The following is a 141,278-nucleotide window of genomic DNA, read 5'->3' on the forward strand; positions in this document are numbered from 1 at the left end:
TGGAAATGTACCATTTTCTGATACTCCAAGGACTGGAAAGCTTTGGAAATTCCACCTTATGTTATATTGTTTTGCACTGTTTCTAGTGTGACTTGGGGTAGACCTCACATTTGAATGCTGCAAGTCCTAGTAAGTGGAGTACTTTATCATTCATGAGATCATTTGATATCTTGACTGTTATTAATGTGGACAACTGAAATTCATGTTTAATGGAGTCAAAGGGCCAAAAATGTTTTGGGCATGTTTTGGTTTGGTTTGTTGGTTTTTTTTTTTTTAGCGCAAATTGGTACAACTGCATTGACTGCAGTGGAAATCAACCTATTTTTATTGTTTAGAGACTTGGCCCTGTGGCTTTTCCTTGGTAAGGTCAGTTTGCGTGAAATAAGAGATTCATAGCCTCAGTTGAAAACATAGGATAGGCAGACTTTGCGCAAAATTAAACATGTATTTCTTCCAGAGATCTCAGCCTGAACTGAAATATCTTCATGTTAGTCCTGGGCTCCCTGGGTGGTTTGGCCCATATCCTTCATAGCCAGACTTTCTTTTCCATGGGCTACCTGCACGTTTCAGCCAACACCGGGTGAAACCCACCTGCTGCTCCACCTCTGCCTTACTCCTCTCCAGGTTTAGCTAAATGTTGCCAAACTACCTGAATATTTTGGCAATACACAAGACAAGGATGAAATCCACAAAACTCTTTTCCTCCTTTGACTTCAGTGGAGTTGCTTCTCGCATTTGAAGTCAGGTCCAGCATCTCCAAAGCGGGCGGGCTGGAGTGCTCTCCTGGTGCACCTCTGACCGCCCAGAGATGTTGTCCTGCGAGGGCAGCTGGGTCAGTGGCGGCTGGAGCCACGGGGGCTCGCGGCACACCGCGTCTTGCTGCCATAGCCTGCTTGTCCTCAGTACCGAGCTCTCTCCAGTCCCTGTTCTGGACACAGAACAGAAATTTGCCTCCAAGGATATCAGAGAGTACTAGTGACTCACCAACTTACGTACACGTTTTGGATGCAACAATTCTGTTTGTAAAGTGCTTGCAGTTAATGAATTAATTATGTTACACTCTCCTTCAGAGCAGTAATCCATAAACTAAACAAGTAATCAGCAGGAGGCTGGCTCCGTGTGTTTGCCTTAGCATTTTGAATAAACACAAACGCAGGAAAAGCTGGAGCGCACCATTGTGCTCACTCAGGTTTGTGCACCAGATTCAATGATTGAAAGCAATCAAGGTTTCTTGGAGAAGAAAACCTTGAAAGGAGTGTTGCTACAGGGGTTCCCAAAGCACATGAGTACCTGCTGCCACTGTGCTATAGATGAAACCTCCCTCCTTTTTATTTTTTCTTTTTGAGGCATAGTGATTAAGAGTTAGTAATCTTTGTCATGATATTTGATCCTCTTGTCCATAGTGCTCAAAGAACTACCTCACTGATGCTCATACTTTGGCATTTGCCTTTCTTTTCCATGAGGATTAATTTATTTTGAGGATCTGTCCATTGGTGGGTGCACCACTTGTGCTGCCTTTGGCACATCTGAAAAAACAGGTCTTGGATGTTTTGTGGCTGGAACTGCAGTTGGTGCCAATGAATTAACTCTGTTATGGGAGTTAGAGGATGTCTCTGTGAAACGGGTGATACCTGAATCAGCCAGGGCGGTAGTTACAGCCAGAGCTGCTGTGGCAAATCCTATCTGGTCCTGTGTCAGTGGATGCTTCACTCCATCATTGAGGCAAGTTCTTTCACTGATTTTTTTAATATATTTGCTCTTCCTATGTTATTTTATCCTCTTCCTAGACACCTTTAAACTAGTAACAGCAGCCACTTGACGTGTAATTAAATCTAATGACAGTTAAAATTTATCTATGCTTGAGTGTTTTGGTCTTTGAAACTAAATTTACGATATTTGCACTTTCTCTTGTGGCAAAAACATAAGCTCTGCTTGCCGACAGGTAGCTTTCCAGGTGATAAACATTTGGGAAGACTGCATTTAGCACCAAGCCTTCAGTGTGCATATAAAACTCCGACTTTTGACTGGTGGACTCCTTGATCTCAAACTACGTTGATGCGGTGCTTGTTCCTGGGAAAGCAGAATAAAGATGAGCCAAACTTTCTCTTAAAATGTTTACAGCACCTACTGCATTCGGCCAACTGCTGCAGTTTGGCCTTAAAGCTGCCTGGGGAGACTTGCGTGAGTTGCACGCACAATACGCTAAGTGAAGTGGCTTTGGTCATAGCATGTGACAGTCTGATGTTGTACTTCAGTAACGTGAGGTGTGATAAACTGAGGAAAATCTCTCAATTTTAAGCAAGAAGTGGCTGTACTGTGCTGAACTAGCTTTGCTCGTGGTGCCTTTCTGGCAAACAACTGGCATGTTTGCTTCTTGCATTGCTGCTGAGCATGAAGCTGGTGACTTAGAGCTCCAAGGTCTCTTTCCTGAGTAATAAAAGTTAGTGAAGGGTCCATCACTGTAAAACGAAGATTATTTTTCCTCATATGCATTTCTTTGTTAATATCTGCAATGGATTAATCTGCTGCTTGGCACTCACTCAACAACGTGAGATGTTTTTCCTGCAACGTTTGAAGTTAGCTTTCAGTTTTACTACACCGAAAAACTGTGAATGAGCAATAAATTGCCCGCTTTTGCTCTGCCTCTCCTTTCAAATATGGCTCTCTATTCTTGCAGCATAATTTGTTCTCTGCTATTACATTGCCTCCTTGTTTATCTTGATTCCGCCACATTTCTGATACGCCTGAATCAGTACTGTTAACTGCAGATCAGGTGTACCGGGGCGTAGGCAGGACTTCCAGTTGAGATATTGAATTTGGACATGCAAAAGTGGTCAGAATCATTTAGAACTAACACCTTTTTCCAGGATATGACAGCTCATGCGATAAATGGATGGCATAGATCCCCATGCAGAGCTGCCCTGCATCCAGGTGTGCATAGGACAACATTCAGCGTGCCTGGGAGTCACTTTGAAGCAAAGCTGGCCAAATACCAGAGAAGGTCTGATACTTTTCTTTCCATGAATTCTCCAGTCTTGCACTGGAGGCAGCTGGAGTTTCATCTGGAGAAGGACTAATAGCTGTGTGAGCGTCTCAGGAATTGATCATGCATTTTGAAAAGCAGCGGGGGGAAAAAAGACAGTCTGAGTGTGTGCTGCTGTAGCAGCTCCTCTGGGCACTGCATGGAGGGAGGCTCAGGCATGGCTGGGGCAGATAATTTCAGTGCAGGCATCCCGGTGTGGCGGTCACAGCAGATGCAAGTGGGACAGCACCAGCAAGAGGAATGGTTTTTTTCTAGGCAACTCTGCCAAGGTGCGGATTTGCTCTTCAAGATCTGCTCAGCCTTTGGCCTCTTCTTTTAATGCCCACAACCAAACACTGAAATGAGAGGTTTCCTAGCAAGCACCCCAGAGAAATGAAAGGAGATCACCTGCCGATTTGGAAATCCCACCGCTCCCAACCTGGCCATGTACTGAACTAGTGACCTAGAGCTGAAGTGCTCCTTATATCCCTGCTCCTCACCCAGCCATCCCTTGCCCGTCTTGCAGCTGTAAGTGAAACAAAACTCTGTGTGTTGATTTATTGCCCAAAGCCTCTTCTGGGAGCATGTGCCAAGGTTGTTCTGTCTGGTTAGAGGTAGGCTGAAGGATTGCTGGCCTGGTTATCTCCCAGGGAGCGAGGTGGGACATGTGCATGAGAGAAAAGAGTGGCCCAAATCAGCCTCATCTTGTGCCCTTGCAGTCACTGGGTTACAGAAACAAGGAGAGGGCTCAGACTGGACATGGGTTGTCAATCGGCTTAAATCGGGCTCCGTCAGCGGGCAAGGAAGAAGGGTTGTGCCTATGATTGCTGCGAGTGGGAATTGGGCAGAGGGTGGGTGCTGCACCACTCCCCACCATGGGTGCCCACCCCGTGCAGGCAGCTTTGGGACAGAGGGGTGCACAGCGCGGGGAGCAGCTGCTCTCTGCTTTGCTGCTTGAACTGCGGGACTTTTTGTAAGAGTCCTGTGGTTTGAACAAAATGGACAGGATTTTTAAAATTGTGTAAGCAAACTAATGAGAAAAACTTAATCTTGAAGTGAGAAATTGTGTTATTTTGCCTCCTAAAGGCTGAAATGAGACAATTCAGTATCTGGGGAAAAAAAAAAATTTCCAGAAGGATTCTTAAATTTCTGGGTGGATTTGCAAATAGTTTGGGTAAACACAAGCATCATCCTTGTCTGGCAAAGACACTATCTAACTTAAAACATTGTCTGGCCCCACCTGTAGTTTGCTGCCTGTTTCAGCCACCAGAGTGGGTACCCGGCCTTTCCTAGCTGGTAGGAGCACCACAGGGGCTGGCATCTCTGTCCTGGCCCTTTTTGGACACCCTGCCATGGTATATTTAGTTATACTTTCTTTGAGTCTTGAGGCATTGCTAAATGCTCCCTGGCTTAAATTAGCAAAAAATCGGAGTTTTGACTTCTGCTACCTGGAGTTCAGCTGGTGAAATCCAGTCTGTGGGGCACCAAGTGCCCCGGAGATGAGAGGATTTAAGGCTTCAGGATGATGAGAGCTTCTGGTCTCACCCCACAGAGAAGAGTGAGCTAGCAAACGGGGTGCAGGTGTAGGAGCATGGCCTGAGGTGCGCAAGCACAAGGCCACGTGTACGTACGCATCCCTTTCATACCGATTTCAAGTTTTGTTTATGCAAAAATCAGCTTTTGGATCTTTGACTGATGATAGGTTTCTGCAAGGAGGAATAAATTAAGGCGCAATAATTACTTTATAGCTATCGTTAACCAAGCAATTAATCTGTCTTGGAGGAGGCAGTTCCTTGTTCGGACCTCGCTGACTGCTCGGGCCCCCCATTTATACTCAGCAGGCTCTTGTGGTTGAACCGCTGTTTGGTTTCAGGAAGGGGACGGCTGTCTAACATTTGGTATCTGAGTGTGGCTGATGCCCTGTAAAGTTAGTTGGGGATGCAGAGCAGGGGCACACGCTGCTTGTGAACTGCTCAGAGCCTTGCTTTTACCTGCAGACTTGGAATAATATTCCCTTATTGTTGCCTGTGCTGAGTGGTGATGGATGCGAGTACTTGAAGGAGCAAAAACAACCACAGCCTGGGGTGGAAATTGAAAGGCTTGAATGAAACATCTCATCATTCAAAGATGACCCAGTATTGACTGAAACGTCACCTGCAATCGTTCCCTGTCTTGCAGGTGTCTTCTTTTCTCTTGGCTTTGTTGTGCTGATTTGAGAAACACACTTGCAAGCCCCTGCTGAGAGTGCAGTGCTGGCTTCAAACCAGAAAGGAGACAGTGAAGCCCAGGGCTGAGGCTGTGCGTCCTCCCGGGGCGGCAGGGAACCCCCGCACCCTGCGTTGAGCCCAGCTCACCTCCCAGGGCATGGCAGCACCTCTGGCGTGGCCACGCTTCCACAGTACGTTGCTCATGCTGCTTTCAGGGTGCTTGTTGCACCGACAGAGCCACGGCAGACTTCTTGCATGTATTTTCTGAGACGCATTGGTTGTGGTGGGCTTGGAGTAGTTAATCAGAGCAGTACCGCTGGGGACAAAGGGGCTCGACTGATTAACTCTGGAGACAGATCTGCTCCCATGTCTTCCAGTAACTCCTCTGCACTGACCTCGTTGGTGTGCAGAGCCTGGATGAATTGAGATTTGCAAACCACCCTCTCATTGTGACTATCTGATTTTAAAAAAGATGGACTGTGCTTTCTAAAGGCTCGACCCGCAGTAGCTTTCCTTCACAATGATGGAAACTGCTCGTGCTGAGCTTGTCTTGAGCTTGTCTGGCTGTTTCTGAGCAAGGAGAAGTTAAAATTGCAATTTCCACAAAAAGGCAGCCAAATTTTACATTCTGACCCATGATAAACACCTGACTATGAGTGCAAAATGGGTTCATGAATACAGCAAACCTCTTCACCTCCTATCCATGGGCTCCCTCTTCCTTACAGTGGGGTGACTGATGCTTTACTCTCTTCTAATGGGCTTTGACTAATGTGTGTCCGGCCTGAGGAGGGTCTGAAAACTAACAAGTACTGTCAGTGTGGGAATAGCCAAATATAATGGTAGTTCTGCCCCTCTGAAATCAGGAAGGGGCTAATCCTGAAGTAGGACTTCTTGGTCAATGTACCGCACTCAAACGGCCCTCATCATCTAGACTGCTATTGTCTGCTTCCTGAGGAGCAGACAATTTTGTTAGGAAATGCTAAAATTAGGCACTGAGCACCTGAAAAAAATTTCCTATTCAAAACAGACAATAAAATGCAAAATATATTTTAAGATGGCTGGATATGTTTTTGTGCGTTAGCACGAATGCCTCTGGAGGGCAAATTTTGCACATGAAGTACATTATTAATCATTTTCATATCAATACTTTTTAGGATATTACAAGAAAAAACACATGGGTATTAACAGATTTTGAGGTTCATGAAAGACAATTTGATCCGCGATGACTTGGTTTTGTGTTCAATATGTCCCTGAGGACTTATTCTGACAGTAATTCTGCACTGAGCTCCGTATGTCTGTTCGATAAAAATACATCTTCCAGAAGGGCACTTGCAGTCTTTACTTTGACATCTGGAGAAATGGAAAATTCACCACTTCTTCTGGTAGCTAGTCACCCACAGTGCTGAAAAATGTATCTTGTGTACACAGACAAACGGGAAACATCGGTATTCTGGCCTCCTGCGTCATCCCCCTTCTAATTCTGATTGATCACGGTTGTCATATGCTCCAGACCCAGTTCCACCGGGCATCAAGTGCTATGTCAGTTCTTGCGGGTGTGCAGAAGGGACTCGGTGTGTTGCAAGAGCAGAGCATCAGAGGGGAGAAGTGCCTCTTGCTCAGAGAACAGGCTTTGCAGGACGACTTCAGGCAGCAAACTATTTTTGGAGAGTTTAATAGGAGTAAGTTGCACGGATACATGCAAGTATCCTACATGTTTAAGAAAACAAGTGTCTCACAGACTCACTAATGCTTAGCGTTGCTCAATTAAATAGTCTTCTACTGGAAGGAAAAAAGGAAGGTTAAAAGTAGGTATTTACTAAACAGATTAAGTATTTCTCTGTTTAGAAGAATGTATCACTGTGCTTGTCTCGTGTGATCACCCAAAACAAATCAGGTAACACGGCAGACAAAATGTCTATTCTGTTCTCTTTTGGCCCTCTGTCTTGGCCGTTAAATGAAGACAGAGGACAAAACAGTGCGGAGAACAGCATCAAAACAAAAAGGAGACGGGACTGCAAAAGTTGCGTGCAACCCAGTTCTCAGAGATGATCTATTTATGCCAAATCCCGATCTTACTTGAAGTCTGTGGCGGTCAGTCCCCTTGACTGCCATGCTGGCAGGATTTGGCCCTGGTAAAGTATCCGCCTGCGTTCCCAGCTGCTCGGTTCAGCTGCCGCAGAGGAATGCAGGGCTGCCGAGGGCGCTGGCACGGGATGGGGTCCGAACTTCCAGTGAAAAAAAAACTCCATCTCAGCGCCTGGCTCTAAACTCTGTCGGTGCAATGGCAGAATCTGATAAAGCAAATCACTGCCTGACAATAATTCAATTTAGATTCTTCTCCCTCACCAGCATTCAAATCCTGTTTGAGCCAGCCACTTTCCTGAATATAGCTTTAAGCATTTGGAGAGCTTTGGAAAGAGACACGTACCTTCACGAGCAGTACTGGGTAGGAAAGCAGAGTTACACGTGCGTGTGTTAACTGTACAGCAAATTATAACCGACTATTCAACACAGTATTTTTATAGGGCTAAATCCTGCTCCTACGAGTCAACAAGAGTTTTGCCGCTTTGTAGCATGCCGCAGAGAATTAGATGACAGTTTGCACAAAGGCACTTTGAGGAGGGATTAAAATGAGCAAATAAACACATAGCAGTCATTTGAGCACCCTGGATGCAAGCAGAAATGTTTGAAGGCATAAAAGCCAGTTAATTCCTGTTGGAAATCAACAGGAGCTGAGGAAATACACACTCTTGTACCCTTGGAAAGCTGTCCTTTGACTATGGATCGCCCTAATTTCTGCTCTCTCTAAAATAAGATGGAAATGTAAGGCACTCGTTGATTTTGCAACTGTCCCCAGATTTCCTACCTAGCTGGCAGAGCTGTCTCTGTAAACCTCACTCATCACGCTGGGTACTTCGCCCTCTTCAGGTGAATCAGCTGTCCCTAAAGCTCAGATTTAAATCTTACTCTAACATTGCCATGCCATTCAGAGTAAAATTCAAAAGACAGCTATTTCCACGATAAAAAGAGGTTATTTCAGCCGCGGCTTTGTATCCACCTCCATCTAAGTCTGTCTCCGAATGTCTCTCCAGCACTACGTGCTGCCCACCCGGGAGGCGCCCAGGGGATCTCTGCCTCTCCCCGTTGCCCACGCAGATTGCCGTCACCGATGGCTCCCGGCAAAGCAGCGCGTTGCTGTCGCCAGCGATGCCGACCGGGGCCAGGGAAGCCAGATGACAGCAGAGTGCCCGGGAGAACTTTGTAGGAAGCCCCCGCAGCCTGCGGCTGCCTGGCAGGTTTGGTTTCGCGGGGGGCACGGAGCTTTGCTGCCAGCCCAGCCGGGGTTCCCCCCCCCCGGGCTGAGGGCGGCCGCACGCCGCCTCCCCTCCCTCCGCACCCGCTCCGGCTGCCGCGGGGGCCCCGCACCGGGCGGCGGCGGCGGCGGCGGGGGGGGGGGTCCCCGCTCCCCCTCCGGACGCGGAGAGGGGGGAGCCCCGGCGGGGCGGGGGGCGGAGCGGCCGCCGGCGGGGCCGGGAGCTCCGGGGCCGGTGCGAGGCTGCGGGGCCGCCGCCCATGGAGCCGAACGGGACGGCGGCGGCGGGGGGCAACGCCTCGGTGGTGGCGGCGGGCGGCGGCGGGGGAAGCCCCGGGGGCGGCCCCCTGCTCATCCTCTCGGCCTTCGGGACGGTGCTGTCGGTGATGTACGTGGCCGGGGTGGCGGGCAACGTCTACACGCTGGTGGTGATGTGCCACTCGGCGCGCTGCGCCGCCCCCATGTACAGCTCCATCGTCAGCCTGGCCCTGGCCGACCTGCTCTACCTCTCCACCATCCCCTTCATCGTCTGCACCTACCTGGCCCAGGACTGGTACTTCGGGGACCTGGGGTGCCGCATCCTGCTCAGCCTGGACCTGCTCACCATGCACGCCAGCATCTTCACCCTCACCCTCATGTGCACTGAGCGCTACCTGGCCGTCACCCGGCCCCTGGACACCCTGAAGCGGTCGCGCGGCTACCGGAAGCTCACGGCGGGGGCCATCTGGTCGGTCTCGCTGCTCCTTACTCTGCCCATGATGCTGATGGTCACCCTGACCGAGGGGGGCAAGGCAGATGGCAAAGTGAAGAGGATGTGTGCACCTACCTGGAGCGTGGATGCCTACCGGACCTACCTGACGGTGCTCTTCAGCACCAGCATCATGGCCCCAGGAATCATCATTGGCTTCCTCTACACGCGCCTGGCCAGGACCTACCTGGAGTCCCAGAGGAACCCCCCCCACAAGGAGAAAAGCAAGAGATCCCCCCGGCAGAAGGTCCTCATTATGATTTTCAGCATCGTGCTGGTCTTCTGGGCCTGCTTCCTGCCGTTTTGGATCTGGCAGCTGGTGCGACTCTACAGTAGCTCCCTGCAGCTCACCACCCAAACCCAGAAGTGCATTAACTACCTGGTGACCTGCCTGACCTACAGCAACAGCTGCATCAACCCCTTCCTCTACACCCTGCTCACCAAAAACTACCGGGAATACCTGCGCAACAGGCACCGCAACTTCTACAGGTTCTCATCCTCCTTTCGCAAGAGGGGCTCCAACCTGCAGTGCTCCTGGGGACGGTCCATGTCTTCCAGCAACCAGTACGACTACAGCTTGGAGGCCCTGGGCATGGCCACACTGAAGGACAAGTGAGGAAGAGGAGGCACTCCGGAGACACCAGGACCAGCAGAGCATCTGGCTAAGGTAGGCCTTTGGGACCTGAAGGGTCCCAAAAACTCATTTCTGGTGGTCACTCTAGTTAGGGGCAAGAAGTTGCGTGAACACAAGTATTACGAGATGCGTTTGAATTTCCATCTGGTTTAGGGCTGTCAGGGGGGTCCTGCCGGGAGCCACCAGCCACTCAGGACGAATCCTTCAGGGTTCTGGGTGCAGAAGATGAGGTGGATGCTTTGCGCAGTTCTGCTGCAAACTCTTTTCATGCTTTGCTGAGTCTTGCCCTGCTCCAGCTTTGCGCCGTTTCTCCTGTGTGATTTCTCAGTACTATCCTCAGGCTACAGCTGGCTCAGATCTGCAATGGTCCGAAATTGTCCTGGTATTGCTTAATTTAGCTGCAAGCCTTGGGTTTGCTGTATGTACTACTGTTGTCTGTTTCTAGAGTGTGTAAAGAGACCTTTAAGCCCCTTTTTCTATTTCATTTTAGTGCACTAGAGTTTCATTAAGCTTAAAGCCTCTATTTTAAAATTGATTGCAGCAGCACTTCACACTCTGATCATTCACAAACCACAAGGTAAGCTGTCAGAAACCACAGAATTAGCTAAAAAGAACTTGTAATTTTTTAAGGTTTCTACCTAAGGTGATTTGAATTTGCCACTGATTTTTTTTTTAAAGTTGGTGCCTTTCTCAACAGTCAACAGGACTTGAAAAACTGAAAATTTACCTTGGAAAGAAAGAAAAATGTCTTACAATCCTGTCACTCAAACACCTTAGACTCTAAGAAAAATTACTGAATCCTATATCATGAGGGACGTATCATAATATCCTATATCATAAAAGGGACAAATTTATTCATGACATTTCATAAAAAGCATTTTGCCTCATTGTAGTCTGCTCATTTTCTCCCCACTTAGTGTCTTGTAGTGAACCCTCAGCACAGATACTAGAGATGCCTGTAAGCATCTAAACAATTGTAAAACCTCAGTTTATAAAATAAATGCTGATTAAAAAGTGGACCATCATCAAGTTTCCCCTCACATAGTCTCTTCACCCAGCTTGGGGGTGTATTTACCAGGGGAGAGGCCGCTGTTCCCAGCTGTTCTCTGAAGAGCTCATGTACGCAGGGATGAAGCTGGGTTCGATATTCCTCTTTTCTCTTCCGGGACAGACTCCGGGGATAGGTAAAGCACAATATGAGTTGCATAAACTATTGTCAGCAGCTAGTGATGCCCAGGGACTTCTGAAACAGCAGGCGGTTGCTTAAGGAACAGTAATTTCCACTGTCTTATGGCATATTCTGACTCCCATCCACTTGAGAGGAGTCCCACTCCAGCCCTGCAGTGTTACTGGGTTCCTGTGTCCTTGGGTGATCCTCTCGTCTCAGATGCCAAACTTTAGTGTACGCTTGTGCTAAAGCAGAGGCACAAAGTGTCGACACCGCAGCCAAGGATTGAGAGCAGAGAGCCCAGCACAGCAACACGCTGGATTTTATCCGCTCGACTAACAGCAGAAAAATAAACCCTTCAGTGCACATGTTGGATGAAGATCAGGGAAGGACGTTCCTGTGCCAGGAGTCAGGCGTTCTTCTTATAGATGCAGTTGTTGGGGTGCTTTTCATGGAGATGGAAATAAGTAACCCACCTTAGAGTTGTTGTATTGCTTTTAACCACAGGACTGTCTTCAAAACACTGGTGACCACTTTGTCATGTTCCAGTATTGTGTAGACTGCCAAGCTGGGCAGTACTTCGGCTGTGCGCATGCCATTTGCCCACCTCTGAGAAAAAAAGAAATTCCTTATGTCTATAGAAAGAAAATCCCACCCTGATTTGGATCCTGACCTGACACAGTGCTGATGTGTCTTGATTTCCATTGCTTGGCCTGAGGAGAAGGTCTTCTCCCTGAGGAGAAGGCCACTTACCCACCACAGCGTTACAAGGCTGCTATAGGATGGATGATTACCATGTATGAAATAGTTGCAAGGCATAGTGTATATCTATTAAAAGGTATGTAAGGGGAAGCAGATGATGGAAGAGCTGTTTAGGTATCAAAAAGAGCATTAGGGAATACACTTTCTGCTTTAGAAAAACCACGTTCAAACATCTAAAGCCAAACAGTCTAAAACCATAGTTATTAATAAGAAGGGAAAGCTGAAAAGGAGTCGTGCCTAGGAAAAAAGGGATGAAAATGCAGAGCAGATGAGATCTGCACTTGTAGCCTAATGTGGGGATAAGCAAACAGAAGGGTTGGATTTGGGGTACGCTTCCCAAGACATCCCATCAGTCCCCAGAAGGGATTCTGCTACTCTGCTCAGCGTCACGAACGGTGCGTAGGGGATGTGCTTTCTGTGCCACACTGTCAGGGTATTAAACACCAAAGGGTTGATGGAGGACCATCCAGATGAAATGTGAAATACTGGGTATTTGTCACTCATCAGGTTTTTCAACCAGTATGTGCTTCAGCCCGGTCCCATCCCAGCACCGCTCCTCTCTCCCATCAGGCTCTGATAAACCCGTACGAGGTTACTCTAATGAGAGAAGCAGTAAATTTGATGACACCCACAAAGCATGGCATTGGGGCAGAGAAGAGCCTGTTTAACATGCAAAACTGGCCAGCAATCAGGAGATGCTGCTGTGTGTGATGAATGACGGCTCTTCAGCAGCGCAGGAAGCACGACACGGGGCAGACCTTCGCCAACATGACTCCTCGGGAGCCTCTCGTGCTCCCAGGGGTCAGAGCTCAGTTTAAAAGATGAATTACAGAAATAACATCCCTCTTATTGTCCCATCAGACCAGTTAAGCTGCCAAAAGTCAGTAGGTTTGACTCACTTCATAAATATCCCACGAGAGCAGATGTTTTAACTGAGTTCCTCTGGTCTGTAATTGGGCAAGCCTTAACTCTGTGGGCGTGCTCATGTTTTGGAAATGAGGATATAGTCTTCGTGTATTGTCCTTTAAGAACAAAAATTAATGCGGTAGGTAGCTTTGAAGGGGATTGCTGCTGCCTGTCTATAGCACGAGTCCTGTCCAGGGCAACACAGCCTTTAAGTTCCCCGTAAGGGGCAGCTTTGCCTGCAGCTCACCCAGAGCGTTTTGGGGAGGGTGTTGGTTTGGGTTTGGTAGGACCTCAGTATTCTTAAGCACATCTCCCTGGAGTCAGTGCAGGCCACACAAAACTGCTGTAAAGCAGCTCGGGCTCTTTTCTGCGTGGGGGAGAGGTATTGCCTGTCCTCAGCACTAAAAAGGATGAGTCAGGACTCCCAAGCCCATGAGATTAAAACCACATCTTGTCTCCACAACCACAGAGGCTACAAAAGAGTTATCAAAATTGAGATAGACACATAACCGGAATCCAGATGATGGGACTTTGCAAACTCTACGTATCTTGTCACTTATGGTAAATCTGAAGCATCTCAGGCCAGGGCTGAAGTAACAACAGGAAAGTCAGTCGGGCTGTAACTAAGCAAAATGTGGTGATTTCCTTGAAAACAATTTTACTTTGGCTATTCTCCTACATTCCAAGAAGGCAGGCTATGTGTACCCTGGGATCATTTATCATACCCAAATCATTGTAATCCTGTGGTTTTTAATGTGTTTTTTATAATTGTAGATTAAATTTTGCTGCAGGTTTAGTGACACAGCTGGTTCTTCAGCCAAACGGGAAATGGTAATTTTATGAAAGGCAACAGCATTTTTGTTGTTGGGCCAGAGTTTGTCACTGCAAATCTCCATACATGCTTTACAAGAAAGAAAATAGTTTAATCACTAGAAAATCTTTTCCAACACCCCTTAGGGTTTAGGTTTTTATGACTCACAGGAAAAAAAAAAACAGACTGTGAAAGAAATGCAGTTTCATCCTGCGTGCTCTTTCCTTCCTTTGTTCTAATGTACTATCTACTGCAGCAATGGCAATTTTTCTGCTTTCACTTGAAAAGAGAAAATGCTGGTTCTTTGTGGGTCAAGTGAGAATGGTTGTTTTCCCCAGACACAGGAGAATCCGTTTGAACCTTACTGAATTTTTGCATACTTTACCTTCAATCACATATGTTTTTATCATCTTTGTCCCCGCTTTTTAAAACCAAATTTGCAATAAATGCTCAAAAGCCCCACATTACAATTTAATCAGGCGTGGGAGCAAGTCATTAACGTTTTAACTCCTATTTTAGCAGTCACTTTTGGTGCTTATTGTGTGATTGAATGCCAGGAAAGCCAGTGAAATAGAGGTGATTTTACGAGCATTCGGTACCTTGCGCGGTATAGAACGCACGGCTTGCTGCCCAGTTGCATGAACCGAGGAGAACAGGCAGGGTGACTCAGTTGATAATCTGTTCCCCCATCAGCATGATGAGAGGAGAAAGTGCAGAAACTTTTCCATGAGGCCATGGGAGCAGGTAAGGCAGTAAGGCAGCACCGGAGGAATCCTGCAGGCAGCCCCTGAAAGTCAGATGTCTTTGCGGGGAAGTTTGGCTGGTTCGGGGATGCTCGGCTCCTACCGTTCCTCTGGTGGCAGCAGCAATCTGCCTTCCCTCCTGAGGGCTCAGGAAGAAACCGTGCTTTTTATTTTAGGCTTTAAAACATAGTAGTTGCACACAGTCAGGGCACAACCTAACTATGTAATAGCATTTAATATCTTTAGAGTATAGTGTTACTACAACATCTGAAAGGGAAAAATCTGTCGTGAAGAGAAATCCTACTTCAAGTGCTAACTTTCCTCTCCTGCTTTTCTTTCTATGCCGAACCCAGAGTAACTGTATTCCTGTCATTTTGCACAGCGTCCTCACTGCCAGCACCCACAGAAACACCCAGAGCTGGTGACTAACTACAGTTTAGCCCAGCTGGGGTTTTTTTTGCCTTACAATATTGGTTGTTACTGTTAGGTTCAAGTTTTTCTGGGGAATTGGAGAGACGTGGAGTTAATTGCTGTGGCTTACAAGAAATATATTGCCTTGTCTTCAAAATTGTAGCAGAAGCTTCACAGGATATAAGTACCCTTTAAAGTTATTGTTATCATTATACGTGCTTTTTTGCCCTTGTTTGGGAATGTATCTAAAACAGAGCGGAGACAAACGATGCGTCAGTTGGTAGCAAAGTATCGGGGGGGGGGGGGGTTTGGATGGCACAGGTTGAGTTTGGTGAAAGCAGAGGAAGGAGCTTGCTGCTGGCTCGGTTGGCCAAACCTCTAGGATGCCACGAGCTTCTGTCAGACACCCAACATTGAAAGAAGTTATTGAGGTATATTAAAACCCTAAATGGGACATATATATATTTTTAAATTCTAAATATTTCTGCTCAGAAATCCAGCTTTCTGCCCACACTCAGTTTCTAGCGTGCTGTATATCACCTTTGGGGGAGACTCAGTTCATCCTAGCAGGTTTTGAATGGTCAAACCTGAGCTTTGTGATCTGTGGTCCTAAGTAGAGCCTTCCTGTCCCCAAAGAAAAGGTTCCCAAAGGGATACAAAGCCAAATTACTGCAACGCTTTCCTTTTTTTCCGCACCCAAGAAAGGGACAATTAAAAGAGGAAAGGGAGAAATGAATCCTGAAGAATTCTTCTGGTATTTGGGCTCTACTTTTCTGATTCTCTCCATTTATAATTTAAATTTTAATTTAAATGAAACATTTTTGTAAACACTAGGAATGCTTCTACAGTGAGAAACAAGGTGAAGAGTTAAGAAGCATTCGCTGAATTTATTAGAGAAGACTGAACTTCAATATTGCAGAAGATCCCACCCAAACCCCTCCATCAAGATATCTGGAGGGAAAGTAGTAAATAAGTTTGTGTAAAATCAAACCATCCAGCAATATTAGCCATGCTTGGCAGAGGATACAATTCTAAAACCAAAATGGTGCTAATGCTGGAGAAGTAAAATCTGCTAGATTTGTTTCAGCTTGTTTAGGCCAGTGTCTCTCTGAGATGTCGTTAGCCTTTCCTTGTGCATTCCCATTAGGATCTTGAATTCAGCTCCCGAATTCTTAACTAAAACCAAACATGATTTCATCCAAACAAAGCAAGGGAGATTCCTGAAACTAAATGTGGTGTGTCCATAAACACGGCGTTTTGGAGACAAGTTATTGCTTCATGTATGTGCTCCTGCAAACCTCATCAGGGACATCCATCAGATTCACAACACGTCTGTGCCTTTTAGGTTTTTTTAATATCAGCTTGACATTTGAGAACCACAGGCTGGCTCTTGCAAGAAGCCTCCCAGGAAAAGGCGCTCCTGCAGCATCCTCCCTTTGGGCAGCACGGGCTGACAGCCAGCTCCCAGCATTGCACCACTCAAAATCCCAGTAACCCCACTGAGTTAAATTGAGTTTCTGCTTTTTTACTTGTAACAGATTTCTTTTTCCTTTCATTTAATACTGTAGAAGGGAATATCTTATAGGAATGGCATTATTATGAAATCAGCTGGAGCCCCAGTTACCTGTAGCCACCACATTTTGAAAGCAGCTTTCTGCCCCGGGCAGCGTTCAGATTAAGGAGCGGTAGCAGGATTCCGTGGGCAGCCTGCAGCACCCGCCTGCCTCGCGCCTCGCCGTCGCAGCGTTACCTGATCCCACTCAAGTGGATACGTTTGTCTTCCTTCACGTCATCTGCTGGGGGGGGACTCGCAGGCCATTCATCCCGAAAACACTAGTGCTGTTGATAAGTCACGCAGGCAGGCGTAGTGCAAGATAGCTAATTCAATCCAGAAGAGATTTACAAGGGGTTTGATGTTGGAGATGCCTATCGAGGCAGCACTCACCATGCTGAAGAGGGAGATGATCTGAAATGGGAGGAGGTCAGCAGTCCTGGCTTCTCGACAAAATCACCACTGACTTGCACTGTGACCTCGGGGAAGTCGCTTATTCTTGTGCCGCTGGTCATTAACTGCCTAGAAAACAGCGACACTATTTCCATTGTCCACACAAGTGTTGTAAGACATCACTGATGTGCATGAAATGTTTTGAGATCCTTGGATGAGAGGTGCTACCTACAGAAGGGAAAAGCGCTCCTTGTAGGGATAACTTACGGTTTGGGTTAGCTATTAAGGGTCGAATGGAGGAAATGTTTGTGTACCAGAACATCTCTGTTTTTGATTAATAGCAGCCGGTCAGCAAAGATGGTCATGTAGCCCACAGCAATGGCAGCTGTGCTCGGCTGGCTTTGCTGGGAACACAGCTGAAACGAGCCCCCTGACAAAAGCATCGTCATTTGAGTGTATTTCAATACCTTCTCTAAAGTCCCTCCTTGGGTGAGAAACAATAGCAAGGGATATGGTAGGGAAGCAAAATCTTTCTTCTTTACCTCCTGGGAGCCTCTGCTTCCCCAGGTTATGGGTTGGGAGCACTGGGGGCAGTGGAGGTAAAGGCAGGGCATCGCTCCCAGGCAGAGCATGGGCTGCAGCCTGCTCTGACGGCAGGATCTCGGTGCAGGGGAGGCTGAATAGGAAGAATTATCCCAACGCTCATCACCGATTGCTAAACGCAGCAGAGCTTCCCTGTCGTTCTGTTGTTGGCGTCTTTTTAGAATGATTGAATCCGTCGCGGAACCTCCGCCTGCCTGAGGCACAGCACGAGTAATTCCCACCAACAGAAGCAGAGGAAATAGCAACCAAGTAACTTTCCTTGGCTGTTTTCATTTGTTTGTTTGCTTTCATAGAAAGATGAGTTTATTACGGTAAACATCTCTCAAATTTTAAAGCGCTGCCTCTATCTTTGCAGCAGCTTCTCTTAGGCAGGATGAGAAAGTAAAGCTCCGCAGCCTACAGCGCCCAGCGTTAGGGAAAAAGCTCCTTGCAGATCTGGCTTAAATGGGGGGGAACCGCGGTGGAGGGATGTGGACAGAGCTGGAGCATCACTTGGTCTTTCACTCCCATCCATCTAAGTGAATATTTTCTCTGCCAGGCATTGTGTGCCCTGGGTATTCAGTGTCTATCTCTGTTGTTCAGAAAAAACCTGTAAGAAGTCTTGGATTTAGTCCAATAAAAGACAAGAAAAAAAAACACTTTAAACCTGTAACTTCACAGCCTCGGGAAACTGTTTGCATCTCCCCCAGCTCGAGTCCTCGTGTTCGCAGCCCCCGAGAGGCCCCCTGGAAGCAGGGACGAGCGGGGCCTCGGGTGTGGGGAGAGGGGCTTCGACAGCTACACTGCCTGCAAAATGCCGAAGTGAAACAGTTGATGTGTCACACTGAATTACTCATTCATCTTAATGAGAGCACAGAGAAATTGCTTTAGGCTGAGAGGAGGCTTAGGAAGGCAATACTACATCAGCTTCATGCTGCTTCCAGTAATAACCCTTCAAACCTGGCGTTGAAATAGGATGGGGGAGAGATGGGCACGCCGAGGGGGCTCCAGAGGAGAGCAGTGCCCAGGCACTGACAGCTGCTGGAGACTTCGGGTTTCTTGAAATCTCACCTCCTGTCAGGGTCTCGGTGCAGAACCAGCATTTGATCTGACAGCCACATGCCCCGTTTGAGACGCAGCCAAGTCCCAGCTTGACTTCCTTGCAGATCTTCCTCTCTTCTTGCCCTATTTGCTGTGCATGCAAGGAAACGCGGTACAGGATCCTCTGAACTCTGCTACAAGCGCCAAGCCCTCAGCGTGCAGGGTTAGGAGGTACAGAGGCAGCGTGGGGCACCAGGAGCGGGACGTCTCTGCCGCTCTGATAGTGTCATAGAAAGAGACAGAGAAGCTCACTGGCACAAGCATCTTGGCTTAGATCTCAAAAAAAGCATCAGAGCAACATCTTACCAGGCATTTTTGTCTTCTGTCACGTTCTTCAGTAAATATGTGTCTTGCAGAGCTCTGTGTTTCAGACTCCGTCTGTGGAAGGTCTGTGTATAATTACAGACTTCATCCCGGGACCTGCCTTAACGATGCGCGTTCCCATCGCTCTCCATAGACAGAATCTCCTGCCCACGTTGAAGAGAGCTTTTATGGAAAGATCATGGATCAAACGTGACTGTTTAGCTTATTTGTGCAGGAGAAATATGTGCTTGTTTTTATCATGTTGCTGTCTTTGGCGTTATTTTAATCTTAGGTTTTTCTTTTCTGTCTCCACGTGTTCTGTCCTTTCTTAGTGTTAAGTTTCCTTCTCAGCACCAAGTTGCAGCCTCTCCCAGGGACGCTGCTTCCACCCTCGCTTTGCTCCATAGCTAAAACCACCACCCACCAGGCTCTGTAATACCCCAGTGAGAGTTTCAAGGCTTTGGGGAAATTTCATACCCCTTGCATTTCAAATCTGTTGTTTCAGGTTGCCTGCAGAGAAGGCAGAAGTCTCTATTGATTTCCACAACCTAATCAGAAAGCAGGCATGTTTCTGCAAGTGTGATTGCTATAAGCAAATCCTTCAACTACGTTAGAGAAGTTACGTCTGCACAGCTAGGAGTATAATTTGACAAGCTTTTCCTTTACTGTTACTCCAGCTTCAGCCTCCTCTGTTCCCTCATTTAGGCTGGTACGTCTGTTTTTGCAGCCTTGTGGTTTTAAAGGATTAAGCTGTTTTATTTTATAGGATTGTTTCTGTTTTTTTTTCCAATCAAGCCAAAAATAATTATTTGTTGTCCTGATCAGATTCACTGTCCACCCCCAGGCAGCTAAACCAATACAGCTGACGGGCCGTGAAAAGAAGTGCTTGTGAAACGACATCTTCAAATCTGTTTTAAAAATCATGTGTGAAAAGCTTCAATGCACTTGAGTCTGTTCTTGTTTAAAATTTCGCTCGGACCAGTAAATGGCTGAATTCACAATCCAACAACTTTTACCCCGCTGCAACTAGAAATATCGTTAAGACTTGTGTCCTCAGAGGATTTGGGCTTTACCTTCTGTTTTCTCCTTTCTGGTTGGTGAGTGAGGCAGTGGCTTCCCTCCCTAGAGATGCACGTTAGCCCCCAGGGAGGCTCTGTGAAGCCTGGTGAGGCAGATAACCATCAGGAACCTTTATAGCTTTGCCAGAGCACCCATGAAAACATAGTGCTGCACCTTTGATCCACACTAATAATTTTTATGATGGATCTGGAGCCTGGAAGGGACTACACACTTAAGGACTGAGCACGGGGGAGCAGTTTTCCGTACGTTGCCTCCGGACCTGTGGGGTTTTTTTTCCTGTTCAGTTTTCAATTATTTGACTCACACTTCATGGACCTGATTTCCCGGCACGTTAACAGCTGGTGGTTTCAAAGGCTGCAGTTGGAGAGGGCAGTGCCTGGAATGGATAGTGATTACTTGCTGAGCTCGTTATAATTGTTCAATTATTGAATAATTTGGAAAGGCAAGCAGGGGGAATATGCGGTTAATTAAGAGCTTGGTTAATCACTGCTAAATTTAGCCTTCCAAAACAGTGCTCACCTTCCCTGGATTTGAAAACCTTTGCTTACCCACAGTGCTGGGGGAGCAGGAACGCTTTCTCTCTGGTCTTTGACTTCAGCCATCACGGTGCCACTTGCTCTTCACCTTGTGTCATGGTTTTGGTCCTTGTTCCCTACTGGCTCCCGTCTTCCCGCATTTGGGTTCATGGGCATTAAGATCTCTCTGAAGCTGCCATCAGTCTCCAGTGAGATGTTTAATTAGAAACAACTCACCTGTAAGCACTCAGGCACTTTGGGGACCAAATTCTAATCCGATGAAAAAAATGACATTACAGACAGAATAGCAAAGTACGAGCATTTAACAGAGCCCAGTAAGTGTGAGTGGGAGAAAAGCTTTCAAGCCCTCGTCATTTTTCTGTTGCTGCTGATCTAACACAGTTGCTGGGCACGTTTCTTCTGTTTGAGGTTTTTGATAATTTAAGGCTTAGGAAGCAAATGTATCACCCAGAGGATGCTTTCTGGAGCCTGGACTAACTTCCAGGGGCTCTGGGGAGTCTGCAAGGCAATGCTCAAGACAAAAAAAAGCATTTACAGCTTATCGTCGTGTCTTTACTGTTGGGCCAAGAATGTCAAGTATCTGTATGAGAATTCAGGCAGGCTTGTAACTGACAGAATTTTGAGGACTTTTTGGGAGAGTTTTGAGGGAAGGACTTAAATGGGAAGTAGCGTTTGACTCAAGATGAGTACAACTGAATTTTAAACAATTAGTGATCAGATTTTAAATAATTATTTTGCTTTGGGCTTTTATCCTTTGTCCTAGACTAATTTAACACATGATAATCTTCATGCACAGCACCAGTCAGGTGTAACTACCACCGCAGATATGCCCGTGGGATTTGCCTGTCAGCTGGCATATGCTAGTGAAAAGGGTACCCTCCTCCCGCGTGGAAGTCAACCGCAGATGTTGAGAGAAGAGAAAAAAAGAAAAAGCAAAGCCTTGAAACCCTTGCTGACCACAGGCAGATTTATTCTCTTTGCACTTCCAAAGTGAAAAATGTTTAGAGCCTCCAAGAGCTAGCGGCTCCTCCAAAACTGCATTTTAGTATGCACAAAATAATGAGGAGGCAGAGTCCGTACTGAACCTCATCCTTCACAACATGCTTCAGAACGAAGTAAACTTATTTTTTCTGTTAGGGAGAAGACATTAGAATAAGCCAGATCTTGTATGTCTGGAGACATACCAGTCTTTTACAAAGGCATCTATAAACTTCTGGTATTTTGCTTTTAGTTTAAATGCTGCAAAAAAGGAAAATAGTTTTTAAACAGTGTTTTTCAGAGCAAACTCTGCAAGGTAAATTCTGCAAAACAGAAGAGCCATCAAAGCAGGTTGATTTTAAAACCTGACAAGTTTTTAGTGGGATCTAGTTGATTTTAAATATTCCTACATTCCTTTTATATATATATATATATATATATATATTTTTTTTTTTTTTTTTTTACAGGAGAGCAAGGCATAAGGCAGCTCTTCAAGAGATCCTGTGATTTCAAGTAGAGAAGTGTTATGGGATATTCTTTCCCTGTCCCCAAGAAACAAGAATCAAGTTAACACATGGGCTAGAATTACTGTTTTCTCTTCAATTAGTAATTTCTTCTAAACTAATAAGGCTGAGACATCTACTTTAGCAAAACAATTAACGAGTACATCAATAAAGCAGCTGCCTTAAACCAGGCAGGTGCCTTTGCTTCATTCGCCCCGCTTAGTTTCAGCAGCAGTACGTGTATTATGCCCTGGAGGGTCAATGTTTGTGTATGTGGGGCCGCTGCCCTTCCCAGGGCAGTGATTTTTAGGAAGGCCACGGCACGGCCGAGCTCCGGGCTGGCTGGGCACACGGGGCTGCCGGCCGCAGGCAGCTCCGGCTCCGGCTGCCCCGCGCGAGCGCTCAGCCCGGGCAGGCACGCTGCCGGCCAGTCGCCCAGCCAATCCTCTTACGTGTCTTGCCAAGGAACTGGCATTTCATCAAAGTGGCTCCTTAGCTAAAGCTTTTCTAACTATTCTTCCTGAAACGTCCTGCTTTAATGTAAAGCTTTATGCAAAACATTTCTGCAAATAAGCTTATCAAGTTTAGAGGAGCTTTAAATTAAAAAAAAAAAAAATCTGTTTTAAGTATTCGGTCTTGCCTTTGCACTTTCTGGCCCTTCTGGGCCAGATGCTGGGCATCTCTCAGGTGGATGTATGCCACTGAGGCAGCCACACGCTGCTTCCATTCCCTGAAGTTTTCTGCTGGATTTTGGAGGTACTGTGCTGGGAAGAGGATGACAGCAATGCTGTCAGGATCTTTTCTTCTCGCTGTGTGTCTCTGTCAAAGTATCTTTCTGCAGCTCACGAGGGCAGCATGATTTTCTGCCTCTCCTGTCAGCCTCCTTCCCTTACTGGTACCAAGAAGCTACAAAAAGTCAACAACTACCATGTCCTATTAGCAAAAGATGGCTGGAGAAGCGCTGCAAACTGATCTCAGCTCTCAATACTAAGTGAAATGGCTCTAAAAACCTATTTCAGTCTCTTCTTGTGAAGGGATGCCACTCTGCTGAAGTCCCTGGGCCAGCAGTTAGTTTTACCTTTCCCCATCACGTCTACCCGCATGGTATCAGTCCCCATCAAATGTCATTTGGGATGTTAGACCTTGCTGTTCAGCACTCGCCATTACCCGGATTTAGCATTTGCTCCTTCTCAGCACCTCTGCAGCAGCAGGAGGTCTCACCCTTCCCGTCACCATAACTTCTTGCTGAGTCCCACAAGAGCCCAAACCTGATCTCCCATTCTCCCATAGAGTCTTTTCTGCTGCCACCACCTCCTTCGAGGCTCCAGATCTGGCAGATGTGTCCTCCCCATCCCTGCTGCTGACTGCATTTTGGCCGTAACAGCCAGAGCACACCGTCCGCCCCCGCCATGCCCCGAACCTCCTCCTGGGGTGGGCTCTGCGAGGGGCCAAGGGACACGAGGGCTTGTTTGGCTTCCTGCGCAGGAGTGCGTGCAGTCAGAATTCTTGTAAGCATCAGTTTTACTGCCTCTTCCCAACATAAACTGGACAAACTGATGGAGTCCTGGCCCCGAGGATAAACACCGTCGCCACTGTTTAGAGTAACTGTCTCCTGAAAGGAGAACCGTGTGGCTGAGCTGATGCCCTTGCTGCCGGGGAGCTGCACTGGGGTACGGGAGGTGCCTGTGGGCTGGGGGCACCACCACAGCAGAAACCTTCCCCTGCCATCAGGCACGAACAGCAGCAGGCCGTAAGGAGGATTAGGACTAGAAACGGTCTGCAGTTAACTCAGGTACCACACTAACAATCTTAAACTTATTTTGCAGCAATACAGAGGACTGGCAATCTTTACCTGAGTCACTTGTAAAAATTCCTGCCGAGGGCTGGTTTAAGCCTGTGCCCAAATACAGAGGTTGGCTTTTAGTTGCAATACGCCAATGTTGCAAAATGCTCGGGTTTATGGAGTTTCCATATTTCAGATTAATGTCAGCTTTTTAGCTGTTTAGGAATGGTGAATCCTCACGTGGTTAGGAAGCATTCTTGGCTATTATCTAAAAAGACCTTACTTTAATATTTATGGTCAGGCTAGTACTTTTGAAGGAGACTGAGATTAGGTGAGCTCATTAAGTCAAGCATTCTTTCCACACTTGAATTCTTCCCAACAAAATAATATTTCTCAATTTCAAGGCAGCTCATTTAGAGACAGATTTTTACTTGTCACACTGATACGAACCTGAACCACTGGCATGCTCCCTGAATAAAGCTGGCTCAGATGCACACATGCTGTCCTCACCTTTCAGAGCCTTGAACGCAACTGGAAAATACTTGTCTGCTAAGTGGAACAGTCCGGTGCAGCTGGACTACTCAGAATGCATTCAGCGAGCATGCCATCACTATTAGAGAACTAAAATCTTATTCGTTTTAAAAGATTTTGCAATATCCAAGTCCTGTTCCCACCTTTGTCTTCTCCGTACCACAAACAAGCCCTCACCAGCGCTGGGGGAGTAGCTATGGATGTCTAGAGCAAGCAGTGCCTGCAGCCTCTGGCAGCAGGTTAATAACCAAGCCGAGTCTTCTCCCCGCTGCCCGTCCATCCCGTGGGTGCCCATCCACAACGAGAAGGAAAGCAAACTAAGGTTCAGTAACCCTGTTCAGCTGACGGGCAGGGGAGAGGCAGACAACGACATTTACTTTTTAAGTTAATTGATCCACTTACTCATTCACTCCATTTAATTTGTTAAAAACAAGGCTTTAAAGGCTCAGAGGTTTCTGGTTTTTTCAATTCTGTCAAATAGTCTAATACGAGGATATTACTGGTTCTTATAACCCCTGCCATGTTTGTTACTGTAATATATGGGCCCTTGTAAGCATACCCACAATTACAGTGCTGTTACACCTCCCACTCCAGGTGTTCACTCCAGGTGAACAGCACGGCTGCTGCCGGACACCTTCACTTCTGCCTTGCTCAGGATCCTGCAAGTCACACAGCTGGCCTGAGCAGAGGACGGTATAATTAATTTAGACCTGGACATCTCAAAAGTATCTCCCTGTACAATTCAGCTATGGAAAGGCCTTTGATTACTGCCCATCTGTGCATGCTTTATGGCTGAAATATTTAATTTAAGGAGACCGATTAGGAAGAGGACAAGTTTTAACAGCCTGCTCCAAAGCCTAGATAAATGTCTTAGCTACAGAGTCAAAACATGCTTAACTTGTATTGAAAGTGATAATTTTTGCAGCATGCTGGAGTTCACTGACTCACAAGCCATCTGGAGGTGCTAAAAGCATTTAGAAAACGAAGGGAAGAGGTCTCAAGTTGCAGTTGTTGAGATGAAAATACCGAGGCTCAAGGGTGGCAGGCAGTCAGCTGTGAAGACAGAAGACGTCAAGGCTCTTGGCACTGTGTGTGACATGAGCGAGTGCCTTCCTCTCCTCCCGAGCGGCGTGCTTTCCGCTGGGCCCGCTCCGAGAGCAGCACAGCCTTCCTGAGAAAGCCACGTGCCCTTACTGCGTGCCTGTGCCGGGGCAGAGAAATGAGCTTCTCCCTGCCTGCCTGTGGCCTGAACGGGCAAAGATCTCCAACAAAGTGTGTGTATGATGAGAAAGGGAAAATAACCAGGGAGAGGACTAGATTTCCAGATACTGTGCAAGCATGAAAAAGCAGAGTAGAACCTCAGTGGCGAGTACTGAGGAGCAGACGCACATCCCCTACGCCTCAACTAAAGGATTACAAAATGAGTAAAACTTTGTCCTTTCTTATGGTTCCAAAAAAACCCAAATTTTATCAAGCCTCCCCCCCCCCCCAGACAAAATTTCTGTATACTTCTGTATATTTATGAATTCAGTCTTAATTTCTTCTTGGATTGTTTCTTATTTACAGGTCTAAATTCTGCCTAGTGCCAGAAAAGGTACAATAGACAGATGCTGTACATGGAGGACACCATCACCTAAAAAAGGCCCAGTTGATACACAAAATACATACAGAAGAAATCTTAATTCATTATTTTTTAAATAGATAGATGCAGCGTGACTTAATAGTGAATCTTGCGTATGCTAAAGTAAGTTAATCCAAACAGAATACGGACAGGATAAATAGCTTAAGTAAATGGTATTGGGGAAGGGGGCCCGTTGAAAGTTTTATGCAGTTTTGCTGCCTGAAAGCTCGCAGTTCCCAGTTCATTGTCTGATCTTCTAACAAAGCAATAAAGCAGACTGGGGCAGGGGAAACGTCAGTTCAACATTGATACGGACAGTTCAATGTGGGAGAAAGCTCCCATAGCTGCTCTCTGCCTAACACCATCTTAAATTTAACTTACCCCTCTGCTTGACTTACTTACTTTTGCTGTATTTCTTTTTTCATACTAGTGAACGACAGTTTATTTTGATCATATTCCTCCGTGTGGAAAGGAATGCCTTCCTAATTCATGTCTATCTCCCTTTAAAATAAAGAAACAAATGAGAAAACACACATTTATGGCCCACAGAACTGTCATAGTGAAGTAGAAATAATCCAAGTGCAAGATCGCTTTTCTGACTTCTTTTGCGTTGAGAAGCGCAAGGACTAAGTGGGCTTAGCGGTCGTCTGGTTTCATGGCAGCCTTTTAAGTTTTCAATCACCTGGTAAAATGTGGCCTTCTTTTTACGGGGTTATTCAGTGAATCACCTTTAAAGCCCTAATACGCAGAGGGGACTCCCAGAACACGTCTCTTCTTCAGTAACGTAACTCAGAAATAAACCCGTTTGCCTGCTAGAGGGAATGGAAGAAACTACCAGCCAGAGCCAACACATGCAGAATTGCTCCGTTAGGACCTGCCATTGATTACTGCCCCCAGATTTAGTGGCCTGGCTGGCAGGTTAATATGCTGAGGAGGTCACCTCCAAGGTGTGAATCCACCCAGAGACCTTACCCTGGCAGTGAAAAACAGTTTCAAAAGAAAACATCAAGACTTTTTTTGTGTGGAGTCAACAGCAAAGTATCCTGGCATCTACATAAACAGCTTAATATAATTGTATAAACTGATGAACAAATAAGAGCCAAATTCTCAAGGTGTCTGTCCAGAAACATCATGCCTCAGTAACCTAGTTGGCTTTTTTTGTTGTTGTTGTTAACAAAAGAATAGGAATGGTATCCATTTCTCAACTGAGCTTTTTGAACACTGGGGGCCTATTACAAGATATTTCCAGAAACAAGTAACATGAATGCTCCATAAATCTCAGCTTCTCTCTATAAATACAATATTTCCTTCAAAAAGAGGCACTGCTTTCAGGCACCTGCTCCTTCCGTACTTCTACACCACTGAGTCTTCAGCTTGAAGTCCCAGGTGCAGGTCTCGGTGAAGCTCATTATTAACAATAATCTGACCTAGCAGCTTATGGATTCACCCAGTCCAGACTCCGTGGTCAGCCTCAGGATTATCCAGCAGTAAACCTGGATATTTTGAGGTTTTTGATTGCTTTGGATGCATCTAAAGGTTACAAAAATAAAGGAGATGGTACTTCCAGGCTGCTTTAGTCCTTCCACGATACAAACTAGCCAAGCAGGGCATTTCTTGTTGTGATCCCGCAGTCTGATCTGCACGCGTAGCGTCCCACGGAAGTCAATGGGAGCTCACAAAGGAGCAGCTCTATCAGCAGTGCCTTAGTGCAGACCAGTCACTGACAAAGAACAGCAAAAAAAAGAAAAAAATAAGTTTCTCTAGGATCTGTTTCAAAATTCAGTACTCACTGACCACAAGTTATGATGAAAGCCAAGAACGCGCGACAGCAGGCAGCACCGCTCCCTGCCTTGTCATTATTTCAGCTATACAGGAAAACTGGCAAGATGGAAATGAATGTCTCCAAAATAAAGGGTGCTGTTTCAAGTATGGACAATGGCTGTAACGGAAGAAAAATGAGAGAGTATTTGGAAAAAATGAATACTGAAGAATGAAAAATCTCAAAAATTGAGCAACACTTGACAGTTCCACTACTGTTAGAAATTCTTCTTAAAGATTAATACACTGCATGGGCTAAAAGTGTCATAGGGAAAAAGCTGGTTCCTTTTCCGTTCTAGCGAGCCAGTCTATGAATAAATCAGGGACTGAGCTTATGATGATGTACCCTACTCAATATATGCCACAGGTAAAGGCGTAAGTATGCGGGGACAGAACTGAGAGATGAAATAGGTGATTTGAGGGGAGACGATGGACAGAACCACAGACAGACGTGCAGTTTCGAAATAGGACAGAGTTATTTTCCTCGGACAGTCCATCCTGAAAAGCTTTAGTACAAGCCACCAACACTCACATGGAAGATAAAAAGGGCCTAGCGAGATACTTTAGGGATAACTGGCTTGTCATTAAAAAAGAGTTGACTGGCAGGTTTCAGCAAACACAACATCAAATTAGCTTTCGGCTTCCTAAGGTTTACAGAACCCGCGATAAGGCACAGCACACTATAGGTCTTCACAGCATCTTACGAGGAGCCATAGACACCACTTCACGATGGCGCTCTCAGCCGGCTTTCCTGAGAAGACTGCCTTCCCGAATGAGGCGAAGATGATCGATGCATGTCAGAGCCAGCTGCGGTTCAGAAAGGAAATAACTCTGCTGTTCTTGGAGTGTTTGGTTGGATTTCCACACAAGGGACTCAAAAAGGAGAAACAGGAGTTGGGATTTTTTTGGGGAGGACAGAGAAGGAGGGGGGGTCGGTGGCTGTATTTTTTCCCCCCCCTCAAAGAGCCCTGACCTCCAGCAACATTTCCTAGAATTTAGACAAGACAGAAATGTTGCTCAAAGCTACACACGAGCGTGTTAGAGAGATCCGACACACACGTAAATGCTGTGTAAGGCTAGCTGGATGTAGAAGGAACGTGAGGATCTCTATATGAAAAACAAAGCCATCTTTCTTTACTGGGGAAAGGAAAGCTGTAAAGGAGAAATTCAAGAGTACAAAGAATTGCAACTGAAGAAGAAACAAAACCAGATTTTCTTGACAGCATAGTCATTATCAATGCCATTTCAGCTATGCTTTTATTTAATGTGCACATCATTATGTGCTACAGCCTCGGGAAGTACCCTGTTGAGATGTTATAAAAATAAGACATGAAGCTAAATTTCTGCTATAAATCCAAATTAAATTCTTTCTGTAAATAGAGAATCCTGGTAAACATTTCTGGACTTGAAATTCATTACGATGGAGCTTAGAATATTTCAGGTGGACAACACATATTCATGAAAATCTCAACAGAAATGTACCTTTCCAAATCGTCAGTTCATTTATGGGGAATTAAAAAACACAATGATTCCACAGCTGCTTACACAGTGAAAATCTTACGCATGAGAAATGCCACGAAGTCCACTCAGAGTTCCTAGAATCATGTCACAGGGGATAAAAAAATTACAATAAAATGCATGCTACAGGATTGAAAGCCAGGTTTACACTAAAAACCTAATCTGATAGCATACCTGTTAATTTTACAAAAATTCCTGATATTCCCCAAAACCTTTGAATGGAAAGATAGTTTTGAAAGTAGTACGATTTCACAGAAGCCCTCAGGAAGCTTCACTCGATCTCTGGTACGGGTTCAAACTCTGGCTTGCTCTCTTGCCATGTTTTCTGTTTCACCTGGGGACTTTTCACACAAGCAAGCTTTGCCTTTCCTTACCACTATTTTTCTTTCAAAATAACAAATCAACATTCCCAAATACTTGTCACAAGCACACTTTCAGGTACAAGGCTGTAAATTTAATGTCAGGACTTAGCCCCAGTTCACACTGAACACGTACTGACCTTCCATTACTCTGAACCACGAGGGCTCTTTACAAAGGGTCTCACACGGCTGGGAAACATCAAGCCAAGTTCTGCCGTCACCGTGCGTTCAATTAAGAGTACTTGTCTGCAGCAGTTTGGCATCAGATTTATGCTGCTTTAATAGAACAAATCCTGTCCTCGGCACAATCAGAGTTCTAAGGAACAGAGCACTGCCTCTCCCAGTAGCGGCAGGCAGGCTGAACCTGAAAGAGGACAGACAGTAATTGAAGTAGTTCAAATGCAGAATTATCTGTCAAGAACTGGGAAGAGATACCCTTAATAAAAAGTTATTTAGGATGTTTAAGTGGACTAAAATAAATTAAGCCAAGTTTATTTCTAATGACCAGTGAATTCTGCAAATTCCGCTCTGCCCAGGGACACCAGCCTTTCTGCAATGGCTGCTTTCCTGCTGGAGGCTATGTTCAGAATCTTTTAGAGCGCACTCTGCTTCCTCATTTGCTATTTCATTTCTCCATAGATCTAGATATCGCTTCTAAGTAGTCCGGATATTGAAGCTTCAAATAGAAAAACCTTGGTTGGTCCCAAAACGTACAGCACATTGAATTATTACATTTCTTTCAAAAGATGAATTCTCTTACCAGGTACAGCGCCCGGGTTTTTCCACAGATATTATTTGACAGGTTTGGTCATCGAACATTTTCCTGAAGCTTAAAAACTCCAAAAGACAAATACCAACTTGATTTTATTTCTGAATGACAGTCAGCGCATAGCATGAGAGAGGAGGGAGGTATTACAATGCACAGCGTCTTCAAAAGACGAAAATCCGAGAGGAGATGAGCTGAGACTTCCCCCATGGTCTAACATGATCTCGTTGAACCATACTTATATGATACAGGGCAGCTCTGAAAGTGCCATTTTCATTTAGCGCAACTCAAAGCGTGCACGAGAGACAGAAGTAACTAACAAACACTTTTAAAAGTGGCAAAGCAATTTCTATGATGGTGTTGCAGAGCGGCGATAGACTTACGGTGAAGTTCGTTTTGGAACACAGGACCTCAACCTGGAGAATCCTGACCCAAAGCCACGCAGGTCCATTCATATTTAGATTCCACCGCTATCAGGTGGTTTTGTGGAAAAGGCCCTACATTTAAATCTCAAGGCAGCATTAGGAATCAAGTTTTAAGCCAGTAAAGCAGTGGCTGGTGATCTTAGCCTGCCTTCACATAGACTTACGACTTGGGTGTAATGCAAATTTGTTGATATTAACAGGCTTTGAGAGAAGTATTTAGGAAATAAGAATCAGTTGGGTTCCATATCTAGCATCCAGCCATTTTAACAATTCTTCCTTGTCAGCAAGGACAAGGAAGCCTTTGTCAGGTTTGAGAACAAAGAAATGAAATTACAGCAGACTAGTCTTGCTGGTGCGCCACATGAGAGCACTCACAAGAGAACGAGTCCAAGGGTCCTGTCATCATCCCTCTTTATATTGATCTTCAGTGTAATCCCCCCCAATATTATTATTTCCATAAAAGGGTAGATTAAAACAAAAGTGAAAACTGTATGCATAAAATAAAAAATAATTTAAAAAATCAAAGCACATTTCCAGATTTTCAGTGTTTCACAGAAATTACATAGATTATTAATAAAACAAATCAAGATGTTTGCTTCAGAATGATTGAGAAAAAAAAATAGGTTTTCCTACCATTTACTTACCAATGCACTGACCCACAAAAATCTTTGATTGTAATAAGAAAGCAGGGTAGTTGGCAAGATTACGCATTTGTTTGTTACTTTATCTGTACAATCATCCCCTCTGCTCTGAAGTCCTTGCAATTTATTATTCAAGGAACACCACAGACTAATGGTCCTAGTTATTAGAAAAAGTCTTCACACTAAAGTGAAAAAGAGAAGCCCAAAAAGAGCTATTCAGAAACTTTCTGAAACAGATAAAACATTGTTTTGGATGAGAAAAAACACAGTATTTCACAACACAAGATTCATACTTGTGTCAGCAATAAAAAAAACAAGCTTCCTTCAACTTGGTCTTAAGATTACATTGAAAACATATATTTATGGGGCCTAAAAGTGTTTTATGATCGAGCTCCAGCTCAAGACCATATCAATTTAAAATGCAGGTGGACACCAGTTTTCCTCAGACCCAAATACCACCGTCCATGTGGTTTTGTTAGCCAGCCTTCCACCAGCAAGGCAGGGCTTACAGGATTGAGCCTAAGGAGGCCAGAACTGGCATATGGAAAACCACAGCAAAACTAGCTTTCCTCTCAGCTCTTCCCCTCCCAAATCCTACTGCCCTACCTGGGAATTAGGTATCGATTAATGCGCAGATGAGTCCAGAGGACTGGGATTACCTCAGCCCAGCTCTCCTTTTTAGTATTTACTTAATGTACAAGGTTACATGGTCAAGCCATCTCCAAAAAGAGCTCTTACTAACCTTAACGCTGGGCTTTCAACAGGAAAACTGATCACTTTCGTTATGACTCGGAAAACGAGGTGAATTGGGAACGCCGCATTCTGATCAGAGGGGTCTAATGCCATGACATTCCCTAGCACACCAAAGCATTTGTAACCCACACCCAATACGTTTTCTGGCTAACCAGAGAATTGTATTTCTGACTTTGTATTAACTAGTCCCAGTCTGCAGCAGAAGATGTCTCTAGTAATTCAATAAAAAAAAGAGTTCAAGTAAGTCCCAGTAGTCAAGCCACAGGTGTACTGCCCACTAACGCCCATGCGAAGGAGAATACACTCCTCTCAACAGAAGGTATGTTCAAAAGAATAACACTCACCTGGCTCTATTAACTCAGGTCAAGCTTCCTACATCCCATTAGTAACTGAAGAGACTAAATAAATAAACAGGTAACAGCAGCATGGGGAGCCATGTCAAGACATGGTCCAAAAGACTGTTTGTCTCTCAAACTGGAGAATTTAAAAAACAATTACAAACAAACAAAGAGCCCACTCCAGGACTCTTCTTTGTAGCCTATCCCTTTAGGACATGAAGACAAACCATTTTCAGAATACACCAAATTTAAGATGGTCTTTAAGGCACTGTGTGCAACATTTATGGAAAAGGACATGTGAAAACAAAGTGTATTACAATATATTAATACAGCTGGGAAATGCTAATTGAAAGTGAGGTTACACGATATGTTGTCTCCCTCTTTCCTCTCCTCTTGCAGGGCTTCTCTCTTTCCATTTGACCTCATGTTCCATCCCCGGAGGAATTACATCAGGACTGGGTCCCCAATGCCATGGTCTGGGTTGCAAGTAAAGGAGATGGTGATGGCATAGCGAGTGCCCCAGCGAACCTTTTCCACACGATGAAGGTTCTCCGATCCAGAGGTGAAAAAGGAAACCCGGCCTGTAAAGACAAAGTATGTAATCAGTGATGTGGAGTTTGCCGCCCCGCTGTCAGCTCTCTACACAGTTCTGCCTTTGTCTCAGTCCAGCTGTTCCCTGGCTACCTGAGAGCCCACAGGTCATCACAAAGACAAATTGGAGCTTATGCTGCACTCTGACAGCTTTATGTACTGTTTAAAACGAACATTAATCCTTTGTGCTACAAAGTTGGAGACGTAATTCCACCATATCTCATAGTTTATAAAAAGCAGGAGGAGGCCAAGAACATCTGAAGCCAGTTCTTAGTTGCCTCAAAAAAAAAAAAAAAAAAGGCAAGCAACTGTAGTGACTGTCAGCAAAGCGTACTGATTTCCTCCCTGCTCCCTGTCTAGTCTGGGCTCTAATTTTAGACCAGAGGAAGAGGAAGGTGGCAAAGAGTCTTCAGTGAAAAAATGCTCAGTGGGTTTACAAGCAGCTGTGGCAGCTTATCAGCACAGTACCAAGTATTTACTGTAGCTTTTTGTGCAGTCTGATCAGTCGCTGTTCAGCCAGGTTAGAAAGTTACGTACCAGTCACATACAAATTAATTTTCCTTAGAAAGAGCCACTCCATCAATGCATTAGCTTGGAAATTGTTTTATAGATGCGAGTGCTTACTCCTGTGCTTCATCCTGTCTGAGCTTTGACCACTGCCCTACCTTGGGGTTCTCCAGGCCTTAAGTGGCATCAAAGCGAAATGATTTTCTTTTCTTCTAAATGAGTTCCTTTGATAATGACAGCAGAGGTATATTAGCATCCCACTTGATGGAACAGCAGAATGGAGCCCTCTGCACTTTCACATTATTAAACTGTTCTGAGAACACAGAAGTTTGATGTTTAGCAAGTAACTCAGAACCGACGCAGCTCTGCAGGACTGCTCAAGTTCTCCCGAGAAAGCTGGTAACACTCATAGGCCCAGCTGTTTTATCCCAATAGCATGTGTTTTTCCTACTCAGGCTTTTTCTCTGCTGTTCAAATTAGATTAAAGTTTGTTAAAAAGCTTATCATAGGGAACACATACCGACAATCTAACTCCGCCTGGCACTCATTCACAATTAGGCAAAATGAAACACTTCTATGCCTACCTAACATTTGCACAAGATAAACTATTCCAGCCATTATACAACCTCCACTGCAGACAACGTAGCTGGTTTTCTCTTCTAAGTGACCCAAAAGATCCAGGGGTTACTTTGCTTGCATACTCCTAAGCAGCACACGTGGGAGACTGGAACAAAGCGGAACTGGGCTCACGGGGCTGGCTTTGCCCACCGATCTCTGCAGGCTGTTTGCGTGGCCTTTGTGTCCTTTGCACGTTCAGTTGCAGCTCACGCGTAGTCTTTCATAGTTCACATAGTCTTTCCTAACTGCCAAGCAGAAGTCATGTCATACTCTTCTCTGCCTGGGGCTGCACATCAATAATTGGTAAAGCTATATATTATATATATAAAATAGATTCATTCGCACGCACAGCTCATTTACACCTTGGTGTCCTGCTTTTCTGGATGAAAGCCTGAATGAAGGCAACGCACTCCTGTCCTACGAGTGTTGCAATGAGCAGCCCTGTCCTCAAGGATTTCATACAAAGTCTCTGTGTTATGAATTTTTTTTTTCTTTTAAATCTTATTTCAACAGCATTCAAGTAGTTTATTATCAGTCCCTCACCTAGTCACCCAAAGCTTTGCCTTAAACTGATTTTCAAGCTTTTTTGTTTGATCTCTTATTAGAAGTAGTAGTAATTCAGAATTAGACAAGGTTCAGTGTATTGTTTAAGCCAGTTAAACTGGATTTTTTGGCTATACAGAATGTCTTTTAATTTCTTTCTTTAATAAATACGTCTTCATATATATGGTATCTTACAGCTCCTTGTACATCTGGTCCCATATCTGTCAACTGGGGTCTCCAAGTCACTGAACAAGCCTACAGTCAGTTTTCAAAGATACTTTTTCCTCACTTGGGAAGAATTTCTTTTAAACTAACTTCCATTGCAAAATTTTGAAGCAAAAGCATGCTCTCTCCATGGTACACTATGTGTAATAGTATAAATGTTCAAAAAGAGGGTAAAGAATATTAAGTCCCATCCCATCTGACAAAACCTTCAAGGAATATATGGCAATAGCATTATCCAGAGACTCCCGGGGAAAGACACGAGCTAAAAATCAAGCTGTACCGTTATCAGACAGGATGACTTCCAGGCCTTTCAAGCACACCATGACCGGACCTTGCATAATCTTTCCTCACTGCACAGTATGTGGAAGCCACTTCAAAAATTAAATCGCTACAAGGGAGCAAGCAAGTTCCTTAAAGCATGGACCTACTCCTAGGTTATAACCTGTTCTAGCTAATTTTGAGTTAAGATTTTAAACCCTAAAGTTCCAAACTATGAACTATATTAGCAAGTTAGTAGGATCACATGCAAGATGGGTCTGTTTTTAGCTGTGAGATTGCATTCAATGTATTTAAAGTGCACTTTTTTCAGCGTTACACGCTGCCACAACTAATGTAGCTGTGATAGGATTTCTCTCATGGTGAATGGTGAGGAAGACGCACAGGGCAGTTCCACTAAGCTCTTCAGACTGAAATACTGATGGAGTGAATCGTAAGAGATTAGTGTTGCATTACAAATGCTAAAGAATGGCTATGCAACTATTCATTGCGGATAAAAGTACATATGTACTTACAATTTCCTGATGAAACATTTTTGAGCAACAAAAGCTCAGGAGAAAGCGTGTAAAATTCTAATCCCATTTCCTTTGTCCTTTTCTTTTGTTATTTAACAGCCTCAAATCGGTCTTTTCGTTTTCTTCCCCCCTCCTCTGACCTGCCTGCAGAGATTTCTTTCCAACATGCTTTTCTGCTCCACTAAAGAAATCTTGACTGCTACCTCCCAGCACATAATTTCAGTTTGATTTATGAAGACTCACTTTTAACAAAGTGTAAGCTTTTTTGAAATCACAAGCTACTACTCAATACAATTTTATAGTATAGTATCTAACCAAAAAAAGAGAAAGAGTGTTTAATCCCTCGTCCTTAAGGGATGAACTTTTGGAGAGGAAGAAACAGCAAAGGGATCATCACCTGTTTTGAGGTCCATGCTTCCAAGCTTTCAGAAAGAGGCCAGTCTGAGCTACGATCTGAAGGCTGAAGATTGGAATGGAGGCGTCCTGGGGTTAGAAGTGATGCCAAGGGTAAAAACCAAAGGATTTGTGTTTTTCCACTGAGATAAATCTATGGTCTGAAAAGTATTTCATCCCGATTGTGAACATTTCACTCATTTTCCCTAATCACTGCAAGATGCCAAAACCTCCATTGCTTCTTTAGTTTCATGATGCTTTGACCAGGACCTCAACCTCAGGGAAGTTTTAGATCCTTAAGTTACAAGGAACCGTGGGCTGCCCTCTCAGATCTGCTGTCCAGCCTCTCCTCCTCGCCTCCACTTTCCATTCCACGAGAAGTCAATCAGGCAGAGCATAGCACAGCAATCAGTGCATTTAGTGCTTTTAATATAAAAACATTACATAAAAATACATTTTGTAGGCACTTCTATCCATGCTCTTTCCTCTTTTCTGCCCACAAACGCTTACAATTTCTTTAGAGCTGTTCCCAAATGGCTTCAAGCTTTCTATCAGGCTGGCTGCAATAGGGGAGTGAGCTGTACGCCAGCCTAGTTCCCGTGGGAGAGTGCAACAAAAGAGTGGAGGAAGTTCCTCCCACACAAATGCACTTGTTCTCATCTTTCTTATTAGAAGAACAAAAAAAAACAAATAATTGGGAAGATTTGTGGTAACCTCAAGACCTGCAGGAGCCTGTTTCTAAACAATTAGCTTGCCTGCATATCTCTACAGGAACAGAAGTAATCAATTCTTGCCTTCGATCTCTATTTGACAACACCTGACTCTACAGCTTGTTTTCTCTTCCTTTCTGTGTTTTCTCTACTTTCCAGCATTAAGCGCTTAGAGAGTGTGTTTCCAGATGGAGTTTGGTCCAATAAAAGCTTAGCTGATGAGCTTCTGTTCCTTGCAGGCTGCAGAAAGCGTTACAGTGGTGGAGTCGCTCCCCTTTTTAGTTCAGATACGCTTCCAGCTCCGCTTCCCTACTAAGATTAGATGAGAGGTTATCCACAGGTGGAGCTGCTTCAGCCCCTTCTTTCCGTGGCCCTTAAGCGTCCGCACAAGTTTTAAAAACTTAAAGAGTAAGCAAAGGATAAATTGTATTGGGGATGAAAGAACTAAATGTCACGGAAAACTCCGGTGCAGACTCATTTCAATATGCCACCCTCTCGGAGTGAGCTAGGACAAGGAACAGCTAACAAGCTCAGCGCCACAGCATCCATCAAAACTGAGCCCGGTCTTTGGTGTCGCTGACACAAGTCAGGCTCTTCAATGCTGTCAGGTTGAGAAAAGCTTGTGATGTGAAAAACAGGAAAGGTCTCACTCCTCTTACAGGGAGCGAGAGCTTAATTGTATTAGAGGTAACTGCTTATTCTCCTGATTTTTTTTGAGAGTCCGTTTTTGCCCTGACCCCCAGGTATCATTATTTATGAAGACATCCAAGTGCCAGTCACAAGCTTCATTGCTATGAATTTTATCTGATCCTAATTTAGATGAAGCAACGCTGTTATTTTCAGGAATAATACTTAACAAGCAGCAAAAGCAATGGATATTTCACTATGCAGCAATTATATCCCATTTAATTACTCAAACAAAACCACTAGAGGAATATATGTATTAACTAGGAGCTTTTGCTTTTCCCTGCTTTTGCTTTCCCAGGCATCTCAGGCCCCCAAAATTTTGGTACCCCCGTGTCTCCTGTGTTTGATTTTTGAGCAGGGGGCATGGAGCAGACGACCTCCAGAGGTCCCTGCCAACTACAGTTATTCCGATTACACATGGAACAGGCCATTCACATTAACATCAACTTTGGCGATCACTTTCTTTGCAGCATGCCTGTTTTGCCACTGGATTCCAAGCCCATTCATGCTCCCGTCCTTCACATGAGGCTACCACTTCTGCTTTCTTGGCAGCATCCTTCTGGCCCTGCTAGTTTAACTCACTGCCAAATTTCCTTGTAAGCTCCTTGGGTTATGAGAACATTGAGGAGAAAGCACAAATTATGTTAGATTGCTTGCATGGTTGAGTGTTGGTTGAGACAAATAAGGGAATGAGAACTGTCCCCTCGCTCTGCTTAAGCTGCAGCTGGACGCCAGGGAAGGGCAGGGGGAAGGGGCGCAAAGCGGGGCTGGGGGGACGCAAGGTCTCACCTCCACCCGCTGCCCACGGCGGCTGGCTGGGGGCACTGCAGAGACTGAGCTGCCGCTCAGAAGGAAATGAGGCAACTCCTCTGCCCGACTAAAGGGAAGCAGGAACAGTTCATTTGGCACCACAGATCCATTCAACATCTCTCATCTTATGCACTGACAGCTTTGACTGTCTGCTTAACATTTACCAGCTCTAAATGTTACTCAGGAAAGAAGGAAAAACCGCATCTCATCTGCTGAACGACAGCAAGGCAGAAGCACTGCCGGGGAAGCTGCAGACACCCAATTGTGTTCGCACCCTCGTCGTCTGTTTAGGATTAATTGCCAATTCACTCACATGTAAAGTGTCCAAGGAAAACCACCATATCATCAGGCAAATAACCTGATAACGATATTCTCTGTAATCACGCAATAAAACTTATTTAACAGATATACTTATTCAATTACTTATAAATAAATGTTGAATGGGGAGAGCTTTAAGCAAGTCCTTACCTAAACCCCACAAAAGTAAGAGGGAATGGCGGCACCTCTGAGTGCCCTGATCTGGGGCGAAGCGAGGGTGCCAGCAGAGGGCACAAGCTTCTCTAAACGATTTTGCTACATATACGCCAAGCACAGAAGCATAAAGAAGCCTATGGCCTAGAAAAAACCCCACCTAACTGCAACAGGTATCAAATGAAGCCTTGTTACAAACTTGTCCCAAATTTATTGACTAGACAGAGAGATTACTTGCTGTTATAAATCAAATCACTGATTAACATCGCGAACTCTCCCACAGCCAGCTTGTAATTTGCAGAAGTATTATCAATAATTTTAAAAGTACTTGCTTCTATTTTAAATTCACAAGCACCTGGACTGAAAGCTTCCAAATTACAGTTTTTAAAGAAAATATGTGAACATAATTATTTCCTACTAAAAGTACATGAGCATTTTTAGACTTCCACAGAATCCCTGCCTGCTTCTCTCCTATCAGCACAGTTGGTTGCTCAAAATAACAGGAGTTTCTGCTCTGTGCATTATGTCTGAAAGTGTGACAAGCCAGTGAAGTATCTAGAAGTGAAACATAACTGTGCTCTCTCCTAATCGCCGTTACTGAGTCTCACCACGGCCTTTTGGCTCCATTTCTTCTCCCTACAGCCAGGAGAAGGACAGGGACATCGCCTCTGCCCTGCCCTCCAGCTCTCCCCTCCGGTACTCAACCTCACCCAAGGAATACGGCCAAGTCTGCTCTGTTCGCCCATGTCAGAGCACTCCGGGCAGCTGCAGGTATCTAAACTGGACTCCGACAAAAAAGTTCTCACCGGAGAAGCCTCTAAGAACAAAGTGTTGCAATTTCAATCACGTGAAATACCTCTGGATCATCTATTTTACTTTTCTGGACCTTGCCAAACACGGCATGTTTAGGAGAGCTGTGGTCAAATCCCATGGATGCCTGAGTTCTAGGCTTTGGACTTCGGCTAGAGAAGGAATTCATCCTTACGTTTAGTAAATCACTAAAGCATAAACACAAGAGTAACTTCTGCTGCTCATTTCTTTTTCAAAAAATAGGCTTTAAACAAAAAGGCTCCATGACAGCACTTACGGTGTGTGACATTAACACTCACAAAGCTTAGGAACCAAGAAATGAAACATCACTACTGAACTATACAGTGTAACACAGCTGAACCTGCAGTTAATCTGGTATTTTGTTTTACTTTATCTGTTACATTACCTGAATTTCATCAAGTAACTGGTTGAAGCCGATTTTCCTCTGCTCCCTCTTTACACCTTCAGCTTTGCTGCATGTTTGTCTGGCAGTATCAAATCAAATTAATAAAATATTGGCCTGCATGTGTATGACATAATACAGAGTCCTGTGCAGCAAGCAGTGAAAAGCACCTAAGGTGCATGCTACATGCGTTCATTTATGACTAAGTGTTTTATACCAGGGAAAAAAGCCATAGGGGCCAATTGTCAGTACTGAGAGTGCTTCACAACGCTCTGTGGAGCGCTGACACAGGGCATCTATTTAGCTCCTCCTGTTGCCCCAGCACTCCGGGTAGCGTGAAGGGACCGTTACTACCCTCAGTAACGGATGCCCCAACAAGGTGGTGTATTTTGTGTGAAGTAATTCATATAAGCAGCACGTGAAGTGCAGGTCTGACCTGCGCCTCCCAGGGACCTGTTGCTTTAGGGGCCCAATTAAAAGATTATGTCATTTAATGCCATGATAAACCTGTCACCAAGCACCGCTGGGATACAAAACCAGAGTCTGGAAGACAGTTCTCTTTCCATGGAAAACAAAAAGAGAAAGCAAAAGAGAATCTTCAGAGTTCTACAAAGAAATGAGGCTCTATTGAGTTATTGTCTACATATTTTTGTCACAATCACAACAGGTCCTCTTTTTTCTACCACTTCTCTCTGCAATCATCCTCAGTCCCAGGTGCAATTTGTGCTTAGTATTGCAAATCAGGAAGAACTGCTCTCCTACAACCCATGAACTTTGCAGAGCTGGTTATCCCTGCAGCTGCTAAGGCCCGCTCCATTTATTCTTCTCTAGGCCTGACAGCTACATCTGTGGCAGCTCAGCTGTCAGCTGTTGCTGATTTCATATCAAGATGTGCTCCAGTTTTACTGATTGGAGCACAACTAAAGCTAGGAATGCCCGAAGGTTATCATCCACATCATCCAGATTCAATGTGGAGAAAGATCAGAGTGCCTATACTTGGGGGGGGGGGGGGAAGGTTTTTTTGGTATCACTATTTTGTATAACTTTTTTTTTATCATTATTCCATGATACAAGATGGATTAGTCAGTATATGCTTTAAACTCAATTTTCACACCTTTTGTTAATGTTGTTGTGGGACTTCTGAATCTGGAAATCTTACTTTTCGTGTCACCATGCTGCACTCCCTCAGCATTTAGTGGTGAATTCCTCCAAACTGATTTTCTAAAGAGCACAATAAAATAAAGGTATGACAAATTCCCACCACTTCACTTGGCGTACTGCACTTACTCTCATGATTCAGCCACGTGATACCTACCCGCTGCCATAAAGCTGCGCTTACCTCGGTGATGCGCCCACAGGCGCCCTGAAGCCCACTCCTGCACTATGAGAAAGCTACCCATGCATTCTTCAACGTACGCTTCTCCTTACCCGAGCAGGAAAAACTAAAGGCTCAGGCTTTGAGCGTACACCTTTTTTCCATTCTAAATGAAGAATAATCCAACTTCACAAGTTCCCAAGTAGCTCATATCTTCATCTCAGATATTTTTACACTTTCAGAAACACACACTTCTGACAGCTATGAAAATACGCTAAGTTTGATATTCAAGGAAGAGTCACATTTTGCTCTCCAATGCACAGAATTAATTTTGCACCATAGATTATTTTCTTCCACAAACACACAGAAGAAGCGATTGCAACCCTTCCTTCTACCCTCATATAATAAACAACAACTTGTATGAAGAACAAACTCCTTTGCGAGTTGAAAATAAGTGCAGCAAAGCCGACCTTAAAACTAGGAAATGTACATGCAAATAAGGAACATACGGCTGATACCGAGATTCCAATATTGCCAGTCCTCGAATTCACACAAGAGTCTCCAAAATTATGACATTTTAAATATGGTTTATACTGATAAATTTAGTAGCAGCAGGAAGTATACCAATTTTATCATTAAAAAAAAGGACTGCCTTGATGTCTGCCATTTATTCTTAATCCTCCTGGGTCTATTGAGGATTACTAAAACAGGTCTCAGGCCAGCAAAAGAAGGTTAATGTTGAAAGGGCTGTGGGCGTCATTTTGAAGAGCCTCATTCTAACTGCTGCTCTATTTCATTTTGCCTCTTGAACAGAGCTACCCCTGGTGCAAAGGAAGAAAACAAAATGCTAGTACCTCAGTTTTGGAAATAGAATTAATGTAGCCATTTAAAAGCAACAGATATTACTTTAGAACTGTTTCTTTGTCCAAAAAAAACATTTACCTTTCAAAGTAGGATTTCACTTGGCACCGAGAATTCTTACTCACGGTACAGTGAGTCTCTTGCAGCAGGCAGAGGTCCTGACTTAAGTCAAACGACACATACATACTCCTGAAGCCCATCAGGGCACAAGAACGATGTGTTCCTTAATGCCACATTGGGTTACGAATTAGCTAAAGGTCTGCACACACGAATTGGCATCACGGCGGTGACTTGCTCATGCCAAAAGAAAAAAAATCTCAAGAGCCTCTAGGTTAATAAATTATAATTCCTTCTTAAAGCTAGAAGCATTTGTTAATATTTGAACTAAGCAATGTTATAGATCATGCTACAAATTATATTGAGTCTTTCACTCAAATATGTGAGAATCAGGACTTACAGACTTCTTATACAATCCACCAGTGATACATACTTAGAGATGCGATAAATGCTTTAAAAATCAGGCTCCACTTCTAACAAAACAGGTTTCCCTGTTCCTAACTCTCTGGCTAAGACTTACCCTTACACAGCAAGCGCTGCGAAAGCATTTGAAGCAGGGTGGGACTTGCCTAGGCAGCACTTCACAACGCAGGAAATCCCAATGTTTTATTTTTAATTGTCTTTTTTTATATGTCCAATTACTGCTTTTCTACTCTGCTGCATCGGTAACAGTGCCTTCCTGTTCCCTGTTGCAAAGCCTGACACTAACAAGGGACTGCTCACAGCGAAGGGAAGGGGCTCATTCTGGCACACAGTACCAAGTTCCGAAAATGCAGACCAACTTTGAGACAAGAAGTGCCAGGTTTCGGAACTGAAGTGGCATTAGCAATACGGAGAAGGTAAATAGCTGTCATGCACTAAAACGGAACCAGCAATTACAAGAGTCATCGCTAAAAAAAGCCGGAATCTCCTAAATGAGAAGCATAAAAGCTTAGGGTTTTAAAAGTTGGGTTGGAGTGACAGGAGAAACACAAAGTATCAAAAGAAGCATAAAACAAAAACAACAACAAAAATAAAAATCAAACAAACCACAGAGGGAAGGAGAGAAAAACCACTGCAAAGGAACATTCTGAACATGAGAAATATATCCAGTTGTACCAGCAACAGAAAACACCCTGGGGTCATTCCCTCATTCCCATTCTCTCACAAGCTGCAGTTTATCAGCAAGAGGAAAGTTAAGTGCAATCGCCTTCCCCTTGTGCTTCACCTCGAAAGCTTTTCTCCCCTTTCTCCCAGGATTTTAGTAGTTGTTTGGATTGCACCATAGGTAGCGACACCATCACGGGACCCGACAGCTGTGTTTAGGCAGAGGAGTGTGTTAGAAAGGTGTAACTGGCATTAAACTTAATTTTCTGTTGTGTACATGTGGCACATCTGATCTTTCAAAGCAGGCCATTCCCTCTGAGCTTTGCGCTGTTTTGTTTTGAAAAGCTGTGTGTGACCAGTCCTGTGGCACACCCACCGTCAGTGCAACAGCCTGTGAAAGGGAACGGCCAAAACCAGGTGCTGCTAAACACCTTTCGGTACTTTGTCCGCTCCCCCTTCCTCCCCAAGAACGACACGGAGAGCAAACACCTTGCAGCAGAGCCCGAAAATGAACCTGATGGGGCTGAACGGAAGCAATTTCACAGTTGCAGATTTTTTGAAATTAAGTCGGGGGCACGTTGCATACAGCAATCGGACTGAGCGCCCCTGTATGCAAGGAGACAGCTGTCCTCCCTGCTACCTAGAATTCAGCTACGATTTCTACAGCTATAAAAACATGTTAATCTTAGAATTGCATCTGGAAATGAAATAGTTTCCTGTGTTCCCTTTCAGAATACTGGTAGCAGCATTTTGCAAAGATGATACTTTCAGTTTAGGCTTTATTTCCAACCAAAATCAAACGTACAATTCTTGATACTAAACCCAGAATGCAGACGATCTCAGAGTTGATCTAAGCCAGCATTACTGCTGGCGAGTGGATCGCTATGATCCATAAACCAAAAAAACCCCACACCCATCCCCATTTGCAGGCAGCAATGGTCAGAAGCCAGTTCTGCTTGGGGTAATGCCTGTCAGCAGACAATTACCGAGGCTGTCTTCAAATGAGTAAATTTCCATCTTTTCTCTCTTGGAAAAAAAGAGAGACCATAGTAGGAATATGAAGTGGTCCTTGATTTTTTTTTTTCTGCAGAAGTGTGACTGGTCTTGCATTATAAGAGGTTACACTGCTGTGTTACATGTGGGATTCAGGAACGTGTCAATCACCAAGCACTGCTTCAAGAAGTTAATTACCAAGGACTGCTTAGAAGTTAATCCCCAACGACTGACAGCTACCAAGGACAGAGTAGAACTAGGAAGAAGTTAATGACCAACAACCACAGAAACCAAGGACAGAGGAGAGGCCTCTAAGATCTCCATCCCTGGAGGTATTTAAAAGCCAGGTAGATGTGGTGCTCGAGGACATGGGTTAGTGGTGGGCTTGGCAGTGCTGGGTTAATGGTTGGAGTCGATGATCTTAAGGGTCTTTTCCAACCTTAACGATTCTGTGATTCTATGGTAAGAAGGAATAGCTGAACAAAATAGTGAGCTCAGAACAAAGGTAATGGGGAGTCGGAACATGAAACAAGAACATCCCTGGACATTGAGGAGCATCAGCTATGTTCTTAACAAAAAGAAAACAGCCAAATCAGCATGATTAGGTGGAAAAAAAATAATCAACGAGGTCAACAAGCAGACAGCTCGAATTTGAGGATAATGACCACCAAGGACCCCCAAAAGAATCCCCAGAATTAAACAGCCCATGCTCCAGCGGGAAGGAAAATATGTTAATGATTTCTGGGAAATAATTGTAATATTAATGACTTTTCTTGGAAAATTAATGAATACATATGTTTAAGTTTGATAAATACCTTGCTGGCGTGACCTACGGCATGCACGCTAGGTGGAGATCTCCCCCGTGCATCCAGCGCTGCAGTGAAGAATGCCTGCTTTCTAATGCCAAACTGGTGTCAGAAGTTTTTGGAGTGGTTTGCGGTAACAGCTGTAAGCTCAGCACTCACTGCCAGACAGATGAGCTGAGGCCGAGCGCTTTCTTCCTAGGCACACCGCCCCAAGGTAATTCTAGTTTCAAATGATCCACTTACTAGAAGAATCTTAAACCAGCCTTAAAGGACAGGCTTTTTTAGGTATAACTGACAGCCATCAGAATGCTCATCCCTGTCACATCTACTGAAAGCAGGCATGGACTTCTAACCAAGTTACCGTGGTTCAACACGTTACTGCCGGTTAGCAGAGCTGTGGTAATCAATCATCTTCGCACCCAGCCCACAGCAGTTACAGGGTATTAAGCCCCACCTTGAACAGCAAAGGAATTTCAGGCCAGACAGTCTAAATCGCTTTATTTTGGATTTGCTGTAGTCACACAGTTATCTTTGCCCTTGATGCACAGTGACCCGCTAGGCTATCATAACTGGAGTGCAGTTAAGCCCTGCAGCTTTCAAGGAAGTCACTTGGTGTGGCTTAACTCCAGATGTTTCCAACTGTGGCCACATCTTCACCTTTGTTAATCTCTACTTTATGTAATCAATCTGAAAAATGCTACCTTATTCCACAGTTACTGCTGACGCAAAACGAAGTCCCACTACCTCTGCCAGTGCAGCCAGTTAATAAACAGCACAATTTGGCCTGCCCCAAAGCAGGCAAACCAAGGCTCTTACCTGCTCGGGGCTCTATCGTCTTGTTGGAACCTGCATCCATAAAGACAAACCGTCCACCACCAAAGTCTTCAGTGTAGTCAGAGAGATAGAGCAGTGAAGTATAGTCAAAAGAGCCGTAAGTTACCTGGGAGTAAGACAACATTAAAAATTACCAAATTCTACTCTCATCTCTGCAGAGTAGAAATAATTAGCAGATGGATCTGATGGTTTTTTCCTAATTTTCCAGTTCTCACGTATTTAATAAAGGGGTCTCTGAAAATTGAGAACATTCTTTTCTAGAAGTGATGTTTATTAGTCCATTATGTTTACACATACACTACATACAAGACTAGCATTTTATGTTTATTATTTCTATTATTACGGTTTCCATAATTAAAGAAGTGCTCCTATTGATTTCTATCATCCTAACTCTACTAAACAGCTAGCAAAAAACAACTAGTGTCAGAAGTTACACCTCTGCATTGTAGCAAAAATACAGAAGGGCTCAGATCTATTGATACTATTTCAAGATAAAATTTCACCCTAAGGTTAATGAGACCCAAGACCAGCCTTGAGCTCATTAATCCCACCCAGTATCTAACCATGGTCATAGGTTTCTGGAAGCCTCACCTTTTACTCTCTCACCAGCTACCATGCAGGAGCTTCACAGTAACAGCGAATCAGACCTTCCAAGTAAGCACGCATTTGTTGGAGGAACTTCTACTCTCTTCCATACGTGTTTTGTTTAAAAACCTTCAAACATGACTTTCAAAGTCTCTGCTGCTTCTCAGTCTACAGACCAAACACCCCATTTAAGTACAACAGGGTGAACTTCCTTCCTTTTAAAGTATTATTTTGGCTCGATATGTATGTTGAAGATGGAGAAAAGAAATGCTATATATTAACGCTCAGAGTGAAGCTATCTAAATATTTAACACTGAGTTCAGCTGATTCTGAAGATATTTCCTTTGCATATCTACATGTCACCAACAATTAAAAATACACTTAAAATGAATGGCTGTATTCTCCAGTTTCTTTACGGTATATCACAACTCAATCAAGTTCTGCATTACACTGTCAAACAGTGAAACGTGCAGCACAGCAGGGCTGTATAAATGTACAGCATTTGTAGTGTTGTGACTGACCTGGTGACTGTTAGAGGTAGGTGCTACTTCCAAACCTAGAAGTTTTCTAAATACTTCCAATTTTGTTTTAAGTTACACTCAGTAGTGCCAGTTAAATTTTGGCTCAACAGCAGTTGTACATATTATTCTGTAAGGGCAATGACTAAAGAGAATGTAGCAGCAGATGGAATAGGACGATGTTTTCATTCGTACTCATTTTATTTCTTTTGACCATAAGGGCTTAAAGGAAAAAAGCCAAATCTGGTGACGTGCTGCACTACACAGTCCGAATCACAAGAATGAGAGACATGTTTTGGTGACCCCCTTCTCCCCATATTTACCCAAACCTTGGCAGCAATACAAGGCAATAAAGAGGAATTAATGAGCCCGTGGTACTGCAGCACCTCAAAACAGCCGTTCTCCAGCCCTCCTCACGCAATCAGCTTTGCAAAACTACTTTCACCTTCATTGATTCGGTGATAAAACTTCCAGTCATTTCAAGGAAGTCTTCTGGCTAGTGAAGGCATTAGCATAGCAAAGTTTGTTCAACTCATACTTGCAAATTTAATGCATTAAAATTGTTTTTACAAGCTCTTCAGTGGTACAGCACTCTCTGCTCCCTCAGTGCACTCTCCATCCTCTCCAAGGTGGCTTTACCAATTCTGAACTTTCAAGAGCTGACTACAAACCATTTTAGCCTAACTAAACACATCTGATTTCTATAGATGACTAATTTGGGGAACCAAATATGCAATGGAAAATGGCTTTTCTGTTCCTGTTCATTACTAACTCTCAGAAGGCAGCCAGGCCTGAGAAATGCAACACTATGGAAAGGAGGCACTAAATTATACTTGGTTATTTAAAATGCTAGAGCTGCCCCAGGTATATCGAATGTATTTATTACCCTGGTAATGATTTCCAGTACCAGAAAGGTTAATAATTGAACCAGAAGTTCAAACTAAGTGAGAAAAGCTGTCATTAAAACCTGGTGATAAAGCCATACAGGCACACTGCAGCAAATCAGATTTCTATAGCTCCTCATGAACAATTCAATAGAAAAATGCAGGCATTTCCATTCAGCCTGATACTTCACACAGTTAGTGGGCTCTTTTTGAGCACCCTTTACCCAAATAAGTCAAACACAGCTAATAGTCAACGGTAGATGCTCATGATGATATTTATAGGATACTTCTGTAAAAGCTATTATTATAAATACAAGTAATTGTCACAATTAGCCAGCCACATTGAGCAGTGTGACACCCTTAGGTGTCTGAGGGACACATGTTTACATGCAACTAAACAGTCGTGGGAATATGCAACAGGCCTGCAGTTACTAAGACAGATACGTAAGACAGCATCCTCTGCTTTTCATGGCAGAAGAAAATACAAACATGTATTCACTTTCCAATCAGCACAGGTCTAGCGTGATGTCTTGCAGAAATAAGAGTCAAAAGTGCTCTTTTCCTGTAAGCCTCTACCTACTTCTTTGTGCAGATAATCACAAAAATAGCCTTGATAGCTACTTCCAATCCTCTCTATATTGGTAGCATCTATTTAACAGCCAATGTAAGACACCAAATAGCGTATCTCTGAATTGCCAAGGGCTGTAGGTGAGCTGAGGTAACAGGTTTGAGTAGACTCAAGAATAAGCTTCCTCGGATTTCAAAGATGATGCTGTCCTAAGGCAGAAGTAAGATCTTTTGATGTATTTCATTAAATGTCTAACACCACGAGGGGAAGAAAAACAGCAAAAAGCCTGCTAGAACAGGTAGCAGCTGCTATCAGCGATAGCCTCAACAGCCAGAGGAGAGAGGGCTGCTAGAAGGGTTAGGGAGATGGAGAGCATAGCCCAGGTACAGATGATTGCCTGCAGAAAGCAGAATTTTCCACTGAGCAAAACTACAAACCACCTGTGCCTTGGGAAAGGAATTTGGGAGGGAGCTAAAAGATATGAGAGTATTTAAGTAACGAACTGTGGAAAACTAATGGCTCTACCCTTGAAGAAGAGCTAACAGACTGATAAAAGGAAACATCTCGGTGCCAAAGACTGGATGGTGGCTAGAAAAGCACGAAGTCTGATAAAACTGCAGTAGCTGGGTGAAAGGTAAATGTGGCGAGGGGAGATCGTGACCACAGACTCAATTCAGGACCGAAAAGCCTTGACCCCCCCACCTGAGAGGAGCATGCGCGCTTATTTACATAGCGAGCAAGGCTAATTTCGATGCAGTAAACCAGTAGTGTATGAAATGTTAATCACTAGCCAATGAGTGTAAATTTGGGCAGGTTTATATTAATCACATAGCAGGATAAACACGCTGTAGCTTTGTACGAAGGGGTGCTTGATTTGTGGGAAACCACCAAGCGCTCAGCTTAGCGCAAACTTGAAATAAGCAACATCTCTCCCGAGTGTGTGAATATTGGCCTATTGCACACCGGGCAAAGAATCCGCTTTTTGGACAACATGGAGACTGGAAGGTTTGGCTTGTTCAGCTTAGAAAAAGAAAGGCTGAAAAGGGATATGATTGATACCTATAAATACATGGGGATGGGAGGAACAAAAAATAGCTATAAACTGATCATGAACAAGTTTAGGCTAAAAAAAAAAAAAAAAAAGAAAATTTGCACTGAAGTCCTGGAATAGCTCTGACAGAAGAAATTAAAAGGAAAACAAACAAAAACCGATCTTATGGCAGAGCCTGACAATTCTGTGAAGGATGACAGGATCCTCGCCCAGGCAGGGGACTGCAGAAATCTTCAATCTCCGGCATCAGTTCTATTAGAGAACATTATAAGACCATAGTGCTGTCAGAGTTGAGCGTGCAACAGCAATTCCATTACAAATCAGACATTTGCCATTTGAAAGGCTCAGTTCCAAACAAATTCCATCCAAGATGAAACTCCACATCTTAAGCCAACATTCTCTTTATTTGATTTAGATGCTTATAAATTCAACAGGATTGAGTCATTTGGGTGATTTCAGGGTTTCCATTCCTATGTAACTAAAAACCAAATAAATTTTAGGCAAAAAACCCCAAAGCCTCATATAGACACAACAGATCTGTGCCACTCCATTATGCAGTTCACATCTTCCAAACCAAGGATATTCAGGTTGAGAAATATAATCGCAACAGACTCAGCAATATAGGGAAAAAGGCAAGAGGGGTATTTGTCTGCTCCAAGAAGCCTTTCTGAGCTAGTGTCAGACTTTGGGGGAAAAAAAGCGTCAGATTCATTTTTCAAAGGCTTAACTTTACCTTTCTTTTGGAAAGAGGCAGGGGAAAAAATCCTGAAGTCTTCTAGAAGCAACTTCCACCGTTTAATTATTATGCAGAAATACATGAAGTGATTTGTTCTATTCCAAGGGGAAAGCATAAATAATGATACAACACCAAAGCATCCAACAAACTAGCAAAATATTTAAGAGGCTGAGTTTTATTGATCTGTCTTCAACTCCCTAGTATTCTCTCTTGTTTTGGAGGCCACATAAGCATATTACTGCTCTTATCTGGGAAGTATTTCCTACGTCAGATCAAGAGAAATGCATTTTTTTTCCTTGCTTTGAACTGGGGTCTGGAAGTGGTAAGTGAAACTTAGTTTGCTGGAGAAATTAAAATACAAGGCAGGCTGACTGCACTGGAGTCAGTCTGTGAAGCTACACAACCTGTCTATCCTATTTAGCCCTCTCTGAAATATTTTCTGACCTACTGACCTTCTGTTTGAATTCAGTCTCCTGCCTAGCCTGATCAGTTATAAATACTTATTTTTTACCTCTTTCTAAGCACATAACAATATAGATACAGATATACATAATGTATACCTATAGTAGGCTAAAATTATATGCAGACATGCATTCTACACATACTGTAACATTTTCTGTAGGCCCTGATTTGGCAAACACGTACATGAATGCTACATCCACAGACAGCTCTGTTCCAACTGCACTCAAGGGGAAAATACCAGACCTTTTGACACACAAACAGAAATTAGAGAGGAGAGAGGAATTAGAGGCTTGTTTGTGCAGCAAGGAAAGGCTTCAAATTAATCCTTTGATGCCAATTCAAGTGAACGATGTACCAGAAGTGAAGGCAGCCAGTGTCCAGTAGCAATGATACATGATGATGTAATTTGGCCTTTCATGATGGACATGAAGTGACCAGGATCAAGGATATATCTCTATCAGACCCTATTTAAGGCGTCGTTAGCCTGGTTCAAACTCTGAATTTGCAACCAGGCAATGCAAACTGCTGTCACTTGAACCACAGAAGTAACTGTATTACCTGGCAATAGCTGAAGTCCTTTATCCTAGAGAAGGGATGAACCACTAAGCTGGGGCAGTTTCCACAAGAATGATCCCAGCCCATAGTTGCTTCTCCATCTCTCTTCACACCCTCTGCGCTGGCAACAGCATTTGCCCGTTTGCTTTGTGAAGCCCAAAGAGTAAGAAATGGACCCCCAGTCATGAGCTCAGAAAGCACTTACAAGAAGTCTGCTCTAGGTCTCTATTGCACAGCACCCAGGAAGCCCCTTCACTCAGGCCAAAAATGAAAGGGAACTGATCCACACAAGGCTCCCAGCTTAGCATGCGATGTTGCTGCCACGACAGCACAGACAGTGGCCAAACTTCGGCATACTCACATGCAGTCCTTACTGCAAGAACGCTCTTGAACAAGAATGAAAATAACCAGCCTAAAAGATTCGCTCAAACCTGGAACATAAGTTTAAGGCGCAGACAAAAAGCACTTCAGTGGCCTGAATGCTCTAGCTTTCCCAATACAGACAACTGGCTGCAGAAGTCACCTGCTACAGAAGTGAAAAATGTTCAAACTACTTATATAGAATAAACAGGACAAGCTACAGTTTTAACTCCCAGTGTTACCTAAACACTACTTCTCTCAGAAAATACCTTGAAATTTAGCATAAGTCACAGTTTCATATTTTACAGCAGGTATGCTATTGGGGGTGGGGGCAAATTCTATGTGATTATGAACAAGGTGTTTGGTAACTGCCCCAACTGGGATAATTATCTCTGCACTGCTGTCACAAATCAGACTACTCAGTTATTCAGTATAGAAACTATTAAGGTTTAGGTTATGCATAGCAAGGTTAAGAGACCACATTTTGTGTTTGTTTTGTTTTTTGAAACCAGGGGTAGGTTAGAAAAAAAACGAAGGCCAATCAGTTGATGTATCTGCTCCCTGAACAGACAACCTGCAAGATAAACAAAATGTGGACAAAACAGATGGATAAAACCAGCAAGACAGCTAGCCTGCTGTCCATCAGGCACAGGCACTGTCAGGGTGCCCTAACAGAGAAGCACCTTCTACAAAGGGAACACATTCTCTTCATGGAAACAGATTTGCTTCTAAATGACAGAACTTGTACATTATAGGAGAGGTTTAGGTAGAAACACTTAGTTGTGAGGTTATCCAACCGCCTTATTCATTTACCAATGGAAAACACATGCAGGAAAGATTAAAGGTAATATTGGCAAGCCTAATGCAGACACAAATCTCATTATAGCAATAAATCAGGGTCTGAAATTCTAAAATACCCTTTTTTGGGCTGAAAGAAAAAAGTGGAGAAAATAGCCATCAGCTATTGAAATTTACTGCTTTCTCTTCCCTTGTGGCAGTCAAATTTGATTTTCTGAAAGTGTGGAAAAACTATGAGGAACCTATGAATTTATCGCACTTCACACAGCCAGAATCACTAATTTATTTGGTGTCTCTCAGAAGTGAGTGCAACACATGACAGAATTCTCATGAACCCCACCAGCACAATTTGCTCCCTACAACCAGTTCCTACCAGCACCAAAGTAACTCGCACCTCAAAACCATCCCTGCCCCTCTGGTCCTAGGCCTACTCCTATTCAACAGTTACATCACAGCTTTTTCAACAAGAAGCATCCAAAAGCTGGTCTCATCTTTTTTATATCAGTGACTGACAATTCCACCCTGCATTACTTTCTTCTTTCGAACAGTGGCTGTATCAGGTATCATCACTGTCACCATGTTTTCTAAATTTAAGCTGCTTCTGCCTACATGACAAGAAAGGGCACAGGAGCTTACATCAATGTTGTGAGCAACACCAGACACTACACTTCCCTCATACTGACTTTTTCCAGAAAATATTTTCAATATTTCTCTGTTTGATTTTTCATCTTGGGTGTTTCAGGTCATAGACTTCAAGGTACACTACCCACAGACAGACTTCAGCACTGAGGCGTAACTTAGATTTTGATGGGATAAGTTTTATTTGGTTCTGTCTTGGGTGATCCATGAGTCTAGAGTGACTCTGATTTTTAAATGCTGAAGATGTGAACTGTGGGTATTCTGGTGTTTTGGGGAGGGGTTAGTTTTTGGTTTTTTTTTTTTTTCATAGAATCATAGAATCGTCAAGGTTGGAAAAGACCCTTAAGATCATCGAGTCCAACCGTTAACCCAGCACTGCCAAGTCCATCTATACCATGTCCTCGAGCACCACATCTATCCGTTCTTTAAATACCTCCAGGGATGGAGACTCAACCACTTCCCTGGGAAGCCTGTTCCAATGCTTGGCCACCCTTTCGGTGAAGAAGTGTTTCCTAATGTCTAACCTAAACCTCCCCTAGCGCAGCTTGAGGCCGTTTCCTCTCGTCCTGTCACTCGTTACTGGGGAGAAGAGACCGACCCCCACCTGGCTCCAGCCTCCTTTCAGGCAGTTTTAGAGAGCAATAAGGTCTCCCCTCAGCCTCCTCTTCTCCAGACTAAACAACCCCAGGTCCCTCAGCCAATTTTTTTCCTATTTGATTCTTCCATCATTAGTTTGTATTCTGCTATGCTGCATGGAACCTTTGAACTCAGTTAAATTCAGAAATAGACTCAATACCAATCCCAAATCATTTAAGTCCATTGAGAAATGCAAAGTATTAAGCTATGAGCCTACAGATAGCAGACTATGCAGTTAAAAGAAAGTCATGATATTTACATTCTAAAAACAACAAGACATCCAATTATTAAAAGACAGTACCATATTCCCATTGAAGAACATGCAGTAAATAAGCCTCAATTCACATATAACTGAAATATAAACTTTAAGCATTTATCAAGAGACTCAGATCAACAAACAACAGTGACCGACTGACCACTTTGAACCAGCTCCCGCTAGACCTGGCTGAAAGAGCAATACCCTAACTGGAAACACAGGTTTGATGAAACTGAAACACTTTGCAGGTGCAAGTCAATTTTATCAATCTGACAAAAAGAGACTGAGTAGTCATTCACCTAATTTATTAATTCTAGCAGAACTAAAAGTAGAGAAAAGAAAATAAAAAGGAGCGTACTGGCCTATGTTTCTAAAACTCACTTATCCTTCCACTAGGTTCATCCCCCAAAGGATTTTTACAAGCACCAGTTTTCAAACATGTTTGATTGTTTAATGCAAAATGACTTCAGAGTCATCTAATAATTAGGGGAAACATTCGCATCCCATCTCAGCCTCCTACTTACCTTGTCAACATGTGGGTGCCAGTATTCATCGTGTGTTGTCTTGGCTTCTGTGTTGTTTATTCTCGAGAAGAACGTTGGCTTAGTCAGGTACATGGAGGCAGAGCTGATACCAAATGCCTGAGCAATCCTTTGTTGAATTCTCAGTCTCACATCACTGCAAAGAACACAACACAGCATGCTAAGTGACACACTTCTCTCCTGCTTCTTCTCGCTTCTCCTTCATTTACAGTTACTGCTTTTTCAGGGCTAAGCTTCTTCAGCTAATAAATCATGAGGAACATACACCCATGCCTTCTCTCTTATTTTGTCTTAAATAAAGGAGATCTACTACACAAAAAAAAAAAAAAAAAGAGAGAACTCCCAGTATTTTGGGTTGGGGTTTGTTGGTTTGTTTTATTTAATTCTCATAATATCAAGAGAAAGAAACTATTTGTCTCCTATGGCCTAGGTGTTAAAATTTGTGTAAACAGTCTCTTTTCCTGAAAAATTCCACTGTTTATTAACTACTGAAAAAATAAAAGGGTTCCACATACAAATTTTTAATCCAAATCAGGTAACTAGAAAGTTGTACCTTCATAGAGGGTTGCCTCTGAAGCAACTTCAACTATTTTTACACTAATTTAAACTAACCAGCGAAGTCTCTGACACCATGAAACTCAGGGTTCTCAGTCAACATGCAGAATCCTAGGATGGTTTAGGTTGGAAAAGATCCTTAAGATCATCAAGTCCAACCATTAACCCAGCACTGCCAAGCCCACCACTAACCCATGGCCCTAAGCACCACATCTACCCGGCTTTTAAATACCTCCAGGGATGGGGACTCAGCCCCTGCCCTGGGCAGCCTGGGCCAGGGCCTGACAGCCCTTTGGCAAAGAAGTTTTTCCTAATATCCAGTCTAATATGTATTGATATCACAACCAGATTTTCCTTAAAAATGAATGCAAGATGTCTTTCCCAACTATTTTCAAAGATTCAACCAAACTATTTCTACCTTGGCTATTCCTGTATGTCCTGGGAGACCGGAAAAGAACATGGTTTTTTATTTTTAAGATTATGAAGACGAATAATCACACATGTGTTACTATACAGAACTGTTATATAGCAGCATCCATCTTTCAGGACAGATATCACTGCACAGGGCTAGAACAGGAACATCTAAAACTGCCAGCCTTAGTTCGGTCAACACCGCTTTGAAAGAGAAGAGATTTGTGATTAATGAGGAATACCGCTGGCAAATCCCACCAGTAAGCACATACAGCTAGTACGTATTTAGCTACGAGGAAATTTAAAAAACCGCAAAGAACGCATTAACACAATGAGATGAAATGAAAACATTGGGTTTTTTTTAAAATGTAATCCTCTACACTTCTTAAAATCTTTATATTGTTTTCTCCCAATTTTAACACATTCTTAGCCATTACATTAGTCTTCCTTTTCTTCCTTCCTAAGTGCTTCAAAAGCAGCACACAAACAAGATACTCTGAGTGAACACACTTCTGAAGTTGTGCATGGAATTACATTAGTAGTTTTGCATCTTTTCTGCGTCAGACATTTATTTCTCCACTGGGTAGTACTGAACTTCAGCATAATTTTCAGGGAAGTTTTTCCCAAGTATTTCTCCAGGGAACTTAAACAGTGACTAAAAAGAAGCGACAGAACTAAAACCAGACCTACAGCATTAGGCTGTGAAAGTCACCTCTTAAACCATTTCCACAAGTACTAAAAAAAAAAATCCTAAATATTCATTCTGTTCACATCTTGTCCCTCCCCCAAAATAAAAATAAAAACAAAAACCAGACATACAGATTTGATTTTTAACCTGTCTCACTATACATTAAGGGTCTAAGCTTTAGGGGTCAATTCAAGCTATTTTACATGTGAAATATCAAAACCATTAAATGAATTTTGAGCTGAGATTTTCAGGTGTTGACGTGGCTGCGTGAACTGAGGTTTCAAGATGGGAGCTACATTGTGGTAGAGTTTGTAAAACTGAAATCAGGAAAGGATCTACAGGTCCTTCCTCTCATGCCTGTAAGAGCCTGATCTTTCTCTCTGTTTTCTTTCCAAGAAGTAGGACTTCAGCAGAGGCTGCCTTATGTTTCCTAAAAAGCATTAAATGCAAATTACTTATTTCACTTTGTCATGAATCGAGGGCAGCTGGCACTTTGAACAACCCAACAGAAGAATTAATAGCCTAACCCACAAATACGAAAGCAGCATATTCCCTGGCTCTGACACTGGGTGGCCAGTTGCATCAGCCAGCTGGAATATATCTACTCTGAAGCAGTTAGGCCACAGTCTTGACACAACTTTAAATCTCCAGCAGTTGTATTGCTCTCTAAGCAGTACTGCTTCCTCTTTCAGGCTGATTCCTTTTCCACTTTTAAAAGCTTTCTATTAAGATCTGCTGTCTGGTGTTTATAAGGCTCCGTTAAAGCCTCACTCCTCTTTGAGACTTACGTGCAATGGCGTTGGGCAAGACTGCACGTTTTACAAACCAAGCAGGAAGCAAAGCTCTACTCAACTCTTCCCAATAGACAAAAACAGCAACCAAAAGTCTACCTGGTTTGGGCTGGCCAACAGGTTCTCAAAAGAAAAGGAAAATAACTCAACAGTAACTATGCTGTGAATCAAGTGTTTACCTTGCAGTAGGAGCAAAGGCATGACTTCTTTTAATGATCAAAGTGTTCCCTAGAATCCTGTAAAGGATGTATCTGAACACATGCATCTGTGTACTTCAGCTCATTCTGTGCCATGTATGCCAAATACAGCATGTAGCTGTTTTCAAAAATAGTATAAAGTCACTTTTTAGCCTATAAAAACTCTTCTGTACAGCCTGCTTTCCACTGACCTGGCCATTTCAACATTTATCAATACCAGGACTGCAAGTTTTTCTTTCCATTCCCTTCCCTGCTATTCCAGACACAGCCTATATAGTCTATTGGTAAAATACTTAAGGACAAATGCATTGTACTTCATACGTAAATGACATGACAAGATCAGCCAAATTTCAGCTTAGAAGGTGCTATCAAGGAAGGAATGAATGAGCCCAGAAATTCTGGCTACCTTGGATCCGGTACAGTAAGAGCCACATTGTGCCCTCAGCCACTTCTCATATGCACCCAGAAGCCGGAGCCTCAGGCAGGAGCCTCCCCTCCCTTCTTCATCCTGGCCCTCTCATTCTTCATACATTTTCCTCCATGTCCCCCATATATCAAAGACTGTTGGGAGAGCTCTGGGGTACTAGAGCTACAAAGAAAATCCTTCTTTATGCTGGAGAACGTAAGCATTAATTTTCTCACTCAGACTGCTTAGGGTGTACCCTGGCACTGATCAGCTCCACTAAACAGAGCTCTGCTATAGCAATAAACATGAGTACAGCATCCAGTCAATAATGCAAGTAAAAAATGAATCCCTCCCAGAATTTGTCAGCAGCAGTCCTTGTATGTTTGCACTCAGTCACTGGATAATATCAAAATGCACAGGCCAGCCTCCAGGAAAGGCAGGACAGAACTCCCTAAAAAGAACATATGGCCACCTTCTATAAAAGCAGTTACTGAAATCCGTTTTGGAGTTAGGGTGATACGGAATCAAAAAAAAAAAAGCCCATGAAGTAGCTAGAAGTCTAAGGAACATGCAACTTAAGAGAAAGGAAGTTCACTAGGTTGCAAAGTTGCCAGCTTAATGTGTCAGGAGCATAAAGGACTGAGTAAGAGAACTAAAAGTGCCACAGAAAAGTTTCTGTAAGACACAGGCTCTGCCAGACCAGCAAAAAAAAAAACCAAACGCACTGTTAGGAGTCACTGCAAAGCATGGTGCAAGTATGATGACAGGAGCACTCAAAGCCTTGCAAAACAACACAACTTCTCCAGCCCGCTTGTCAGCATCTCCACGCTGTCCCCAGCAAAAAGCACCCGAGGCAGCAGAAGCAGACAAAGCAATGCTCTTCTACTGCCAGAAAGTTTTACCAGAAATCACACATGCAGAACGAATAAAGGGGGAAAGCAAGCTATCAGCTCTTCCTCTGATCCTTCTATGTCTCTACCTCAGTAAGTTGTAAGATTTTTGGAATAAATCTTCGATAGTGCCATTTTCTGCTGAAGTCACAACCCTCAAACCAAGCATCCAGATTTAAAGGCCTCCTCTGGATAAAGATGCATCTATTATGTGAAACAAGAGCAATAGCTGTAATACGCTTGGCAGATGGTGGTTAAAGCATCAGCCTAGAAACCATAATTGATTCTGAAACAACATAATTTTGACAGAGACAGTTTAGAAACCAGCCTCCTGGCTCAGAACACCTACTCAGATTTGTTATTGTTGCCATCAGTAATACTTGGACATGAATTACACTCTTGAGAGAAATGACTAAATATATTTTTAAACTGACCTTGGTAGGCAAGTGAAAGTAATGAAGATAAGCGCTCCCAAGAATAGCATAAAATCATTAATGAAGGACATAAGGTACTGCAGCCCATGTTAAAGCACTGCCATTAATATGAACAGAAGCATTTAATAATATATTTTATTAGATTCATATCCAGCAGACTGAAACATCCCCTATATTGGCATGAAATATCAATGGAATATTGATATTGCCTAGCAGCTGTCTCATCTCACAGTGTACAGATCAGAAATTAATAAAAATTATTAAAAATCTGAATGTTTCTGTTAATATGAAACAAATATGCTTTACTAAGACACTCTCTCCATACACTCATGTTATTTCTACAGATTCTTTGATCTTCTACAGAATGGAAGACAAAACAAAGACTATTTTCAAAATATTCCCCACCATCTTGATAAGTCAGAGACTATATATTTTCTTTGCACAGTCAAAGTTCAATAATAATCAAGGAAGCGTCTCATTTTTGTAAGAAGTAAACACATTTTAAAGGAATTCATCTATGAAGACAACAGTATCTAAAAATAGTTGAACAGAAATAAGCTTTAAGTGGTTAATTTTTTAAGACAAATAAAAATTACTATACTAACAAAACTAATAGCTAACTATTTAGCTACTTAATACTACTTCCACCACTTGAGGGAGGTCATACTCCTTCACAAAGGCACGAAAAAAAGAAAGAGTTAAAATGTTCAAGCCAGATACATTTTAAATTACGAGAAAGCAACTGAAGTGCATAACTACAGAGTTATTGTGTCTAGTCAATAAAGAATGCTTGTTCCTAAACTTTGGCCATGCACCTTCGCAGACACATGGAACTCCTTACATTTGTTGTCTTTGTTAAGCATATAAGCAGGTCTACAAGAAAGCTAAAAGCATCAGATGGCAAAGCTATTCCATTATAGCCCTATTTCATATTCTGGCTTCTTCGAGGGAAAGTATGCTCTGCTTCTCAGGCCAGACCATTAGTAATTTGAAATCCTTCCACTTCCTGCTTTACCATTTTTAATGTTTTGTTACTCTTCACCCAAAAAAACCCAAGTTTCTAATGTAATAATAGCATAGGATTGTCTTTATCATTTAACACAGCACCTCTTGGATAATGTGTGTGCAATAGGAGTTAATGCTAAAGGATTTTACATCCCAGCTGTAATGTTCCCGCAAATAACCACAGAACTCGGATGAAGCAGCTCTCCTTGCTTGCAGGGCTGGCATCAACCCTTACGCAGAAATGGAAATGTGTCGTGCCGCCATCATTCGATTACACTGACACCACCAGTACTGTCCTGACATTGGTAATGCGGCTAAGTTCAAAGCAGCAGATGTTATTTATCAGGTAGTCACCAAAAGGTCCTTTACTTATTTTCCTCAAGGCATCTTAATTCTCAGAGATTACTATTTTGAGCTGCAAATTCAATTGTATGTCTGAATCCAAAGGACAATCCCCTCCCAACCTGCACTCTACAAAAAGTATAGTTATGTTTTGTGGTTCATTCAACAGTTATTGAAAGTCTTTACCGATATAATGCAAAATCCTCTTCTGTGAAGATGTCTTGAATTTTGTCCCCAAAGTACCTGAAAAATTAAGCAACAGTTAAAAGAGGAGTTGCTGAATCAGACTGCCTCAGTAATACCAAGATGCATTCTCACCCCCATCTGTGCTTTACCCACAATCGATAAATGAAAACACAATACGAAAAAAATCCTACAAATGCTTTTGAGCGTGATGCTTCCAAAGCATTGCTCAAAGATTAAAGGATCAAGATGCGGCAACTGATAACAAAATTCCCCAGGCATGAAAAAAAAAAATCCCCTCCCATATAATAAAACAAGCACATAGATTCAAATTCTTTTTTAAAAGTTCAGACTACTTCATTTCTTCCACTGCTGACAAACTAGACTATAACTGTGAAAGAAAATACTATTATTTACTGGTGCAAGAAGAACTCTGAAAATAAAGGTAATGATAGCTTTCAAAGAGCCCAGTTCAACAAGAGATTGGTTTTCATGCCACGAAAGCTTTTTAACTGGTCACGAAAGCTGTGGTGAATCTAAAACTTCTACAGTTTGTCGTTACTAACCCCAGCCCACAGGGCTTGAGAAATCTGAAGAGGCATTGAGCACTGAAGGCGTAGGATAACAAGAGGCAGCAAGCCACAGTCCCATTTTACCTGTACAGATTAACAAAATGCTTCCCCAGTGAAAGAGCTCCAGAGTGCAAGTCCAAAATTGATGCCTGGGAAAAGAAACAAAAAAGTAGGAAAAAGAGCATGAAATGGTTTTATCATTATTTAACTATGACCTTTAATACCTGTCCCAAGTTGGGTCTCACTTTCCACAGCCTCCCAAGTAAAAATATTAGTTTCTAGCATCTGGGTTCACAATACTAGTGCTTACTTTACAACTACAGGCTTCCCTCAGTTTGCTGTATAGATGCACAAAAGATGAAGGTGCTGGGAATAGCAGTGCTGTGCTTTATTCATGAGATTCAGGTCTGACATACAGAATTGCCAGAGTCTTCCTCCATGGGCTAGGGGTAAGACATCGTGTTCCTGGACCCCTTCTTGAAGGCATTTCCCTTCCACACAAAGATGACTAATTTTCCAATATTTGTGAAGTGCTCAAATAGCAGCACTAATATTTATATTGCTCAACATTTGTTATTAAAAATTCTTCGCCATGAGTTCCTGTATACTTCTCATATTTAATACAGCCATAAAAGTCTGTTTAAAAGAACAATTATAATTCTAAGGCTTACTAGAGCCAAACTTCCTTTCCCCCCAATTTCTAAACCACTGTAAAAGAAAACCAAAGAGCGAAAAGTTTTTACATATGAAAATTCAATCCATTTCTTCATCCGATTCAAGCCAAACACGTCTACTGAGCTCCAGACCAAGCTAAAAAGATTAGTATTCAGATTTGCCAGGATAGAGAACTACCTCTCAGGACTTTAAATTATTTCTCTAAATGGAATGAAGTACACTTTTGTTATGTCCCTTGCTGTCCACAAAACACGTTTGTTTTGCATCAGTTAAACAGTATTTAAAAATATGACTTTTTAATAGCAGTCTTTTTTTTGTACTGGAAATATCAAGTAGCAACAGTTAATTAACCTGACCGGCACCAAAGTCATGACATCTTTGATATACAATATCCAGGCAAAAGCACTCATCTCGGAACTTGGCATTTCTTGATAAACCACATACCATTCACATTAGTCTAAAAATCCAAACAATAACAACACCACTAGGTGAGCTGCCTGGAAAGAATTAGCTTCCATCTTACCAGCAAGAGGAATTTCTGGGCATGGTTGGAACAGTACTGTTTGAAGCCACTGCGTATCTCCACCCAAACACAGACAGGCTGGTGAAGGAGCAGCAGCAAGTCACCAGCGCACAGAGGCGCCAGAGCGGCAATGCCAGGCTAGCAATACAGCTTCACGTTCACCTCTCGTCTCAAAGCGCTTTTCTTTCTCCCTCCTCCTCTGGATCATCTTGGAGGAAGACACCTATGACAATCTCAGCAAAAGAAAAGTGCTGCAGGCTCAATTGCGCTGAGCTTCAGAGCTGAATCAGGGGAACTCCACTAAAGTCGCCTTTTAAGAGATAGTAATAACCTCCTTTTAATAAACCTACCCAAATCATTCTATTTACCCCTGAAGAAAGCTTTAAAAATATATAGTAACGAGCTATTCAAGTGGACATAGCATGAGCTTTTCAGACGTCCCCTTCCCATAGAAGTTCTCCAAAAACTTCAGAGGACTGCTATGGAAACAAGTATTCTCCTAATAAGCTTTACTCAAGCTTCAGAAGCAAAATATTTTCATTTATTGCTTCCTGATTCTGTACAATAACCTAAGCTACAGCTCGAAGAAGTAAAACTGCTCCCATGTAGCTTCAAAAATATGCTTGTGATCATGCTAAAGTAGATTATAAGGAGAAGAAGCAGGACACATCTGAAAAGATGAATTTAATTTAAAAACAAATTGCCTTTCAAATACTTTCAACATGCTTTCCAAATGTACATATTTCTTCTCACTCTTCAAGCACCAGATAATTACAGTTGGGAAGATCCAAAATGACCAAATGAATCGATAAAAGACACCCCCAAGAACTGTAGGTATTCATAGCTGAAAAAATAATAGCTATGATATAAAGCCTAGAAAAGACAGATGAAGAAGACTGAAAAGGGAACCTGAAAAATAAATATCCTTCTGAGTTGTTTCAAACAGAGGAAAACAACTGAGTGCCAAACATAGACAAGGACTTGATTACACATGAGCACAGAGCTATTTGTTTAACAGCTACCTTGGAAAGAAACTGAAACACATTTATTTTGGCCTCTGCCATTTCAGAACATTAAACATTTTCAGCATCATTTCCTACACTGAGAAGAATACCTTGGTGGAAGCCTGTGTCAACACCGTTACTCCAGTTCAGCTATCTGATCAAGGGTCAGCCTGCCGTTCAGGTCAGCGTTCCCAGGCCGAAAGCTCTACAAAGTTTATCTGAAGATGGCAGGAACACCGCAAACACACATATCCACACACCTATTTCCAAGAGACTGTTCAACAGAGCTACCCCAATGTCCTGGTTTACGGAACTTCTATAGAAAGGAAACTGAACTTCCTTCAAAAAAAATAAAGCACAAATATATGCTCTTTTGGACCTTCAGTATTGTTTGTCCCATATTCCCCAATTTTGCGGGAATGCTCACACACTCGAGCTGAAAAGAAGGAAGAGCAATGGAGGTTCGGCATGGGCATCGATTCCTGGGCAGCATCAAACCGGCTGTCGCTGCAGGCAGTCTTACACAGACTCAAAACAGCAGCACCTTTAAATACCCTTCCCTGCTTGAATCCTGAGAGCAGAGGGGCCAGGGTTACATTAAGGTAATGCCTCTTAAAAGTTACTGGTCACTTGTGAGACACAAGTGGAACCAATCTAATTTATACATCGCTCAGCTGGAGTCACAGGTCATTACTGTGGAAATTAAATACAATATTTGGCTATGGTGTCCAGTACAAGTTTACACTAGATACAGATTAGACACAGCCAGTTCCGCTCCAGCTTCCTAGAGTTATGTCTAGATAATCACACCAACACACAGCTGTAAGTAAAGTGGAAGACACACTGCCAAGTATGTCTTTCACTCCTCTCAAGTATGTGTTTCCTGAGTGCTATCAGGAGGCTAATTAGGAAGGAAAAAACCATGCAGCCTGTAGTAGAGGTCTGAGATAGGACAAGTATTATGCAGAGGCTTTATCTTCTCCCTGGAGAAGGCAGAGCTGACAGCATTTTGAGAACTTCAGAGTCTGGCTGGCAGGACTGAAAGCAGAATAAGGAGGGATATGGTCCGCAGAACCACTGTTGTATGCATGGGTTGGTGGGCCCACATCAGAAACCCTTGCTTGGCATCACAGCTACACGGGTTGTTTGCTTCTCCTAGTGACTAAGAAATTTAATTTTCCCCCTGCAAAAGGGAGGTCTAGGTGGCTACTCCTGCCAGTTTTGCTGCAACAAAGGAAACAGACTGCAGCTGACTGGCTGCACCAAGGGATTGCTTTTCTGGGGCTTGTAAATAAATGCCAATAGATCTGATAGTAAATGAGTTGTTTCATTTACACTAGAGAGATGTTACGATGGCAGCACCCTCGGAGACGTGAATGAATGAGTCATGACTAAAGTGGTAATGCAAGCAGGGGTAATGTGCAAGAAAATAGTAGGTAGGGAAGAAAGGGAAATGTCATTATCTTTATAAAGAAGAAAAAAACCTAAGCTGAGGCAAACATCAAGCGAACTAATGAGATTTGCATTCTGTGGATAAGGAACAGAGTGTAAAACTATTTTACAGAGACAGAGAGGTACAAGGGAAAGCAGCACACTGGTGGAAAAGATGCCCCTGTTTGGATCCTGCTGAAAGCTAAGACTAGAAGATTACAATGGCCTCTTCTAGGCTCACTCTGTGTCTGTGTGCATAAGTAAAAATAAATCTAGGAAAAGTTACAAAGGAAGATAAGAAAGCTCAGCATGACAACTGGGGCATGACTCCTGGGAGATTTCAATAATTCAGATGTTTGCCAGGTCTTTCTCAACACAAAAGGATGGAAAGGGAAACAAGCTCTTGTGCTATACTTCAGTCCTCCAAGGAAGCAGAAAGGGCAGCAAACAAAGGGAGGAGAGAATTGAGAGTCACAAAATGCAAGTTTAGGTCTTTAAATCATTAAGTTATATCCAGACACAGACACAAATCCATTTCCGTGAATTCAAAATATAAGAAGTATGACAGACAAAAACACCCCCACAAAACCAAACCCGAAACAATCAGACATGTCGCTTAAGAAGGGGTTAAGAGAATCGGAGAGAATGAATCAGAGAATGAAAATGCAGTCTGCATCCCAGTAGAAATCTGAAGAAGTTTTATTTGGAATAGTGGAGAGATCAAAGTGGCTAAAGAGAGAATTAAAAAGAATTAAACAGAAACAAGGTGTTATTTAAGGATTTTTTTTTAAGGAAAAAATTAGTCTTAGAACAGACATAACTGGACAGAATTATTCACTCTAAAGCCTAAGAAATTTAAAGCAACAAGCGAGACCTAATTCAACAGGCTTGAAGCTTGAGAGGCATACAGGAGACGTAGCTAGGTGAAGTAAGACTTGAAACATTTTGTATGCTTGTAGATAAGAGATTTGAAAAGAGGCTAAAAGGCTCAAATGAAGAAAGACAGTTTCATCTATACATCATCACCACACATCCCATCAGTATTTAATGACATCTGGGAGCCGAGATAGCACTGTTGGGAAGAGATTCACTCCATGACACAGGGAATACACAAGCATACACATTGAAAAAGAGGAAAATGGCAGAACAAGAGGGAGAGAGGCATAAAAAACTAGGTAAAGAGACTGTATTAAAAGGCTTCTCCTAAACATGATCTCCCAGAAACACTGGTCAGCTCTTGTTTTTAGCATCTTTCAGTGTTTATACACTATTTTGGATAAGGCCTCAATGCACTACTACACAACTTTCTTCTTGCACCTTTCCCTAAGGAGTAATAGCATGCAATAACTTTCTCACATTTACAGATTGTGAGAAATGTGAGAAGGCTTAGATCAGAGCCCAGAGTTCTCAATGGACATCAGATTTCTTAACAGGCTTATTTTATTGCAGCAATAGAATCTCCCCCCCCCCCCCCCCCATTTCCCTCCCCTTTAAAATAAAACCTCGCAATGATGCTTCCAAAATGATGTGATGATGGATTTATACTTGTCTGATACTCTGGCTTGCTGTCTAAGTAAGCCAGCTCAGGACCCCTGCCCAGCTCTGTGCATCGGGCAGCAAGTTCACCTCCCCTCATGTCTCTTCCAAGCCTTCTCTGTCTCAGTTTCCCCAGCTGGACATTAGCTTTCTGTGGTCCAAACCCGTGAAGCTGTCTGTGTTATACACTGCCCTTCTAATCCCTCTTTGTGGATGTCTAATGAAAAATCACATGTAGGTACCAAAAGAACAGGGTAGGAAACCCACTTGACAGCACTAATGACAGGAGTTAAGTAGTAGGTCCCAACAGGCAGAGTAATTTAGGCAAAGTGGCAACTTACGCAACCACAGAACTGAAAAAAAAAATCCAAGAGATCCTGACAGAACTGAACAGAGAATGTTAAGTCTTTTAAATTTATTGTTTCAGATGGGCAGCACTGCTTAAGTTTCTTGGGTTATATTTTTTGCAGGTCTTTCTCAGCAATCACAAGGACAATAAAGTCATTTTTTCATTGAAACCTTTTTCCTTTTCTGCTAATATATGCCCTAATTCAGCAGAGGCCTAAAGAAGTGGCTGTGTTTACAAATACTCAAGAAATAGCTTCTGTTCATACACAAAAACATCCTGAGAACAAAGACGGTGGAAAGAAATTATAATAGATGTGCTTGTTAAAGAAAAGTGGTTTTGTTTTTGTTTTTAAAGAATATTATTCAAAGGTCTACTTAAGACATTACATGGCATTTTTTTGTCACTACACAAAACCAGTCTTTACATGATGTGGTGAACCACTGTAATTAGTTTCAGAAGTCAAACTTGTGCAGTTCTGCTGTAGTAACTGTTTCCAGATGGAGAAGACAAAAATCAGTTCAAGAGAGGCACTATAAATAACTAAACCGAATAATACGAAACGTCAACTGTATTTCAGAAGTCACAAATTATACTGCTAGCAGAAGTATTAATGGGAGATAAAATAAAACTTCCCAAACAAATTTTTTTTCCAAGTCTGAATGGAAGGAAAAATTCTCCATCTCCTCTAGCCCCCAAAACGCATTTATAATCTTGCCTTGGCAGTAAAAGAATGTAAAAAGTAACAGGACACTGCTCACCCCTCCATCAGATCCTCCCAAGGACAGTCCCCTCTCTGCTATTCTGCAGGCAAAACAATAACCTCAGGTGAGAACTGAAGTCTGATTACTTTGTCCTTTAATGTCATTATTTACATGTAACTCTTCAGTAAGTGTTATTTGATGCATCAGATATAACGCGATTGAGCTGAGAAGAGAAGCTGCCATTTAGCTGAAACACGCTTGCAGCCTGTCATGAAAATAAGGATCTATGTTGCAGAACATTTCTGAGCTGGTAGCCCTCTTCCATAAATCCCCAAAGCACCCCCAGAAACATTGTCTTTCAAATACCTTCTGGCCAAGTAAGATTAAACATAAAAACCCCCAAATCTTGATTCTTAGGGGCAGTACAAATAAAGCTGTAAAATGCAGAAACGCTGTATCAAAATCAGGAGCCCAGCTGAATTTGAAATCACAGAGTAACCGGCCCGACAAGCAAACAAAGCACTTACACAAGCTGCATATCGCTTCGAGCATTACAGTGATATGCCCCACTCACATGATTATCAAGTGCAAATCACAGAGAGGCTGATAACTTTTCTAACTGCATAATTTGACAGTGTCCCCTACTATTTGATTAAAACTCACAGCTTAGTGTCCATAGAGGACTATAGGGTCAGCACTAGCTCATAATTACCCAGAAAGAGACTCAGCTGAAAGGAGGCTTATGTTGCTTTGTTCTGTTTTTAAAGGGCAAATGGAACAGAAGGCCAAGTGAAAATCCTTTAAAACTTATTTAATTCATTTTCCTTTTTTCTCTACAATGCTTGTGTCCCACAGAGCTAGGCAGACTCAGTATGAAAGAGAACTGCCTCCACTACAGCAAAAATGGAAAATGGCTTTTTAAAAAAAAAAGTTTTGTGTTTTAACCAGTTTAACCCATCCTCCTTCAGCTAATGAGCTTTGTGCTACACCTTAAACACGGGCACACTGTCATTAAAGTAAGTGCTTGTAAAAGTTAAAAGAGCTAAAAGAAAAATTACCTACGGATTCTTTCAGCTTCTTCCCTTGTGATTACTGCATCGGTCACACCTCTTCCACACTTTCTAGGAGTGCACCCTGGAAAACAAAGAGGAAAAGAAAAAAGAAATTATCTTTCAAACAAGGTTCAAACCAAATCTCTATTAATATCCTCCTATTCTCCTTTCAGATTCACAACATTCAGAAGGGATATTGGCAACCTCAGCATATTTTAGATCACTTAAACTACAAGTTACATCTCCATTTTGATGTGTTTTACACCACAATCAGAGAGAACACAAGCCAGCCAATGTCACTGGTGCTTCTGCATAGATTCAAGTCCCCAGGACTCACCTGAGCTACATTGCTTTCCCTGCTATGGCTGCTAAGGTGACAAGTTATTTCCTGCTATGTTGATAACGCCATTCAACAGAATGGAGATATCTAAAAGGAATGAATCTCAACACCCAAAGTAGCGCAGGCACTGGAGATGTGGCTGTCATGCATGACCCAGAGCTTCCAGCGCTTAGGTTAAGCAAAATGCACAGCGATACTGTGCTTTTAAAAACAAACTACTTTTGCTGTTGATCTGAAAACAATTCTTAGAAACCTTAAGTTTGTTACAAGTCTTTACAAGTTTGTTATGAACTTGGGATTAAAATTGACTTACTGATGTTCCTGTGCACATCTACCGCTTCAAGCTAGAGAAAGTGGCCTTTGTTTAGTAAGGTGATATCAGACACACCTGCATCTCAATGTATATGCAGCAAGACAGATAGATCCAGCGATTTTTGCCCTTCTTCTCAAGTGTAGTAGTGAAAACAAAAGTTCCTGTTTATATAACTGGTCTCTGGAAGGAAGATGATCTTAGATGATTTAATCTCACACACTCTATTCTAGCCTTTGGACAGGCAGGGCAAGAACTGGAAGGCTCAGCAGCGCCATATGGATCCTTCCATCTCAGGCTGACAGTTCCAAAATCAACCAAGATCTCTAGCAACTAAACCCCCCTAATACCACATGTCCATATACAAAACTATTACAGTCCAAGTAAGTCTTCAACTCAGACAAAGGTCCAGTACACCCCACCCTTGGGTACAATACACAAAATGAAGAGAGTTCTGTCCCAAAACCAAACAGTCTCAACAGGATAAAGAAGCTCAATTGTCCTGGAGAAAAATGAGATGCAGAAGACAAGACGTACTTGGATGCACACTGCAGTGGACGTAACGCCTGAGCACCACCATGCTAACAACAGAAAAGAGAGAACGACACTCAGACAGGAGTGAAATCACTACTTGACAAAAGAAAAACTGAAAAAATTGGTTGGAACACAAGCAGCTCAAGCCATGAGGAAGACACTACTGATAACAAGGGTTCCTGAATACATACAGGATCTTTATGTAGTATCAATACATGCTAGTTCATGCATTAACATAAAGAACTGAATTTAACTTATGTTGCGGTATTCAACCCTAAATCATGCAGTTTATTAACAGAGATTCCTGTCATCAAGCACTAAGAACCCTTGTATTTGTCCACTGGAAGTCACTGGAAAAGCAATGGTAACATAAAAAAGTAGTGAATTTGAATGTTCCAACCATACTGCCAGGAGAGTAGAAGCAGCATATTTCAGATCTGCTCAACCCCCTACCCCGCCAAACACGTGAGTTGAAAGGAAGCAAATAACATTCTCTATGGGGTGTCTATACAAATATACCTTGAAGGGCAGCTTTTCATATGAGACTTTGCACAAAAGTGTCTTGAAGCACACAGCTTGGACATATATGATAAAAAAGTCTCTTAAAATTAATCGCTAAGAAATCTAACATTTAATTTTAAAAGCTCATGGTAAAAAGCAGGCAGTAAGAGTTCCAGGTAAAAAAAAAAATACATGAAAGTTCTTATGAAATTAGAAGTCTGGTCCACAACAGTCTTCAGGCAAGAAGAAGAAATAAGATCAATTCTGAGCCACCAGAGACCTTGCGATGTCACACTTGGCACTTTACTGGGGAAGATCCATATATAAATGTAAAGCCACTGAAAAGTTGGGATGAGTATATTTTCTGACATCTGCCAATACAATTACTGTTGCTGAACTGAGCTCCTCTTCCAAGCATTATTTGCTCATCAGAATGCAAGGGAGGGAGGGAGGGAGGGAGGGAGGAAACTCCTGGAAATAAATCAATCAAGTCATCCATGCAAGTCAAAAGCATCAGTCTGCTCTGATCAAAAGCAACTAACAATAACAATGACCAAGGACTGACAGAAAGAAATTTTGCCACAGCACAAGTGCTTTGTAGGAATTTCCACTCCATCTTACTATAAAAATATACCCTGATATAGCCCTCTAATTACACCAGCGTTTCAAGGAGAGAAGCAATGAGAAAGAGATGTGTGGGTGAACAGGCCGAGCACTGACAGCAACATACCAAATTATACACACTGCTTCCCTGCTTGGGAAAACAAAAGTCCCGGGTTTGACATATGTTTAAATTGAAGTCAAAGGCACCCACACCAAGCAGACTGTCTGAACACAGATCAAGGTCAGGAAACCAACTGGGTTACAACCCGGATAATTCATTGCATTTCTGACTACCCAGCAACAATTCACTGAAGTCAGCTCAAGATTCAGATTCCAGGAGGTGCACACTAAGTTATTTGAAGATGACCTAGGAAACTAGCAGCCTAAAATAATGCTAGAGATTACATTCTTAAGCATTCATTTATCAATGCCAGATCCCAGCAGTGTGACAAGAATGAGCCAGAACCACTGCTCCCCCAGCTCACTTTTCTCCTCTTGACCCTGCGAGCTAAAATGAGGAGAATCAAAACATACCATTCATCAGAAATTGTAGTGCCTTGATATAAAAAAAAAAAGCACCATAAAGATTAAAAATTCCGGCAGCAACTCAAAGGTGCTTTACATATTAAAGAACAACACTTTGTAATGCAGCACCAGGCCCAAACGTACAGAATTCAAACCAACAAAAACGCGCAAGGGCTTTATAGGCAGAAAGTTGTTCTAAGTTACAAATTTGGGAGGGGAGGGAGTGGAGAGAGGGGGAGCTTCTGTGCCATGTTTCAGGCACATTGTAAACATCCCCTCTGCAACCAGAAAGGCTAGGCACAGTTTCTGTGGCGATTCTTGCATTTCTCAATCTCAGTTCCAGGAGCCACCACTGTGCAAGTTAAACACCACAGGTCTTGCAATAAAAATGCAAGCATTGGAAATGCTATATTCCTTTGGAGCATTCAACCTAGCAGTTCTGAAAAGCAACGCTGCATACTATTTCTTGTCTGCTCTAACAAAAACTTATACATTTTATGTTGCTGTACCTTAAAGGCTCCATCGTACATTCAGCAGTGCCAGATTAAAATCAGCTATTCACTTTTGAATGCCAGGCTGAAGAGCATCTCAAAAGCCAGTCAACAGGGATGAGACGTCTCTGTCTCCAGGCTAGCAAATACTCACCCAAAGGGTGAGACAGATGGCTGAGGCAGTAACAGCTTCCAGCACCCAATTTTAAACTTGGATGCATATAAAAAAAGAGCCAAAGAGGAACCAATTCAGGTTTCCAGAACTGGAAAAAACCTAACTAAACATTTCATTAGTAAGCACAAGATCCACTCAAAGATTTGCAGAACAATAATCATCAAACAGAAATCACATCACATACTCCACGCTGTGTCCAATGTTCTGTTGGGTATAAAGAAGTCAACAATGTTATAAAGCACAAGTTTGGATATTGGCAGTACACTTTTTTGTAGTCCTGTTAAAAAACAAGATTAAAAAAAGGCTGAGGTAACAGGCTGATAGAAAAAATGAGATTTTTAAAGAGTTTGGAGAAAGCTGAACACAGCAAAATAAGGACGCTCTCTTGGCTAATAGAGACAAGAATAGGGGAATGACTTTCCTTCTGCCATGGAAAAGGTCTCTCTAATGCTTGAAAGGCAAAGAAAATTGTCTTAGAGATGAGGGAAAGCTGATATTCAAGGCGAGAAGAGGTGGGAAAGAGTAAATTCAAAGGAGAATTTTAATACTCCAGGACAAACCTGTCTAAATAGAGTTTTCTTCGTACGACATTCTGCAAAAAAGGACGCTAGCAAAAACTTCTCATTTCAGAAGAGATTTGTGCTCTATTTCCAGCTGCAAACAACAGCACAGATCTTACCCTTTTGGAAGGGTTGGTACTGGAGAGTCCACATTTGGCAAAACTACAGCATTACTTTGGGCGATTGTTATGTGCCTGGGGTCTCTGACAAAGAACTGGCAAAGACAGTACTGGAAGCAGGAGGTGTTCTGAAGGCAACAGCAGAACCTTTTCCAAACCGAGAAGAAAAACAAGAAAAAGACAGTCCAGCGTAAAGTCAGACAGGTACCAACAGTAAGGCACAAACCCACTGGCTGAATGCTAAGGAAAAAATCAGAACAGTCTCTTTGAAAACAATTTTAGCATTAAGAAACGTGTCATCTTTATCTGAGAGACCATGGTACACGGGAGCACTGAAGTGTTAAAAGCATACTTGGAGAATCTGCACTCAGGAGAAATTCAGTTTAGTATTACAAAGTACCCGGTAACTTCCACAAATTTGTGCCTAGTAGACACAAAATCATTCACTTATTAGATAAGGCACTCTGCTTTGGATCCAAGAGTTTTTTCAACCAAGGCAAAGGAGGAGCATACCAAAGCATGCAAAAACACAAGTACTCCCTATGGTCCCTGCTCCTATTCCGCACAGAGAAAACAGAATGTAACGCTGGGGTCCAAATGCCTGCACTGCAGCTTTGTCTTCTACTTAAAGTGGTACTTGCCCAAGCACCATACACTGCCAAGACTGGGATGGTTCACAGGAGAAAAAAAGCCCCATCATGATGCTCCCCTAATGCAATCCATCACAAAGCAGGACAGGAGGAGGCAAAAATTTATTGGATGCCATCCCCATAACCACAGCAGCAGTCTAGGTGCTAGACCTTTTCCTCTACTGCTCCCAGGCTTCTTTGCTTTCCACATCCACTGATCTAGTCTCTGGAAAAGCATCTTAAAGCTGTCTCCTGGGCAGTGATCATGGATGCTTTGTACACTGACACAATATGTCAACACACATAAGATACTACACATGAGTTTCATCAGACACACTAGTAGCCACATTAGTTTTAAGTAGTTAACCGTGTTTCAAGACAGCAGAAATAGCCAAGGTCTGGCCACGGGATTGAGAACACAGATGAGACTGTGCTCACAGAATACCTTATCTTCTGTAAGTATAATAAGTTAAGTGCTTGGCCTCTGAAAAATAACACATTTTATTTCTGTATGAAGCAGGTTTACTGGCAGGCAGTGCTATGGAAATAAAACCACTGCTCTGTCACACCAACTACCATATCATTTGAAGCAAACTAGAAGCTCAGCTGCACTAGTTCAGTTTGAAGCAGGGCCAGGTGCATAAATAAAAAGCTCATCTTAGCTGTGGAAACTTTACAGCCAAGCATCAGACACCAAGTGATGATAGGAATGTGCTTCCTTCTGACACAGAGCCAGCAGCTGTGGATGTCAAGCTAGAGTAGAGATAGAGAATGAAAAGCTATTGAGTGACAGAAAGCTATTTCCAGCGAAGTGACTAAAGCTCCGGGGCTGAATCCAGTTTGGCAGAGAACCATAATCCGCATTTACTGCCTCACTAAGCTGTCCGTAACGCGCCCACAGGGCGAGGCGCCAGCTTTGGTGGCACAGCAAGGCTCGGCAGCTCACCACCACCCTCTCGCGGGCACCCAGCAGGAGACAAGAGTTAAACAACGAGCAAAGTTCATTACCGCAGCACAGCTTCAATTAAGCACTTAACAAAACAGATGTTCACACATTTCTAATACCACTGATCTCTTTCTGAAAGCATAATACAGGTAACACATGTAAAAACACCTGCTAAAAACCAAAATCAATCACAGAAGTTAAGAAGCAGCAGCAAGCAAACATCTAATTAGAACGCCAGAATACAAACTGGCACAAGATGACGCCCTTTGCTCCTCCTGGGTTGATACCAGCCATGTCAATCATTCTCATACAAAGCCAGGAGAGGTCACACTTCACCCTGCAGTTAGCATTTGCAGAGCTTGCTCCCCGTGACACCACGAGAGTAGAGAACACATTCATTCCTCTTCCTGGGCAGAGATATCCTTGAAGTTCCTGCCTTCCTTATGATGGAAAGAATAACTGATGGGGTTGCCAAGACCACAGGTCCACAGCTCAGAAAATTCCCCTTGCAAACCAGAGAAGGGCAAAATAAGGCTTTGTTGGTTTTGAGGGTTCCTTTTAATAAGCAAAAGCCCTAGTAGCAGAATGCAGACCGTTTTAGCCTTAGTTCTGTCATAACTACCAAATCTGTGGCAACACTGGCTGCAGTTTTCTCTGGCCTTGGCACTATGCAAATAAAGCCAGAAGCAGCTTCTCCTTGTAGTAACTACAAAAAGTTAAAACAGAACATATGTTTTCATGTGCTCAGTCAAAAAAATCCCCCTACTGAGGAAGTTTTCCGGCTAGTAGCTTCCCAACAGCAGTTTTCTTGGCCTCAATAACATTTGGGATGAATCCTTCAAAACCCCATCAAACAAGATGCTGCAATAGCAGCACTGAGAAAAGACTATCTGACCACAGGCTACACAAATTTTTGTTTTATATTACAAGCCTTTTGACAAACAGCACCAGGACCAGCCACCTGAACAGGGCAGGGGAAATACCTCCACATCTTTGGGGCACCATATCCAGGCTGCAGTTTAATGACCACTTTCTACCAGAATTCGCACTGGAAAAAAAATTAGAAACTGTAGAATCTCAGAACAGCCCAGGCTGGAAGGGACCTCAAAAGATCACTTGGTCCAGCCTGTCATGGGAAAGGGAGCCTAGATGAGATTATCCAACACCCCATCCAATCGCATCTCGAAAACCTCCAGTCATAGGGGCTCTACTCCATCCCTGGGGAGGTTGTTCCAGTGATTGGCTGGTCTCTCTGTAAAAAAAAGAATTCTTTCTTCTACCAAGATGAAACCTTGCCCAGTGCAACTTGTACCCATTGCCCCTCGTCTTCTCCATGTGACTCCTTGTGAAGGGAGAGCCTTCCTCCTCTTTGTAGCTGCCCTTTAAGTACTGGAATACTGCAATGTGGTCCCCCCAAGCCTTCTCTTCTCCAGGAGAAGAGACTTAAGTCCTTCAGTCTTTCCTCGTAGGGCAAGTTCTCCAGCCTTTTGATCACCTTTGCTCCTCCTCAGCTCCAAGCAGCTTCCTCCAGCCTCCACACTGCCTCTGGCTTTATGTCAGCAAGTGTTTTGTCAGCCACAAGACAAACCAGATAAGACAACTGATTTGGCTAAAAACTAACTCAGAATTTTTTTTTTTTTTTAGATGCAATAGCTTATCAGTCAACACATTGCTAGACATACAAGTAGGCTGACAAAAAGCAAGAGCAGAGCTGCTCTCTGGCAGCAGTACCAGCTCAAAACGTTCATCAAGATACACTTTGCACATCTGAAAGAACATCAGCATAGCTTATCCATGCACACTGCAATTTTCTCACTGCTCTTCATCAGAGAAGATGAAAATCTTCCATTTTTCTAGAAGATCCAACATCAACACTCCAAAGAAATAAGCACCAGGGTAGACATATACCAATTTGACAGAAAACAGGCTCAGCTGAAACACATAAAGACAGAGAAGAAATGCTTTGCAGGCAGCATCAAAAGCTGCCTGCACACACACATCAAAACAGCAGTATCAGAAGCTGGCATTTGTGCCATTACCGCATGCTACCGGCACAGACAATATCCTAAATCAGTTCCATTCCATACCCTGTATGGTATTTACCAGTAACAAACTCACCACAGAAGTCAAGAGTATGAAAAGACACTAGAAACAGATTTAGCAAAAGGTTTATTTCACACAGCCTAAGCAAAGCCATTTCAGAAGAGAATTATGTAGGAATGACAGAAAAACCTCGCAGACACAACAATTTCTGGGCTGGCCCAAGAGTCACGAATATTTGGGGATTTAAACAATATACACAGTGACCAGGTGTCTGCTAGAAACACAGGAGTTTTGCAGAATGCATTAGGTTTAATGGACAGGCAGCAGCCAGCCTGTTACAGTTCTTTGAAGACTGCTTCATCCCACTTCAGACAATCCTACCCAAATACCTTCAAATCTTTTGTGGCTGTCGTAGTCCTCAGAGCAGGGGATCTCAACGAACTTGTCCTGCAGGCTCTCGCTGTGATGAGCCAGCACCTCCGTCACCCCATCCTCGGCGCTCAGGTAGCTCCAGCTCAGGAGGCCTCCGAGGGCAGCAGCCGAGAGGAGGAACGCTGCCTTCAGCCACCTCCACCGTGACTCTTGCTGGCCTCTGCTCTTCTTGGCACTACGGAGGGAGCACAGCGACAGCCCCAGGTAAGCGGAGGACAGGCTCCCGCGCCAGTGGGGGGCCGCTACCCCGCCCGGTACCGGGCAGAGCCGCTCAAGGGCCAGGGCCGGTACCCCACGTCTTGAGTATGCACGTACAGGTTTATAAACACACACAATTTTTATCCCTCTTTCATTGGAAGTTACAGTCCGCCTCCCGACAGGAGCTCCCACAGCGCTGCCGCAGGCCGCTCCCCTCAGCCCGCCGGGCCTGCGCGCCACCGCCCCCGGGGACAGCGGCCGCCGCTACCGGCGGGAGGTGCCAGCCGCCGACCCCAGCCCTGCCCGGTACCTGCTGTGGGGGCGGCGGCCCCCGCGGTCCGGCCCCGCCGCCGTCCCGCCGCTCTCGGGGCCCCGCGGCGCTGTCCGCCGCTGCGGAGCCATCGCGCCCGCCGACACGGAGCGACGCGCTCGGCCCGCCGATCCCGCCTGCCAGGGGAAAGCAATCGGCCACCGAGCAGAGACGCTTCAGACAAAGAGGCAGGAGCAATCCGTTACAGAGCCGAGGCGGGAGCGGCCTCACCGGGGCAAAGGGGCCTCACCGGGGCAAAGGGGCCTCACCGGGGGAGCAGCCGAGCAGCGCCGGGGCGGAAGGACGCGGTCAAGCGCTTTATGCCGGGATAGCGCGGCGGCGGCAGGCCAAAGCAATCGATGCGGACCGTCGGTGCCGCGGCTAGCCTCGAGCAATCGAAGCCGGAGCGGCGGGCATGCAGCGGGCATGGAGGCGAGCATGGAGGCGGGCGGGCCGCGGCGGCGCTTGGTGCACCTGGACCTGAAGGGCGCCCCGCCCCGCGCCTCCTACCTGGCTGAGGTAAGGGGCGGCGGGCGGCTGAGGCCGGGCCGGGCCGGGTCGACCCGGCCCGGCCCGGCCTCAGCCGCCCGCCGCCCCCTCAGGTGCTGCCGCTGCTCCGCGGCCTGGGCGCCACCGGGCTGCTGCTGGAGTACGAGGACACCTTCCCCTACGCCGGGCCGCTGGAGCCGCTGCGGGCCCCGCACGCCTACAGGTACCGCCCGGGGAGGGCCCCGGGGGGAGCCGCGCTACCGGGGCCGGGCCGGGCCCTGACGTTTCGCTCTCCCCCCGCAGCCCCGGGGAGGTGAGGGCGGTGCTGAGCCAGGCGAGGGCGCAGGGGCTGGAGGTGGTGCCGCTGGTGCAGGCCTTCGGGCACATGGAGGTGAGCACCGGGCCGGCGGCGTCGCGCTTTTGACGCCTGGGAGCGCTGGGTTGTGCGAGTGGGGGCGAGCAGCTCCGGCCCAGCTTCGGCCTTGGCGTGGCGTGGGGGTAGCTCTGCGGGGAAATCGTCACCGTAACTCCCGGTGCTCCGGTTGGCCAGCTCCCATCAGCTGCGCGCTCCGGACATCAGGGTGATGCTGCACTGACCGCCCTGTTTCCCTCACCCCGTGAGGTGCTTCGAGGTCGGAGACCCCCGCAGCACGGTGGAGCAGCGGCCGTGGCACTCCTGCCCGTACCGCCCCTGGCGAGAGGCCTTGTGCTGCCCTCCGCACCCACACACAGCCAAAACCCAGGTTTTAGCAGGACAACTGTTGGCAGAGCCCTGGTGACACAAGAGGATGCTGCTGTCCCCTTCATTTTGCGATTGTTACTCGAGCTCTCCTTTCTCTTGCAGTTTGTGCTGAAGCACAAAGAGTTTGCTCATCTTCGGGAGGTGAAGATGTTTCCCAACGCCCTCAACCCACACAAGGAGGAGTCGCGGGCACTGGTCAAAGCCATGATTGACCAGGTCATGGCACTGCACGAAGACGTAAAATGGTTTCACATCGGATGTGATGAGGTGGGACTTCTCTTGAGCTGGGAATATTTTTTTGTGAGGGATGATGGTAAGGGCCGAGGCTTCTGCATTTCAGTGGTGCCCAGGCCACACTTGGGTAGGATTTTAGGGACAGAAAAGACCAATTCAAGCCAGTGTACAAAAGTCATTTTGACAATAAATGATTCCAGTAGCACAGGATGTCATTTCTGTTGATCTGAGTCTAATATCAAAAGTATTGAAAGCAGTTTCTTAAAGCTAACTCAGCATTTGGTTTTAGGTCAAATGAGTATTCCAAGTGAGATATCAATTGGAGGTATTCATTAAGAATCTTGTGAGTTTTCATGTAAGATGTTGGCTCATTGTTCTGGCCAGCTTATTCAGCGTAAGCCCTTTTGTGGTGGGAAATGTTTTGTTTCCTCATGGTAGTTTGTCTCCTTGAGGAGGACAACCTTGAGTTTTCTCCTTTCTCAGGGTTTCTTAAAACCAACCCTGTGGCATGCAGATCCCTGAAATTCATTGTGATCACCTTAACTGTACTGATATTAGTTTAGCATTTTGAATTCTGTTGTTTGGGAACAGATGGCAGGGTTCAATAGGGACCTGCAAGCATTTATAGAGTAAAATACGATTTATATAGAATAAATGTGTTTTAGATAAAACCTGCTCTAAAACAACAAAGAGTTTAAATGCATATCCAGCTTAACAGGCCCAAATCCACTCTCTGCATAGGACCAAGTGTGCTAGGGCCACCTTGGACATGTCACTTCTAGATTCACATACAAATGGTCTCCTTCCCCAAGACAGAAACCTCATTTTATATAATTCAGGACTTTATGAGTTGCTAGACTTGAACTGAGTAAAACTGGTGAGAGCTACTTCCAAGGACAAACCTTCCAAAGACAAAACCAGCACGCTTTAATTATGCTTTAGATATTTTAGTTCCTATAGGAAAATTCCCTTACGTGATGCAGTTAGTCAGGGCCACAGTCTCCTGCAGACTGATAGAAATGCTTGCAGCGTCTTCAACACCGAGAGGTGCTTTTAAATATGTCCACTCGGTGTGGTATATCTTTGCGATAGGTTTTGAATATTGTATGATTTCATGACACTGTGTCAAACTCGCTCCCCCTGTTCCTATAAAAGAAGTCAGGATTATTTGTTTGATGTTTCAGGTCTACTACCTCGGTGAAGGAGAGGAGTCAAAGCAGTGGCTGCAGCAACAAGACAACACTCCAGAGAAGCTGTGCTTATCCCACATAAAAGCAGTAGCGAGTTGTGTGGCCTCGTCTTACCCCGGTGTGACGCCCATCGTGTGGGATGATATGCTCAGAGGGATAAGTGAGGAAACGTTGGCAGGTGTGTGACCAATGATGGGGTGAGTCATATTTTGTAGCATACAAAAAAGTTTATACAACCAGTTAAAACAGATTTGTTGGCAGATGAAAATACTGAAAAAGAGAAATCTGGGAATAGTTGAGGTAGGATCCATTAGACTAGAGAGTAGAGACATTTAGTCCTTGGCTATGCCACAGACTTTCTGTATGACTGTGGGCAAGCCTCAATGCAATCACTTTAGTTTTCCATCTGGTAATGCACAGTGACAAGCAAAACATCATCGTGCAGTGGTTGCCATCAATTCTGCTTTCTTTACACATTTGAAAAAAGCCTGTTAGCGTTTGTGGTCTCAGCCTAAATTTCTGTGCCTTTCACCACCTTTTAATGTCAGTTGTTGCCCTGTGCAGCATCTGGTTCCAGTGGTGCAGACTCACACGGAGAAGCTGCGACCCTGTGAGCATCTGACAGTGATGACAGTGCACATCATGAGGAACTCTGATACTGAATTGTGGGGTAGCTCTGAGACCCTGACATCAAGAGTCTTGTTTGTTGGAAAATGTGAAACCACTGCTAAAATTTGAGTAGTCCTAGCACAGACGGAGTTCCAGCATTTTCAGAGCCACCTTATGTGTCTGCTCCAAACAGATTTAGACAGATGAAGAACTCCTCCAGTAGTGACTGACCTCTTCATGGCTTTAATACCGGGAAATCATCCAACAAAATGCAGACAGGACCCATGCAGTTTCCACAAGGGCAGCACAGCATCTAACTAAGTGCACTGTACTGCCATAGGCAATCGCAGACTAAACAAATTAAAATGGGCTGCAGTTAAAGTACTGAATTTTTGTATAATTTACTGCAGTTTCTCTAGGGGTCTGTTTCTCATGTTTAAAACTAGTCAGGGAGTTGATTATAAAGGGATTTGAAGCTAAACCTATATCTTTACTTGTATTTTAAAGGCATCTTGAGAAGCTAAGTGCAACACAGCTCAGATGATCTCTAATTTAAATGGTGAATACTTCCTTTGAATTTAGCTGAAATCTTGCATGTACAGTTTGCAGCTCCGCCAGTTCAACCCAGCAGGTATACGGCCAGATTCAAGGGAGTAAGAATGAGATGGGCTTGGGATGACTGGGATCTCCGATGAATTGTCACTGCTGATCAATATTAGTGGATTCAAGGTGTCTAAGGACTTGGTGGCCCCTGGCATGTGAACCTGTGTGTTCAAAGCCCTGGCCAGGCTGAAAATGCCCATGGGGAATTCAACTGCAAATGAAGAATTCTAGTGACAAGCCATCGTTAGTTCCAGTCATGCGTCACTGCACCAATATTGTGTACTTAGTTCTCACTTTTAACTGGCTGTTTTCCGTTACTTAGAAGAGCTCTGTTCTTTTCAGAGTCTGGGGTCCCACAGCTTGTGCAGCCAATGATCTGGGACTATGCAGCAGACCTCGATGTGGAGGGCAAAGGTTTGTACTTCTCTGCTGAGCTGCTTAGAAGCAGAGCGCCCTGTAACCTGTTAAGCAAAATAGCCAAAACAAAACAGTGTGATTCATACCTTAGTTGGACACCAAAAAATTCTGTTTTTCTTAAATTGCTTTTTATTGCTTTAGTAGCATAAACATAGTCCTCGTTTGATTTCACATAATAGTTGGTATTATTTATTTTCTTTTTCTATTTATGCTTCTCCTATGAAGGACTTGCATTGCCTGCTGCTTAATTCTTTTCGACAGGGCTATGGAATCACTGATGGGAGATTGAGAGGGTTTTCACAAGCACTGTTACATTAACTCTCCTTGCATTAAAACCGGTGGGAGCAGATAGCTCCCTATTGAACAGCTCTGCAAAAGAAGCTTCAAGGCTTCGTACATCTATAGAATTCAAAGGAAAAACTCCTAAAGGCTCCAGTCAGGCATCTAACGTGCATACAAATATTTCTTTGTTGAAAGAAGAATCAGTTGTCAAATGTTGTGCGTGCTCATCACACGCCCATGCTTCTTGGCATTGAAGCAATTTAGCAGTTCAAGGGAATGGAATATAGTAACTGGGCACATGAAAATAGGAGGGCAGTCACCGAAACAGGTTGCTCAGAGAGGATGTCAAATCTGCCGTCCTTGCTGATGCTCAAAACTTGATGGGACAAGGCTCAGCAGCCTGTTGTAACTGCACCTGGGTTCCTGTTAATAGGAGCGTTACAGTCAATGCTGAAAACAGAGAAAAACTTGTCCTGTAAGTGTTCTTTTGTGTCTTATTTCAGTGCATCTCATAGAGAAGTATCGTAGATGCGGCTTCTCCAAGGTGTGGTTCGCTAGTGCTTTTAAAGGAGCTACAGGAGTGAATCAGTCTCTAACGCTTATTGGACACCATTTAAAAAACCATCTGCAATGGCTGAAAGTGGCAAGCAATAGCCCCGCTGATGTCCTTGAAGGTATCGCGCTGACTGGCTGGCAAAGGTAAGGAACGTCTTGTTAAACGGTGCCGAGGATCACATGGAAGCCAACTTCCACCCAAAAACTCCCTAAGAGGTACAAGGAGGCTGGGGATTTAGAAGGGAACTTTGCAACCCTGCCATCCTTCCTGTTGGTTGCTGCCTGGCCTCGCCCAGCTGACTGAGGGTGGATTTCGGAGTTCCAGTCAACTGCTACAGCATTAATCAGCAGGAGCAATTGTTTTGGCAGACACCACCAATCGCAGATTGGATTTGAATGCTCGAATGTACTTTGTGCTACCTTGGACTGCTTATAGACAGCAGAGTTAACACAACGCGTGGTGTACATCTGAATGCCTAATGTGAATTCAGATAGAATGAAGTTGCATAAGAGAGAAGAGTTTGTTAATGTAATGAAGGAGTAAGGTTTTTCTGCAAAGGTCGGGAGGTCTAAGGGAATGTGAGAGGGCTGAACGCCAATTTCTGACCCTAATTTGGATTGAGAAAGTAATTTGGTTTGTATCTGTTCTTATTAGCGAAACAGGAATACATAGCGTTTCAGAGCTAGAAGGCCCCTTCTCTGAGACAGAAACTGATGTTTCTAAAGCTCTCTTGAATTTTTGGGATTGCACTATTAACAGTTCCCACTTGTTTGGTATGTTCTAACAGTAAAATGTCTAATTAATGAATGTTTTCTTATTTAGGTATGATCACTTCTCTGTTTTGTGTGAGCTTCTCCCTGTGGCAATTCCGTCGTTGGCTGTCTGTCTGCAGGCACTAGAGAATGGTACAATGACAACTTTATTCTCTCTCAGCTAATGCCTAGCACAAGAGTGAAGTGACCTTGTCCTAAGGTTGGCACAGGCTTATTATATTTTGAGGTGGTTTGACTATCTGATTGTGGTCTGAAATATGAACAATAAATTCTTGCATGTTTGCAATACAGGAGCAGAGAAACCTCTTGGCCTAAGTATTTAAAAATAGCCATAGTATACTAATCATTTATTATGTTTTAACCCGTAAATGGTCACAAACTTCATGCCTGTACTAAAAAAAAGTTAGGAAGCTGAATTGCTTTTGAAACTGATTTGAAACCCTACTGGTATATCAATGAGACTAATTTTGTTTAGGTTTAGATCTTCTTTACATGTAAAAGTTGTTTTAACTAATCCATTTTCTTAAAGTTAATCTAGGTAGTACACTGGTAAAATACTTCCTGTAGTTTCTGGTTTCTTCACAGACAGTTGGCAATAGAATTTTTATTTTTGTCTTTCTAAATTTCTTATTTTCCAAATAAAACCCTCACAACCTACTTATTTTTAACTAAGGCACTAAAAGTATTCAGCACCCTGAATGGAAAGCTCATCGCTAGGAAGTGCTTTACCTAGCAGCACAAGACAAGTCTGTGAAAGACAATGTATTCCTCCCACCCCCAAGTTTTTTTTCCTTGTTCTATTTCCATTTTACCTTTTAAAAAAATCTTCATCCAAGGAGAACTACTCAGCCAATGCAGGGTACTCCAGAAGAACCCTCTTTAAGAACATTTTGGTTATTTAGGCTCCTCTTACTTATTTCCACTGTCTTCTGCCAGGTGGCTATTCTGAAAAGATTAAAGAAAATGTGGAAAAGCTCCTGGGAATGTCCAACCTGGAAACCGAAACTTTCATGAGGTAAAATTCCAGCTGTGGGATTCAGACGCTTCTCACTGCGTGGTAAGTTCAGAAACTAACGGATCCTCTTCGGACAGCACGAGTCTGGGGACGTTTCCTGGGAGCAATATCCTTACGCTTGTGACGCAAGTTAGCTTCTACCTCAAGTCATCAGTGGATGAACTTCTTGAAAGGAACAGGTAATGAGGTTTATGTTGATTCTCTGGCTGTCTGCAGGAGCGTGGGAGCTGTATCATCTCAACATGGGGCATAACTCCAGCAAAGGGATTTAAACATCAGGCTCTACATTTCGGGCATCACATCCCTACGTACTGACACCTCAGCAGAATGTAATACTTAGATGCACATTCAAAGTATTTCAGCAGAATTACTAAGCGCGGTGTGCTGCCTTATTTCAAGAACCAAGTTCTTTCCTGAATTAACTCTTACTGTTGTTTAAAGTAAAGATGATTTTTTTTAATGGTGTGGTTACCAAAAAAAGGAGCTTGAAATGAAACTTAAATTGCAACAGATGATTAGTTACTCTCATCTGCCAGGAACAGTCTTTTACAAGCTAGTTCCAAAGATACGTAACCTTAAATTTACTTACTCCTTAAGCGTTGTCTCTGTTTGTGCAGGAGAAGTTCAGCTAAAGCCCTATCACCTCCCTGTCGGCCTACAAACACGTATGTCGCTGCTGATTCAAAAACTGCTTGTACTAACATTCGTTTTCAGATATGTCACAGGCTGGTTCAGCCCCTACCACAGAAAAAGGAAGATTATTCATCCTATAATAATGCATCACTTTCAGCCAGATGCAGTAAGGTAACACCGCTTATTTTGCATTATAGGGGAAATAGAGTCGGTCGTATTTGGGGCACTCAGGTGCCCAACATACGGTTTTGAGTCCTTGCCTCTTTCTAAAATTACTTCAGAAGCATCAGTGGAAATTGAATAATACGAAGTATCCATAATATGGTTTTAAACAGAACATGTTTATCTTTGCCTTCTGTTGAACAAATTCTTTCAATACAAGTACAAAATTGGTCTCCGAAAAACCCTCCCTTGTACGTGCAGGTGCTCCTGGATGGACATGCTGCATCTTACAGCAGCTGTTAGCCTCGGTGTAGGAGCCCGCCGCGGGCCTTGGAATAAAGCCAGGCCCCTTTCCCCTGCTCCCTGTCACTGTGTGTGCTTTTCAGAACTGGTCCTAAAGATGATGCTGATTCATGCTAAATGGCTAATTCATACTTGCTGATAAAAACCAGAATTAAATTCCCAACAAGTCTCACAGTGGGTTTCAGTTACACTTAAAACGTGTAGAGTGGTTTTTTGAGCTCACGTTTCTGTACTTTAAAAGTCATTGCGTAAGAAAAGTGCCAAGATAAATGGTACTTAAACACAAACACCATCAACCTTTTGCCATCTGCACAAAATCAAGTCCTTTGAGCTCTTGTAATAGATGCTTCTTTTCCTGTAAATTCATTTTAAGGACCGTACTCCCGTTAGAAGGCCCAGTAAGCCAGCCCTCCCTTGAGGCAGACCTCAGCTGCAAATGTGATTGTTTCTTCCTTCTGATTTCTGCTTAGTCTTCTCTCCAAGTGGAATGCTGTGGTGCAAGACCTCCAGGCAGCCATGGAGCAAGTTTTCCACAAGTGTACTGTAGAGGAGTGGATGGAGGAGAATGTCCACCCCAGCCTACAGAAGCTGCAGCAGGTGGTGGATGATTTAGATAAAGCAATAAAAGCACAAAATTAGGGGCATTTCAATTAGTCTGTCTTATTCCTTGGGAAAACACGGCTAGTAGAAATCTGCAAGTAGTCATATAGCTAGTGTTTGTCATCTTAAGAGTTGAAGCCAGAACTGTGATTAAACAAAAGTGACCTGAAGGCATAAAGGAATTTATCAGCGTAACAGGCTTCGACTCTTAATTTTCCTGTCTTAACACATTGTTGAGCCTTAAATCACCTGCCCTGTAAGTCAGATTTACTCCCCTTGTGTAACAGAATGCCGGAGTGAGTCAGAACTCGGCTCTGTTACAAGGCAGGAGAAAAATCCAGATTCTTCCCAATTCAGTATATTTGTAGTAAGACTTTCTTACATTACAATGACCTGGAAAAGTTGCACAAGTTCTACTCTAGTCAGTAGCCAGCATGTCCTCCCTTTGCAATTTCCATGAAAAGACAGATTTAGGATACTTTAAACATGCTTGAGGTGCTTGTGGTCTGTACTGAGACTCGTTCCTCTTTCAGGTATGTTCAGAGATGTGCCCTACCCTTCCATCACGACAAGTCCTTCCACAGCACATAGCACTTGATTTGTTCAATTTTGTTTTGACTTTTACAGTCTTTGAAATAGATAAAACCCTCAGTCCTAAATCCAGCTTTGATTAGCTTGAGATCAGGGAATTAACATCCAGCTTTCTGCAGAAGTCTGAGCGAGGACCTGCTCCCTAGACAGCTCGCTAGGTTGCAGCAGGTGCATGAAAGAACACGTGCCCTGACAGTACGGAGCAAGAGGGAGCCACAGAAAAGGGGCTGGTGGCCAACAGCGAAGGTGGCACTTGGACTTGGAGGGAAAACTGCCTTAAGACATTGGGCTTCCTCCCATTTTACCAAAGCATCAGCTAAGCGAAGCATAGTTTCATCCCCACAGAAAAGCACCATCCCAGTCACTTTAAGGCATCTACTTTGCTGTGTAAAACCTGAAAGTGCAGGTTCATCAGAATTTGAAGCATGACTAAAGTCTACTGAATAGGAGGGGAAAATGCTGGTTTATTCTGCTTTAATGTTGAACTTTTAATAATGTATAGCAATATATTTTGTGGACTTAACTGGAGCATTAAGATAATCACCACAAGGGAAAATAATTCAGAAGTCTGGTAGTTAAGCACACTACCATGAATATTCAAAATATTCTTTACTTGTGTGCTTCATTTATTGCTTTCTTGAAAGTCTTATTTTGGAAGCACATGTGTTGAAACTTTCTTGGAACAATATTATAAAGAGTATAGCTCTAGATACAGAAAGTGCAATAAGTACAGCAGAAGACAAATCTAACTTATCTAATGAGAGCTACAGGAGTTAGGTCCACGTACAGCAGAAGACAAATCTAACTTATCTAATGAGAGCTACAGGAGTTAGGTCCACATGCAGATTTTTATCTAAAAAGAATCAATTGCTCTGTATACCTTAATTACAAAAGTCATGTACCTTGAACTAAATAAGACCTTAATTTATTTTACTTTAATAAATCCTTTGATACTCAAAATGTTTGTGGAAACTTGCCTTTGTTTTGCATGTGACATGTTGGTTTGGTTTAGAAGGAAAAATGCAAATATATTCACCAGTGGAGAGCTGGTTGTACATCAGCTTGTTTGAAATTGAAAGCTGGACTGCTGTAAAAGCGCGAGAGCAGGGTCAGTCAGGAGCTAGGGATTTGGGCTGCTCTGCTCTGCCCTCCCCACCCATTACCTCCTTCAGTAGGTCTGTGCCAAGTGGTAATTCAGAAAGCCATTAATATTTTATATTTTAATACATTTTAATTAAAAACAATATAAAAGACTACAGTGACACAAAACAAGTTATCAAAGTTGATTTTATCAATGGACATTTTTTAAAAAAAAGAGACAATAATACAAGGCCTTGCTGAAATTCTACTTGCAATTTTAAAGTAGAAAAGCGATTTCTAAACATTTTCCAGAAGTATTTTTGCCTCTCGGCAATCTACTACAGTGTCAGAACTAGTACTCGTTACTACGTAAGCCAGCTTAGGTTTTGGTATCTGTGTAACTTCATTAATACAGCACAGGAGTCAGCTCTCAGCTATACAGTATAAATACTTTGATTTTCTTTGAGACTTGCACAATTGATCCTAGTTACTAGACTATCTCATTTTGTGAAATATCAGACTATTGGATGATAGCTTGGGTAATGCAACTTTCTCCCCTTGTACAACACGCGGTCCTGCTTTTGTTCAGTATGGCAGCTAAGGCCGTGATCCCATCCAACCACACACGTGCAAGTAACTTCAAACGTGCTACTCAAGTTTAAGCTGGAGCATCTGCCGAATGGCACCTATCATACAGTGATATTCAACGGACATAACGGAAAAGGTTGGCTTTATGGAGCAAGCGGTTAGATCTAACTTTAGATCTTTTATGCAGGTTTTCAAATCGTTTCTAAGTCATACTACAGCTGTCCAGGCTTAAGTTCCTAGACAGCCCAAGATGCAAAACGTTAACAAATACATCTGTAATACTCTTCTATGAATATCTAATTTCCTAACCAAAGCTAGTCTTTCACATCATTCCTTTTAGTACAAGCCACTTTACATCAGGCACACATAAGGCTTTGTTTACTGGGCCTTTTGACATGCTAGGCCCAAGAGAAGCGAGGAAAACTATCCAAAAAAGCCTTCAGCAAAATGGTGAAAAGTGGTAGGAGAGGACTAGTGGAAAGAGGGAAAAACAGGACCTGCCCTGAGTTAGCACCTGCTGTTCTAAACAGTTCCTTCAAGCTGCATCACATTGCTGAGGAGTCTGCAGACGTTGCCATAACCAAATCCATGTTAACGGCAATTTGCAAGTTAATTTTCCATGCACGCAGTTACTGCAAAACATGAAAATCTGGATACGTCTTCCAAGTACGAAAGACAAACAGTTATTGAATACAGGAAGCTGAAAACCTAGATCAAGAGAAATCCACATCAGCCTGTGATACACATTCATGTACAGCATCCAAGTGCCAAGTCGTGACATTCTTTACCTGCACCGCAGGCCAGTGTCACAACAAGCTCCCAGTTGTAGACATGGAGCCAGCAGTGCCTGACGTACAGCCCGCAGGCAGAACCCACAGCATCTGAAGAATCTACTCAGCCTTCACATCGCTCAGCCTACAGAACTCGGGTTCTCATTTGAAACTGTACTAGTTTGTATGGCAACAGAGCTGCTGAACACAAAACGGACACATGGTACAAGAGAGGATTACGCCAGCTGTTCCAGGTGAAAGGCTGAAGAGTCAAATGATTCCTCCTCCACACACAGCACATGCCAGCAGTCATCCCTCTCCAGCCCACCATCAGTAGGATACAAGGTGCGAGGGGGACACTATAGAACATCTTTAAAGAGATGCTCACTGGATATCAGCTCAAAATGCAACTTACTCCACAGAATGCAGTTCAAGCTATGTTCTATCTTGCTATAGGTCATTCCCCTTTCTAGGGATTCTGATTTCCCTTACATTGTCTCAGTCTTCGTATAATGATATTGCATAGTCCGTAAGTATATACATGACTAATATCAAGAATGGACAGCAAGCTAGATGCACAGAAGAGCTCAGCAGAAGCAGGGCACACGATGCAGGGTAGGGTTAGATCAACAGACGTACCTTTCTAAAGCTGATTTTTAACTGGAAAACCACAGCATGGTTTGTATCTTCCACGGAACGTTAGCTCTCATGGAAACACAAAAGAAACACAGTGTAGCTAAGATTGAATGCAGGCAGTTTTGTCCGTTTATCCCTGGTCCAATCTGTGGGCTCAGAATATTAAGTGCAATGCACATCCATATCATGTACTCCTTGCTACACAGCAGCCGCTATCTGCAGGCCGAGGCCTTTTGCTTACATTCTACCATTACTCTAGTTTTTTCAGTTTTTCTTAAGTCCTTAGAACACTTAACATTCTCATTTTACACTGAGGGGGGGAGAGGGGAGTTCTCCAAATGGCCAATCTCATTCTCCTCTCTCCAAAATGAGTGTTACCTAGGGTATATATTAGAGAAATTTAAATGAAGAACTCTCCAAATTGTTACATCCTGCAATTTTTTTGTTTTTTAAACAGGTTTGATGATTATTCTTAGCTTACAGCTGCACTTCAGAATAAAGGCCAAATTTAGCTAATTGCCTGCAACCTGATTTCCCACATTCGTACATAGCAGCTTCCCAATTCCAGAGATGTGGGGTAGAGATTGAAAGCCATATGATTAGCTCACCAACTCAGAGAACTTCACAAGCATGTCTATTGGCAGAGGTCTGCTTTGATACCTGATGAGATTACAAGTTTCTTTTCTTATTTAATAGTAATAGACCCATTTCTGTGCTGCAGTCAAGCTGCATCAACAGCTATGTGCCTGCTACAGTCTGATTACCCTTTCAAACCAACGGTAAGAGCCTCTTTGTCTCACAGCTCACATACTGGCTCTAAAGGGCTGGAAGCAAAATCTTCATACAACCTGTTCTTTGGTCAGATAAGCATGTGCTTAGTTTCAAATAGAGCTGGAACACCCAACAGGACATAGCTTCTGCCGAAATCTTTTCAGAGCTTTCTCTTCTGTAGAGGTAGAGTGCTTTGAAAGAAGAATGCAGGTTCTCTCAAGTCCTGAAGAAACTGCTGCCAGAAGACATTTGCTGCTGGCCAAATGTGAAAGCAGACCACAGTTGCCTTGTATCCCATTCAGATCTCCTAGGAGAACTGTATAAATATTTCCTAATTCAGGTCTTAGCACCATACAATTCCTAAACAAAACCCAGTGAACTTTCATACAAGCAGTTTTAGCATGTTGAAGGAACTTTCAGCTCTTTACAACTTCTTTCTTGTACCGACATGTTGATATAGGCATGATGAAGTTTTAGGTCCAGACAGAACATGTTGACTAACAGAGGTAGCTTTTACTTCAAAAAATATCTTGGAAAAATTCATATTTTAACTATTTGTGAAACCGTTGGTCAGAACAGAGGACACTAAACACACCTGGAGTAAAACATGGGTGCAAGTCAAACATTGGACCCATCTCAGCTATCTTAAAAAAATTAAGTTATTAGTTAGCACTTCGGTATAATTTGAAGTGAGAAAATACTAAACAAATCTAGGCTGCCATGTTGTTTGACATCAGTCTTCTCCCTACCTAAAGCAACAGATGTGCTTTTCTTCCTTTCTAAATACACAGTTAAAAGAGTAAATGTTGAGGTCTAGGAAAAGGTTATTCTACCTTGGAGTAGTCTATGCCCAGAAGTTAAGCAGAACAGGATTAAGCTACAACATCCCAAAGATGCTGAATCATCAACATGATCATTTTTTGTTTCCTACTTCTGGCTCTTTGGCAAGTCCAAGAGGAGTAAGACAGTGTAACAAGTTGATCAGCCTGATGTTTCCAATTCCAAAACAGTCACTCCAGCTTTAATTTCCACTGGTATCTAATGGCAAGTCAGTAGTAGAGCATATAAAAGTGCCACTATCCTGCATCACCTAATTGCATATATTAAGCTGCTTAAAACTAATTTAGCAATATATTCAGTCATTTATAACATTTCAAGAAAACCCTCAAAGCACTGTGTTACGAGTTACAAATTCAGCTCTTCTACATTTCCTATACTGTACCTGCAGCAGATGTCTGCAATAAGTGGAAGTTTATATCTGTATCTCCACTTCATTAATGGGAAAGCAATAAGTGGTTTCAAACCAATTCATTAATAAATAACTATTCCTAGACAAGTTTGATGAGCTGACAAAGTTCAAAAGCCAGCAACGTCCACATACAGGAACTAAGTCAAAGGAGCAAATAAAACAGAATTTGCTTTGGGCTCTACAACGGCAATACTGTGAGCATGGATCTTGAAGCAGTTTAGCACTAAAAAAAGGTGCCCTAAGACAGATTCCTCCCATTGTAAATGCACATGTAGAGAAATGCCCAGGCCAAGACTGAGAGGGATTTCTTTTTCTGAAGAACAATCAGTATATTTTCCAGGTGTTTGAAAGCCTCTGCTTTCTTCAGCTCATGATGACTATTAATATTTATCCTGTGGTTCATCTGCATCACTAGCCTCTGTCTCGCTGCTCTGAGAGAGATCTTGTTGGCTCTCTACTCTGTCCAGTTCCAGAAAACTAGTAATGAGCTTGGCAACTGCTTCCACATCACTGTGGAAAAGAAAAAACAATGTAAGAATTAGTGGACCTGTGGTGTTGACAAGACAAGAACAGGCATGCTAATTCTTGAGCATAGCTGCTTGAAGGGCGAGTCAACATAAGGCATAGAGCATGCCACAGTAGAGAAGGACAGCATCCCACTTGTGAAGGCATATCAAGCCAAGCCATTACTTCCACATCAGAACAAATCAATCCTTTTCCCACAGTCCCTGCTGCAAGATTCCTTATTATTGATGCTTAAAATAAATCATGTTAACTGATAAATACACTGAATGTTTGCAAAATAGAATTAATCCCCCCTGCCATTGCACAGCTGAGGTAGTGAAGGTAACTACCACAGATGTGCAGCACTAAAGGGATCTTAGATATCTAAATATGATCAGTCTCCTGATGGGAGATGGTGTTACCCAAATGTCTGCAACTGAAAGCATTAAAGGGTTTAAAAAAGTTAAGCTGAATAACACAAGGTCATATCAGCAAGTATGAAAATGGAGCTGAGTCTCAATAGTCAACAATTACCGACCCATGGGATTAATATTTCCCACCTTACACATTCTAATTAAAAAAAAAAAAGCCCACACTGCACCTTCTACAGCCCAACACAGCACTCTGAGTCAGTGGGTGTGAAAATCCAGTGACAAATCGTAGCACAACCAGGTAACCCTTCCCAAAATATCGCACAGTCTCCTCTTCCACATTCACATCTCGGATCTCATTCAGTAGAGCCACTACTGTAAACAGATGTGGAAAACAAAGTAGTCTATTAGCATTACAGTAAACTCTCAACCCTGCTACTAGTGACTTGCCTGACAGATTCTATGCTCTTGAGTACTATTGCTCTGATCCCATACCACCAGGGGAGTCCTGCAATAGCAAACAATTGCTGAGCTATTCAGGCAAAACAAACAAGGAGAGACTACAGCACATACTAGCCAGCACAGGCCCTAATGAACAAGATGTACTGCCTCCCAGGAACTGGGGACCATTAGTTTATTACTTATGTTTCCCACTTACTTTAATAACAATTTTAACTATTTTTCTGTACAGAGAAGGTAAACAGGTGTGAAGTTTACTGAGATTGAACAAATACTGAAAGATTTAACTGTTCAGAGTCTCTGCTGATCTCTGCATCCCCACATTAATGGTACTTGAAACACATTATCAAATAACCTCTCAGGAAGAGACATGCTCTGCTCCCCAACTTATAAACATACCCTAAAGAAAAGTTCAGAAACATTAAACATCCTTCCCTCCACATCTCTTATCTTCCATTTCCAAAATGAGCTGTTTAAAAAACAATTCAACTTAAGGGCATTCCAAATTTTGTCAGTTTTCTAAGCATATTGAGAGTTGGTTTTAGACTAGCAGGCAGAATAAAAAAAATCTGACATCGAAGAGGATCCTACTTTAGTTTGCAATGGAGCTCCTGTCTCACAGTGACTCAACCAAGTCACATACTATACTTCAACTTCTGTTACTCCAACAGGAAGCTCAAAAGAAATGAGGTACTGCATTAAGCTGAGCCTACTGAATATGCTGTTTTAAATGCATGGGATATATCTGCAAGATGTAACATGCCTGCTTGCATATGATATCAAAAGATTTGCCTGCTACCAAAACCAGATTAGATTATAGAAATCTCAACTCCTGGATCCAAAATTTAAGTTTTTCCACCAGTCCCACCTGCAAAGCAGGCTAGCCAAGAGAAATGTAAACCTGCACATTAACATCCCAAAGGAACGGCTAAGACTATAATAGAACGCAATGTGTAAACCTCGTTACCTTGGATTAAAATAACTAACAAGGTGCATTCAGCACCCTAACCTGAAAAAACATTTAGGTCCCGAGAGGCAGATGATTACATCTGCTGCTTGGGAACAAAACAGATCTGGAAACAGATGTGACTAATTTGAGTACAGAACTCCAGAGCAGCTTATTAAATGGGCATGTATGCATTTCTTCTGTCTGCCCACCACATTTGCTACCACAGATACTGCTTTCTCACCTTGTTCATTGCCTCCTTTTGAGAAGGTCAGTATTTTTTTGTAAAGATTGAATGTTTTTAGGCAGACTGTTCCCTTGTTCTTATCAAATACAGCTTCCTGTAAAATTGAAAAATAAAAATCAAAATTTTCTTAAACACACCACCAGTAGCTATGCTTCAAAATAAAATAAAAATAGTTATATGGGAAAATAATCTTGGTAACACAGAAAAATAAAAACATAGCTATTTTAGAGACATTCCTCTATTATTAAGACTGTGAAAATCACTATCTTGCTCCTGGCTTTGACAGAGACTTTACTATACCTCCTGTGTTACTTCTAGATGGAATTTTCGCTGCCTCTCTTGCCCCATTCTTTATGTAATAAAAACCTGCCTGGAATCAAATTTGAACACTAACCTGGAGCTCCTGTAATTTTCACTTTTGATGCATGCATTTGGCCTACAGTATAACTATAGAGCGAACGTAAGTTCTAGTTACACTTTTCACTAACAGTCACCAACTCCACCAAAATTGCAGTGTTATGCTATATGGGCCAGGTTTACACTAGATTTAAAATATCCCTGACAGTCAATGAAAAGAGGATGTCTCTGTGTGGGTTGCTTATTCTAATAACAACTCAGGTCAGTAAAGTGACAAGCCTATATAACGGGTTATTGTTCTCAGTCCAACTCCCAATAAATCAACACCCACAAGATTATAAAGCAGCTTCACAAGCACCACTCTTTACCCAGCGGAAAACAGCTGAGTAGCCTTGCAGGTTAGAGCTACCCTGTTTAACGGTTGTTCTGTCATTAGCTGGCACAGTAAGTACAAAATCATGTTGCAGCAGCTGAACATGCTATTCTTTCTCCCTCTTTTGTATAAGAAAAGACCACAAAACCATTTAGGGCAAGTCTCCCCTTAAAAAACACTCTTACGTTCAGCTTCACGTTTTTATGCTTGCGTAGTGAAAGAATTATTGCCCTAATTCTAGTCCTAGTATAGCAACCCCAAGGGTTTCCTCAAAACTAAAAGCATAACCTGTCTGTTTGGACCGAGCAAGTGCACGGGGCTGCTGGAATCAGCATCTGCCAACTGTTTCTAAACTAGCACGACCTCATTGCCCGAGTTCAGCATCTTACCTCCCACTGCTCCAGATTCTGTGCTGCCACAAAGAAACACCCAGCCATATAGAAGAGCTTCCATGCCAAGCTGTCTGAATAATGAAAAAAATGCACAAATTTAGGGTTTTTTTTTCCTTCTTTGGTATTCAAACAGTTTTAAAAGCAACATGCTCCCTTTAAAGGCAACAAAAGGAAAAAAGCTTTCTCTGATGCAACATTTTTGCCCTTAATTGTAATGCAAGCTATTTTACGGCTCTCTCCCAGGATAAAAGTACAGAAACTCTTCACATATTTTTCGAAGTCTCCATCTACACGGGGCTCCAAACCATGCAGAATTATAAGCATATGTATTATTGGCAAGGTTGTAACATCACTACGCATCTTTCTCTTCCCTAGAAGCAAAGGCATCTTAAAAGGCATCCACAAAACTCTCAACCTGCTCTCAACCACCAAATATTTGTGCTGCAGAGGAAAAGGGTAAAGGACAATGGACACTCACTGAAGCAAACATATTTCTTCATAAAAGGAAGCAGTCAGCCCTCTTGACAAACAAACATTTGCATTTTATGTCCTGGAAATGTTTACATACAGCAGCCTAAGCAATTTGCTTACTTGGACTTTTACTGAAAGCAGAGTAGAATTGTGCTCAGTATTGTTTCAGAAAACTTCGTTGCAATGTCTTAAGAAAAAAAGGCGATATAGCTGGTGTCTCAAGCAGCTTTAACTGGACTTCGCTCTTAAAATAAAAATACATTGATTATCTTAGTAGTATACTCCTACACACTATTAAGTTTTAAAATTTGATGTTAATAGGATGCAGCAAGAGAACTGCAGGACAGCCTGCAGGATAAATTCCATAGATGGAAGGATACCTGGCATTTGGTACCGTCTGCTCTATTGCAGGGGGGGCAGGAAGCAGCAGTAGCTGTCTGTTCTCTAAAGGTGTTTTTATGAGTAATCTCCGTCAGTGATGATTTAACAGTTTCCAGAGAAACAGAGCACTTCCATCAAAGGCAAGGTAATAATTTCATTATGGTGGCAAACAATCATTATATGTCTTCCCAGGAGAGCTGTGAGGACCAGCTAATCACATTTATAAAACACTGCAAGTACAAAATGCCACAGAGTGCTAAATACCATTATTAAAAATACTCTTGCAAATGGAAAGGGATGATGAGTAAGAAAGAGAGCATTAAAGCACGGTAAGTCATACACAGGCAACAGTTATTATTGAATTTTAATATTCATGCCACAAAGTGCGATGGGTACCTACACTGCTCTCATAAGGCCAGACAGAAGCTGCAGAGAGGAGTCATCAGCATGAAAAACAGAACAGGAAATAAACAATTCTTAAAAAAAATGATAGGCCATTACCTGCACTATAATAAGCAGCAGCCAAACCTATGGAGGCTATTCCTAGGATAAGAGGGGAGAGAATTAGGACAAACAAGCAGCTCAAACCATCTAAAATTCCCTGATGAAAAACATATGACTATTCACAAGTTCATCACTTTTCAGAAAAGGGACAAATGTGATTGCAACATTGATCACTATATGAAAGAGTCAGTTATTTTTCTCTGAACTCAGTATAAAAACCTCCCATCCTGCAAAGACACTGAAAGCACAGGGGCTGAGGTCAGAAATAAAAGCTCGGGGCAGAATTGGGAACAGAACTTTAGAGGGACTCCCAGTCTAACCATTACACCATACTGCCTCTCGAGCACAGTACGACTTTGAGCATGCTAACATAAACACTGCAGCGGCTATTTTTCCCTCTAAGTGCTCCGTGGAGCCAAAAGAAAACTTCTGCAATTAAGTTGTGTCAGAAGCTGCCAGCTCCTTTCTCCCATTGAGGAGGAAGCAGTGGAAGAGTGCCTCATGCTCCAGAGCACCACTGCAACTGCAAAGATCTTGTCTCAACGAGAGTTTGACAAGACAACATCACTGAAAGCAAGGACAACTTTGTAGTGTTACTGCAATGGGATCTACTCAGCTGGAAAGCAGGATATGCCACATTTTCCCCACCAGCTCTCAGTGTGGTCCTAAGAAGCACCACTCCATTTTTTTTTTTTCCGCATATTCAGTAGTGTTTAAACAGATGCTTTTCAGAACATCCTGTATGACTTCCTATTTCATACACACAGTGCCGTTAAGAGTTCACTGTCAACCACATGCAAGATCTAACCCCAGCATTGCTCCACTGCAGATTTTTCCATTTCTGAAGACCTAGATGTTTTTCAATGTAAGTATGCATCCTGTTCAGAAGCTTCACATTTATATTGCTATACGGCACATACACTTTCTTTTCTTGATCTTTCAGGACTCCCTTAAAATTCTGTCCGTGAGGCTCTGAGGTTCTGCAGATGATAGACTGAAAAATTATCAGTGTCACAGTGAAACTACTATGCTGAGGAGGAGACTTCAGACTCATTTGGTGACTATGCTAAAGGAGACGTTAAAAGCATGATGATTCCTCTTCTTGAAAGAAAAATGCCTGAAAGACAGGCATCTCTTGCTGGAGGCTCTTTCAGGAATTTATTCTGTGACCGCCTTCCCTTAAAGCAAGCTCAAATACACTGAGGAATATTATGGTCTTACCAACAAAGAGAGACCAAGATCGGATGCCAGGTGACCTCTTCAGATGAAGATGGGAACTCGTACGGTTTTCAACCAACATGTACATCTTCAGAAGAAACTCCCAACAGCCCAGTCTGACTCATGAAACCTCACTGGACAAAAAAAAAAAAAAAGTAAGAATTTAAAATCCTTGTAGACTCCAACACTCTCCCTTCCTAGCATTTTTTCATGACTGATCAAGTCTTAATCTAGACTATAAAAGATGTCCAGAGTAAGAACACAGTCTTTTTCTTACAAGAGCAGCAATATGCACACTTAAAAAAATTGCAAAGAAAAAATGTCATGTGGAGACTTGCACAATGATAACAGGAACCTGAACTCTTTGAGAAACTTCTCATTTGAGGGTAAAAGTTTCTTCTATCACAACCAGATTCCAGAAGAAAATGTGAAAAACAAGAACCTGGAACAACGTTGTTGCTAATTCATGCAGCACTTCAAACAAATAAAACAGCAAGAGCAATGAAAAGTTCTTTGACAGCATTTCCCCTGCTAACGGCAAAGGCTCTCGTGATGGACCAGCCTGGCAGCTGAAGCAGGACAATGCAGCCTTCTGCAGAAGACACCGGGTCTCTCATCCCTGAGGACAGACCAGCAAGGGTTACAGCCTCAGCCTAGCAGTGCCAGTGTCACATAATGCCGTATATGGCATTCCCGTCTTTCAAGCCAACTCAAGAATAAAACCAGGAGTTTCCAACACCGAGTATGTTTGTCTCTCCCCAACAAGACCATGCCTTCAACCTAGACAGAAAGCAACAGTACAGATTAAAAAGACAGGTACTAATTAAAAACAGTAAAAGCTGGGCAATCCCATGCAGCATTTTCAGCAAGTTTTTACTATTTACAGCATAAAATTGTTTGAATTCTGGCATGATTGTGAGCTCCAGTGCAAAAACCAATCCCACCCTAATACTCTCAGCACAAGCATAAAGACTGATTTGTACAAGACGCAAGAGACATATGAGGACTCAGCTGATCTTTCAGAATTGTCACCAGAGAAAGGACAGGCTGCTTACTGCTTCTCTTGCCCAAATTGGCAGAGATGCGAGATGCATGTTGTTATTATGAAGACCACAATCCAGTAAAAATAAATGGGAAATGAAAGCACTTGCTAAGCATTTTGTGATGCATGATGATGTTAGCAGGGTATAATTGGCCTTAATCAAGGATATCTTCTGTTTTGCTCTTTACTGTTACAACCTTGACACCACTTAAGGTAGGGGGTTTTAAGCAGACTTCCCCAAAAGGAATTTCTAAAAAGGATATCTACTTTTCCGATTGGTGTGATAAAGCTCGGTCTCTGTGAAGCATCCTGGGGACAGCAGGAGCACTAAACAGCTCGTTTACTGTTAAAGACAATGAGCACCAACTCCTTCTATTGGCTTGGTACTTCAATCATGAAATACCGGACTCTGCCCACAGAACCAGTTCCTAGGAGGTTGGCATTAAGCTGCTGTTAGCTGCCCATGGTAACAAGTTTCCAGAAGAATGCCAACATTCAACAGGTTTTTGAATAACTATGAAAAACACTTAGAGAGCAGGCCCAAGCACATCCGTGTTCTTACAGAAGAAAAGTATGTGATTTTTAGTCCTTTAGTCATCTTGCTGTTCTTAGATACTACATGACACTCCCGCAATTCTGCACCAACTGGCTAGTTCAGATACAAAGCTCCAGGGGATTTTTTTTCCCCATTTAATAAAGCAGATTTAGCTAAGTCTTTTCAGTTAAACAGAAAGCACATATGACTTTGATTTTAATCTCTTAGCAACACATCTGAGAGAATCTGAAACCAAAAGAGACAAAACCACTTATGCATAAGACACGCTCCATCTCCTCCGGATGTCAAGCATCCCATTTTAATTTTCAAATGACTCCTGTGAGTTGCTCTCAACGTATCAGGAAATATTTCTGCGCATACAAAGCCTTTTCCTGCCTGCAACCTAAAAAATATCAACAAGGTATCAAATACATGAAGATCAGCTTAGAAACCTGGCCGTATTTCACAAACAACACACCCTACTTAAAACACGATTCACATACCTACCAGTTAGATCCATTAATGCAAACTTCAATATCTCCCCCCCGTATTCATTCAGCAAAGTCCAACCATGCAAATGCCAGTGTCAGCTTAATGCTGGACACTCAAAGTCAACGGCATCATCTCTTGCAGAAGGCAGCTGCTTGCAAGATAGGTGCCTCGGGGAATAAAAAGCACCAAAGCAGCTTCTTAAAGTTATAAAGTGAGTCATAAACATGCCTTTAAGTGAACACAAGTTTTACTACCCCAATTTTACAATTACGGAGAGACAGGTACTTTTGGGCTGCTAATTTTGCTTGAATTTCATAGACTCATAGAATGCTTTGGGATGGAAGGGACCTTTAAAGGTCATCTAGTCCAACTCCCCCAAATTTGTTGGGTTTGACATTAAACTGATCTTCAGCATCAAAATAAAGATTTGTATACTTCCTCCAAGCTCTCCAGCGAGGGTGAGCTAGCAAGAGCTATCCAAACAAGCACCATGAAGACTTCACTACACATATCCATCAAGACAGGACCATACACCGCCCTGAATTTTCCTTACCTCCCAATCCTGCACCTGCCTCCCCCCCAGTGCGACCCATGCACTAACTGGCCTCCCCCTCACCGAGCATCCCGTTAGGGAACGGAACCGCAGCCTGCTGCCAAAACCAAAACAAGCCTCCTTTTTTCTTCCCCCACGTGTGGGTAGCAGAGAGCCTTTAGCTGGGACCCGCCCGCCGCGGCCCCGACAGGCCGACGGGGGAGTCGCTCCCGGCCGCCGCCGCCCGTAACCCGCTCCTCAGGCGCCTTTCCGAGCGCGGGCGGCCCAGCGCGGCCCGCGGGGCTCAGGCCGGGCGGCTGACGGCTCCCTGAGGGGCGGCTCTCCAGAGGGGCGCCTGCTCGCCGGGCCCCCCGCCACACCTTCCCCCGACAGAGCCTCAGCCCGCCCCGGCCACGACCGGCGCCCCTTCAGCCCCCCCTCGCCCGCCAGCGGTACCTGCCCCGGGCGCGCAGCAGCAGCCACCCGCACGGACGCGCTTTGAATGGGACGCCCGGCCGCCTCCGCTTCCTGCGGCCCCGCCGCCCCGAACCAGAGAGCGCGGCCGGAGCGGCCGCTGGGGCGCGCCGGCGCGACGCCCGGACTAAGAAGGCTCGGATGCGCCGGCGGCCATTTTGAGTGAGGGCAGAGAAGCGGATACATAAACCTTCCCTGGGGCTTTATGTGTGAGTGGGAAGGGCCGGGCCTCACCCAAGATGGCGGCGCACTGCCCGCATTCAAGATGGTGGCTGGGTGCGGTGGATGCTGCTGAAGTAAGAGCGTCGACATTTCTTTAGGCCGTATGGCTTTAGCTGTACAAAAGAAAGAGGAGAAAAACTCGTGTCTTGGCAGAGGAGGGAGGCGAAATGCTTTAGGGTGAGGCTGGGTGCATGGAAGAGCTTTACTGGGCACAGTTAGTGGCGGTTTGCTAGACCCACCCTGGGAGAGGTAGACACGGCCCCTTGTACAACAGGGCCTGGCGGGGCTGCCTGCTGCTCCAGGCTGAGGGGCAAGGGAGGGCGGGGGGAGCCCCTCTCTGTAACGGGGAGCCTCTCCTGTGTGCCCCCACGCCTGGCCAGCCCCAGCACCGGCGGCTGCCGTGGAGGCTGATGCGCCTCCGGGCTTTCGATGGCAGCTGGTGCCATACTCGCTGGCACTTCATGTCTGTACCGTATGGGCAGGAGGCTGTGCTAGGGTGAGGTTTGTAAGTGATTTCTCAGCATGACAAAGTTGTCTCAAGATGGCTGCCAAGAGAAGACCTGTTACTGGGACCTTGATTCCCTGTTGCAGCAGCTAAAAGCCATCGCCTCTCTGTACTGGGTGTGTTTTCGTGTAGGTGTGTCTCTACGTATGGGTATATACCCCTATGAATAACTACACACACGCAAGCAGAGAGCTGACTTCTTTCTTTGAAGTTTCCCATTCTTCCAAATATGACCCCTGATACTTCTGAGGGTTTTTGCTGCTGTTTTTTTGCCAGTAGTAAATTACATCAGTGTTGCCAATTGATGTTTTTTATCACAAGTTTTGTAATGTTTTATATTTTTTAAGCTTTAGCATTCAGTATCGATAGCTGCAATGGTTATAATAATTCAATGCAATGTATTTTTCAATAGCTGTTATAACTGAACAGAATCTTGAAAAAAATTAATGCTATTGTTCAAAAACGGGGGGAATTGCAAAGCAGAAATAGCAGTGATAATCTTATGGGTTTAACGTTGATGTCGTGACTTTTTGTCAATCGTAGGTCAACTGAAGGCTTGGGTTTGGAAAATCTGTTGTTTGGGGAGGAAAGTTTCTAATTCACTTGAAATATTGAGTGACTTTCCTGTAGTGGACAGTAGGTTACATTTGAAAAATCCTTTGTGTTTCTAGTTCAGTTAAACATCATTCACATGTGAAAGCTGTTCCTGTTCCATCCATTAGAGCAACTGCTCATGTTGTCTTTGGGGCAAAATGGGTGAAGTGCAGACATCTGTAGTGTAGCTTAACTTCTTAAATTCCCTTTATGTAAATCAATGTATAATTTAATCTATAAATGATTATTTGGTCCTCTCAGTTGCACAGGAATGTGGTCCTTCCTGAATGACATACTCAATTTTTGGCTTTTTTCCTAATATGAATCCAGATACTCCAGAGTGTTTGCTCAAGGCCATAACATGGTAGAAGTTTGTTCAGCTCTTCCTGAGCATCATTGTTGGTGAACAGTAACTGAGATTTTGATCAGGCAGTGTTTTTCATAACAGTCCAGAGTGAGCTATTTGAAGACAGGGAAAAAAAAAACCTGAGACCATGACTGTAAGTAGTAGAAAACACAAACTGATCTGCAATTTTTGTTGAACTGTCTTAATGGGAAAAGGCTATGAGGAACTGCCAGAATGAATTGGCACGCTTGTGAGTCATGAGGTACCAGATGCTGGATTTGGATGAAAAATAGGAAGTAATAAGTATCACGTGTTCTCAACCCAAACAAGCAGCTGACTGAGTCTCCTGGGAAGAAACTTATGTATAAGCAGTTGTCAGTCAGCTTTTATAAGCAACCAGTTTCTCTGGAAACCAAATGTTAAGCCATTTTGAGTGACAGAAGATGAAAGATTTCTTGTGTCTAGAGTAGAGTGGAATAAGTAAGAAACTCATCTGTCCCCTCCACTCAGTATAAACCACACAGCATATCACTCTGTTCTATTCTTATGCTACTATCTGCAGAAATATTAGCAACTGTATACTTCTCCAGTTCTGCAAAGACCTCAGTAGGATAACCTGATGTGACTTAATTTCTCTCTGACTTCATAATTAAATTATTTCAACTATGGGAAGTACCACACACACAAAATCAAGCACTTGTCCAAACTGGAATATGACAAAGATCCTTGGAAGCTTCTGCTATTGATTAATGGTTCTTACAACATTTTTTCTGCAATCATCTGGGGATTTTACACCAGCACTTTGAAGTAGGTAAGTGGCATTATGCCTACCAATAAAAAAAGGAAGGAGAAACACATTTTAAAAGCCTGATCTTGGACTGAAAGAACAGCACGAATTCCAAAACATGTTGCTGCAGAAACAAAAACTATTTGCCAGAAGAAACATTCAGAAATATGTAATTGACTATTTGTAGACTTCCTGCTTGATGATATAACAATAGATTTTTGTAAGGCATTGTATAGTAAATACACTTGTAACTTTTAAGTCATTGATCTAAAAACAAGAACATGCAGATATAACAGAACTGGCCTTCATTTTGCATTAGTTTGACACTATCTATATTTCTGGTCCTTTTTCCTAATTTCAGACCATTTTCCTAAATATTCTCTTCTAGCTCCTTATAATTCCCCCACGAGGTCTTAAACTTAGAAATTCAGCTGTGCAGTAAGCATGTGATCTTACTAACATGCCGGGATAAAATTCCTAGTGTGCTTGATTTTAGCTGGTTGGAACCCAGCTTAGATTTAGTTGGTTGGGAACAATCACCAAACCAGCGTTGTTTTGTGGCTGGACTGCACTGGCTGTAAGTCCCCGTTATAAATGAGATCATCCCAGCGCGCTCTGTGTCATGCCCCAGTGACTTCTGTGGGAACACTGGGTATAAAGCCAGGGGAGCACTAATTTCATGGAATACATATTTACCGGCTGTAACTAAGATTTATTGCCTAATTCCGAGCTGTTGAGTGGCGTATACTGTCACTAACTTGAAGAGGCATTTACAGCTTGCGGTGCCTTGCAGGACTGGTGCATAACCTTTCAAACTTTCTGAAGTTGTTTGCAGCATACTGTTTTCATAGAGAAATACTTAGTTTTCCATTTCATTCTTGGTGTAAATGCTTTAGGTACAGGTATAAATGTTAAACGTAGCAATGGAGGCCAAATACATCAAGAGACGCCATCAAAGCAAGTAATGCTCTTAAGTGCTACCTACTGTTGACATTGGAAAGCTTTTATATTGTGATTTTTTTTTTTTGGAAGTAGCCTTTGCAGCAGTTGCAAAGGTAGTAACCGTTACCTCCCCCGGGGCAGATTAAAACAGGATGGTGCTTTCTTTTCTCAGGTTGTCAGGCATGGTGCTGAAGGTAACTGAGCTGATGTTCTGTGGGAAACATAAATAGCTAATGCAAAGCAGAAATTGCTCTTGGCAATAAAATAAATGGGACATCTAATTATCTAATGATTACACAAGTATAATCTTATACTGTGCATTGAAACATCGAATCCTTGCATGCTCTTCAGTTTGTACGAGTTTTTGCTCTTTTTTTTGTTTGAATTCTTAAATTGAAATTCATTCAGTCCAGGTATCCCTAAGCCAGAGGATGCAGTAGGTACACTTAAGGTGTGTGTCTAGGATGTCCTCGATGTTTCAGTGTTTCTGCAAATGTTTCAATTTCCATGTAGTTATCTGTTTTTCCTTGTGAATATAAAGAAATATGGGGGGAAATAAAAAATATTTTAAATATGATCTGTGCAGAGTTACAGAAATATCCAAAACTGTCATGTCTTTTGAAGAATCACTATATCAAGTTTGGATAATAAATGTAAGCATAATCATCAAAGTGTGAAACAGAAGGATTTTAGCTATGCCTTTAAGTGCAAATCTCAACACATTCCTAATTTAGAACTTTCATCTGTGCTGTCACTATATTTGTCAACGCAACTATGGCTATTGTATCCTTGTGGAATAAGTTGCAAGATTGGCACAGCTTTTTAGTATGAAAATAGTCATCCAAAGGAAGAGGAAAGAAGATGTCAGCTAATGCTGCATTCCAGCAATGCTGTAGGAAATGCAAATTCTTAAGTTGCACAGGGATTGCTCTAGAGTGATTATAGTGCTTTTAAAAAACTTGTGTTAATATGAAATGCGAAAGCATTTTGAATGAAGATAGCAGAAGTACAGAAAATGATTACCAAAGCTATTACAATTTTCACCTCAAGCTAGGATTAGGGATATTTTTCCAGGGTATATGTAAAGCACTATCAGCTTATTTTTCTTTAAATGGGCAGTAAGAAAGTGTTTCTATTTGCTTTCATTATGGTAAAGCTAAGGAATTCCTGATTTCCTTGACCTCAATGATAACTCGCCTATAGTCTGTAAATTAAAAAAAAAAGCATTATTTTTACATTCTGCTCTGAGGTTATCTTTAAAACAGTAATTAATTTGACTGTGAAATCTTTAACAGCCAAATACACAAACATTTGCTTCACTGGATTGTGATGTCTTTTACAGCCAGTTGCAGTGAAACAGGCATTTAGAGAGCCACGTCCTTGGGTGACAAACTTCTGCAGCCATGGCTGTCTCTAGTTCTTGCACAGCATTGCCATTTCTGCTTAACAAAAATGTTGTCTGTGGATTAAAGCATTAGACCTTACTTGTAACAGGAGGGGATTTACCCGGTGCACTTGATAAAGGAAAGTTGCAGTTTAGACAGGAAATTGCATGTTGGAAGGTCTGTGGTTTAATTTCTAAAATGTCATTTTATACTTGAAAAACTTCTCTGCGTAGCTGTAGGTGTGTGGTTATATGTGTCTGTTAAAATGGGTGGGGGGTTAAAAGAGGAGCAAAATGTGGATTGAACCTTTGTTTAAATGTTACAGCCTGAGGGTTAGAAAGACAACCGCTCTGACATAAATCATAAGCATCTTAATTGATACTTTGGGGCCTGTGAGGTTGTGGAAGGCTGATGTGTATGTGTCATAATGCTGTACGTAAGGGTTTGTGATACCTGCCCGGGAACAGGATCACTGGTACTTGCATTTTGTTGCAGGAACGGGAGATCACAGCATATCGGTTAAATAAAGTGGTAACGATGATGTATTTACTGACTTCCATGGTGTTATTTCATTTAAAAGGGACTGAGAGAAAACCAAAATCGGGGGGGGGGGGGAGAAACCTTTATATGATATAACTGCAGAGTACGTTTTTAAAACATGTAGAGAGGCTCAAGAGAAGGAGCGAACCTTTGGGGGAAGCTGCACCGAAATGCCGTCAGCGGCATCGTTCGCTGTCCCTGGGGGGAGGCAGAGCTCGGAGGCCGCCCGGCATCACCGCTGGCGCCTGCCCGCCCGGGCGGAGAGGCCGGGGCCGGGTTCGGCCGCCCCCGCGGGGCCCGAGGCCGCCCGCCCCCGCCGCTCCCGGGCGCGGAGGGCAGCTCCCCGCCTTGCTCCCCGGGTCGCGGTTGAGGGCCCGGGCGGGTCCCGGCCGGGGCGGGGGGCGCGGGGCAGGCGCGCCCTGGGGTCCCTCCGTGCCCGCCCCGCGGCGGGGACGCGCGGCGGCGGCGCGCTGCCGGCGGCGGCTACGTGACGAGGCTCAGGTCTACAATGAGCCCCGCCGCGCGGGGGGGCGGGGAGGCGCGGGCCCAGCCGGGAACCTGCCGGCGCCGAGGCGGTGGGTGAGGCGCTGCCGGCCCCGCCTGCTCCGCTGCCCGCCTCCGCCTGGCCGGGGACGCAGCTCACCGCGGCGGCGAGGTACGGTGCCCGGTTCTCCGTCTGCCCACTCCTCTTTTTGCGTTGGTTTGGGTTTTTTGGGGTTGTGTTGTTCCCCCCCCCCGTGGAGCTGATGAGCTGCACCCCGTGGCCGCCCGCCCGCTCGCCTCTGTCTCGGCGGCGGGGAAGGGGCCGTGAAGAGCCGGGGCGGGGGAGCCCCGCTCTGCTCGGGGGAGCAGGGCCGCGCTTCCCGGGGGGCCCTGTCCCCGCGGGGGCCCGTTCTGCTGCCGGGCGGCTTTCGCCCCGTCTCTCTGGCGAGACCGCCGCGGGAAGCGCCGGGCGCCCCCGCGCACCGGGCTGGGGCGGCGGGGAAGGGACGGCGGCGCTGGCTGGCTAATTACCGCCTGGTAAATTGCGGGGCACGTGAGGGGCGCGGCGGGGCCGCCCCCGCCCCCGGCCGCGTTGGCTGCGGGCGGGCGGCAGGGCTGTGGGACCGCCCGGCGGGGGCGATAAGAGGGGCAGGAGGCGGGCACGGCAACAAAGGGCGACGGGGACGGGAAGGAGGGCTGGCGGCGGCCGCGGCTTGTGCGCGGGGCTCACCTGCCTGCCCCGCTCTGCCTCTCCTGCAGCCCCGGCGGCCAGGACCGCTCGGCAGCCGCGCCAGGGCCGGGGTGCGCCGGCGGGACCGCAAATGAAGTGCGAGAACTGCACCAAGAAGGTGAGTGCGGCGGCGGCGGCGCGGCCGGCTGGGCCCTGCCCGCGCCCCCCGCCCGGGGGACGGCGCCTCAGCGGGCGGGCGGCCGGTGCCGCTGCCGTCCCCCCGCCCCGCAGCCGGCGGGGCTGCGGCTGTCCCGGGTCGCCCCCGAGGCGACCGGCGTTTGGCTGCCGGCTCCAAGGTCAGCGGCCTGGGCGGCCCCGCACCTGCGAGCGGCGGCGGCCGCGCAGGGAGGGCGGCAGCTCCCGTTATCGGCGGGACGCGGCCGGTCGCCTTGCTCCCAGCCGTCACGTCGGGTTCGGCCTTAATTCTTCGTTAATCTTCCCCTCGGGGTTAAAAAGCACCGCGCTCGGAACTGTGAAACTGATGAAGCAAGGGAATTGACGAGGAATTATTTCAAATGCACTTTGAAAACAGGGCACGGCATATAAAGATGTAGATTTAACGCTGCCAAAAAAAGAGCCAGATCAGTTTTTAATGATACAAGCAGTTCAGCAAAGATGTTCTTATTGAACAGTGAATGTATTTTGCATAATACATGTATTTTATGTTTTGTTTCAGGAATGCAGTAAAAAACAGAAAAATGATGATACGCAAAGTACATCTGTTGATGCATTGAGTTCAAATGATGGTCTTGAAGAGGTAATGTTCCTTCTAAAATTTGTAATAGACTCTTACTTGTATTCTTTTTTTTGTTGTCTACCCCAGAGAAGGCTATTAGTAGAGAACTTTCAAGTACTAAATGTAACGCTAATCAAGAAGCAGTTGTAAGCAATTATGAGCGCTTCCAGACATAGAATCATAGAACCATTTAGGTTGGAAAAGACCTTTAAGATCATCAAGTCCAACCGTTAACCCAGCACTGCCAAGGCCACCACTAAACCATGTCCTCAAGCACCACATCTCCCCGGCTTTTAAATACCCCCAGGGATGGGGACTCAACCCCTGCCCTGGGCAGCCTGGGCCAGGGCCTGACAGCCCTTTCCGTGAAGAAATATTTCCTAATATCCAATCTAATCAAGAACTTTTTAAAAAAAGATGAAATATACCACTACTATGTAAACACGAAACAGAAATTGAAGTTGTAAAAAAATTTTTTTTGAGTGTCAAAAATCTTGCATTAAGTCTTCAAAACAGAGGTAGAGCTTGTAAGAAGAGGGGTTTTGACAGTACAAGTGCACAAAATGTTTTCTTATTTTTTATATGAGACAAACCTACAGATCACACGCTGTTCTTCAACAGATAACTCTTTCCCTGGGAATGGCTTCTTAACTGAGGGATTATTTTTTTCCAAGTAGTCTGGTTATGTTGCACTCCTGTCCAAGTATTTCTTCTTCCCACAGATGAGCTGCCAGTATTGTAGCCAGAAGCATGAAACTCTTGATCTTATGTATATGTTCAGTGTAATTGTAGGACTGCATTCTGTTTAGTTTGCCTCATGGTAAAAAGCCAAAGCCATCTTGCTGTTAGAGAGGCATCTGGCTATTAAAGAGGTTTCATAGCTCAAGTAAAAGTTTTTCTCAGTTGCTTGGTAAGTTGATGGGGACTGTCGGGTCTGAAATGCAAGTCAAGTTACTAGAACATGGACTACAGGGCTAAATTTAGTTCTATGTTTATGCTTAAACATTTTGCAGTTTTATGGTAATAACAGGAGCAGAGCCATGAAGAAGAATGGAACAAATTATTTTGAATACTTCTAAATAATCTTGGATGTTATGCAAGCATCATGGATTGTCTTGTTTTAAACAAAACAGTGAGACCATGTTTGCTCTTCAGCTGGGTCATTGCAGAGGTCTCGAAAATTGGTTGACCATTATTAAATACTTGTTTACTTTTTTCCCCCCCTCAGAAAAATGAGTTTCATACATTGGCTAATGCTAAAATACTCCTTAGCGACTGCCTAGCTTGTGACAACTGCATGACATCAGAAGAAGGAGCCAGAGTTTTCCAACAGAATCAGAAGGAGCTCTTTCGGATTCTTAACCTCAATAAGGTAAAGTGACACAAACAATAACATACTGTTTTCTGTGAGGAGGAGGAACTTAGAGAATGACTAAGCAGCTTGGTTTCCCATGGCAGATAATGGGAAGATTTGTCAGGATGTACTTTGTCCAAAGAGGAAGTGAAAACTTCAGGCAAGATGAACATTGAAGGACTTAAAATAATTTTGCACTGGAGATGCAAGATCACAGCACTTAACCTAAATGCTAGAGGAAGGTTACTGCACCTGCAGAAGTAAAATTTTTGGAAAACCTAACTACCTCATTACTGTAATAACAAATTAGTCTGTGGTTCAGTGTTTATAAATACTCATACCTTTGTTACTAGGACTGTTCTGGGTGTTTCTGGTGCCAATGTCTCCACATAATACAAAGTTACGAAGGCAAGTTTTGGAAAGTAGAATTGCTTCTAATATATATTTGAGCGGACTATATTTGGAACAGAATTTTTTGTCCAAATTCCTAGCAAAACTTCCAAAAGCATTCTTTTGCTGTCTTATTTTCTGCCGAGATCTGGATTTCCTGGAAGCTAGTTGCTATGTATGGTGCCTAGATCTTGATACTGAATTAATTATTTTAGTTCTGCTCCAGGCTTCTGTGTCCTTACTTGGTATGCAAAAGCTACCAGAATTGATGCTTTTTCTTAATCTGTACATAAGAGTCATAAGTAAGAGGATTCATTACATAGTGATGCAGTTTTCTTAGAACTAGTTTAACTCTCCGTACAGTATGATGTTGTCGTACATGAGAAAAAGAGAAGGGGGGGGAGGGGGAAATCTTTTGGGTCCCATGGGTCCTATTAAGAGAGGGTGAAGCCTCCAACTGGGAGGCAGGCAGGTACCTCAATCAGAACTTCAGGGGTCCAGAAGAGGACAGTGAGTAAGGGAGATGCTTTCCAGGCAGTCACAAGCTCTACTTGAAGGGTCATTATCCAGCATTTAGGGTGTCCAAGTACAAACTATGGTCTCTAACCTTCTTAGGGTGAGACTTCTCTGTGGCATAGTCCTGGTTTGTCTTCCAAGGGTTCCACTGGTACGGAAAAGGTCCCAGCTAAACCACAAGGTTCATCTTCAAATAAATGTCAGTCATCAGAGCTTTACTATCGCACACCACTGTGGGTATTTGCAAAGGGTCCTTCAGTGCCTACAAACACTGGTTTGTTGAGGGTCCTGTCTTGCCAGTTTCCCTCAACAGCTTCAGTGATAGAGACACAGGAGCTTTAACAAAGGATCAGATCTGTAATTTGCTGTGTTGGATTTGCAACTTCAAATGCCCATGCTCCTGTAAACATTAGTTTTATCTCTTTACTAATGTTTAAACATACAGCTTTTTTCATATTTGCTAGAATGTTTCATACTGCTAGAACGTCATAGGTGCTGAATGTCTTTGAACTTTCCTGATGCCATTAGGAGACCAACCGCAGAATTACCCCAGGAGGGATAGGTTTCCCTGAGTTATATAAAAGGAACATCTAAGGATGATTAGAGATGAACACTGACAGGATCAGAGGAATGTCCTGCCCTGCCCTGCCCTGCCCTCAGGACACTTGGTAGTTGTTTCCTAGGGGTTTTAATGATATGGTCCACTGAAGCATAGGACACTGAGGAATAACTCCAGGAGTGGAAAAGGGAGGGAAAGTAGGGAGCCTTACCCTGGTGTAATTACATACCTTGTTTCTTTTTGTTTTGTTTACCAGAAATGTGATACCTCAAAACACAAAGTGTTGGCAGTGTCTATATGCCCTCAGTCATTGCCTTATTTTGCTGCTAAATTCAGTCTCTCTGTGAATGATGCAGCCAAGAGACTCTGTGGTTTCCTCAAAAGTCTTGGTAAGTTTGGGTTTGTTACGATGGCGGAGCAGAAATGGGAGATTATTGTAGGTTTTTGCCTACTCAGCAGCATTGTTTGTTATGCAGTCATAAAGTGCCATTGCACAATATAGTTTAGAGTTTGAAATATGAACTCTGTGATATTAAGGACAGTGCACCAGTTATGACATACACCAGTTTCAGAAATGAATTGGAGGCATTACCCTGTTGATAGTAAAGGTCACAGAATAGAAGGACATTTTAGAGCTGTCTTCAAAACCTTCGCTACCAAGAAATCAGGGAGGATTTGGTCATGAGCCTCAGTAAGATTTCCCCCTATTTTGTAACTTGAGGGAGGAGGGAATTCTTATCCTAAATGCCTTCCAGTCTTTTTGACGCATTATATCTTTAGAAGGTTTAGTTCTGTTTTTTTCTGTAATTTGAAGTTACATGCAAGAACTGTTGTGTCTGCCTATTTTATGTTAAAGCTACATTTCCTTCGCTTTTTATACTATATATGTACAAAGTTTTATTTAAAAACCAAAAAACACCTTGCCTATAGGTTTGGGGTTTTTCTTACGTACTTGAAGGAGGAAGGAAAAGGACAGTAATAAACCTATAAACTGTTTCCTCATATATATATATGTATATATTTTCATTTTTCATAGTTTTTGTGCATCTCTGTAGCCAGTATGTTTTTTTCATCTAAAAGGAATGCTAAGTTCTGGTGGGCCTCAGTTTTCCTAGAATGCATGAATTATCTATGCCTCGCTTGCTGCGGGGACATGCTCCATACTACGTAGGCACATAGGGAGTCTGTTGCTAATAAGCAGACAGAAGGTCCCTGCTGTGTTGGTGATATGCTCGTGTACCTTTGCAGACAACTTCAGCAATGGAAGATATGCCTCTTAGCTGGATACATTTTTTGTGGATAATGGTATGCGACTTCAGCATGTCTTGGAAAGAATGCTCCTTTTCAAGAGTCACTGCATCTAGCCCGGGAGTTGCAAAATCCCATTCAATTGAACAAAAAGCAAATATATGCCGAATGGCAAGCTTCTCATAAGGAAGCAGACAACTATTTGAAGTGTTGCTAGTCAGCATTAGCAAGTTGGTGGTCCTTTTAAATTCATGACATAGACAACAGCTTTTCAATGTATGGCTTTTATTTTTCACTCTACTATTTGTGAAAATTTGGAGAGGGGAAAGAAAGAATGTACCCATTGATCCTCCAAGACTTTCTGTAGACCTAGAACTTGAAAGAAGCCTGCGAGATGGAAAACATTGTAGTAATTCACTTTTCCTTACTGCTTTCTTTCATAGGGGTACATTATGTATTTGACACCACTATAGCTGCTGATTTCAGTATCTTGGAGAGCCAGAGGGAATTTGTGCAGCGGTATCAGCGGAGGAACCAGGAGGAGCATGCCTTACCAATGTTTGCCTCTGCTTGCCCTGGTAAGATCCAATTTCTCCAACCTTCCTGCACTTCAGCCTAGTCTCATTGGAGCTACCAAGGCACTAAGGAAAGGGTGGTTTCATTTGGGAGCCTTACATAATTTACAGCATTTTGGCTTTGCTTTTGAGAGATACCAAATATCACACACAGTGCTTGTTACCAGTAGCGCTGATCATCCGTAGTGCATTTCAGTGCATTGCTAGGTGGGCCTGTTTTTCATGGGCTGTTGGGAGAGCAGAATTTGTTTCCAGCAAGCATCATCAGCTTTCCCATATGCAAGTGAGGTACCACAGCCATAAATGTGAACCATGCAGACAAAAAACGGGTGCGATCGTGCTGGATAAGGCATGTGCTAATTCAGTGTAGGGCCATGCAGATCAGATACAAAGGTTGCAATAAATCCCCTATCTGCATCTTAAGAGTTGTCTTCTGTTGGAGCTCTGTAAAAGGTGAGGAGTGTAAATTCTACTGTTGCTCTTCAAAAACAAACAAACAAACAAAAACCCCCAAACCACCTTGCTGTAGTCCACAGCCTCTGATAATACAAAGAACCTGAACTGCCGATTTCCTGTGCTAGTGTTTATATGTGGTATTTATTAGTCAGTTGTATTTCCCATCACTTCTATAAAAGAAGCATATATTACATATAAATTTCTGGATAATGAAACAGGTACAGAAGCACTGAGACTTTTAGTGGTTTGTGTAAGACCTTGGGAGAAATTAGCCAGAACTGGAATTGAGGAGTTAGTGGCTGCTGCTTGTGTGTCCAGACCACAAAGTTTAACCTGGTGTTTCCTTACTGAAAAGAATCTTTAAGGAACTTTGCTGGCTGATATAATTAAACCACAACCTCCGTTATCTTAAGCAAAGTTTTGAACTTGCCACATAAGCCTAGGGGAAAGTAGCAAGTGACATTACTCTTAATGACTGTGAGATGGTTACGTCTAACACTTGCAAAATAATTCCCACTTGAAATGTCACAGGCTTGACTCACTAAATGTCTCACTTCTGAGAATTTTGCACCTGAGAACTTCTGTTGTGAACAGAACCTGCACTTATCACAACTGAAAAGATGTAGAACATTCACTCATTGTTTACTTTTTCCATTTGTTAGCACACCATCATTTCAGTTTAAGTACGATAAGTCACATTCCTGAAAAAGAAGTATCAAAAAGGAGGTAAAAGTAACTCCTTTCCACTCAATTCCACCTTAAAGTTCATGGTGTTGCTTTTCAAAAAGCTAATAAAAATAGAAGAATATTTCTTTCTACCTTTGAAATAACTTAAGCGGATTGCATTCTTTAAAGAAATGTTACAGTGGCAGCAGAGTGAGTTAGAGTTGCGTTTGGTGATCCCCAGAATCTGCTGCTGTTGTTGATTTAAAGTTTAAATACTGCTATTCGAATTACACGTGTACTTTTGTTTGTTCTGTGTTTTCTGTAGTGGAAGTATCTGGGTTAAGCTTTAGGAACTACATATACGTATTAAGAGGAAAAGTCTTCTCCCCCCCCCCGTTACTGTTATCTTAGTGTTACCTCCTATCTTCAGGAGCAGACGTACTATATGTTGCTTGCTTTCATGTAAAACCTGTGACATTGAAACAACCCCCTATTACTTAGCTTTGTCTTGTTGTAAGTGGGTTATTTAAAATTCAAAACCTGAGGATTTCTTTTAGAATTTGTTCTGAGATAATTTTAATTTTCTTCATCTAGAAACAGAGCTCAGATTATCTGCTGCTGTCATTGGAAATACTTTAAAATAGTTAATGGAGCACTTTTCTTGTCCTTGTCTGTTCCACAAAAGATTGTTTCTGTTTTCAGTGCTAGTTATGGTGTTAGCTCTCTGCTGTGGTATAGGTGTTAGCAGAAGCGCGTGTGCTTTTCATTTCTGGAAAACTGAACCGAAATATCACTGTAAACCCATTCTGAAAGCTTACGGTATTTCGTTCCCATTGACAGCAATTACAGAAAAAAAAATCATGATCAGTCATCTTTAAAGTAAGGTTGTTCGCTGTGTTTCCTGACTTTAACTGTCTGGGTGCATTTTCTGTTCCTCATTCTCCTTCCTCTCTCTACCCCCAGATGACATAAATTTGTCCTAGAAATGTTGTTTACTGGCTGTGTTTATCACAATGTTTTTTATATAGCTCTGTAGATATTAGGTCAATGTGAACTCAAGTATAACTGCTTTAGTCTTACTTATCTTCGGGTGTAACTTCCCACAGAAATATCACCCTCTGCAGGAGTGGTCTGTGGTGTAAAATCTACCATGAGCAAAAGAGCATAGCCCCTATAGTCCCAGAACCTGATACAAGGACATTTTATTGTCTCTGTCTTAATTGTTCTTACCTCCTCCTGCTGCTCTCGTAAAAGAAAGTGAGCTAATTTGGGGGGGGTGGGGGGGTGTTTCCTGTTGAAAGTAAAGTACAACAGTGTCACTAGTGATTGTATATGTAATATCTCAGAAGTAACCAGTTCCCTTCCTTAAATTACCGAACTGGTAAGCAACATGAAGCACTTGCTCTGGGAACCAGCCAGCGTTTTTGCCAACCTCTGTGAACTACAAGAGGTCAATGGGACAGGCTTATAGCGTAAGTAGGAAGAGCATAACTATTGAGGATTCAAATGCTTTTGTCCCAGTCAACTAAACTAATTTTCTTTTACAGGAATGGGGTTTTACAGCAGCGAAAGTTTTCTTAGCTTTTCTGCACTTTATACTGATGCATAGATATTTATAGCGTGCATATTTGTGCCCTACTCACGATAAACCACTAAAAATAGTGTTCTGAAGTGCATTTGCAAGAATCTATACAGTGATTTGTGGGGGTTTCTTGTTCTTCTTTGATGCTAACACAAGCCAACAAATGGCTGAGAATCTGAATGAATTTATGAAGGGTGTGGGTCTGTATGGGTACAGATGTACGTTGATATACGAACTGAGTATCTTGGGCTTCCTGTAACTGTGGCTCTGGAATTCAGCCCTGTGGATGAGTAGGCAGAAACAGCTAGTGCGTATGTGAAGTGCAGATAAATGCCTGGTGTTGCTCATTCACCAAGGCTGCTTGTATAATTAAACAGTGACTAATGGTCATTGCGGAGCTGGAACTACTAGACACTTGTTCCATCTACTGCAAGGAAAGAAACAATTTAAGAAATTGCTTTGGGCAGTACCTGCCAGGAGTCTCTTGGGATTTAGTGAAACTTCCTTATAGTTCATTACTACAACAGCTAAAACATTCCAATTCTAAAAACTAGCCTCATAGCAGGAGTGCTGTGGTGATTAGTTGCAGTGTAAGGGAAGGACCTTCCAGAAATGCTGCTGAAGTACAAGGCAGAACATTTTTAAAAACTGTCCGTATTTTCTTTGAAGCAGTTTTTGTTCTATTTTGACAGCACTTGAGACTAAAGCCATTTAAGAAATAGGATAAACATATCGTGCAGAATATACTAATACGGCCTTTGTACCAAGCACCAAGAAATTAAGTCCTTAGTTGCAGGTAATATCTTGGACTTAAAGTCCCGGTTGAAGCTGGACATTAAGCAAACTTCCTATTCAGAGTCTAGCAATTCAGCAGAGTCCTGACATGTAAATCTATAGTCCCTGGCTTTTTCCACAACAGAAGTGAATGCTCGTTGAAGATGGTATATGTCTTTGAGATTTTCCATGGAGACCAGTATCTGTTAACCTTGAAGTCTGTACGTTAACAAGAATTGGGAATATTTGAACAGCTGGAGGATCCTCATGTTGCCCTAATACTTATACTTTCTCATCTTCATCAGTAACATTTTATTACACTGGGAAAACCACTTCTGTGCCATAGAGAGACAAACCATCTGAACACCATGTGGATCCCCGTTTTGTGCTGTTGCTGGCGTTTGCGGCAGTGTTCTGACTTAACTGTTACCAGGTGTTTATACGTATGTGTTAATTTCAAGCTTAAGAATTAACCTACAAGTTTTACCTTTCGTGGGCAGCATGTGCTTCACAGCAATTTTTCTCTTTTATGCAAACGTTAATCAGTTTGAAGACCAAAGACTTAAGTGTGACATTTTTCCACTATTTCTTAGCACCAAAAGCAACACGCTTCCCTAGAAGGCTGGGCCTGACACTTCCGCACAATTTAGGTATCTGGTTCTCGGTTCATGTAGGTGAAGCAAAAAGTTCTGAATCCTTGCTGTGAAAGATCTGCTGCTGTTTTCAGTCAGAGTTACGGTGCCTAAGAAAGAACTGCACACCCTAAATATCTCAACCTGCTCATTTGTCAGTTCCTGTTCTCGAAGGTGGGGAATAACAGAACTGCTCTGGATATTGGGGGTGGTGTGAATAGACATAGCCTGTCCTAGCTGAAATGCTGAAGGAGTCTGGTGAAAGGAAGGGGGTCTTTTGAGTAACTAAGACAGAATGTTGAATACAGAGAGATTTCAGTTGATGGCTGTGTGTGTGGTTGGGTCTGTGGGTGTTTCTAAAGAAGGTGTGGCTACGCTAGTAAAAGAAGCCATTTTTTTCCAGGCTTAATCCATGTGTATCTTGTGATAATGCTTTCATGTGACTCTTCTGTTCTAGAGGGGGCAAGCTGGGAGCATGGATATTAAATCTCAGGAAACAGAAGGTTACAGTTAAGCAGCTGAACAGAGTGCATTTGTTGTAGTATCTGGTGATCCAAGGGCTGAGGTCTAGAAAGTCAGCTCACTCTTTGTTAGCTGGGGTCCTGTTCTTTCTGCTTTGTTAAATCTATGCATTAGAAAGGGTGTAATAGGTCATGAAGTTCACAGTGGCTTCTAGGTCTAGAATTAAGGACACAGTGAATTATTGATAGCCAACTGTAAAGCATTATTAACAGAGCCTTGAGGTTTCCTACAGTTCCCAAGGTGGGGCTTCCAGCCTATGCAGCAATGTCCTACCTGCTGTGAAGCTGTCTTCGCTTTTAAGAGCTGTTCTATAACTGCTGCTGCTTTGCCATCCTTATGTGCCACTTCACTATCTCCCTGTGATTTTCTGTTGTTCTAGGTTGGATCCGGTATGCTGAAAGGGTACTTACCAATCTTGTGACCTCTCACATTTGCACTGCAAAGTCTCCACAGCAGATCATGGGCTCCCTGGTGAAGGGCTACTTTGCCAGGCAGCAGGTAAGTAATTCTGATTTATTTTTACCATTATACTCTTCTAAAAAGATGGGCTAGTGGGTTTTAATACTGAAATATGGATCTTAGTGTATTATAAAGTGATAAAGCATCTTCCCAACTTGTTTGTCCTTTACTTGAAGAATAAATGGTGTTCTGCTGCTATACAAGTGCCCATGATAAGAAGAACGTGCAAAGAACCTCATTTCATGAGGCGCAGTGTGAGCTGGCAGCAATCCTTGTGCTGCCAGTGCAACATGCATTTAGATATTTTCGGGTAAAATTAAATCCAGGGTAGCTAAAGAGATTCTTGTTAAATGCTGCCTGTGTATTTCTATAGCACAGCCAAAACAGGAGCAGAGGAGAATAATGTAGAAATTGCCCTGTTATCTGGGATCGATAAAAGCATTGTATCCTAGAAACTAACCTTTTTATCTTCTCAATGTTGTGTGTTGAAAAAGTTGCTGTTCTTTTTATGTATCATACTTAAATTTAACTGCATCCAGATTACATAGGAAAGTATTGCTATCTCTGCATAGAGAAATATTGATGAATGACTTGTGGATGAAAGTGAATGAGTGACAGCTAGCAAACAGAACTCTGAAGTCCTGGCTTGCATTCACTTTTCAAGGCAATCAAAAGCTGCAGAAAATGTGGTCTGCAGAAAAAGGAATAAGTAAAAGTTTCAGCCAGAAGACTGACTTTGGATGTTTGTCGCTAATGCTTTGTGACTTCTGGCAAATCACTTCATCTGTGTGCGACAGTCTTTAAATTTAATTGCTAGGGATTGGTTACTAATATTACCTGCACAGAGGTTATGATGCTATTTTTGTCCTTGTCATCCTTCAAGCTGTCTTCTGCTCTTCGTGGAGTTCACATGTGCTCTCTTCTGTGTTCCGCAGAACTTGTCTCCTGATAAAATTTTCCATGTAATTGTGGCACCTTGTTATGACAAAAAACTGGAAGCCTTGCGGGAAGATTTCTACACTGCCTTGTATAATTCACAAGAAGTTGATTGTGTTCTGACATCAGGTTAAATCTTCTTTAAACTTCCTATTTATAAAGACATAAGTGAACCCTAATGCTAACCCTATTGTTAGAATAGCCTTTATACCAGACTTTGCTTTTTTCAAGTCTGCTTTAGTTGTAAGGTTGGGTTTTTTTTTCTGCTTTAAAAATAAGTGCATGTTTTTGTGCTACTGGTAGTATAGGTATTGTATAAGGAAGCAAAGCGAAAAATACTTCCCTTCTAAGTTGGTATTCATCTGAAAACAAGATTCAGGTATTTGTTTTTGTCAGCCTCTTGAGAAAGGTAAGAGTTAATGCAAGTCCACATTTAAAATCATTGTCTTGCTTGTCTATGGTCATTATTTAATCTCCACTGGGGTTATTCATAACATTCCAAAGGCATGGCACCAGCTGCTTTTTGGTGTGGCTCTTGTCTTTAAGCTTAATGTCCAAACTACGTATCCTCCTTTTTCCCCCTGCAGTGTATAAATGTCTTCCAGACTTTACCTAACAGGAAGGCTAAGGACAGCGTTATGCGAAGTCTGGAGCAAGCTGAAGGCCCTTTTCTTCAGGGCTGGAAGTGTCTGCCTTCTCAGTTACTGGGGGGAACTGACTCTATGAGCATAAGCACGTTATAGGTGTTGGGATATTGATCTATTAAACAGAGGCACAGCATGTGCATTTTGCTTTGTGTTGGAAGTAAAATGTCATGTGTTTTCCTACAGGTGAAATTGTCCAAATAATGGAACAGAAAAATGTGTCTATGAAAGATGTGACTGAAGTAGCTGTAGATAGTTTGTAAGTAGTTTTGTTGTGGATCGCTTCCTTATTTTGATGACAAATGACAACACCTTTGAGCATATTCAACATAAATGTAAAACTTCTCAAAAGAAGGTTTTTTCTTTTTAAAGAGAAAAAAAGCCTGCATCAAAGCGTGAGCATACTAAAGCCTCATCCTTTAAGTGGCCAGAAACCCCCAAAGTATTCTTAGATGTTCACTGCTATATATAAAAGTAATACAAAACAGATAATATAAAACTGTATATACTGTCTAAATACAAAGCAGATAATTTGAGGTAATGACCCCTATCTAGTGACTCCTTTAAAATTTATGATTTTTGAAGATTTGCGTAGCTCCTTATTTATATTTTAATGTAGTAATATTAGATTTGACAATATCAAGTTCACAGCTTGCTAGTAAGTGTGACTGTCGCAGGGTGTTGACCCCGTTCAGAGCTCTCCTATGCTTGAGCTTGTATAAAGCTGAAGAGTCTCATCTGCCCCCTCCAGCTGTCTGGCCTCACACAAAGATGTTGGGATGCAGTCGTGGGGTTGACCATCTGTTCTGTGCTTCCCTCATTCACAGCAGCATCTCAACAGTAAATTTCCACTTCCCCTAATATGTTCGTGTAGAATTGATAGAAGTAGCACCCTTTCAGGAAATGGTAATTAATTTTTTTTTATACTGAAGACAGCAGTTGGTTTTTCAAGATTAGGTGAAATTGAAACATGCTGTAGATGAAAATCACACAAAGCGTGGAAGAGATTTTGTTTACTTACTGTATGACTGGCTCAGAAAGCAGCATGCGTGTTGTTTTAATTCTCGGGCTTAGTTACAAAGGCTGGTCTCGCTGCTCACTGATCTTTGTTCAAGTGTGACAGATGTTACTTGGTATCTTTCCAGAGTGGTGGAGCAATAAACATGCTTTCTTGCACAAAAGAGAAAGCTCTGGAAATTTTCTAAAAATCCTTTTCACTTCCAGTTAGTATCCTGCTTGGCCCTTGTCTAGACTGGAGAAATTTAAGTGGCACAGTGGTAACATTTTTCAGAGCTGCGTTTGTAGTGTAGCTGCTATGATTACTTCTATGAGGGATTACTACACAAAATGGGCGTTACATAAATAAAGTTCATACAGATATAATCACAGAGAAATGGTCGTTTATTTCTAAATCAGCCTGTCCAATGAAAGAACAAGCTCTTATTCAGAATATACGTGTTTCATTGGATCAGTTTATGTTGGAAAATAATGTTAACTTTTAAAAGGACTAATCTGATAATACTGGTTCAAGCTGTGAGACCTGGTGACATAAATTTTTGCTCTTCTGGCATCTTAAAAGTAGATTTTGCAGAGAAATTTACGTAACTTGAACTCCTCTTAAAACAAGTCCCAGCACCACAGCAATTTGTGGTGAAGTGCTTGGTATTAAAAAAGTAGTATGAACAAAGTAACTTGTGTTTGAGTTCTCAACTCGCTTTTGTAGCTAGAGGATGCTAACAAATAGCAGTTGGCTAAAACTAGGAGACATAGCATGAAACAAAATCACCCAAGGTTATTTAAAAAAAAAAGTTGCAGTGGTTCTTAAGTAGATGCAATGGCATGGCATAGAGAGGACAGACATACTACATTTGTAAACTTCAGCTCTTTAGTGATCAAAATATTTCTCTGTAATTACTAAAACATCAGCATCTTTTGTTAGTAAGGTGTTTGCTGTGGTAATTTCCACTTTGGCTTTGTGGTTGAATGCTGTGCTCGGACTGCTGCTCAGGCAAGAGCTAGCAGTATAGGCCAGGAAAGGTCATGTCTGGATGTTCTGGGAAGAAGGCAATTAGACTATATCTAGACAGGCTTTTACATGTGAGAGCAAAGGACATAATCTGACCATTTGCTAATCGGAAGATTAATATCTCTTCCTGAAACTAGCGTTACCAAACACCCCTATCGACTGCTCCTTTGCCAGAAAGGAACATGAGCCCGTAGAGCTGCAGTCTTTGGCGATTGCCAGCATGCATCCCAGTACAGTTTGTACGACAGCCACTGGTGCTCATTAGTGCTGTTTTTAAGCGAGGGAGCGGTGAACCTCCAGGTGAATGCTGTGCCCGTTGGATATGATCTCACTAATTGTCTTTCCTGAACTATAGTGCAGCCCGCAAAGGTACAGTGTTCTAGCCTGGTTGCAACTGTACTGATTCGGTGTTATTAGTGGTGGTATTATTATTATTAGTGGCACAGTGTTACAGATGGTGAGAAACAGTGCCTGGAGCAGGAGAATTGTTTGTGAGCAAAGGCTTGTAACTTCTGAAGTATTTTATATTCTCACAGGCTAATGATTTTTTTTTTTTTCCCAAAAAAATGTCTCCTGAGCAGTGAATGGCTGTTAACCAAGTCTTCAGGCTGTGCTGAATGTGCATTCTTACAAACTACTGTTGCTCGAGGTTTCTAAACATGGAAAGCCCTGCATCCTTTTTTTTATTATTTATTTTATTTTTTTCTATCATCTTACTGCTGTCCTGAATAGTTTAATTTTTTTAAGCTGTAATAAATAAAAATGTTAGTATGTTCTCTCTCACTGCTATAAAACTCTTTTTGGTGGGAGAGACAGAGAAGGGGGAAAAACATACTACTTTATTGAAGTGAAGGAATGAAATTTTGGAGTTGATCTTTCTTTCTGTTGTTTTCTAAGGTTTGATGAAATAAAGGAGGGAGATGTAGTAAGGCATGATGGGAAGAGATCTGATGGGTACCTGGAGCACATTTTTAAACATGCTGCAAAGGAGCTTTTTGGCATGGATGTCAAGGAAATCACCTACAAAGCATTAAAGTAAGTTAGAGTTTTGTATCTTCCTTATGTAGGATGGGCTCATTAGAATAGAATATTTTCAGTTGGAAGGGACCTACAAGGATCATCCAGTCCAACTGCCCGACTGCTTCAGGGCTTGCCAAAAGTTGAAGCAGGTTGAGGGCACTGTCCAAATGCCTCGTAAACACTGACAGGCTTGGGGCATCGACCACCTCTCTAGGAAGCCTGTCCCAGTGTTTGACCACCCTCTCAATAAAGAAATGTTTCCTAATGTCCAGTCTAAGCCTCCTCTGGTTTAGTTGGTGTTAGCAATAACCGCATTAGGGTTCACTGTAACGTGCCTCTTTCACTGATAGGCAGTTACATGTTATAAACCTGTAAATTTGTTGCCGTAAAGTAGCTCCTGCTAGCTTTACTTCTTGTTAATAACTTACCTGCCCTTAAAAATTAAATATAATTCTATTCTGAAAATTCAACTGCAACTTCCGCTTAACTCAGTTTAGAAACTGGAAGAGTTCACCTTAATCTCGCCATTATACTTGTTCTGTTCTCTTTAGAGCATCTGAATACAAACTGTCACAGTTGGATCATCCCTTTGGTAACACAGGAGTTTAAAATGTTCTCTGTGTATCTTTACAGGAACAAGGACTTTCAAGAAGTTACCCTTGAAAAGGATGGTGAGACAGTGCTGCGTTTTGCAGCAGCCTATGGCTTTAGAAATATCCAAAACATGGTTCTGAAGTTGAAAAAAGGAAAGTTTTTATACCATTTTGTGGAAGTCCTTGCCTGCCCAGGAGGTAAGAATAATTGTGGATCCACAGTCATTCCACACACGTATCTTGAATCTCAAAGGAAAGTTGTCTTCAGGCGGGCACTTAATTTCATTCCTTCTTAATTCTCTTCTTAATAATCTAAAGTGCTTACTATTTAATGAACGGTCCAGAACACCAATTACATGTGCAGGGTTCGCTCAGAAATTGATTGGGTTTTCTAAAATTAAGCACAGTGTTATTTCTGACCTATAAATAACTGACAGTATGGCTCTTATGATTATTTCAAACCTCAGAGGAAATACTCTGAAATGGTGGTTGTCAAGGGCAAGAAGAGACAAGGAACATAATTAAGATCATAAAACCATGGAAAAGGCAGAGAAAGATTGTTGATATGGAAACCTTATTTACATGATGTTGATATTGGAGTTGATTTAAGTAACTACAGATTCTAACAGCATGGGGGGGTAGTTTATGTAAAGAGACAACCTTTTTTCTTCAGACAAGTACGAAAAAAGAATTCCAAGTTAACATAAATTTTCTCTTCATATCAAATCTCCATCGCCCTTGTGGCTTTTTTATTTTCTTTTTTCCTAAGGGTGCCTAAATGGAAAAGGTCAGGCACAAACTGAAGATGGAAAACCAGATAAAGCACTGCTTAACCAGATGGAAGAAGTGTATGCTGCAATACCTGTTAGACTCCCAGAAACCAACATGCACGTACAAAAGATGTACCAGGACTGGCTGGAAGGCATGGACTCTAAGAAGGTCCAGGAAACTTTGCACACCAAATACAGTGCAGTAAATCAAACAGCAAGCAATTTGGATATCAAATGGTAATAAATCAAACTTGCAAAAGATTTGCTTAGGTTAGTTACAGATTCAGCACTGGAAACATTCTATGCAATCGCAGATGCTATGCACTAGCTGAGCGTATGAATGAGACGCTTCCTAATTGTGGATTATTGTTTGAGAAGAACCATTGCTTTTTAAAAACAGGAGGAGAAGTCTCCGAAAGCCCTGGTTCCTGCCATTGTCATTTAACTTTTACTGCGTGTAATCTCCTGCGTATAATGGATTTCTTTATTCAAAAACGTGATCTTGCAAGGTACATAAGCACTTTCTGCCGGGGCAGGGAGTGTAATTCCTGATGAAGTTACTCCCTGAAGTGAAGGGTTCCCTTTGCTTCACAAAATGGGCTCCCCCAAGAAGGCAAGATTATTTTACTCCTACTCCTAGGTATGAAATCCCTTTCATCATGGGAAAAGAGTCATCATGAATTTTAATATTGCTGCTGTCGTTGTGAAGTAACTTGGGATTTACTTGCCTTGTTAACAAAAAACCCCTTTACAGAGACAAGTGTGTTTATGGAGAAGTGTAATGAATTTATCCTGCCTTCTATCCATATTTTAACAAAAACTATTCAGTTCCAAACTAGTCACCATTCCTTGCTGGTGAGAGATTTTGTAAGGAACAGGATGTGTCATATAAACTGAACTTGGGAAACTAATGCCTAAATGGTTATAATGCAGTCCTTTGTTAAAAATCGTTCCAAATAGGTTGGTTGGTACAAAAAGAGGACTTCTATTTCCTAGGAAGAGTGGTGCTGCTTACTTTTTCTGGCTTCTTTATGAGAGTGAAACGTGCATATGCACCGTCACATGAGCACGTGTGTACTACAACTTTGCTAGATTTGCTGAGCCAGACTTACAGCACTTTTATTCTCTCATGTTTCGGTACACAGAATACCAGATTATTCTTTCATTTGTCTCCATGTTGACAGACTTCTGTAAAAATAACTTCATGGAGTGCCTCTGAAAATAATACTTAGCAATGCTTGTGAGCTCATCAAAGTTACTACACATTGGCATCATGAATTTTGGTGCACTTCTTAAAAGTATGCTGTAGAGGTTTCATTTAACAGACATCTTAAAGTGGTATTTGCATGCAAGCTTTTCTGCAGCTTCATGAGTTGTCAGAGCGTTATTCAAGAATGTGATGGACAAAAAAAAACCAAAACCAACTACTGCCAAACTCCAGATTTTCCTAGTAGCATCAGATTTGTTCACGATTAATGGCTGTTTGAAGCTAGCAAAGTTTCAGCTTTCCTTCTCCAGTCTGAAAGTGTGGATGGGCTTTTTTAATCATTTCAGGCAGTTTGAATGAATCTTCTTGTAAATTTTTTAACATTACAACTGCTTGTATGAGTACGATCTAATACTGCACAACCTGTGTGTATTTGAAATCCGCATTTAACTTGAACACAGTGGATGGGATAAAGGCATCAGTGAAGTCAATGCAAGTTCTTGCATTGGCTAAACAACAGAGGCCCAAAAGGAGAGGGAGGGAGTTAAGTGTGTTACCCTGATGACAAGAGAGAGTTCTCTTAATGTGAAGCTGTTGATAGAATTGCAGCTTTCAATTGGACCTCCACCTAAATAACAAAACATTTCACTTTGAGGGATGTTTTCTTTCAAGTGCAAATGAATTTGATTACTGTGCTGCCTGAATGCACACAATGAGATTATACCCATAAATTAGCCTTTGTAAGTTGTTCCTTGTAATAAAAACATTATACTTATGTGGTGCAATATCAGAACATCTACAGAAATCTACCTCTGTACAGGAAGGGAGTCCAGAAATCATGGGAAGACCTATGTGTAGCTGAAACATTAATAAATGTCTGCTAAAGAAAGATGGTGGTGTTGCATGAAATTTCTGAACAGATGACTTTTAGAAGCAACATCCAGCTCCTTTGGTCTGATTTTCTTTATCTGTCATGATTTCCTCCAAAAACTTCAACAGAATTATCTTGTAATAAAGTGGTCTTGTTCTGTTTGTATAGGCATATGTTTCTATGTATATATGGTTTATAGCTTGATGGCATGTTTAAATTATATTGCTTCAGTTCTTTGTATAGTATGCTTATTTTTTTTTTTAATGTACATATACGGGATGAAATGGTACGAAAAAGTTGTTTGCTTTTCTGATGAAATCTTCGCTAAACTACACAAGAGCTGCCTTGCTGTTCTGAAAGGATACCCTTGAACTGTTTGTACAACTTGAAAAATACCCATCTTGCTTAGGTGGCACTGCTGTACATGTTCTCTTTTGCCGTTATGCTTGCCTGTTGCACTGAAGAGCCTCGCTTCCCATGCTGGTGGGAGACCCTAGGAACGGGCCAGTAGGTGAAATAAATCTGTCTACAGTATGTTGTGCTGTGTTCCTACTGAAATGGAAATTGGTGGCTCAGTGCATAAAATAAACTTTTTCAGTTGAATCCACCATTTCTTCCATCTACTCAAGTGTTTTAACCTGTTGGATAGTAGCAATGTAAAAATCTAGTAGAGTATTTGTCTGCCACAGTATTCTTTTTAAAGAGGAGGAAGGCATCTAACTGGGCAGCTTTTAGTGGCTAGGTGGAATGTATGTATTATAACTAGTGACTTACAGTGACCGATACTTGTCTGGCTTTTTTTAGTCAACGTTTGTTTTATAAGACTTTTTGGAGTAAAATTGATTTTAAGTTTTTAAAGCCCTTTTCTTTAAAGTGCCAGTTCAGAAGAAAAAGAAGTTTTTTCCCTTAACTGTGATAAGTCTTTCCCCCTCCATCTTCTTTCACTGAAATTTTAACGTACGTCAGGAAAACCTTGTTGCAACTTCATATATAGTGAAATACTTGCCTAAGATTTGATTCTGGCTTTTAAATCTACAGTTGGGAAGTTTGTCATTGTTGACAATACGTGTTTCTAGCCACACTTTTTGAAACTACAGCATTTCTTAGTTCCGTGATATGATTTTGGCAATTAATAATTTTCATTGCTACTGCCTTTTCAGCAATGGAAAAAGTTCCTAGTGTCGTCACAGCCATAGTGCTTTAATTCTCGGTTGAATGTTGTGCTGAGACAATCTTGTCTCTAGATGATTTTTAGACAATACTAAATTTGGAGGGATTGTGGGAAAGTAACTGGAAATGCTAAATTAATTTGGAAGTTGTCTTGGGGTATTACTGACTTGAGCATATCAAGTGCTTGATACCTTGGGTTATAGTACTTTATTCTGAGACCGCTACAACAAGGGATGTGCGTTGTGAAGTACCTTTGCTATGCCTTCTCCAGTAAGGTTACCTCAGCCACAGCACCTTGTGTTTGTCCACTACAGTTAATGAACATGGACAGACGTGGGCTACGCTATCACTTAGAATAATGGATATATCTGTATGCAGCAGTCTCAGCCAGATTATACTTGGATAATGTTCAGCCACCTAAATTTTGGTGCTTTGTATTCAAATGGCGCATGACCATGAATTGTCCTAAATAAATCTTGATACTGAATTATGCACTGATTCTGTCTCGTTCCATACAAAAGCTTAAGTCTTTAAGTACACTTTGTTTTAACGTATGTGCTTGTCTGGTGAATTTAGCATGAATACTCAGTAAGTCTGTAACAGTAACACCGCATCAGCTATTTATGAGTATTCTGGATTATAGCTACACTTCAAACTGCGATAAATGTGGAAGGAGGAAGTTACTGGATAGCAGTAGGAAATGGGAATTTGCTCTCTGGAATTGTAAAATAATACATTGAATCGCTGCAGGGCAGACAAGCATCTAGTGGCTTTAAAGCTCTCTTACCCGGGAAGAGCGATGTTGCTGGATGAGGCCAGTCTACGGGGGTGACCAGTTACGCTGAAGTTTACTATATGCAGTTATTTAAAGCACTGGTGCACAAGGAACAGTAAAGATACTTGTTTGTGTGTAGCCTGATACTTACAAACACAGTTGGAGAAAGGATGAAAATTAGCCCCGACATAGAAGAGGGAGGTATTTTTTCATCGATAGGTTGTGCAAAAATTTCTTGAATGAATTTAGCAAACATTTTCATAAATTCCCATGACCAGTTAGGACCCCAACTTCCGCAAAATAATAACTAGACCTGAAGGGGGGCTGCGTTTTTTTCAAGGGTCAGTGGTTACCTGGCCAGAGGGAAAGGAGGAGGAGCTGATCTTCAGTTTGGCACAGAACAGAGATGTTTCTGCTGCTGTGTGAACAAATGACTAGTAAGGACAGGGTTTGAGGAGGGGAGCCAAGATGTTAAGATGACCTTAGCTACTTCTGAAATGAAAAATAAATAATGAGGATTTGTGTCAGCAAAACAGAGGTAATATCCATTAAATTGTGCAGAGTTGAAACTGTGAGATTATACCCACTCTGAAATCATTGCATTTCTGTCCCTGTCTTCCAAGTGAAGAGTTGGGTGCACCTGAAAAATAATGTCTGAATTCTGCACATTTATATACTGAAAATCAGATTTTCCTCACTGTGAATGACTTTTTTTTTTCCTCAAAAAAGACTTAAACTACATATAAAAGAAGGGTAAAATATAATGAAAGACCTAATGAAATTGTAGTAAGAACTATTTAAAAATTAAAGTCTTATTTGATCTTTTTGTCAAACATATAGCTGTTCATTCAATTTAAGGAAATTAGGAATGGTGTGATACAGTTCAGGTCAAGAAAGACCCTTTGGCATTCAGCTCCATGGCTTTTACCCCCATTTTGGTCTGTACCCTGCTGCCCGGCGCTTTCACCCCGCAGTTTGTTTTCCCCTGTGAGGGATCATTATATACGCTGTCCCTGCAAAACCGCCTGCTGTTATTTAGCAATTCTATAGGCAGTTACGTACCCACGAGCGGCAATGGCCCGCCAGGGGCCGCCGGCGGCGAGGAAAAAGCGAGGGCCGTGGGGCAGGTTCTACCGAGATTTGAACTCGGATCGCTGGATTCAAAGTCCAGAGTGCTAACCATTACACCATAGAACCGCGTGGCGGCACTCGCCTCCGCGCGCCCGGAGAATAAATCTATAGCAAAGAAATCCCCCTGCAAACGTTCCCACCGCTTTCTCCTTCGCATCCTAAAAACGGCCAGGAATCGCATGCAACCTAAATATCCGTATTTATCCTGTCTTTCTGCAATATTCGTTGTCTTCGCGGTATAATGCTCGCAAAGACGCTACGTCAGAAAGCAAACACGAAGGACAGGAGAACGCCTTTCAGATACGTCAACCGAATCGCCCTACGTGCACCGGGGTTCAGCAGACTGCCTCGTGCTTTTCTAACGCAAAATGCAGAAGGGTGTTTCCACACAGGTTGTTCGCAACGTAGAAATAAAAAGAATTACGTACGTTTCAGTATACTATGGCATGTCCGAAATTTTTCAGATAATTCGTGTAAGAATGTACTAACTCACCTGGCTGCAATAAATAATAAACAAGGAAAAAAAATAACAGGGAAAATCCTATGGTTCGCTTCTCTTTCTCTTCCAATACGTTTTTCAGGTAGGACGGCACGTCAAGTAGCTTATGGCACTCCAAAAGCCCATGAAAACCCCTCAATTTCCCGGAGGCTCATTTTCCGTCATAACGACCGGTAAAGAAACCCGAGGGTGGGCAAAACTTCTAGGTTCCACCGAGATTTGAACTCGGATCGCTGGATTCAGAGTCCAGAGTGCTAACCATTACACCATGGAACCGCTGGAAGACACCTTCCCAACCGCTTCTCTTGAGGGAATCTTAAAAGGAGAAAAGGCGAAAGTCCTCTTTTTACACGTTCGTCGCCACAATACCTGCTTTGCTTCTCTTCCACGTATTCTACACGTATTCATTCTATGTAAGAATTCCACTGCTCATTTATCGCAACATTTTACAGCACTGAAAATAATGCGCATTTAGAAGCACCTTAGCATCAAACAAGATCGCTAAGCCATTCCTCAGATCACGCGACGTAAAGCTTGAATACAGACTTTCAACACCGTGTGCACTGACTTTTACTTCGCATTTGTATACTCGTTCTGCTTTCATGCATTTGGGGCTGAGTATTTGCGTGCTATATTTGAGAAGAAGCGGGGACCATTGTCACAACTATTGTGTTAGTCTGCCAGATTGTTTCCTCTCTTGGTATTAATTGACCAGTGTATAGGTAACAGAACGTTTCACTTAAACAGGTCAGACATGGACAAACTACAAACGTATGCAACAAGCTTTTTATGCATAATTAAAGACCTGGACCTGTTGGAGCGGGGCCAGAGGAGGCCACAAAAATGGTCCGAGGGCTGGAGCACCTCTGCTGTGAGGACAGGCTGGGAGCTGGGGGTGTTCAGCCTGGAGAAGAGAAGGCTGCGGGGAGACCTCATTGCAGCCCTTCAGTACTTAAAGGGGGCTTATATGAAAGATGGGGGCAGACTTTTTAGCAGGGCCTGTTGTGATAGGACAAGGGGTAACGGTTTTATACTAAAAGAGGGCAGATTCAGACTAGATATAAGGAAGAAATTTGTTATGATGAGGGTGGTGAAACGCTGACACAAGGTTGCCCAGGGAGGTGGCGGATGCCCCGTGCCTGGAAACATTCAAGGTCAGGTTGGACGGGGCTCTGAGCAACCTGACCTAGTGGAAGACGTCTCTGCTCAGGGCAGGAGGGTTGGACACGGTGACCTTCACAGGTCCCTTCCAACCCCAACCATTTTGTGGTTCTACGAAATCATCAAATCGCGCTAGAAGAACAGGTTGCAGCCATCACACCGTGGTGTATTCTGTCCTTCCTTCACTCGCAACCGCTACACTGCATGTTCTCAAGGCGGCTTAGGAAAAATAACTGTACTCGCACCACCGAATCACCCCACACCCGAAAATAAACAACGGTGCAGACGGAGACGTCAGTGCCGTGCTCCGTGCGGCAACCGCGCAAAAGGAAACCCGCTAGCAGAGGATGGTTTCGATCCATCGACCTCTGGGTTATGGGCCCAGCACGCTTCCGCTGCGCCACTCTGCTGCTCGTGCTACAGCTCCCTCCCGCCTGGCCTTAGAGACTTGACACAACAACGACGACATCGCCACATCTCCTTCACGTAAAAACTACCGATATATTACCACAGAAAACAGTAATACTACCAACTGCGAAGAACTGACTACTGCTGCCCCTAAAGTCCTCCCAAAATTATTTTAAAGAAACGGAGCCGTAACGAGGCCGCACACCGCGCCAGCGCAAGGGCTGCGCCACTCGCCGCGGAGGCGACCGTGGCCACGGGCGGCAGGGCGCGGCGGCCGCCTCCCGCCCCAGAGTGCTCCGCGCGTATTTGCATACCGCCGGGGCGGCGGCCGCGGGGTTCGCCCGCCCCCCCCCCGCCGCCCCCCCGCACACCCCGACACGGGCTGACGGTGGGGGCGGCTGTACACAGTCTGCACAAACAGCCGGCGTCTGCTGTTCACCCACGGCCGCTCACCCTGTCCTGACAGAGCCCAAATCTCGGGGGTAGAAATGGCTGCCGGGAGGGCGACAAATTCGTGCTCGCTTCGGCAGCACATATACTAAAATTGGAACGATACAGAGAAGATTAGCATGGCCCCTGCGCAAGGATGACACGCAAATTCGTGAAGCGTTCCATATTTTTTTTTCCCCCACCGGGCCTCGGCCAGGCGCTGGACAGACGGGGTTGTTCCTGCCCGGTCACGGAGCCCACCGACCCTGAAGGCACAAGGATGAGGGGAGCGGGAAAATAACGGGAGAACGGCGAGGAGGGTTGTAACCACGCTCAAGTGACTTGCAGCTGGGGTGCAGAAGAACATGCTAATTGTTGTTTAGTCTTGTGTGCTTGACAAGCAGAACATCTGTGTTTAGACAACACAGGCTTGTGACAGACTCGGAGGCAGCCTTTCGAACACGCCTGAGATTCCTGCCCTGCTGTGGGAAGGATCAAAGCACAGCGGTAGACTCTGCCTGCACAATACACAGGTGATAACAGCAGGGTGGTGATCCTCTAGCGAGGACCCAGCTCCGCGGCGCCTGCATTCCCACCTGGGCGCCTCTTCCCCGGGTGCTGCCTTGGGGATCCCCCGCTCCGCAAGGTAACGAAAATAAATTTACTCTTTGCATTTCATGCGTGGTTTTGTGGTTGCACCTGCAGAGCGAGGTCTGAGTGCCCCTGCGAGGATGTCTTACCTGGCTCAAACGCCTCCCTGCGCTGCATGGGGCTTGTTCTCCTCAAGCTGGGGGCCGAAGGCCTCAGGGTTATACACAGAAGGTGGGCCCAGAAGTTTTCTTTAGCACACACACTGACTGTAATAATACTTATAAAGTTTACTATGGTTGCTGCAGAGAAATGACTGACAAAATGAGAAAGTCTGTCATGAGCTTTTTGGCCCTCCAGGGACTTGCCTCAGGACTCAATTTATAGCGTTGCCACTGGCCAGTACTTTTTTGTATTTTTTTCTTCTCAGGTTTTGTTTCCTGCATTTCATCTGCCCTCCTCATTCTCTCTCGTTTTCTCTGGAAGCGGTACAGTGTGGGCTCCGGCATTGAAAAGGCTCTCCTGATCGTTGCATGTCACACATTTAAACGTGGAGCATTCTCTCTCTAATTCCCACTCATTCTATCCTTACAGTCCATTGCTGGATTTAGTTCTGACTCAGCTCATGCGGTCAGTGAGAAAAACTCTGCCACTCCACCTCAACTTTGCACACATGCTCCATTTTATTTCTCATGCTACTTTTTGTAATAATTGAAGGTCTCTTCCCTTCTGCCTTATTGAGTGAATCTGGACACAGACTAGGAACATACACCACTGCTGCTGAATTATCTTGGCAGATCCGTATATTTCTTATATAACGCCTGCAAAATTCACGTCAGTCATTTCTGCCCTGCCCGCTGTGGCATCTCTGCTGTTCCCGCTCCGATCCTGCCCGCCCTGGAGCGAGGAGCCCTGCTGGGGAGATCCTTCTCGGGGCCGGACACCGCTGCCCGTCGAGCACAGAGCAGCCTCCACCGGCAGGGAGCGCCGGCGGCCCCAGCGGCACCGCCCCGGCGGGGCAGGGCCCGTCCCGGGAAGCGCGGCCGCCCGCCGCCGCCTCAGCCCCGTCAGGCGAGCGGAGGAGCGGCTCCGTGGCGTCATCAGCCCCGCGCCTGCTCCCGGGTCACGTGGCGGAGGCGGCCTTTCCCCGTGAGGGCGGGAAGCGGCGGCCCGGCGGTGGGTGCGGTGCTGTGCTGCCGCCCTCCCGCCGCGGCCCTTCGCCAGGAGCCGGCCCGGGGCTCTCCTTACCGCGCCGCCGGCGTGTCGGCGGGGCCCGGGGGGGCCGGGGAGCGGGCCTCGGGGCGAGGCTGCCGCCCCGTGGGGTTTGGGGGGCTCCACCGGCGGAGCTGCGGCCTCCTCAGGCGCCCCTGAGCATCCTTGTGAGGATTTTCTCCCCAAAATATTTTTATTTTCATGCAGGTCTTCTTAGGCAAAGCAAACAGGCTTGCTGTCTTAAAATTTTCACCAGAAACAGTAGTTTAGTGACACTTGGGGTAGATTTCCAGCTGAATGTTATTAGCAGAGTTAACCAAGTAATACCTGCTTGTGTTTTGATGTAAGTGGGATTCTACTCTACCAAATTAGCAGTGTGTCAGCATTAAAACATGTGGAAGTATTGTGTTGGTGCAGTAAATGGTACTTTTACATTTAGTTAGAACTGTTATGAAAACAGCAAAAAAGTGTACTGGTCCTTTAGCTGCTTGCAGACAGGTGAACTGAGGATGCTTGTCCTGACAGAAAGGATTCCTTGGGCCCAGGTTGCCCCCCTCTCGTAGTTCCCAGTCATGGTGACCAGAGCTGCTTCAGAGCCTTCTGTGTCGCTGGATCAGCAACACTTATCAGCTGCAGCCTCCCAGGGAGGATATGGACCCCCAAAGAGCTGTGCCGTGGGTGTATTCTGAATTTTCCTAGAGAAAGAGCAATCCGTTCGAGCACTGCTTAGGTGACTTCCATGACTGGAAGGAGCAGTTCTTCCTCTTGCTGAAGAATACTGAAAGTACCTGAAATTCTTGTGTGTTCTGTACCCTCTTTCTCCACACTGCTGTGTCTTCACTCGTGGGATTCAGTACTGGCTACCAAAAGAAGCGGGGAAGATTTGGCAAAAATGGCAGCACTGAAGGCAGAGGTACAGTCCGAAGGTACTGATGGCCAAAAAACTCAACTTCCTTTGTTTAGAGAATGTGCGTAGCAAAGCACTGCATCAATATGGACTGTTTCTCTTAAAGATCTAAAATTATTCTAAGAAAAATGAGAGTTATTTTTAGAAGGCCTTTTATGAATAGGTAGTACTTTTTTGGCTTTGGCATTGGGAATTTTGTTTCTGTTCAGTCTGAATTCTGTGATGGGGTGAGTGAAGCTAAATGAGGTGGATGCTTTTTGGAAGAAAAAGAACAGAAGCAGATGGTGAGGGGGAGAAAGTAAAAATAGAAAACATGAAGCCAATGTGTTGTTAGAAATGCTGTTTTTCTCTAGTGAAAATGCGCTAGCTTATTGGTTTGATTACTCTGCTCGTTTGACTGTTCTTTTCAACTTTTTTTTTTGTACTTCATGTTTTGTGCATGAAAGGTTTTATTGCATGTTAGGTACCACACAGCATAATTTAGTTGCTTTTTAATATTAAAAAAATATTATTAATTCTTTGCAGATATGATGATAACTTAGATGAAACACTGACGATATGAAGTTTGTGTGAAAGAATTTAAATGTGATGAATCATCCCCAGCAGTGACCGATAAACGTAAGAAATTCTACTTTGTATTACATAGTTTACAGGGATCAAGATGCAATGAGAATGCAGGTCTTCCTAGACTTCTCTACAGCTAACTTTTCTTAAAATCTCTTAGAATATAGTAGTTCCTGGTTTGTATCATGAAGGCCCACATGACTGGGAACTCAAGTTTGAAAACGAGCATGCTTTCTGAACGTCTACACCTTAAACCTTTGTGTCAATCTATCTTTTGTATACTGTTCTTAATAAATTGGGTTGCTCTTAAAGCATTCCGGATTTTAACACAAGCAAAGACTCTTGCTGGAATGAATTGTGTGGTGATAAACGTTGTGGTTTTCAACTTTATTCTTAGTTCTCTTTATGAAATAGTTGCCATTGACTGTGTTTCAGGTTAGATGGGAAACAGACTGATTAAAGCTATTGATGATGGCAGAGCTGGTCTTTGTGAGGGGGTTAATTAATATCACTGCTGTGCTGTATTTTATAATGGGCTATCAGTATTGCACTGGAACATGGAAATATGACTTTGTGCTAGCGTCATAAATCACTTTTTGTCTAGGAATAACATTTTTGTAACAAATACCTTAAAAAGCAAAGTGAAGCATCACTGTAGTAGGGTATTATGAAGCCCAAAATATTAAGTGGGGGTCTAAAAGGGATCCAGTTCATGGACTATAGGTCTTTCTATGTCTGCTTAACGTAATGGTTTGGATTCAACCTCTTGTCTTCAAAGTCCTTAAATCACTGACAACTGGAAACTGGGAAAATATACCTGATAAAGGATTGAGCATCCCCGTGCATTCTGGAAACAGGCTACTTAGCTAGATGCACTTGGTCTCTGTGTGGTCTTTATTCTATTAGATAAATTAATTACTATATGAAGAAGTTTGCATTAGCATTTCCAGGGAGCATTTTCTTAATCCCATCTCACCAATATATATAAAACATGAAATAAATGGGGTATTTAAACATATTGCTGGGTTTACTGATTGCTCTTGTAGGGCAATAGGGCATTTTATATTGAAAATTACATGCTTTAGGAGACAGTAGGCTTCATAGGTTTGTAAGGTACATTATTGCTATGCTTACATTTGGAAGCTAAATATGCAGGAGCTTAAAGATAAGATGTTTGCTCTGGAAACGAATGAAGCGTAGTAAAATATTTATCAGCAGAAAGGTGTATAGCCAGGATTTTTGGTGAGAAGCTGATGGTGAGAGAGTGAGCTGAAGTAATGTAGCAGAGAGACTGCTATGAACTGTATAAACCTCTGAAATTCTTTCCTGCACGGCTGCAGCTGCGGTTCGGGAGGAGGCAGTGTGCTGCACCTGGTGCCCTCAGTTACATTTCTTTGCATTGCTGTGGAGGAAAATGAACCTTAACCTTTGCTGAGCCTGGGGTATTGGCTTTGAAATTTCATTCCTAAGTGGCAGCTGCTGCTGCTTTCTAACATACGCTTCTTTGTACTAGGAATGCATGTTTATTAAAGGACTTGTGTGAAACAGTTCAGGGGCAAAATATTAACCTTACTGACATGGACATCCAAGTGGTAAAATCAACTTTAATATAAATATTGGTGGCATTAAAAGCATTCCCTTCCCGTGTCTGTCACACAGCCAGAATCAACTGAAGCAGGAGAAATTAATACTGGCTAGCAGACCTCCTTAATGAGAGGAACAGAAAAAACCCACAAATATGGCAAGATACATTAACTTAAAAGCTTTAATTTTTTTCTTATCTATTAAGCCATTATTGAGAACACAGGCATACGCCTTTATTTTTAAATGCTGTTTTTAACTTCACAAGCACGCATAACAGCAGTAGTTCGCTTAACTTACGAAGCATAAAAGGAGAGTCGCTGTGTATTTGCTTTTGTTTCAGAATTACTTGGTAGAAGTAAATGTTGTTGGTGCCCCCTTATTTCTCCCAGCAGCTTTGTGATTTCCAGATAAGCAATAACTTATAAGCACACAACAGCTTTTAGTGGTTAACACAGTTCCATTATTTGGAATGTGAATCTACTTATACAGACAGTAACTATATTTGTGAAGGCGATCAGGAGAGATGGGTACGAAAAGCCTCTTTAATAGTCATATTTACATGGAAACATTATGACCAAGTATGTATTTTACAGACATAATGGTGATAGAGGAGGAATTATATTTAAATGAAAAGGGTAAAAATACAAGGGATTATCTTCATATACGTGTATCACTGAGAATTTGTGCTATTTTGAGAGAACCTGTAATTATGCTATAATTCTTTTAAAACTTACTTCTCTATTAACTCACATGCTAAAATGTGTCATGAAAATAGCTCGCATACTGTTGTTGTAAATGATAAAAGTGAAATATATTTAAGCACGTGATGGCTTTTTTGCTTCAGTTATTTTCAAGTTATGCAAATGTTGGACAAAAACCAAACAAAAGATTTTGTTTCAGGTATTCAGCTGATTCAGCAGATGCAAATAGGTGTTTCTATAAGCCTTCAGTCATCTACTAGTTCTTGAGCTAACTTGTTTGACTTGTTACTGTGAGTCTACCGAAACTGACAGTAGAAATAATGAAAAATAAATTGGCAGGTACAACTGTCGTTTAGATAACATTATACATAAATATTCCTAGCTAACTTGGTCGGTCTTTTTAGTCATTTATTTAAAAACGCAGCATATGTACGCAGAAGGGCGTGGAAGTGCTAAGAAACTGGTAGAATGCATGCTGTGTACCGTGCTGTCGTTACAATGCATTGCGACAACGCGGGTTCCAAGTTCGTGTTTCATTTTCTTTTTCCTTGTGTCACTGATTCAACATTTCCCTTTCAACAGGTAAGTCAAATTTCAAACATTTTCTGCTCTTTGGAGGAAGATTCTAGTTTTGTCTCTGAACCTGGCCTTTCAAAAGGTGAAATAACGGTATTTTTGCAATTCATACTGGGAATTATTGCTTGGAAAAAGAGTCTATTTTTTGTTGTAATACATTTACTGAAGCTTGTTATTAAATGAATATGAAAAAATATTTTCATTAGTGTGTTAAAAATATTTTAGTAAGCGTTACTTGCTTCCTCTCAGCTTCAGTAACTTGCAGATGTCGGTTTTTTACCTCAGTATCCTTAAATGTTCTTTCAGTCAATGTGGCTGTAGTTTTAATGTTTTAACATGTAATGTTAATGTTTTAACGTTTAAAAAAGGCTTGTAACCATCTTCCTTAAAAGTGGAACTTGACCTTTACAGACCGAGCCTCGCGTGCATCGCGCACACGTGACGGGACGTCAGAGGCGGCCTCTTCCCGCGCGGGACGGGGCGCCGCCGTGAGGCGGAGGCCCCTGCGGCGGCAGCGCGCCGGGGAAAGCGCAGCGCGGGGCACCCGAGGGCACCGCCCGCCGCGGCGGGCCCTCTCCGTCCTCAGCTGGAGGCGGCTGCGCCGCGCACGACGTGGCCGGAGCCGCGTTTACCCGACTCGCGCCGTCTGCCCGGGCGGCGGCCGCCGGCACCGTAGGGGAGCGCGGACGCAGCCCGGGGGCCGCGCCGCGCGGTGGAGCGAGGCGAAGCGAGCGCGGCCCGCCCCGCCCTCACGTGAGTCGCGCGTCATTAGCGTGCGCCGCCCCCCGCCGGTCACGTGCCCCGTGTTTACCTCGACCCGGCGCTCCGCCGTTGCCGCCGGTGTCGCGCTGTGGCGGCGGGGCTGCGGCTGTGGCGCGGCGGGCGGGTGAGTGAGTGAGTGAGTGAGTGAGTGAGTGGGTGACCCGAGGGGCTTCCCCGGGCGGAGGGCGGCTGCCGCGGCGGGGGGAGCGGCTGGAGGCTCGGGACGCGGCGGGGAGGGGGTGTTCCCTTCAGGCGCGGCGTGAGGCGGGGCTGGCCCGGGGCCCGTCGCCGTGGCCTGACTGGAAACGGCCGCGTTCCCAGCCGCCTCCTCGGAGAGACGGGGCTGGAGCGGGCGGAGCCCCCGGCGGGGCGGGAGGGCAGGTGCCGCCGCGCCGTCCTTCAGCCCGGGGGGAGCGCGGCTGGGAGCGCCCGGGCGGGGCTGCGCACCACGGCGGCCGGCGGGGCTCTCGCCTCTTCGGTCGGCGGAGCGGCGGGGGCCGCGTCTGCTGCGAGCCGCTTTCATTTACAGCGGTTTAGGTCCTTAACTTCATAGGAGTAAAAGGCTTACGGCGTTTGGCAATCAGATTCTGCCGTGATGGTTCAGAACGCTGAGGTATAATCTGTTGCGCTGAGCTATGTCTCGCTAAACAGTCGTTCCTTTATTTCTAGGCTTACAATGTCACTACCAGCAAAGAGATGTGGAAGGCCCCCCGTGTTGTCTTTTCTGGAAAAGAAAAAGAGAAAGCAAAGTCTTGATAGAAGAAGGGGGAAGACAAGGATTTATGTGGGAAATCATATTGACCGATGGTTGACACTTAAAGAAAAGTTGGATTTCAGAAATGATGCAGAAGTTGCAGGGTTTTTACTGGACTTGTGAGTAGAGTGTCACAATACTCCCCTGTTTCCTAATACCAAGTAAATAATTCTTGGCGTTAATACCAACTGGGTATTTTCTTTCTAGGTATGACAGCTACAACCCATTGTCAAAAGCTCCGATCTGTTCCCTACCTGAGGGTGTGAGAAGAATTACTGTGAAAGAAGAAAGAGCATTGTCGGGCAGCACTTCTTTAATAGCAGCTGATGGAACGTTAGTAGTATACTCTCTTTATATGTGAAGGGCGGATGAAATATTTTTCTTGATAGTACTTAAAAGACCGTAGCTGACATTTTAAAAAAATGGGGTGGAAGTTATATAAGAAAGAAGAAAGGCTACAGCTAATTTTATTTAAATGGAAGATTTTTGGATATCCTTTGTAGAACAGCTTATGTATTTGTTTTGTCGTTTGTGTTGTTGAACACCTAATATTAGTCTAGATGAAACAGAAACAAATATTTTTTGCAGAAGAAATGTTTCAATTGACAATTTGGGTTGTATTTGCAGGTATGACAATGATGACCAGTTGTCTAAGGAATCTGCTTGTTCTGAACTTGGAGATGTGAGAATTGTAACTGTGAAAGAAGAGAGAGAGATGCCGCATGACTGCTTGTCAACAGAGACAGATGACACGTTAGTGATACTACGTTTTTTTGCATGTTTTGCATTTGAAAATATTTTGCCTTGATTTTATGATCACTTTTAATTTTGTTTATTAGAAACTCATGTCATTCATGCTCTGATTCATTATCTAAAAGCATTTTGGTAAGTAATGGTTGGTCCAGTCCTTCTGAGGCAAGAATCTGAGAGACATTTTGGAAAAGGTGTAACACTCTTAGAATACACGCAGCAAACCTGCTTGATCAGTGACTGCCTTCCTTAATTGTGTACAAGATTCATGAGTGGAACAAGAAAATAGCCAGTACTTTACATGTATCCTAGTCGCTTTAGTGAGCAGTTAGATTTTTACAGTAGTACAGTTTCCAGGCAAGTGCAATTGCTCGTGCTTTAACCTTTCTCAAAAGAAGAATGTTTCATTCTTGACTGAGTGATATTACATACAAAGTGATGTGTTAACCTATCTAAAAATAGTGCCGTGCTCACCGAGGCAACCACACCATCAGTCGACTGCTGATTTCTTTTACTGCAGTGTCATCAGTAACTGAGGCATTCACAGTTGAGATCAGAGGAGCCTCAAATAGGTATGCTTATCCATTACTCTTTCTTTAGGTTTCAATTATCCACAACAGTGTTACTGAATAATTGTAATTTCGTCCATGTCTTAGTTATCTCACCTTTAAAAAAATGTATCTTTTAATATGTGCAGGGGGACACTGAGAACCTAGGACATTGCATTGGCATTGCATGGTGTGTCCAAACCCCTCGCTAATATGGTGAAGTACGTAACGCATGTAGCATGTTTGTCTGAATCTCGTTTTCCACTGTGTTTTTGCTTGTGGCTTTCCTAATTCTTTTTACTTTTGATTTTTAGTAGGTGAACAAGTTGGGGTTCTGAAAGCAATTCTGTGGCACAGAAGAATTCTTGGAAGCTAGGTCAGGAGAAAATAAAATACCAGTGCTGATGAAGCTGAGAAATTCAAGTACATTCTTCAAAATAGCAGTTTTTCTCTGGCAATATAATTTTAGTGTGGAGTGCAGCAATAGAATTCCTGGGACTGATTTGATACAGGTGAGACGGGGGTTTGTTCTTAATTGATTGCTTATTTCAGCCTTCTGAGATGTGAGAAATATTGTGAAAAGTTGTTTGGTATGAGAAAAACTTTCTGTGACCCTAAAAGGTAAGGTATACGATGCTTTGTTACAGTCTCATGATATCTGTGTGAAGATGCTGGATAAATGATCAGGCATGTACGCAGTGGTAATTGTATAAAGCTAAGAAATGACAGCTCTCTAAGAATAGAGAGATTAAAAAATAGGAAGAGTTGGATGGGACAGACATCCTAGGGCGTACTGTGTTATTCTAGGGAATATTTACCTACCAGGAGTAGTTGTGTAGCCTCTCTATGAGGAAAAGAATTGCTTTTGTGTTTCAGTGTCTGAACACCACATCACTGGTAATGCTTTTGGGTTTGTTTTTCATTCACAGTATAGCAGTGAGGTAGAGTGATGATGTTATTGAGGGGTTCTTATTAGTTGTGGGATATCCATATGGTGGTCAAGTGATTTGCCCAAAGTCGTGGTGGTAGCTGAACTTGGGTCTTAAAAGTAAGACTAAACTCAGTTACTAACTCAGTGGTTTTAGATGGGTGGGCAAAATTCTGAATTGTTGTAGGAAATAGTTGGTTTCCTTTGGAAAGGAACAGTGGTTATGTTAATGTATACTTTTTTTTTTCTTCTTGGTTTTAAAGGTGTGGTACTGCACTTCCTATTGAAGGGTGGAGATGAAG

The 141,278-nt window shown here is 43.2% G+C and overlaps 6 protein-coding genes, 1 long non-coding RNA gene and 4 other non-coding genes across 29 annotated transcripts in view; 5 read left to right on the forward strand and 6 right to left on the reverse strand.

The window, feature by feature from the left end:
- The first annotated feature begins 8,548 nt into the window (after positions 1-8,548).
- Positions 8,549-11,422, forward strand: UTS2R (urotensin 2 receptor). The gene is made up of 2 exons (XM_087751244.1): positions 8,549-9,957; positions 10,078-11,422. Exon 1 carries the CDS (start codon positions 8,803-8,805, stop codon positions 9,904-9,906), a length of 1,104 nt encoding a protein of 367 aa, XP_087607370.1. The 5' UTR covers positions 8,549-8,802; the 3' UTR covers positions 9,907-9,957; positions 10,078-11,422.
- Positions 11,423-16,261: 4,839 nt separating this feature from the next.
- On the reverse strand, positions 16,262-20,841 carry LOC148056461 (uncharacterized). Its single transcript, XR_015703233.1, has 3 exons — positions 20,285-20,841; positions 18,660-20,112; positions 16,262-18,570 (listed from the first exon to the last, which is right to left on the reverse strand). It is a non-coding gene; the product is annotated as an uncharacterized LOC148056461 (long non-coding RNA).
- Positions 20,842-30,228: 9,387 nt separating this feature from the next.
- Positions 30,229-77,131, reverse strand: OGFOD3 (2-oxoglutarate and iron dependent oxygenase domain containing 3). 3 transcript variants are annotated; one of them, XM_087751253.1, is made up of 10 exons: positions 76,869-77,131; positions 76,318-76,535; positions 68,159-68,234; positions 67,158-67,200; positions 60,966-61,030; positions 60,313-60,369; positions 54,390-54,543; positions 45,800-45,923; positions 32,763-32,887; positions 30,229-32,727 (listed from the first exon to the last, which is right to left on the reverse strand). In XM_087751253.1, exons 1-10 carry the CDS (start codon positions 76,958-76,960, stop codon positions 32,665-32,667), a joined length of 1,017 nt encoding a protein of 338 aa, XP_087607379.1. In that variant the 5' UTR covers positions 76,961-77,131; the 3' UTR covers positions 30,229-32,664. The 3 variants fall into 3 exon arrangements, with proteins under 3 accessions (XP_087607379.1, XP_087607377.1, XP_087607378.1); XM_087751251.1 differs by having other exon boundaries at positions 30,229-32,887; XM_087751252.1 differs by lacking the exon at positions 45,800-45,923 and having other exon boundaries at positions 30,229-32,887.
- Positions 77,132-77,148: 17 nt separating this feature from the next.
- Positions 77,149-91,489, forward strand: HEXD (hexosaminidase D). Of its 6 annotated transcripts, none has more exons than XM_087751245.1 (13): positions 77,149-77,387; positions 77,471-77,580; positions 77,661-77,748; positions 78,202-78,366; positions 79,518-79,701; positions 81,078-81,149; positions 81,938-82,133; positions 82,813-82,895; positions 83,700-83,778; positions 83,856-83,957; positions 84,396-84,582; positions 85,347-85,473; positions 86,010-91,489. In XM_087751245.1, exons 1-13 carry the CDS (start codon positions 77,295-77,297, stop codon positions 86,072-86,074), a joined length of 1,551 nt encoding a protein of 516 aa, XP_087607371.1. In that variant the 5' UTR covers positions 77,149-77,294; the 3' UTR covers positions 86,075-91,489. The 6 variants fall into 6 exon arrangements, with proteins under 6 accessions (XP_087607371.1, XP_087607372.1, XP_087607373.1 ...); XM_087751246.1 differs by having other exon boundaries at positions 84,493-84,582; XM_087751247.1 differs by lacking the exon at positions 86,010-91,489 and having other exon boundaries at positions 84,493-84,582; positions 85,347-85,520.
- On the reverse strand, positions 87,337-100,635 carry CYBC1 (cytochrome b-245 chaperone 1). Of its 3 annotated transcripts, none has more exons than XM_087751255.1 (7): positions 100,442-100,635; positions 97,388-97,518; positions 96,164-96,205; positions 94,808-94,881; positions 93,686-93,782; positions 92,267-92,408; positions 87,337-91,671 (listed from the first exon to the last, which is right to left on the reverse strand). In XM_087751255.1, the coding sequence occupies exons 2-7, from the start codon at positions 97,470-97,472 to the stop codon at positions 91,542-91,544; spliced, it is 570 nt and encodes a 189-aa protein (XP_087607381.1). In that variant the 5' UTR covers positions 97,473-97,518; positions 100,442-100,635; the 3' UTR covers positions 87,337-91,541. The 3 variants fall into 3 exon arrangements, with proteins under 3 accessions (XP_087607381.1, XP_087607380.1, XP_087607382.1); XM_087751254.1 differs by having other exon boundaries at positions 92,267-92,411; XM_087751256.1 differs by lacking the exon at positions 96,164-96,205 and having other exon boundaries at positions 92,267-92,411.
- A 5,689-nt stretch (positions 100,636-106,324) lies between these two features.
- NARF (nuclear prelamin A recognition factor) lies at positions 106,325-127,190 on the forward strand. Of its 2 annotated transcripts, none has more exons than XM_087750761.1 (12): positions 106,325-106,435; positions 107,023-107,111; positions 107,670-107,750; positions 108,958-109,101; positions 110,805-110,937; positions 112,240-112,374; positions 117,383-117,501; positions 118,398-118,527; positions 119,229-119,301; positions 121,966-122,103; positions 122,722-122,879; positions 123,451-127,190. In XM_087750761.1, exons 2-12 carry the CDS (start codon positions 107,085-107,087, stop codon positions 123,690-123,692), a joined length of 1,380 nt encoding a protein of 459 aa, XP_087606887.1. In that variant the 5' UTR covers positions 106,325-106,435; positions 107,023-107,084; the 3' UTR covers positions 123,693-127,190. The 2 variants fall into 2 exon arrangements, with proteins under 2 accessions (XP_087606887.1, XP_087606888.1); XM_087750762.1 differs by lacking the exon at positions 106,325-106,435 and adding an exon at positions 106,784-106,800.
- Positions 127,191-128,599: 1,409 nt separating this feature from the next.
- TRNAQ-UUG (transfer RNA glutamine (anticodon UUG)) lies at positions 128,600-128,671 on the reverse strand. The gene has a single exon. It is a non-coding gene; the product is annotated as a tRNA-Gln (tRNA).
- A 637-nt stretch (positions 128,672-129,308) lies between these two features.
- Positions 129,309-129,380, reverse strand: TRNAQ-CUG (transfer RNA glutamine (anticodon CUG)). The gene has a single exon. It is a non-coding gene; the product is annotated as a tRNA-Gln (tRNA).
- Positions 129,381-130,603: 1,223 nt separating this feature from the next.
- Positions 130,604-130,675, reverse strand: TRNAM-CAU (transfer RNA methionine (anticodon CAU)). The gene has a single exon. It is a non-coding gene; the product is annotated as a tRNA-Met (tRNA).
- Positions 130,676-131,045: 370 nt separating this feature from the next.
- LOC148056465 (uncharacterized) overlaps positions 131,046-141,278 on the forward strand; it is a 12,562-nt gene continuing 2,329 nt past the window's right edge. The window contains exons 1-11 of one of the 9 annotated variants that reach the window (XM_087751277.1): positions 131,046-131,748; positions 132,121-133,828; positions 134,335-134,427; positions 137,241-137,316; positions 137,646-137,987; positions 138,666-138,869; positions 138,958-139,083; positions 139,378-139,503; positions 140,021-140,072; positions 140,198-140,269; positions 140,366-140,560. In XM_087751277.1, the coding sequence (XP_087607403.1) occupies positions 138,673-138,869; positions 138,958-139,083; positions 139,378-139,503; positions 140,021-140,036 (465 nt within the window). In that variant the 5' untranslated portion in view covers positions 131,046-131,748; positions 132,121-133,828; positions 134,335-134,427; ... (1 more) ...; positions 137,646-137,987; positions 138,666-138,672 and the 3' untranslated portion in view covers positions 140,037-140,072; positions 140,198-140,269; positions 140,366-140,560. The other 8 variants (XM_087751269.1, XM_087751276.1, XM_087751270.1 and 5 more) reach the window with 8 other exon arrangements.
- On the forward strand, positions 131,188-131,294 carry LOC148056466 (U6 spliceosomal RNA). Its single transcript, XR_015703368.1, has one exon. It is a non-coding gene; the product is annotated as a U6 spliceosomal RNA (small nuclear RNA).

This window comes from Nipponia nippon, unplaced genomic scaffold (assembly GCF_047370975.1).
Source record: "Nipponia nippon isolate SJK-2023a ecotype South Korea unplaced genomic scaffold, ASM4737097v1 scaffold_14, whole genome shotgun sequence".
NCBI classification, from domain to species: Eukaryota; Metazoa; Chordata; class Aves; order Pelecaniformes; family Threskiornithidae; genus Nipponia; species Nipponia nippon.

Coding starts and splice junctions, on each gene's coding strand:
- UTS2R (XM_087751244.1), top strand. CDS start 8,803: ATGGAGCCGAACGGGACGGCGGCGGCGGGGGGCAACGCCTCGGTGGTG.
- CYBC1 (XM_087751254.1), bottom strand. CDS start 97,472: ATGTACATGTTGGTTGAAAACCGTACGAGTTCCCATCTTCATCTGAAG. Junction 92,412..93,685: donor AAAAGGAGGCAATGAACAAG/GTGAGAAAGCAG, acceptor ATCTGTTTACAG/TAGTGGCTCTACTGAATGAG. Junction 91,672..92,266: donor GCTGTGTTGGGCTGTAGAAG/GTGCAGTGTGGG, acceptor TCTTTTCCACAG/TGATGTGGAAGCAGTTGCCA.
- OGFOD3 (XM_087751253.1), bottom strand. CDS start 76,960: ATGGCTCCGCAGCGGCGGACAGCGCCGCGGGGCCCCGAGAGCGGCGGG. Junction 61,031..67,157: donor TGGGAGGATCTGATGGAGGG/GTGAGCAGTGTC, acceptor TTCTTTTCCCAG/GCATCAATTTTGGACTTGCA. Junction 54,544..60,312: donor GAGGATTTTGCATTATATCG/GTAAAGACTTTC, acceptor TGTTCTTTGCAG/TGATGTGAGACTGAGAATTC.
- NARF (XM_087750761.1), top strand. CDS start 107,085: ATGAAGTGCGAGAACTGCACCAAGAAG. Junction 107,112..107,669: donor GCGAGAACTGCACCAAGAAG/GTGAGTGCGGCG, acceptor GTTTTGTTTCAG/GAATGCAGTAAAAAACAGAA. Junction 117,502..118,397: donor GCTACTTTGCCAGGCAGCAG/GTAAGTAATTCT, acceptor TGTGTTCCGCAG/AACTTGTCTCCTGATAAAAT.
- HEXD (XM_087751245.1), top strand. CDS start 77,295: ATGGAGGCGAGCATGGAGGCGGGCGGGCCGCGGCGGCGCTTGGTGCAC. Junction 77,749..78,201: donor AGGCCTTCGGGCACATGGAG/GTGAGCACCGGG, acceptor TTTCTCTTGCAG/TTTGTGCTGAAGCACAAAGA. Junction 83,958..84,395: donor GAACTTCTTGAAAGGAACAG/GTAATGAGGTTT, acceptor CTGTTTGTGCAG/GAGAAGTTCAGCTAAAGCCC.